Source organism: Pipra filicauda, unplaced genomic scaffold (genome assembly GCF_003945595.2).
Source record: "Pipra filicauda isolate LSUMZ 115617 unplaced genomic scaffold, ASM394559v2 scaffold17_size4572894_pilon, whole genome shotgun sequence".
Lineage (NCBI taxonomy): Eukaryota > Metazoa > Chordata > Aves > Passeriformes > Pipridae > Pipra > Pipra filicauda.
The window spans coordinates 1,459,647-1,603,825 of NW_024104287.1; the positions used below are offsets into that span (position 1 = coordinate 1,459,647).

Here is a 144,179-nt window from a genome sequence, read left to right on the forward strand (position 1 = left end):
GTTCCCAAACCAGGCCTCAGGAAGGTCACCAGGGTCTCTCACAGCCCCATGCATCCCCACTGTGGGCTTCCTACTCTGCTTTACCCTCTTCCCTCTGCCTCCAGCTTGTGCTCTCTTTGCTCAGAAGCCTGTTATTTGCTGTGGGGCTGTAAGCCTGTCCATGGGGAGAGTGGTGGGGTTTCAGCAGGGATACGCTGCAGTCCAAACATTTACACTTTGGGTTCCTCCTCTATTATACAGGTGCCTGTGACATACACATAAAGAAAAAACCATGTGATGCTTCTGTGTGGTACACAAAAATATGAACTTTGGTAGAGATTTGCTGGGAAGTGACGTGTCACGCTGCAGTCTCATACCTGGAGAACCGCTTCTCTTTTTCAATAGCTGACTTGGTAGCAATATAGAGAATGAAATGGATGTTATGGATTAATAAAACACAGAGACATTTTATTTGAACCAAAAGTTAAAATTTTATTTGGAATATCAATATACCCCAAAAAAATAAAAATAAAAATTTCCTTTTATGTAATGAAATAGCCATTTGAAAATGGTAAAATAAAGATATTTATCATACTATTTCTTCTAGTTATTGTACACATATTTAAGGTTTTTTTTTCTGAATATAAATCTAGCTTAAGCTTTAAGGCTCCAAAAAGCCTCAAGCATGTAGTGGCCCTTTTGAGAAAGCAGATAAGTCAATCAGAGCTGGGTTTTTTCAGCAGACAGGCCTTTTTGAAGCTGTCCAGGACTGGACAGATGTGAGATTTCTCAGGAAGGTCACTCTTTCAGGGGAGTATTACTTTGTACCCCTTGGGAAATACACTCTAACCCCTCTTCATGCAGCATTTTACATTATGATGTCCTGGGGAGGGCCCTGGTTCCCCTTAGCTGTCAAAATAATGTGCAGATCCAATGTTATTTGTGTTGGTACAGTTGATTTAATTTAAGAAATCAAATGCTACCCTGTGATGTTTGCTCTGCTAGAAATTAAGTCAGTAATAAGATCCTGGTCCTGCCTTTACCCCTGTAAGCAAAAGGTTTCTGTGCCCATGTATTGCTGCATGGACTGCAATGGAGCGTTGACGATTGCAGGATCAGGGACTTGTCTTTTGCTTGCTTTTAATAAAATAAATGGAATGGAAAATGTATTGAAATAAAACAGTGAAAACCCACCAACAATTCTGAGTTGTAATTCTTCCCTTTTAGAGGGTTCATTGATGCTAGGCTGGAAAATATGACTGAAGACCCATGTCAGCGCCTGAGTAATGCCCTGGGTGGTTCATGTCACAACTAAGCAAACAAGGGAATTTAGGTCTTGCATCACTGTCTGCAAGTGGTCTCCAGTGGGCTGAAGTAAAGCTCCCTGAAGTCACTGGACATCTCACCAACAATCTCACTTTCAGTAGGCACTGGAACAAGTCCTGAACTTAGACGGTATAGTCAGAAATCTGCTTTGATTTATTCCTCGATCAAAGCCATCTTTATTACTTGAAGTATGAATGTGTATATGATTTGTATATAAAGCTGTTATACTTCTGCTACTGGTTCTGAAGCACAGGATAGACTCCAACTACTAAAGATATTACAGCATTAATGCAGTATATCTCGCACTGCTTACAATGCTCTTTCGTGGTCATAATAACTGGTCTCTTATGCTCTTTGTTGCCTGAAGCCACCTGAATATTGATCCCTGAGGTACCACTGCTTTCAACTAAAATGTCACAGATTTTTACTTTCAGGAGAGAAAAATAAAATACACTCAGGACTTGAAAAAATTATTAGATGATTCATGTTCCTACAAACAAATCCATAGACCCATGTTGCACTGAAGGAGCCACTTCCTAATTAACTTCTGCAGTAGGAACCCCTACACACAAGCCTTATTCCTCCAGCCACCTCATCCGGGGCACATGGTGCTATGCAGCCCACTCTTTTTCCATGTTGCCTTTCCTCATCTCAGAAAGGAGTGAGCATTCAGCCTGGAAATACTTTGTCCTGGCATATGGAATGTCTCCCTCCTTGCCTCTCCTGCAACTCGTGCTCAATATTTTATGCCTACTACCCTGCTTGGCTGTTTCGAGTGATTCCTTTTGCACACTTTGGCCCTTATCTTGTATTATTTTAATGTGAGATTCTGGTGAGAAGTCTCTTTTGGAGCCAGCTGTTCCTAGTTGTGTGTTATCAGTGAGCCCAGACATAAATAATTTTTGACTGAGTTACAGAAGGTCTGCAAGAACAAGGGGTTTCCTTCTCATCACAGGCACAATCTAAAGAGGCCGCAGAATTACCCAGGTTTTTGTTCTTTTGCTAACTAGCTGAAAATATTTTCCTTAAAGTGTTCACTACACAGAAGTGGTGTTAAGGAAGGGCCAAATTCAGCTGGCAGCTGCCTAAGCATAAATCCATACCGACCTTTCTGGTTTTATTTCAGTACGTTAGATTAATGCATCAAAACATAAAACACAGACTTCGACACTGGCAGAGTGACCTTATCACCAGTGTAACTTTCCTGACTTCAATAGTGGATCCCATAACAGCATTTCCAGCGTCTCTTGTGGCTGTCACAGGTCCCATAATGCTTGGTAAATTTATATAAAGTTTGAGTTCCCCGTGGCATGTGTGCAAGCAACAGAATTACAACTTTCTTTAAAACAATTAGAGAAAAAAGGGTTCTGGTACTGGGCAAAAAACCTTGAAAGCATGACTCCAAGGCTCAAATCAGCAGAAATAAATAAGACCCAATTATCTTGTGGCTCATAGGTTGGAACAGCTGGAGTATTGCTGAGGTGTCACTACATTAGGGTTGACTGGCTCAGTGTTTGTACATGTGAGTGGGTTAAATGTGATGTCTAAATATTATGCATGTATGTTTTTTTGGGGGGGAAGTAAGAAAAACAATGTAACTTGCTTTTGTCTTATCCTCAAATTCTTTAATGCCAGTTACACCTTTGACTTCAGTGGAAAACCTCAGAGGAAAAGCCTAATGAAATAGTAAGGCCATAGGAAGGACCTGTGTAAATGCATGTGTGATGTCATCTCCTGAAGCAAATGGCATTGTGACAGCCAATTCCCAGAGTGACAATAAATGTACCCTAATTTACCACTGTACCTTACATGTCTGATCTTGCTGCCCCTTCCCTACATGTATGCTTGTCTGCAGCCTAGCCCTCCGCCAGGGTGCCCACTGAATTTGTGCTGAGTAACCCCTGCATACCAGGGGTACATGTGCACTGTCTGTTGAGGAGGTCACTTGGGGTGGTGTCTGCACTGGAGCCGCTTCCCAGGCAGCAAGGAAGCTGGCCCTTGCCTACCTAGCCTTGGCTAGTAGGGTAGTGGGCACATCGAGGAGCAGGTGCTGGGAATGGTGCAGAGGTACCTACGAGGGCTTTGGGAGGATGGGGAAGGAGCAGGTGAAATTCTTGCTCCACTGAAGTCAGTGTCAGCATTGCCAGCATTGCCATCCAGCACAGAGAGGTGTGGGGTTTTTTTATGCCATTAAGGAAAACAGAGTATGAAACATGGTTGGTGGTTGTTTGCAACCCATCCTGTTTTCTGCCTTTGTTACACTGAAGCCACAAGTCCCTGCCATGCTGCGATATCACTTCTTATAGATAAAGTTTATGGGGTTTTTAACTCATGAGTCATAAGCCTCAAAGTAGCAGGAGATGTGCACAGTTCCTTCCCCTGTGCTCAGACAAAAGGCAATCAGGCACGCCAGCTCTGTTCAAAGCAAAGCAAAGCCTCCACTGACTTCACAGAGTCCAAGACTTCTGCTCCAGCTTCAGCTCCAGACATTGGACCACTTCCACCCCCTCTTGCTCTATTTGAAGAACTCAAGACACACAGGACTGAGGGTCTAAATGGCACCATGGTGGACTTCTACCAATGCTTATCAGCTAATTGCAGCTTGACTTTAATTTTGCCTTTTCCACTCTTAATCGGTCTTTTTAACCTGCTTTTTAGCCAGGGCAAAATTAAACATGAGGAAAAAGGCTTATTTAGCATTATAATTATCTACTCCCAAGCTGTATAACAAAATGGTTTACACATTTAATTGGTTTTGTCTAATATTTCCACGTATACAGTAGTCCTATTAATGAATATCATAGCTTCATTACTGCATATCACATTTTGCTATGTTTTGTACGATAAAATAACGTCAGCACATCAATAACTTAAATAACACAAATGTAAACTCATTTTCTGCTTGTTATAATTATGATTTTAGCCTGAATAGGCTTTTGATTTGTAAGACCATTCACATAATATGGAATGTAACTTTATTTGTTTTTCTTTTGTATATAATGAGACACCGAAAGCCCTTGTCATCTCTTAACAGGATACTAAAGCAGCTCTGTTTCATGAATGACAGCACAATTAAAGCTAAAAATCATAATTAAGAAAACCCTTTTGTACTGTACAATCTGAAATTAAAGCAAGAAAGATAATGACAATCTTATGCATTAGCCAGGAAACGTGATTCTCTGCCACTGGGCTGCTTTTTCTTGTTGACAATTCACAGAATGTGTATATGGGTGTAGTTATAGGTGTGTGTATATCCTATGCAGAACAGCAGTCCCTATTTTGTTGATCTAGTTCTTCTAATTTTTTAGTTAAACTACCTAGCTGTTACAATTTAGAATACTACATTAACACATTTAACATCAAGTTTACATACTTGCGTCTTTGAAATACTAGGAACTTTTACACATTTTATTTGGCTTTGTAAGGACTGAAATATCACAGATAATGCAACCTACTTGTCTTTGAAAGAATATGGCTGTTCTCAACTAACTCTATCTAAGGTTCAGAGTGAAATATGTTTCTCCTTATATCTGTAGCTGACTTCATAGAAGAAAGAATGTCCTCTTAAGCGGTCAGTTACAGTACAGATTCTGCAGAGATACATATATATTTAATGAAGGATAATTCTCTCTGGACTTTAGAGTCAAGCTGTTGCAGCAAAATTACTTCGTTTAGACTAATTTTTCCTATACAAATCTCAAGAAAAACCTATTCCAAGTATGTTTTGTAGTAGTATCTCCACATGACCAGAGGAGGGCACTTTAAACATCTTTGCACTGCCCAGGAGGCAGATGCAGAAGCACAGTGATACCCAATGTCGTGCAGTCCTGCCACCTCTTCTAACCCAGGCAGGCACCCTTGTGTCCACAAAAACACGGAATCCATATTGTACCACAGGGCTCTGTTCTGAAAACAGTGGGCAGATATATCACTCTCTTCTCACTAACTAGGATTTCTTCCGATTTCCCCCATTTAATTCAGTGTTGCTGCAGGCTAAATTAAGAGTAACGGATAATTCCTAAAAATCACATTAGGGGAGTTGTCTCCCTCTCCTTCCTGAACATCCCTCTGCTATTAGCCCCTGTTAATTTAGCAAATATTGATTGATTGATTTAACCCTCTATGACTTATCCTGCTGTAGAAATTCCTTGCCTTTAACTGAAAAATGCACTTGGAAAATGCACTCTCTGAGATATGTATTGCAACAGTGCATCTTTTCACATTAAACTCTTGTAAAAGTACTGCTCCTTTCCACCTTCTGAGGGAGGTGACTCTGTGTCCCAGATCTGCTCTCCTGACAGAGTACATAGCAGAGAAATCAATCTCTTCTCTTTTTCATTCATGACCACAGTGTGGAGTTCAGCAAGTTTCCATGCAGGAAACATCCTTTTCAGCTTCATTTTGGCTAAAGGTATCAACCTTCTATGGAAAAGATTTTAATTCTGCAATCTTACTGCTATCATAGACAGATTTTTTTTTGTCACTTCTGCTTTGTTTTGTTCAAGTTTAATGCTGAGAAATTATTAGAAAGGATTTAGAAATCTTTTTTTTTTAAAAATAAAAGTCTCTCCTCCACCCTGGGGAAACACACTGCTTATTTAACATACTTTCCCCCCCCCTCAACATTATTCCATTTCTCTTTTCTTCTCTTTTCTTTTCTTTCTTCTTTCCTTTTTTCTTTTCTTTTTTTCCCCCTTCTTTCTTTCCACCTTTCCTTTCTAGAGCAGACAGGTACAAGAAGGAAGTTGTCTTTCATCAGCAGTCCTTTGAGATAGAGTAGAATTCAGTGAGTCCTCACCATGATAGGATCATAAACTTACTGGGTTAAACCAAGTTAACTTTCCCTAAGCTGCCAAGTTTTAGCTGCACCATACATATATGTTTCCTTGTGCCTTTTTTTTCTTATAATTTTTTTTTTCTTGATGACCCTGAGCTATGGCTTCTCGTTTCTACCACTAGTCAACCTTCCTTTCTTTTCTGGTTTTGCCAATATAGGCCTCAAAGAAAAAATGGCAGAAGAGCACAAAGTAGCTGAGGTACATGAGAGAGGACCAGATGATGTTCTGCACGTGGGAATGGCACTGGCCCTGCTGCATCCAGGAGAAGACCAGGTAATTGATCACGCAACCGATCAACATCTGAGTGATCTGCGACAAGGTGATGAACATGGCAAACTTGCGTGAGACTCTGAAGCCAGCAGCCCGCAAGGCATAGTAAGAGTACATAACAGCGTGTACTCCATAGTTCATGGTCATGAACCAGCCGCCGCCAGCCACCATGTCCTTGTAGGAATACCAAGAATAAAGTAACACAGTAATGTGATGGTACCAGTGTAAGAAGATGAGCTTCTGTTTCCTAAGAATAATGAATATAGTATCACCTGTAACAAAACAAAAAAAAAAAAGGGGGGGGGAAGAATGGAGAAACATATTAAACAATTCTATAATTAATGCAGTGCTCTCTTCCCTTTGCTGTTGCTGTAGTATATACTACCTTGGAGCAAGAAAAAACACCTCAGCTCTAGATCTGAGAGCTTGTCTGATCTGAGAGCCAGTTTGGCTCATAATCTCTATGCAATCTTTAGAAAACCAGTGTATCTACATTTTCCTGTGTGAATAATCCCCATTTGAAAACTCCATAGGTTTACATGGCAGCCCTTTGCTGCAAAAGTAATCCATGAAAATCTGAGGTGAGGTAGGCTGATGTATGTGTATCATCTCTGACTGTGAGACTGTCCATTATATACAGTCACTGGAAGAGAAATGCAGTTCAATAGAGAGCAGAAAATCTGAAGAGGAAGCAGCACACTGTCCTCTGATTCAAATGTCTACATGGAAACTTAACCTAGTTAAAATCAGTAGAGCCTTTTGAGCTAATATGCAAAAGGCTATTGCATACACAACTCACAATACTGAAAGGTATGTTATTGTGAGGCAGACAATAACATACATTTCTTATAGAAAGAAATTGGGGTTTTGTTGAAATGCACATCCTCTTCAGGCAAATTTATCTTACTATCGTAGAAAAGTAAATTTTATTCCTCTTTCCTGCTTTTTTTCTTCCTTCTGCTTTTTGTGATTGCAATGAGCATCTCAATTAGATATACGGATATATGTATGTTAGTTGTTTTCCATTGTTATAGGCACAGTGTTTCCAAAAGATCCCTGAGATTTGAATCTGGGGACTTATTTTGATTTATATGGAATAGATTTATATGGGATAGATTTAAGGAAATCTGTATCATGAATATTAGTCATGGGTGGAAGCAAAACTGCACCGTCTGCACAAGCTCTATAATGAGCCATAATGCTACTGTTTACTTCATTAGCTTGAAGATGTTGATTCACATTTTAATAAGTAATCATATGTTCAATTTATTGTTGCTGTGCAGTTCTAGCTGATGTCTCCCAGTTTTAACAACTACATTTCTTTGGGTTTGCAGTAATTTAAGCAGCAGGAAAACAAGGGATTCTGACACAGCAAGGCAACTGGTGTCTGTCTCTTTCTAGTTTTCATGCTGATGAATTTCTTTGCTCTAATTTTCTGAATCAAATTATCCACTGAAAGGTTAAGTCTTATTTTTGCTGTACACCTGAACACAGTGATAGCTGCAGCCCTTTGAGGTTTAGTGAGAACATCCTCCAAAATGAAAGCTGGAGGGCTGCTAAATCATTGCCTCCTCCTTTCCATTAAAGCAATCCCTTCTTACACTAATAAGCTGTGAATGAGAACACATTAAGACTATTAAGTTGCCTTTGGCACGTTTATCATAAATATCCTTACCAGAAAAGCTGTTGGAAAGATAGAAGTTCATAAGAATCAGGACTGGAAAAGCTAGAGATATTATGGGAAATTTGTTTCTACTCAGAGGAAGCAGACAGCCACAGCTTTCAATGCTTAGGGAGGAAGCACCTTACTGTTCCTAATTGTATACTTAGATGTGTATTAAAGGATGAATGCTACAGAATGGAGGCAGAACCTGACTCAGAGCTTCTTGCTGACATAGCTGCTATAGCCCAGCCTTCATTTCTGTACCCGTGGGGTCAGTGACTGACGATTATGCTACTCTTATTTACCTACAAGCAGCTCAGGAAGAAGTATGTACCAGGTTGCTTTTACCTCTTGACTGCCCTGCTATGTATAATCACTGCAGTTTATTTCTGGGCTGGGAATGGTCTTATTCAACCGCACATTGCTCTAACTTAGCCAGGCTGGAATTAATCTCTAGAGACTAAAACATGCAGTTTGGGCTTCGTTTATGTTTACTCAGTTTTTCTAAGACTTAAATGAGATTTTGACAGCACTGAGACCCTTCTTGTGCTTCCTGCATGGACATTTCTGCTCTAAATATGCACAGTGAGAGAAAGAGAGAGAGGGTACTCACCTAGTTCGGGTGCTTTGCTTAGCACAAATGCATATGCCCAGAATTTGCTGACAGGTCCAATGTAAAAACTCTGGTCACACACTGACTGTTTCAGGCCTTTGGTCATCAAAATGTACAGCATATAAGCACCAGTTCGAACAGCACCGAATATACTTTAAAACAAAAAGAGAAAATAAGACAATTAAGTGGACATTTGAAATCTACATGCCATCACTTCAAATTATTAAGGGAAAAAGGCCATAAATGTGCTGAAATAATAAGTTTGAGACAACCTAAAAGCTGAAGCAACTCTGCTGGCTTCTAGGAATTTATTTTGAACTCAGACTTGTAAACTGGACCGCAGCCGTATCCCCTGGTGAAAGTCTGGAATGGTAACATCAATGGTTTTTATTTCATTACTACAGGAATGATCCTTCAGTTTTCAGGAGCAGGGAAACATCTACTTCAGCTCAAAATGACATGCAGAGTTTTGCTGCTGATGGCCGGGAAAAACTAGACAAAATGAGTTGATAAAGAGCTGCATCATCATGATAATCAGGACAAATTCCCTCTTCTGCTTTTCTCAGAGTTTTCTCTTGTCTCTCCCTGTGTTTGTTATACCCACAGGCAAACCCAGGCAGGACACACAGATTTTGATGGAGTGTCTCAGTCAGGGCTGGTGTTTTGGTGCACATGCTTGACTTCATCTCTTAATGGGTCACTGCTAACAGAGGGAACCAGCAGTTGAATCAAGCCGTAAACAGCAGATTCACCCTCACCTCATCAAAGTGAGATGCAAGGTGACAGTGTTCTGTAAATTAGAAACATTGAGAGATTTGCAACTATATTAATTTAGTGCAATTACAGAGGGGATAGGTTGACATCCAGCTGATATAAGGAACAAAGGCTTCTTTTGCAGCAGCAAGGAGCTCTGCAGAAGAAACCGACTCACTTTTGCCCCTTGTCTACCATTGTAGCTTGTTGGCCCTTTGTAAGTGTTGATGAATACTAGGTGAAGGAAGTAGCTTTCAAGAAAAAGGAAGAAAAACAGACCCAATCTCATTTGAGGTTGAGTATATCTTACTTTATGCCTATACCGTATGTTCTCGTCCCTCTACCCAGCTCCATCTTATCTCCCCTCTAACTTCTTTGTGACCTTGACCTACCCTGCTTCCTGCTCTGCCTTGTTGTCTTTCATGACTATAGCCTGGCAGCAGGCAAAACAAGCCACCTAAAACTGAGGTATAAACACATGTGGGCAATGCATGCTACCATTTATGCAAAGTATGTGAAATAAGGAACAGTTCCTCTGAAGTTATAGATTCTCTGTTATTTGTCCTTGTCTTGTGAAGTCAGTATTTAAAAAACATGTATTAAAATCACCAAGGCAGCCTCAAAAGTTGAGGTCTACGGCAGTCCTTATGGCACCTGGTCTGACCAGATGGTTCTAGTAAGCCTGCTGAACACAAATACTGCTTATTTAAACTTTTATATGATTTGCATAAAGTATTTAGATTTTCAAATCTGCAGCATTGACATACCCAGTCAAATCGGTCTGCTGCTAAGCAACAGTGCAACTTGCTCTCCCCTGTCCACTGCAACCAAGTGGAGTACCACACTGTCTGGTGCTCCTCAGGCTGTCAGTGGCATCACAGATGGGGCTCTACAGCCAGGTCACGCACAGGGAGAAATGCTACATCTTGGCTCTCCCACCATTATCTTCTGAGGCAACCATTGCATGTGGTTTCACTGTGCCGTCAGGAAATTCATACAAATGTGAGCACTTATGAAGCTACTATTATTATTTGCTATTTGCATAGTGGTATTTGCTCATGGGCTCTATTGCCAGATGAGTCCTCTTGAGCTATGTGCGAATAAACAACCCTCCTGCTGTGGTACAGGTATGCTGAAGAAGTTCAGCTGAGCCTGGGTTTCCCATTAGCACTGCCCAAAGCAATGCCTGCATTCCCAGGCTTAGGCAGGACAGCTACTGCAGTCTCTTGTGTTCATCCACTCCTGCGTGCAGAAAAGACAGCACAGTATTCTTAGCATCTATGCAGCCCATAGCGTATCCTCTCCATGAAGGGTTGTTTCCTCCCAGAAATGATCTCTCAGCACACTTCTTATGTCTTTCAAGCATCAGTCCTTTTAAGTCAGCAGACTGCCAAAACCTGCAGGAGGAGTTTTGAAATGAGGTGCAACTCATTCTGTGTCTTCTCTTTGGCATTTAACACATGCACTTTTTTTTTCAGGAGTTGCATTTCTCATTCCCAAGAAGACAGGAGATCCTTACAGAGATGTGATCTGATCACCTCCTGAGGCAGTGAACTCCTCAGGCTAGCCAGGGCATGCTGCTGCTTGCTATTATGTTTTGGGTGGTGGCAAAACTGGGTGGAGGAAGATCAGACAGAATACCTAATGATACGCTGATTCTCCCATTAGCAAATACCTCACTGCTGACATTAAAATGTGGAAAAAAAGGAAATTTTAAATTATAAAATCAAATAGCTGCAAGCAATATGCCTTTTCTTGTAAAGAAGTTACACTGCCTTTTTAAAAAATAATTTATTAATAAAGTTTTAAACCCAAAGAGAATTCTGTGCCTTGAACACAATCCCAGATGAGAAGAGCGCTTGTTCAAGCAACAGGCAAACATTGCTTTAACTGTGATTGAGTATGGACACCCAGAGATCTAATCTGGACTGATAACAGAGCCAAAGAGTCTCCCTTTGCTGTGCTTGAGATTATATTGATGGTCACACACTGACCGTTTCAGGCCTTTGGATTACAGTCTCCCTTTGCTGTGCTTGAGATTATACTGATGTAGTTCTTCCTGTCTTTCTGTTTAGCAAGTACTGCAGAGTTCTCCCTGGAGTGCACTTGCACACACACATTCGTTCACACTCACACACTTACTTTTCTATAATTCCAGAGGATGGTGGCTTCCTCTAGTTCTATGACTCTAGAAGTGACTCCAGTTACTGCTCTACACAGTGAGTCAGACTAATCTGAATTTTCATCAGTAGAAACCAAGTTACATTTTTGTGTAACTCACAAGGGAAGGTCTTATGAGTAAGGAGGATAGCAAACTAGAAGTAACAGATTCAATTACCTAACTATTTAGGTAATTGAATCAGTTAATAGACACTGTGAGCAGGTAGCTGATACGAGATGTGCTGCATGCCAAAACACTACCTTGAGAACAAGTGCGCGCCATCGGAGACAGAAAAAGGTCTAATGCACAACTGCAAACGTGTCTTGGACCCAGAGAGAGCCAGGACTGCTTTTTGTGCCTCTACCACTTAATCTTGTTTTTTCTGTAAGGTAAGATCAACCAACGAATTTCTATCTTGCAAAGACATGATGTGCAGCAGAGTGATGACACTGCTTGTTCAGTAAATCACTTCTGCTTCATTCTGTCCTCGCCCTGGTCTCTGCTGTAGCTTTTGTGAAGCATTGAAATGAACTGCTTACCAAAGCAGTCTGTCTGGTGGGAATCATCTGCAGGGATTTTAGAAATAAGGTAGCAGTGATTTACTGTACAATTACAGTCTTTTGCAACTAGAGAGACCGATCAGAAACGAACTGCACCAGCTAATGCAGCATTCTCATCTATTCAGACTCAAAATGTCCTACATTGTCCTCCCTTCAGGCAGTGACTTCTCTTGTAGATTAACAAATGTCCAATTGATATTTTTAGTGTCCATAGTATAATCAAAATATATCCATGAGTAAAATAAAAACTAATACTTTTCCCTCTCAAACTTATTTTCAAGCAAGGGTTGGTGGCTTGACTGTAGCTGGACGCCAGGTGCCCACCAAATATGCTCTATTAGTCTCTCCCCTGGGCAGGGGAGAGACAATATATCAAAAGGCTCCTGGGTCAGGATAAGGGCAGGGAGGGATCACTCACCAGTTACCATCATGGGTAAAAGAGAGTTGACTTGGGGAAATGATTTTATTACCAAACAAATCAGGGTAGGGTAATGAGAAATAAAAACTAAACCTTAAAAACACACCCTCTCTCCTCTTCTTCCTGGGTGTAACTTTACTCCTGAATTCTCTACCTCCTCTCCCCAGAGGCTCAGGGAGCAGGGGATGAGGAACAGGGGTTGTGGTCAGTTTTTTCATGCGTTGCCACTGCTGCTTCTTCCTGATATGAGATGTGCTGCCACTTCCCCTGTTCCAGCATGGGATCCTTCCCACAGGTGACAATCCTCCACAAACTTCTCCAACGTGAGTCCTCCCTGGGAGCTGCAGTTCTTCATGAACTGCTCCAGTGTGGGTCCTTTCTGTGGGGTGCAGTCCTTCAGGAACACACTGCTCCAGTGTGGCTCCCCTGTGCGGTCCTAAGTCCTGACAGCAAACCTGCTCCAGTGTGGGCTCCTCTCTCCACAGGTCTACAGGTCCAGCTGGGAGTTTGCTCCAGCACAGGCTTCCCACAGGGTTATAGCCTCCTTTGGGCTTCCACCTGCTCTGCTGGGGTCTTCCATGGGTTACAGGTGGATTTCTGCTCCACCATGGCCCTCCATGGTGGAGGGGGCACAGCTGCCTTACCACAGGCTACAGGGTAATCTCTGCTCCAGCGCCTGGAGCACCTCCTCCTGCTCCTGCATTGACCTTGGTGTCTGCAGGGCTGTTTCTCCCACATATTCTCACTCCTCTCTCCATCTGCAACCACTCTCAAGCAGTAACTTTTGTGGTTCTTAAATATGTTATCCCAGAGGTGCTACCACTATTGCTGATACGTTGGCCTTGGTCAGCCCTGGGTATGTCTTGGAGCTGGCTGGCATTCACTGAGGAAGTTTTTAGCAATTTCTCACAGAAGACAGCCCTGTTGTCCTGCTACCAAAACCTGGCCATAAAAACACAAAACAGAGGACCTCAAAACACATTCCATGCACAGGTTAGGCACAGCATTAAGGAGGGAAACTCAGGGCTGGGGAGTGGCTGATGGAAAACAATGCAGGCGTTGAATACTGAAGACAATGCAGGCGTTGAATGCTGAAGCTGCTTTCTGCTGTCTCCATCGTAATTGTCAGGAAGGAATGAAGTACTTGTTTCTCAAAAGCCCAAGAGGGCAGCAGGTAGCTCAAGACCTCAGTCCAACCCCAGCTGCCATTGTAGCAGGCTCAGCTCCTCCTCACAGTGGAGGTCACTGCCCATTTTTGCTAGAGCTGCTTTCTATGCAGACCCATCTCTGCACTTGGCTCCTGACACCTCTGGACTTCCCAGTCCAGGATCAACACTGTGGAACTATGCAGAGAATGGGACTGCCACATAAAATCAAATTTAAAAGTTCAGCACAGAATATAGTAACATGTCCTAAAGGCTAATCACAGTGGGAAGTCTATGCTCTGGTTTGCATCTTTTAAAAGAACTTAAACCAAACAAACAATGCAATCTGTATATGCAGAACTAGATAAAGATGGCATTGAAGGGGATAAAAGTCTTGACTAGAGCTATGGTGAATGAAAAATATGTTAGCTACAAGCTAGAGATCAGAAGTGGAGTATCTATTCCAAAGCATGCCATCCTCGGTACCCATCACCAGCAGAGAGCAGCAGGGAGTCTGCAGACAGCAAGACCCAGCTGAGCTGCACAAAATTAAGGGCTAGTTGGGACTTCATGCAGAGCCCTCCGAACCCAGGCCCACAGGCTGTTCAACATGGCCCAAACCACTGGCACCCAGCTGTTTAACTAGTCTCTGAGGTGTCTGACTATCCTCTGCCTTGGGCGTGCTGGGCTAGTCCAGCAGTCAGCTGGCCATACACCCAGCCAGAGCTCCCACAGGTCCGGCTCCAGCTCCCAGCCTGGGGTCCAGCTGCAAAAGAGAAGAAATCTTAATTCTGTCCCAACCTACTTACATGGCGACTCACAGGAGTCCCAGCAGGTGAGTCTGTGCCCTGGGAGCACAAGGAGGTGGCAAAAACATGGTCCTCCTCTGTGAAAGCCACATTGAGCAGCTGAGATGACCACACATGCAAGTCACAGCCCTCTGACTGCATCCAGCTTATACTGGAATGGCAATAAGGAAGCAGGTTCTTTAGTTTTTGTTGACTCTTCTTTTTTTTTCATTTTAGCATGTGAAATATTTACAGAGGAAGCACTCTGAATTCAAAAGAAACTTCTAAAGGGCAACAGGTGAAGAAAGTGGAGCTTCCTACAACCTTTCTTCATGACAAATCAAACCACATTCAACTTCTCATTCTGTTCAGCAGAAGTGTTTTGGTGGACATACCAAGTTTCCCTTCTGCCGCTGAAGAACTGGTCTCTTAACGTAATAAAATGACCTTTCTGTGCCCTTCTGATTTAAAACCCACAGTCCTCAGGAAAGAGGAATGAGTTGGGCTGCTAACGCTGAGGCACAGGAGCACAGGAAGCACAGCAACCCCTTGGTCTGACAGGCCCGAGTGGCAGGGTAGTCCAAGAGCACACCTAGAGACAGCAGTTACTGTAAAAAGGGGCAGCAGAATATTTCTGTGCTCAGCCAGGCAACAGAAAACATGTAAAACATGAACTGATACTGAGGAAATGCAGGGAGGAAGCACATGTAAGACAAACAACTCTCAGAACTAAGTTTCTTGAAAAGAAATGAAGCTTCATCAAACATCACTGAACTTCCCAATAAGACAGTTGTCAAACCTGTAAAGAAACTCCCATGAGCAAAGAAACTCAGAAACCCAGTATTACAAAGCAGCATGTACTAATGTGAAAGAAACATCTCACATCCTTCAACCTTGCTGTTCTTTTCAACTCATTCCTAAAAATAAGTTTGTAACAAAGCAATTTTTCAACATGAGTGGTAGGTTTGTTTTGCAGTTCTCTAGAAGTATTTATAGAGTTTTTCCTCTCTACCTGGTACAAGTAAGCTTCTTGCCACTCACTCTTACCTGGACCCAGAGGACCAGCCCATCAATGATGTGCAGCACGCAGATAACATAGCAGGGACAGGGCTAGATGACCAATTTCTTTAGAAATTGATGTATTTTGTTGCTGCAAATTAAGTTGTTTGTGGGAGATTTCTATCTGTCTCCCATAAAACCCTGCTTTGGCCACATGAGAAGCAATGATAGTTTTTGGCTGACTCAACAGATACCAAGGTACCTCTGGAGGATGCAGGCATTTGAGGGGCCACTTGCCTTGCAAACCAGCGCAGGGAATGGTTTTTTCCATGCTTGCCACAGTATTACTTTCTCGTAGGTGACTTCAGATAAAGTTGGCAGACCAGTGTTGGGAAATGGCCCGTTCCAGGGAGGAAGCATACAAGCATAGGTCCTACCTAGCAAACAGAGCAGGAGTTCTGGGAACATGCATTTGTATGGTGACCACACACTAAATACATATGAATACATACATATAATACCACTGTATTATAGGAAGAGATACCTAAACTATTATCTGTGTAGACAGGTGAGGTAGTCGGATCACAGTGTGCTTGCTGCGTTGCTATTTCTGCAGTGATTATCAAACCAGTGGGAAAGATGGAAGATTTAATGAACCATTGGCCTGCTCCCAATCCAGAATCTGTCCTTACATTTTGTGGTGGTTTCAGGTCCCCTAGGAGCAGAGTACACTGGGAAACCGCTAACCTTTATGGCAAAAAGAAAGACTGTCAAACAAAACTTTAGCAGCTAAACAGAAGGTTTATGGGAGTCTGCCCTCATCATCTGTAAAAAAATAGATGAAACTGCATTTTTTCCAGTTCTCCCAGGATATGGCTATAGAGAGGGTAGTTTCTTTTTAAAGTTGAGCCAAACCAGAAGGGAATGTCCAGGTTAAAGTGTTTATCTGGGTGGTATCAAATGAGAAAAGAATATTAGAGTCTGGTTTCTGCTGACCAGAATTAACTTTTCCTGGTGCTTATTCAAAGCTTCTTGTTCCAAAACCTTTTGTGGGTAGACATGCCAGACTGTTTTGAGGCTGGGAAGTGAATTAAAACCATGAGAATAGCCTCCTTAAGAGCCTGCCTGACAGAGACAGCACTCCTTCCACTGCAGGCAGAGGACTGGTGAAACCTGGTCACACACCAACCTTCCAGAACACTGAAGCAAAGGGTGAGTGATAAATATGTTTCCTGGCTAATTAAGTTTCCTTAAACTTGCACGTCTACAGGCACATGTTTACAGGGTATCACAGACAGCAAATGTGGGTCCTCCGGGCCCCGCTTTCTGGGGGTTTTGACATGACAAGTGAAGGAGCAGCACAACCCACCAGCATTTGCAATTGTTTTGATCTGCTTTCTGATACCTAAGCTGCTCTGGGAGGTGTTTGTGGAGTGGCTAGATTTAATTGCAGCTGTTCCACTCCTTCTTTCTTTTTTTTTTTTTTAAATGAATCACCTCTTAACTCTTCTTGTGATTTTTTTCCAGTGATGTACACTTTCATCCACACTTAGCCAGCTCTGCGGGGGAGGGGAGGAGCAGCACCACCTTCACTGGGTAATGATGATACAGTATTAAAAAAAAAGTTGTATTTTCCAGATGGAATAAATTTTGTGAAAGACAGGAGGAATCAATTAAGCCTATGAAAATCTTAATATATAGTTTCACTAAAAAGATTGTCAGACTACTTAAACATTATCTTAGACGTGACTCCTGTCTTAGTTTTCCTTGATGATATTCAAGAGGATTGAAGTTATGTAAGTTCCATGAATTACCATAAAATCCTGCATCTTCTTGTACTTAGACAGATGTAGAAACTATGAAGTTGCTTTAGGCTTATCTTTGATTGCTAAATCATGATATTTGCACTGTACGGTGAGAAACCATACACTAAGAAGCCAATCATTAAGTATAAATGAAATGTGGGTAATGACTGAAAGCTATCATTTGGCTGTAGTTCAGTGATCTACATGGAATTAATGGCTCTTATTTTGATTTCACAGAGTTAATGAGACCTGTGGCTACATGTCATGCAATATGACATGTCCTCTGATCTCACAGAAAAGCAACCTGGGAAAGGATCTGGCACCCAGCATCCTAAATGGTCAATGTGACACAAGGACAGTCTATATGAAATATTCATTTGCATTAATAACTGACTAGAAGAACCAGCTTTGTAAGTCTGTACCTGGTTATTAAGAATATTTTGCTAGGTTTGTGGAAGAGGGTTTCATTTCCCAAATTAAATTAAGCAGTCTCTTGGTGAGTGAAGGATACACAGCGATACAGTATTCATGTAAGTGATGAAGTCTGAAAAAGAATAGTACTAAGGATTTGGTCCCTCTTAAATCTAAATGTAATATTTTTTAATTATTATATAAGCATTTAAAGAAAGGACTTCTTAACAGTGAGGTACCTTGAAATCCTAGAGAGACACTTGTTCAAATTACAGCTGATGAACTCAACCCAACTGTTATTTTCATAAGACACGGCAAAGAAAATTAATGTAATTAAGCTGTTGTTTCATCATCTTTCAACATTTCTGAAGTGCTTTCAAGCAACGACAAGGTTAGTGATGGAAAGGGAGACCTCTTCCTGCAGAAAGACTGTTACAAGACACTTCTCTGTTTTACCTCCTAGAACCAATTCAGGGACCTCCCCAGAAGACTCTGTCTCCTCATTGAATCCACCTAAGATGAAAAGGTCATCTCCATTTCTCCCCATAGCAGACCTTCTTGTTGCCACACCAAAATTTTGGTCTCCTCTGCTTTCCAACAGTCAAGTGACCTACCACCTCCAGCTTGGGCTGTCCCAGAGTTACCAACGTCTTAATAATATTCAGGCCAGCAACTGCTTTAGGCCAGATGTTCCTGTGTGAAGAACTGCTAAGTACAAAGCTGTTTATACGATGGGGTCTCTTCAGGTTCAGACCTAACTTCCTTCACACTTCTGTCTGTGTTGACATCTTCAAGGCCCTTAGCATTGTATTTGTGAATACCTCATAGAACCTAAGGGCCTTTTTACTCGTGACAGCCTCATAAGGTGCTTAAGCATAAGAGCCATTTCAAAGACAGAGGTGAGGTAAACTGAAATTTAATTGTCCTGTCAAAAATCTGTGTCTGAGTCATGATGAGAAATGATGTGCAATGTCATGAGCTGTGGTTCAGTGCCCTACCATGAGGTCTGTTTGATGTAAGCAGAAAGAGGTCTGGCCTCATCAGTGAAAACAGTATTACGGAATTAACAGTAAATATGCTCCAGTAGGAGGAATTTTCTTCAAGAGGAATAGTTCTTTGACCTACTACAGATTTTCTTTTCACTTTTTAAAGTTGCTTTCTAAACCTTCAAGTCCCAGACTCTCCATCCTAATTATCTGGGGTACACCTATATCTTTCAAGATAAATAGTTTATAGGCTTAAAAGCTATTGGTACACTTCTTAACAACAGACTTCATTGTCTGCACATTTGATAATTTGGCAGCACACTTTCAAGACCTAAAAATACAGGTTGATAGGCAGAGACATACAGACAAGTTTACAAACTTGTGCTGTCCTAGAAACACTAAGAGCTCGAAAAGTTTTTGACCTAACCAGAAGACCAGTCCTAACACTCACTCAGATCCTTGCTTTCCTGCTCTTTTCTCTTGATATGTTAGGCAAATACCAGTGTGGATTTGGCCTGATACAGCTGGACAAAAGCCACAGAGAATATGAACCTATGGAGTTAGTTTTAAGAGCATCCCTGCTTGTATCTCCCCTCAACTGTCACACCTCTTGAGTTTGCGCAGGACCAGACCACAGCAACTGACCCTAACCGCAGGAGAAAATATTTGGATTTTCTCCCTTGTGGAATTTTTGCAGTTGTTCTAAGCATTGTAATTGCTTGCATTAATGCTCCTTGCCAATCCCCCTACTTGCACCAGTGGATTACAGAAGAAAAGCAGGCACAGACTGGAATCCATGATAGGGGGGGTGCCTAACTCCTTGCAACATGAACAGGTACAAAAGCCATGCTATGCTAGTGAGGTGAAAAATTCAATGCCAATACTCTGAAAAACTCCTGTTCTCTTTTACTAATGCCTTCAGTTGATAAAACTACAAAAATGCACTTTTAATACAGCAATTGATTCTGCGGGAAATTTATTTTGAAAGGCTTCTATCCACCCAAGTGTTTGAAGGAAAAGCCTGAAGACATAACCAGTGAGTCAACCGTGGACAAAAACAAAACCCTAAATTCTCACTGTAAAATGAAAAAATCTAACTATTTCTAAGTCAGTCTTGCAGAGGACTGCAATGATGTTTTTATACGGATTTAGGACTATCATAACATTACTGAGAACCTAAGCTGAACTTCTTTCTGCTCTATACTGTTTGCATTTCACTGGAAAAAAAAAAATCACACTGGCTATAATTTTCTCATCTTTTCCTTTTAGAAAACTAATTTCAGGCACAGATGTGGAAACGTTACTGAGTCTTCTCTGGTGCTGCTAAACTATGGTAACTATTTACATGCTCATTCTATATTTAGCAATTTTAGTGTAAAACTGCAAAAGCAGAGAAGGAGGTTTGTACTAACATATTTTACCCCTTGTTAACTGTGTTTAGACAACCACGTGCTCAGTTACTACAATTCAGTTGCTAGCAGATATTTGAAAGAACTCCCTGTGTCCTCCCCAGCTTAGTATATATATGAACTTATTTGGGACCATTATTTATTCTCTTGCAATGGGCAGGGACAAGAAAAAATTATGGAAAAAGCACCTTGGTCTCATGATATACTTTTTTCCTATGGTAACTGAACACCTTTAAAAGCACGTTTTCAAAAATTAACAGTCATTTAAGAGCACTTACGTTAATCTCATTCTTTAAAAAGAATACAGAACTCATCCTCTTCAGCCCATGTGTCTGAAAGGCTGCAAGGTATCTATATTCTTCATAATGCCTAAACCATTGTAATTAGGAACACAATTTTCACAAATGTTTTAGACTAGGAAATGTTTCTAACTTCCCAAGCTCCCATAAAGCTTGTAATGACTAACGCCTTTGTTCCCACTTGCAATTTTACCTCTCCAGCTGAGAAAGGAGAGGGAATGCATTATTTGAAAATGGTCACTTTCTTTGAGGAGGTGTAACTAGCACTGGGCACCCTCTGTGGCACTTCTCTCTCTCTGAGCTCCTGTACCCATGCATCCCACAGTGAGCTCTACTGGCCCTCTTGCACTGGAGCTACTTCACCACTCACCCTGCAGGCAGGGTGCTGCCTCCACTGCCCTGCTGCCTGCCCAGCTGTGCTGCTTCTCTGGCTGGTTGCATGGCCATGCTGTTTAACTAGACTGGTGAATGATGCAGATAAAATAGTCTCTCCTCTACTTTTTTTTTATAACATTATTTCTTTGCTCTTAGTCACAGTGGGGAAAATGAAGACCACGGAAGGCAGGAACTTTTCCAGCCAGTCTTGGCACTAGAAAGTTCAAAATGTGGCACATGTTCTGAGCAGCTACTCTGCTCTGGGAACCATTGAAAAGGCATTTAAGACAGTGGTTTGCATCTCTGCTGGATCTTGTTTCAAACATGGTTCCTTTACAGAGTGACAGAAAATTTCAGGACTGACTAAAATCTTGGAAATACACCTATGCTACAGTCAAGAATGCAGCAGGAACCATACCAATGCTGTATTAAGTACCATTATTTTTACTACAAATTCTGTCTCTATAATCCACTGCTCTGAATAACAAAACTGGGTTCCTCCAAAACATACTTACACAAATAGTTACCATCTCTGCAAGGGCACGAGAACACCAAGAATTTAACAAGCCCCATCCTTCTGATGCCTTACTGCCCAGCTGCTCCTCAGCCTCTTCCGCTGCCCATTTCCTAACTGGGAAGGAGAACAGATGGATATCGCAGCTCACCCACACAGTCCTCCTTTGCCCTCCTTGAAGGTGATGGAGACTCGTTCAAGGTGGAGTCCAAGCCACAGCATTGTCAAAAAAAAGGTAAGAAAAGGGGAAGATGAGCAATAATATGTTCTTTTCAGTGTGGTTCTTGCTTATCCTAAATCTGATAGTTAGCAGTAGTGGATGTGTTTTATAATGAGGTGCTCTGGCTCTCAGTACCATGAATGTGAGCAGAATTCATGCTGATCTTTGCAGTTTTTATCACTCTTTTTGGCAGAAGACTTTTCTTTGCATAAATTCATGCATACTTTGAGGTTTGGGTTCAGTCCTATCAAAATCCCAAAGTAAAATTTGATAGAATTCCCCTTCCATCTCTAAAAAAGACTCCCATCACTGAACCAAGCACACAAGCCTTACTTTTCAGACCTCTACCGTATCTGACCCAGATGCCTTTCTAGCAACTTCTTCAATGCAAATAATTTGAGTTTTCAGTTGGGACCAAAACCTGATGTCAGGCCAGCTCAGAGTGATTTAAAAATTGTGCAAATATTTTACATGGCTCTAAGAAATAATATACCATTTGTGCAGGTCTATATACTCATAAGCATATGCATACATGCCTGGGTGGTGTTTAGTATCCTATGCAATAAATTTTGGGGAGGGTAATGAGGTCCATTAAAGTGACAGCTTGCTCTGTGGTTTCTGAGTGAGGCCACATACTGTGTGCCTTGCATCAGCCTTTTTTTTCTCCTCAGCAATAAATCCTTCCATGTGGGTCCACTCCCTTCAGCCCTTCCCTCTCATCGGCAGATTTCTTAGTCACAACTCACCTGGCTCCCAAAACCATTTCTTTGTCCGTTTTATTGACAAAAGTGGAAAGAAAACTAGACTTATTTCCTCCTTTCCCCAGGGACCTCAGTAAGCATACTCAAACAGTGACATCTCTGCAGGGCCCTCGATCAATGGACACTGTCATCTGGAGATTTTAATCACATTAACACCACAGTAGAAGAAAATCCATCTGATATTCCCTTGCTAAAGTGGCAAGCTCAACAAATTCTGCCAATTGCTGCAACTACTACTCGTAAGGCTTATTTATATGTGTGGATAAAAATCAATCTACCACAGCCACCGCCTTCCAGTCCCTTCTCACAGAGCCTGAATTCCCTCTCCAGGAAATGCAATTTGATCCCCTAGACCTGCCTTCCCTATGACTGCAAATAGCTATATTCAGACAATCCTGAGAGCAGAGTACAAAAAAAGTCAATAAAGTGAAGTTTTGTGAGCTGGTGGAAGAACCTGCACTGCTTACAAAGCATAGTAGAAAACCAAATGCCAGGGCTAGGTCTCTACCAGCAGTCTGTGTAACAGAGGAGAATACAATTGGTGAAGGTAATAGGAGTTATACTTGCATGGAGAGTCTTACAGACTACTTGGTAGCTACACAAGGCCCGTTGGGTTTTGCTAGAGATAAGCAAGGAGCAATGGTCATGCTGAAGGGCAGCTGCACTCAATCATTACCCTAGGAACATGAGAGAATAGCATAAGCTGCTTACAGGGACACCCTTGTAATCATACACTGCTGAAAAACATATAACTGTTTTCTTAAGTGAATGAAAAACAATTTTTCGGTTCTACCCATGTATCCCTGCATCTCCTCTGACTTCCAAAGAGTCACTTACAAGTTAATCAATAGTTATCACCTATCATCTGGTCTTGCCAGTGTGCTGCTACCTGACACTGCGCCCTGATTATCTGGTTCATGGAGGTTAGGAACTTGCAGGAACAGTTTCTTGATGAAAGCTGTTACTTCTTGAGCAATAAGTCACTATTCCATCACAAAATAATAATTATTGGACTTTTGTTGTAGCGAAGTTCCCGAGAACCCTGTGAAGGCTGTATACCTGGTGAGATGATTTTCTGCCAAGAAACATTTTCTAGTTCTTAGATATTTATTTCAGCAAGTTTGGACTGTGGCTAAATGACTAAAAAGGAAAAAAAATCAATTTTCAACTTAAGCCTTGTATGTGGTGCAAAATCTCATATGAATTAAGGAATCCATCTGAGGATGTCTAAAGTAGCCCATGAGGATTCATAAGCACAGTGTACCTCTTAAGTAATCCTTAATGAATGCTTCAGGGGCATTTGCACTTGTTCCTGTGTCGCTACTGAAATTATTCTCAGCATCCAACATTATCTCAAGGCAATCTTAGAATAAGTGTAGTATTGTAGAGATTTAAATGATAATCCGAAAAAACTGGTATCATCTAGTTCTGTAGGATAAATGAAAGATACTTATGGGATCAAATGTATCAAGTTGGCAGAGTAACTGTCATGTATTGCACTGAAATGTATGTATTCAGGAGTTTGAATTTATCCTATGCAAATAAAGCCAAACAGTAATAAAGTAAAAGATTTAGCAGAGAATCAAGCCAACCAGTGGAGCCAGCCATCAGTAAAGTTGTAAAACTGGCAGATAACAAAGTAAGCAAAATCCAAGTTACAAGAAAAGACTAGCATTTGACAGAATAAAGAAGGCTTGAAGAAGCTAAAAGTTATAGTATAGCTGTAATGAGCTGCTCAGATCCACAAATTTAATACCAATTGCAGGCCTGGAGCCACTGACCTTTTTCACTCTCCAGGGCAGTACTCCTGCAAGCACCTAGAGAGGTTCAGATCTCAGGGATCTGCCTACAGTTGGTAAATAATAAATACAGTTTTCTTATTCAGCAACCTAAGGAAGATGCTGAATGGTACAGACACGAGGACACACATTTGTTTAGAAGAAGTCAAACTTGTCAGAAAACAGTGACTCTCCTTAACCACAGCTCGACACCCGTATGCAGCCAAGCCCTGCACGCAAGCACTGTTGGGTTTGGCAGTGTTTATTAACAGCTCGTCCGCACATGAAGTGTTGGATTTGATAGGTCATGCAAGTTAACACCTCTCAGTGACTTATTCCCACTGTCTCCAACAAGCACAAGTTGTTGGGGACTTACTCAGAAGAAAAACACACAGGGATTTCAGTTCCCTGGGGATTTCTGCACGGAGGAGGTCCTTGGTTGCTCACGAACCAAGTATTGAGGCTGAGTAAAATGCAGAAGTGCTGCCACAGGGAGACAGCAGGAAAGTTTGATTCCTTTTGAATTAATTAACTACTTTATCTCTACTGCAGTTCCACTCTTAAGCCACCAGACAGATGTTCTTTGTTCCTCAAATACACTTTTCAGTCTGCTCCCCATTTAAAATTGAGAGACAAATCTCACTCCCAGGGGCTCTGCTTTGAGTACCATTCATATTAAGTGGTGGCCTGCAAGGGCTCCTGTGGGCTGGGACAGGATGATCTCATGAGGAAGGTGTAATTCAAGGTGACAACACTGAGTGTCAACACACCCACTGATGTAAGAGAGGGGAAGGAACAGGGGCAAAACGAGCACAGTGGCTTTCCAAATAATGTACTGAATTAACTTTGCTAAGATGTTCATTTTCCAGCAATAAAGATAAGCAAACTAAGTCAGAGAAAAGAAAGTTTTAAAGAAAGGAAGCCCAGCTTAGCACTGAAAAAAAGAGATTTTCATAATAATTTTTAGCCAGTCCTATCCATATCTCCTGTAAACTGGAATCAGCCAGGGCTCACGGTGACTCCTTGGCTCACTTTCAGTTAGGCCTGATTAGGTAAAAACAGTAAAACCAGTTTATGTTAAAAATTACTTTGATGGACACAGCAGAGTCCACAGCAATAAAAGCAGAGGTAATGGAGGAGTGAGATTTTAGAAGAGAATGGGCACAGCATTTTGTCACATAGCATCAGTTACAATTCTGGATATAAGGATAGTTAGAATAAATAAGGTAGATACTGGAGATACATCTTCTTGACAGTACTTTATTGGTCTTGTCTATATATTTTTTTTATTTTAGTCTTTATATTTTTATCACCTCTATACTATTTTTTTAATGCCAGCTAGCACTTGTTTTGCACTGTATGAATTCACTCTACATAGCACTGTTTGTTCTCCTACTGGGATTACAGTTAAGTTTACGAAAAAGAAACTTTTCTTCTTCAACTGTTAAATCTCATACAAGGGATTTTTGTCTTCTCTCCAATCATTCTGAATTTCTTCTGTTCACCCAACTTTCAACTTCTGCTCCAAAATGGTAATTAAAAAGATGTTTCTTTATCTGTTACATAAGAAAATCAGGTAAGTATATAAAGATGAACATGGTCCTATAGAAGTAAATTGTTAAGTATGTATACATTAAGCCTTTTACTGATTTGGGTTCTGAGAAATGTCCTACTGAGCATATACATTAATGCTTCACAAATATAGGGAATATTTCACTTGAAGTTCATTTGCTTTTAAATTTATAAGCGAGAAGATTATTAATTCACCTGAAATGCTGCTTATTTTAATGTTATTTGGTAAACATTCCTCTTTTCAGTAATTAATCTTTGAATGTACTGTCAGGACCTTATAAAATTTCAGAGTATTTTAAGATTTTGATGAGTTGCTCAGCAACACATGAAATTAAGTTGTGTTTAATCTCCATGGCAAGTATCTGTGAATAGCAGCTCTTGCAACAGGACATAAATCTCAATCACCTTTCATCACTTTTCCTAGTTATAAGCACGATAACTAGAATGTATTTGAGAGTCACAAATCCAAGCAACTGAAATAGTTTCTTTAAGCATATGTGTAGTCTTTTCCATTCAATTCAGCTCAGAACTGAATTCCTCACACAAAGACGTGTCTCAGACTGCCTTGTCAGGAGCCCTCTGTGAAACAAGGCAAACCCTTTACAGCGTGCTTTTGTGCTTCCAGTAGCGAAATAGTTAATACCAGTCCCATAAAAGCAAAGTGAGTCACCTTCTTTTAGTGACACACTTTGGTTTTGTCTTTCAAATATAAGACCTGTTGCTGTGGGAAAACTTTGCTTTTGGGGCTCTGGTTAGCTTTGTGGCAGGCAGGTAAACACTTTCAAAGTTGTAGAAATTATATCAAATGTAGCTAAAAGGTGTTTACCAGGAAGACAGACATTTGGAAACTCTGTATTGACGCCAGCTCATTTCAACCACTGCTACAAAGCATAGCTGGGTTTGAATTAGAATCTCAGCGATCTCAGGTGATTATAATTGCTTTGTGGTAGTGTAGTTTGGCTAGATGAAGAGATATTCCTCCTCTCACTACGCCCACCAGCCATGGTCAGGCTTAGCCTCTGCCTACAAATTATTGCATCACATTAGATGTTTTAGCTTCTTTGCCTCCCCTATTGATATGACAGTACTCCTGAGGGAAAACAACCTTTTACTATTATTAGTTAGTGCCTTGACCCTGAAACTTCTGTTGTCAGCCCCTTAAGGATGGAGAGCACATGAAAATGCTGCCATGCTGCTGGTCTTGTGTGACGATGAGGCGATCAAACATGTTTAAGCTCCTTGATAAAGAGATGCTACACACACAGACTCCATGGTCTATAAAAGGAATTACAAAAATCCATCTGAGATGTAATGTAATGAAAACATGAATAATTTTATATCCTTCCATGAATCCTGGCCTCAGCTTTGCTGATTTCTACAGATGTCAGAATGACACTTTTGATATACTCCAAGTAAAACACTCAATGAATGGCCTTAACTTTATGTTCAAAATGTCATGAATATAAAACTGGCAATTCAGGTTTCATGTGTTTTGCAGATTTTTAACCCCAGGAAATATTCAGAAATACAGGACTGACTGCCACTTTGATTATGTAGGTGAATCAGCAATGGTTTCCTTGGGGTTTTATGGGACTGAAGAGAGATCTTTTGTGTCAGCTTTCTAACAGGGGATTCCCATTGACACAGAGCAGCACAGGACTGCTCCCCCACAACCTTGGTACATAACCAGGCTGGGCAAAATCACTCAAATAAAGTGTAGAAAACAAAATGAAACCAAACAAAACGAAAGACTGGAAACATTTCAGACAACAAATCTTCAATGCCTGAAACAAGTCAACAAACCTGCTAGGGAATAAAAAACCAAACCGACCCCACAACCCAAGAGAAATATATGAAACTAATTTCTCAGCAAAAGATCCCAGAAGATCACGTTTTCACAGTGGTTTCCAAGTCAAAAACAAGATTTACTGTCATTGCTCCTACAGAAGTTTTCACTGAGAAGTGGTAACCTATTCCAGAGACAAAATGTTCAAAACTAGTCAACACTTTCAAAGGGAAATAAAGCTGCTTTTTTTTTTTTTCCTCAGAAGTCCTGCTGGTTGCCAGTGTTGACACAAAAATCACTCTTGACTGGGCCCCTGAATGCTCAGCAAGCTCAGCAGTTGTAGTTGTTTTGTTTATTTATAAGCGTGGCAAGTTTCCTACTGTAGCTGCTACCACATTTAAATGATCTTGGCAAGAGCAAAGCATACAGGATACGTTCTGAAGAAGGACCATGTGATTGCCTGGCAGGCAATTTCCTCTTTTTTTTTCAAGACCAAAACACATCTTTTCAGCCTCTGCTAAGTGTTACTATTTCTGAGGACATTTGAAGCAGGTAAAATGGTAGGAGTGCTAGAAGGGAGACAAACAAGCAGTCCAGAAAAAAGCCTCACACTGACCTTGAGGCAGAATATTGAGGGCTCTCCAGGCAGGTTTTTCTTTCCTCAGTACAATCACTTATGGCAAATAAATAAATTACTTAGAATTTCTGCAAGGTATTTTAAAAGTCTTACTATTTTAGCATCCCAGAAAGCCAAAGAGGAAGTCTTTTTAGAGTTAAGGAGCATTTTCCTGGATCTATAATAAGTCTACAGGCAGAACATTGGCATCTAATTTTATCTGAACTGACCTTTGGAGGAAGCAGGAATGTCTTTCAAGCCAAGCATATATAAATGAAACACCTAGTTATGCAAGGAGCCAGAAAAAAACCAGATCCAAGTTACCTGGAAAGTTTACAGCATTCAAAGTCCTTCTTCCTAAGAGAGTCTGTAAGGCTGGGAGTGACAAATGGTCCTAGAAAGCACAGTGGTGCTGAAGCACCAGGTAATGGATCTTCCAGTGAACACTTATAAGAAGTCTTCATCTCAGGTTTTAATGATTTCTTTGGCATTTCCTCTGTTTTCTAGGCAAAAAGTCAAGGGGATTTGTATGGGATTGCATGTTGCTATGAAGTTACAAAGGTTTCAGCCTCTGTCTTACTGTAAGCATTTGGAGTTGTTTTTCCCCCTTCCCTATTTCACTCTTCTTCACACTACTCAGCGCCTCAAAAGAGCAAAGCATAGTTGTAATCAACTGATGTCCACTAGCAAATTCAACAGGTTAAATGCACAGTGCTTCTGTGTAGGCCAAACATCTCACACTCCTGTTCAGCTCTTCCCTCTCCACTCTGCTGTCTCATTTCCTGACACAGAGGAAAGTGTAAGTTCTGCAGTGCTTGGGGAACGTTTGTCCCCGAATTGTGTTATTTGAGCTGATGGAGGAAGCGAACCCTGACGTGTTGAATCTTCTCTAACTGTGCCCTTCTGGCCAGTTCTTCTCATCTGCACAAGCAGAGCTTAACTCGAGTGCCTGCACTGAGGTGGTCTCTGTGGCAGATTCATCCTGGCAACCTGTAGCTTTAAAACCTGAAATCCACAGTTTTTATATCACCCAGCATCACTCAGCAGCTTATGCTGACCATGAGTTAGTTATGTCATATGATTATGATGGGAACCTACAATTAGAAAGTAATGAATATGTTGATTTCAAAGTCATCTAAACAGTGTAGTGTAAATTCATGCTATTCCTTGATTGCTGCAATGATCACTTATGATTTTGGGATGAAATTAACTAGTGAAATTGCTTTAAAAACCCCAACATGCAAATGTCAGCCACAGACCCACTTCAAAATAATGTGATTTTTAAGTTTGCTCTATACATCTTACGCAAAGGACAGTTCTGAAATCATGCTTCACCCCCCCAGATTGGGAGCTAAACGACAAAGCCAGTGCAAGCCAGCTAGTTTCTAATGTCTACATGCAATAAGAAAGTGCAATGAGAATGTGCATTCTGGGATCCTGCTGGCTACAAACCACTTCAAAAACTGATCCTCAAATGAAATGCTATCTAGGAACCAATTCAACAGCTGTTGAAATTCAGCCATTACTGTAACAAAGGATGACAGTTGCTTACAGGACCTTAACGTAAAATGATGTTAAACACAGCCAGAAGTACAGCACCAAAGGCAACCAGATGAAAATTGCAAATTTTCACAGTGTTAGAACTTGCTCTCGAAGTTATCTAGACTGCTAAATATTTTGTCTGCTCTGAGATATTTTTAAGATGTTGAGGAACAATTAAAACCAAGCCAAAATAAAATTCTTCTGTTAGTATGCCCTAGCTGTTAGAAATACAACTTATTTTCCCCTGCCAGAGTTTTGGGAAGTCTCAAGGTGATATAATTTTGGAGACAAAAAGGAAAAGCCATGAAAAAAGCCAAACTTCTCCATTCCTGCTTTATTTCACTTTGTAAAACCTCTCAGCTAAAACTGTTCCCATGCTGTGAAAAATCATGCACCATTCACAGCTGCTCAGTAAGCAAACCTGTTTTATGTACTTGTGAATTAATACAAGCAGTAATTATTACATTGAAATTAGAAAAAGATACAGGTGTTTGATAATGGTTTGTAAATGGTCTCTATGCTGTTGAGCGATCTACAATTTACAGTCCCAATAGGCACTGAAATGGAGGATAATCCTTGGGTCATCTGTGTACTGTTACTAGTAAATTGTACCAAAAGTTCATTTGTTTGCAAGGGCTATTTTTATAAGCATTTGTTTTTTTCATTCATTTATCTTCAGCCTCATTAAAAATTAGCATATTCAGCGGCTAAAATGGAATTAAGGTTGGTCAGTTGTATTCCTGACTTCAACAACTATCCAGAATCTGAACCTGACATTGCCCAGACTCAGTGATACGGTATCACAGCCAGATAGAGTGACACACAGCCACAGAGATGTGCATCACTAAAAACCAGCCTTTCCCTGTGGAGCCACCTTTTTGCTGCACTCACAAGCAATCTGTGATGGAATAACCAGAAGCCAGATCCTGATTTCAATTACAGTGACCTAATTTACCTGTCATCAAAGCAGTGACTTTAGGTTTACCTCACTGTAATGGAGAGCAGAGTCTTGACTAAATATTCCATATACGCACACATAAAATTGTAATACGACTAGTAAGTGAGAACAAGACTAACATCTTAATGTGCTTATTTCCACTTGTAGCTTGCATGGTATATTGCAATGATAAGCGTTTTTTTTCTCGTGCACTCCTTTATTTTCACCTTTGTTCTTCAGGAGGGTTATCGATTTCTCTCCTCTTCAAATGCTGTATGATCTGGCAAGTCAATGGGGAAGCATTTCACCGGTGAGGAGTGGATCAGGATACAACCCTGAACAGCAGAACTAAAGAAATGCCATTTTTGGGTGAGCCTGTTGTTGCACCAGCAGTGCTCATATATGTAAAGAACCCCAAAGCCCCTTTGTGGAGTGATGTCGAAGGCAGTTGGTGTGAAGAAGTGCCTACCTGAAGACAGCGAGGCTGAGAGACCAGAGCACTAGCGGTTTCCTCAGTTCAAATTTTGCTCGTTTGTTCATTAGGTGCCGACCACCAAATATAAAGGCAGCATACAGAGCTGAAAACAGGAACGATTTCTTCCTGCAAAACAAAACCAAAAAACACCTGTCAAGAGCAGAATCACCTATGGACATCACCACTAAGGGCTTGTGTATTTCCTCAAAAGAAAACTCTTTTGAAGATGTTCCTGCATCCTAGCTGAGTTTATAATTTCTGTATGAATCTACATCCCTACACATAGAGTTAGGGCCAGGTGCAGGCAAAACTGACCCTGGGGAAGTTCTGAAAAAGGACACCCAAATTTGGTTTCCATTCTTCCCCAGTTTCTAAAGACTGAACTTCTGTGAGGAATAGAACAGATATTGCAGAGCCCAGACACCCTTCTGCAAATCCAACATGGCTGATACTTGAACCACCTGATCACATTTTGTGCCTCATTTATCTTTTTCATATAAAGTCTTGTTTCCTGCAGGATCCTTGCTACCTGGCAATTTAGTTACACATTGTTCCCTCCAAGAAGACACTTAAAAATCATGAGCACTGCAACACAACATGATGAGCCTCATGAAAAGCAGAGAACCAACAAGGAGAGGTCAATAGCTCCATAAAGCAGCAGTGACCATGCTGGGTAGCATTGCCCTGCGGCAAAAAGCCCTGCCTGTGAGTGCCGGTTCAGGAAATCCAGTGCACTTGCTGAAAGGTCAGGCAGGGTTTCGTTAAGGAACTCCAATGATACTATTCAAATTGCAAGTTTTATTTTTAAAACTGCCTAATAGTAGTCCAGCTCAGCAATAATCACCAAACATTTGAACTCTGCTGCTATAACTCATTGTAAATCAACCAGTAGAGGTCAAAAATAGATTCGGTCTGGGATTCCTTCCCACACAGCACAGTATTACACTGACTAAGACTTAATTTATGTACAGCATTAATGGTAGCCTAACTGGATGGGCATCTATTCAAGCACAGAATTTTCTCCACAAAATCTATAATTACATTCACAAATATCAATGGACTACGATTTTGCACCAGGAGGTTCTGGTTCTTTCTGGACCCCAAAAAGAAAATGACAAGCACTCTCAAGAAAGGTAACTACTTCATTAACATCCCAGAAAAGGCATTAGCAAGGTACAGGACCTTTTGTTCCTTCTGATGCTGGAACCCCAAGATACAGGAGTAGCAGACAGACCTGTGATCAGGTCATGGCATGCTGCCCATGATTCCTGTTGGTAGCGAGGCTCACCCACATTGTGGTCTTGAGAATTTTTATAGGATTTTCTACTGGATGTTTAAATGAAAGTGTGTTGCTTCACCTCAAGACAAAGACAAGTACATGCTGTGGTGTCACTACTGGTACCAAGTAGGTGCCACCTCCAGGCTCTTCCATTATGATTAGCCAGCTGAGGTTACCCCACAGCCAGTAATACATACAGCACAGCACAGTCCTGAAGGCCAAGCAATACGTGCAGCACAGTGTGGCACAGCACAGCGTGTGCCTGCACCTGCTCAAGGGAACTGGTACATGGAACACAAGACCCTTGATGGACATGGGTCTTCCTGCCAGGTTCAGAAAAAAACATCTCTTTGGAAATACAAAAAAAGCACATGAGCCTTCACTCGAGAGAAGTGAATTTTATATAAGTTTGAAAGCTAAGTGAAAACTAAGTCCAAGGAGATGGAGGCATACCAGTATGGATTCAGCAGCATGCCATTTTCTGCCCAGTTCGAAACTCCTCAGTTTCTGCTGATGTGTTTATAGCTCTGTGTTGCAAGACAAAGGTAACTGCATGAAAATCCACCCAGTTCTCTGCACTGAGAAGGGAGGACCTGGTGCCTGTGGCTTCCTGGGTGAGCTTTACCATTCATGCTGGCAAAACCCCCAGAAAGACCAGGACAACCACAGGTCCAGCAACCTCTCACCTTGCACACTGAGAGAGTCTAATTGCTATGGCAATGGTTATTACAATCAGATTCTGAAAACCACAAAGCCCTTATTCATCTCATAATACAGAAAAAAAAACATTCATTTTCACTTCTTTGGGCTTGGATTTGACAGTCAGGGAAGGGGCAGAATCACCACATTTGATCATATGATTGCAGTTTAGCTTGTCTGGACATCAGTAAATATTTGTTAACTAGTCTGGGTAATGACGAACCACCTCAAACCTGCTGGTATCAAACCGCCTAACTGTTTAGATAATATTTATGGGTTACAAGATAGAAGCAGGCTGTCAGTGTGAGGATGGACTGCATTCTCAGCTCCTTCCCTCTGCAATTTTATCAGCAGCAGTGTGCAGAGCAGCCCATTGTCAACCTGGGCACGGGCAAGGGAAGGCAAAGGGAGTCTGATGGGCTGTACCCGCAGTCTGCAGTCCTGTCCTGGCTGCCCCTGGGCATCAGGAGAGATGTCTGCTCTGCATGCTTCTGCCCCTTAAATCCCCCAAAAGGCTGGGCTTACAGCCAGTGCAGACAGACAGCAATGCACATGACAAGGTATGGAGATATGCATACACACGTACAGCCACTTGAGCCAGGTCACAAGCAGGGGCTCCACAGGAGGGACCCCGCAGCCCCATGCCATGAGGGAGGTGTAAACCCCCCACCTCACAACACTGCAGTGGGAGTCCCTCATGCCAGATGCATGATTCATGCATGGAGCTCCAAAGCAACCAAGAGCAGTGAAGGATGCCAGCTCGAGTAGTGCAGGATGACATCCCTGATAGTGCAGGATGACATCCCTGTTAGTGCAGGATGACATCTTGAGTAGAGCAGGGGAAAAGACTGCAATACAGTGCTGCCATGCAACTGCCAACAGGGAACAGGCTACACAGGCTGGCATGGGAGGGCATCAGGCTTCAAGAGGAGTAGCTAGAGATAACTTTGCAGGAAGGCAGGCAAGAAGCAATTCATTTCTGGATCATATACAGCCAAGACTTCAAAGTAATGGTTTGATTTCAGTTCTAGTTCAAGACAAAAAGACCAGTTTGATTGAGTTAGTAGCTCAGGTCTGTGTTCTGTTTGACTTCCTTCTGCCTGAGTCAGTCAGATTATCTACATATTTACAGCAAGTAACATTTCATTTTGCTTCTTATTACTGAAACTATTTTTTGTGAGTTCAGTCAGTTTGTTGAGGTCAATAGTTACATTGCACTAATTTGAACAGATGAATTTTAGATCACTTTTAACAGTTTTGTAATGAGTTCAGCATTATTTACAATGATGGTAAATTGTATTCCCCCAGTATACAGCTTTGTATCAGCAGTGGCAGACAAGAACATTTGACTGCATGCATGATCTGAACCACTGAGAGCAGCTGCAGAGTAAGCAGTTTCAGACAAGGAGGGACTCAGTAGTATTATCTCCATCACTCTGTTTTGACACCTGTTGATAACTTTTGCTAACTTTTTGCATTCAAAGGACTTTGAATTTTACCCTCTTTGCAGCATAAAAATGGTTGAAAGAACTGGGCAGGCCAGATAATAGAGTTACAAAGGGGTTGCAAAGGTATGTACTCTCAAGATATCTGATTAACTGCATTAGACTGGTATTAACCAGTTTCCTACCAGAGTTTTTATGATTGATTTTCCCAAAGGTTCATGACTATACTCTGGTTCTTGGGCTGATGACACAAAGCAATGGTGATCTGGCAGCACTGAATTATATCTGATAAGATTTTAGCCAAAGGAGAGTAATGTCAAACAAGCATTTTGAAAGACAGAGGTTTGGAGTTGTTCTCGAGCACTGTAAATTTTCATTTCTATTATTTGAAGAGAAACTAAATAGAGCAGAACAATGACAAAAAAATTAACCTTGAGACTAAAAGAATAAAATCCCCCAAAGTAATTCAGTAGCAGACTCGCATCCAGTAACTTCAATGTTAGCACATTCATATGTTTGTCTTCAATTCTGTTCTGTAGGGTAACACAGTAGACATAAAGACAGGGCTGCCAAATCCTCCACATTTTTCTGGCATTTCTGCTTCTCACAGTTGTCTCCCACCTTCCTACATTTTCAGACTTCAGGGACTAAGTACTATCTCTACTGAATACAACTCTGTGTTTCCCTGATGAAAATTGCCAGCTCTTTCCCCCTTTATAGGTTTCTGGAGAACTTATAGAAGGCTCTACTTGGGCTGTGGGTTACTACTAGAAAGGGAGGTAAGAGCCTGGGCCTACAGGTTGAAGATGAGAGACAGATCTTCCAGGTCAGTAGCACAAAGGTGGCTATATCATGAGGCAAAGGGACAGGCAGAAGCAGTTGACATGATGGGAGAAAGAAGAGGAAGGACAAATGGCAAGCATGGCACAAATGAGGGCAGATGGCAGCCATGACATAGATGCGAAGCTGGGACAGCATGGAGGGAAGGAGGTTTGAAGTCCTTTCTCTCCTGAAGCCCCTGGAAGGATGCTTCCTGTGTCCATGCGCACACCTATGGCAGAGGAATTGAAACAGGAAAGAAGAAAAAGAAAAGAAGTATAACTGAGAAGAAGAAGGCAGAAACTGGGGCTGATAAAGTAAGACAGAGGAAACACAACCCACCAGGAACAAAGCTTCTCATTTCCAGACAGGGAGTCCCACCCACGAAAGCCCAGTCAGGCACAAAGGAGTGACAGGGACAGGTCAGCCACCCAAGCCTCAGGCAAGAAAACACAACACTGGTAATAGTCCAAAGAGGAAAACAAATAGCTCAGGAGTAAGAAATTCTGACTGCCCCAGCAGTACGTTATTTACAAAATACTGAAAATACAAAAATTACTACAGAATCCTAAAATAAGAGGCCTGAGGGTGAGCCTCATGTGCAGCAGTGTGAGACATCCCCATGCCTCTGATGCAAAGTGAAATAGCCCTAAATATTGCAGTGCTGTTGAAGGAGGTGGTTTCAGCCCAGATGCACTGTTGCCATTTTCCCCATGAAAATCGCAGACTGAGTCATTATTGTAGAGTTCTCTGATGTTAATGAGTAAACTGAAACAGACATATATATATGTTACAAAACTGACTATTTCCATAGGTTTTTCCTTAATAGTTAAGGAAAAAATCCTTATAGAAATGCCCAAAGGATAACCTTATCACAGATCTTTTAACTATCTTCTCTCACGTAATACAGGATTATCTGTGTAAGAGATAATATACATTTAGTAGAGGAGTAGTCAAATGAAGCAGTATTAGCCCCCTCTTTTTAAATTTTATAGGATTTTTTAAACTTTTTTTTAATCAAGAATGCACATGCAAAGCTCATTTTTTAAATTCACTACAACTTCTCCATATGCTGTAAAGGAAGAACAACAGGTTAAAAAAAATCCTCTGCAATTGCCAGAGCAGAGTGCTTCTGGCAAGTAATTGCGCAATTTCATGTTCCTGATGTTCTTTTGGCCTTCTCCATCACCATTTTATTGATGTAAAAAAATAGGCTTACTGAAAAAAAAGAAGAAAAAGGAATGTTTGGTTCTATGAAATATAAGGGAATTTTCCTACTGGTTTCTCCCAGCTTTCAAGAGAAAACAAGAACAATCACTTGTGTTTATAATTGAAACTGCTAACTTGAGAGCCTATAACTAAAGTGCTTTAACCTGAACCCATGTGAATCACACAGCATATCCATGTCCGCAGATCACAGGCACGGCTGGTAGCCTTGCAAAGTTACTTTCTCTCTGGTGCTTATTTAAAAACAACACATTCTGTATAAAAAAAAGGGTGTGAAAATGCTTCTCAGTCTCTCGGTGTTTCTACCTCAGAAATGCTGTCAAAACAAACCTTTCTCTCTCTCTGCACTACATAATTTTGACAGAACCAGCAAAAAGAGATCCAATGTGTGGATATGTCAGATCTGCATATGAAAATATAATCTGTACTCCTGGTTTTGATTTGAGTTTCTGCAGCTATTTCCCATTGACCATACCAGCCTTAATAATGGAGAGAGAAGGACACACAGAAGAGGATATACACATGCCTACTGATTTATTCCTACAGCCCAATATCCTTTGACATTTATATTTAGCACAGCAATGATGACAGTCACACACACGTGTAGGTGACTCACTGATGATGGTCTTTGACGTAACAAGCCATCAGAGAGTAAACAGGGATGTATCTCATACCGATCATCTGATCCCTTGATTTCTAAAGACTGCCTCTCAAAAGACCATTTCAGCCTCCTCATGGCAGGTACTGTTGGATGCGCAGGTCTGTGCTTCCCCCAGTGCCAGAGCAGCTCTCCAGGCACCTCTCTCCATGCTGGGAGCAAGGGAAGAGGAGTCAGGGCCCTTGGAAGACATACCTATCAGGGACTGTTATTCCCCCACATCTGCCTTCTCTCTAAAATCCTGTTCCTCTCACCCAAGTCATGTCATAACTGACAGACGGTACTTGTGTCATTGCCCCAACTCCTTAACCCACAGAAAAGAAAGCAACACGGTGCTGTTAGGTTGCCAGAATGACTGCTGTGGGAACTGTCCCAAGCTCGACTTGGCTGAAAAGGATGGAGGATGAGCAAGACTTGTGTGTGCACTCCTTGCTCCATAAGGGCTAACAGCTGAGCTGAGGCACAGCCTAAATTCCAGGTCCCTCATTGCCCATGTCTGAGAGGGAAGGATGAGAGCTGCAGGGACAACGACCTCTGAAGAGCAGAGTAACTATTTTTTTGTGGTATATCACCAGATCATAGCCCGCTCTGGTCCAGTGGAGGTAGCATCACTTCCCCACCAGTCACCTTGCTGCCCTCCCAGGGAAAAAAGCAGCTGTGCCCACCTGAACCTCTGCCCACATTGCATTGAATCAGATCCAGGAGCAGAGAAGCAGTCTTGCGTTGGCAGGGCAGGAAACAACCCTAAAATTACAGAGGAGAAACAAGGGCATGGCAGAGTGGAGGCACGGGAGAAGGTGGCTCATGTCCTGCACCTCCCTGATGGTTGACTTTGTTTTGTTGAAATATGTTTGCCAGTAGTTTGTAACACTCATTGTTCATAGAATATACCTGTTACACAGTACTAGCCATATACTTAAAATGTGTGCAGCTAGGGACAAAAACAGCAGCAAATTTTTCTTGCTTTTTCTGTGAGTGGGAAAATGTAAGAGAAGCATAAGGGTGAGAAAAGAAAGTTAAAATTCAGGAACTTTTTTTTTCAGAGGCAAACTCAGCTCTGAAGCACATGAAGTCCCTCGTTCTTTATAAGCCTTATATAGGCTTGATGGAACAAACCATAAACCCATAAAAACCTCATAAGCTACAATCCCAAATGTAAAAAACATCACAAGAGAAAAGAATCTCTTAAATAGAAAGCACTTCACAAAACAAAACAAAACAAAACAAGCTCCAGAACTTTGGGTTTTGAAACCAAGTTGCCAAAATTTTGTTATCACTAGAAGGAAAATCAGCTTCATCTCTGGCTCTGCCCCACATTTCCTCCACTTTTAAATTATGCTTTGAATGGGGATACACCCAGTGGAGATAGCAGATGATAGTGTGCTTGCAGTGACAACAGTCACCCCTGAGTTTTCACCTTGCACAGACAACAGTGGGTTGGATTGCTGGGATGAGCCCTAACATACCCTCCTACCCAGTTGGCATCCCAGATGACACGGTTCAGCCTGAGTCAAAGCCTATGTCACCCCACCTTCAATGCCCCCACTCATCCCCAGGGATGGGCCAGTATCTGACCTCACTGTTCCTGACACTGATCATATTACTGGGAAAATTGTGACCATTCCTGTCCCTGTTAATAGCCTTTACAGCAGGTCAGTGTAGTCTGAGAAACTCTTAAAATTCTTAAAAAACTCTTAAAAAAAACTCTTCTAAATCCATTCATATCACTCTGACAACAGATCTACTTCTTAAGACAAAGGCTTGGGATTATAACAGTGACAAAGTAGGATGTCCCAATGTCCCCTTGGACCCACCATGAGTTTTTCCAGGCTTTGCTTAGGCTTTCAGGCAGTCAGTGGAGAGATGGCAGAAAGCAGAGAAACTAATGTAGGTCATGGGCACTGGAGGTCTGATGAAAAGCTACAGTACTTTCACTTCTAATTTCATCAATGTAGATGTAAACCTCTGACCTCCACAGTAAAAACTAGTAAACACAACTGCAAGTGAACTTAGGGACTACTAACCTACATCTCTCCAAGTTGAAGTCATTCTGTTTGTTCCTACATCTCATTTGAAAGCAGTTAATGAAGATGCTAGTGTAAGTATGTCATACAGACATAGCACGAAAATAACTCATCTCCAACCACCTTAGTCCTTTGATCTGCTTTATCTGATCAAATCAATCAATGATTGCAACATTTAATAACTTTACACTTAAGGGAGTACATCAACATAAGTCCTTCAGCTCCAGGAAGCTCCCTGAAGAAACTCATAAGTGTTATTTATATAGACAAGTGCTGCATTTTTAAACCGCTTAGCAGATATGTATTTGTTTGTTTAAGAGGACACAACACAACAAAAGTAACAGATCAATAAGAATACTTTACTGAAGTTACCTTTGCACTTACAGAAAGCCTATCCATCACAGTGGTATGCTCAGGTCTCTCTACTATTGCAAATGCAACTTGTAAACAGCCTTGGAAATAATGTCTGTTGGATCTTAAAAAACATTTAAGTAAAAAAAAAAAGTAATCATTCAAAATGAAACATGGAAAATGCAGGGATTGCAACCAATGTGTTATTCTTCCACCTGTCTGCCCTAAAAGGCATTCCAGCAGACATTGCTTCTTTCCAGCCTTCTGCAATACAACCTCAGAAAATGATGTTGTTACAACTGTCAGTGGCTTGCAAAACACAAACAAAAACTGTTCTGATTTTCCTGGGAGCGTTCACAGCCAAAATAGACATGCATGATTTTCCTGTGGAGCAGAGCACAATTTTAGAAACAGGGCATCAAAAAGTAATGTATAAATAAGCCCTTACAACTAGGGTTTGGTGACCACCTGGAAAACATCACTCCATAACACTTTCAGTGCTGGAAAACAATTAAATTATCCTGGAGGAAAACAAACTGAGGGAGTGCCTGAAAAGCATAATAATTTACAATATATACCTACCACCCTTCTCTTACCCTTCTAAAGACCTAAAACCATATAGACAGATCAGAGCAAGCCAGGAATACAATTGGTGGCCTATTTGATTAAAAGGGGATTGCTGGTACTAGTGACATTGCAGTAATGGAGCTGTGGAATCAAATGTCTTGCTTTCAAACCCTGTGAATGCTCAGGTGCCCTGTGGAAGAGAAGGGAGCAAATTGAACTTATAAAAAAAGACATTTTGGTAGAGAAGCAAATGAAAGAATATCTTCTGGCATCCCTTACTGAAGAAAAATCAGGTCATCTGGAGAACAACTGCTCTGATTGGTCCCACAGTACGTTTTGATGCATGATGTCAAGCACTGCTTGATGTATCCAATAAAATCTTCAAGGACATCTGACCTTTGTCTATTGCTGAGAGAGCAAGTGACAAAGGATGCTAATGGAAATGCTGTAGTGAACCTGGACCTAACTCTTGACTGATAGGAAACCAGAAAAAATAGGGCAATCTTGTCATAATCTTTTCAACTACCTCTCTAAAACAAAGAGCTCTACCCAACAGCCATTTTCCTTCTTAATCAACTGGGAATCAGGTAAGAACAGATACAAAGGTGTTTCAGTGGAGCTCTAAACTTGCAACAGGAAGCAGTTCAGAGTAGCTAGGAGGCAGGTTTATGTGCTGCTACCTCCTTTCAACATGATGCTTTGCCACTTGTCCAACAAGTCCACTGGCAGAGAAGGTAGTATATGCTGACTAAGTTATCATTAACAAATGGCAATTTCATGAACTAAACCTTACCACTGCTTATGTAAGAATTTTTTGCATTCCCAGGAAGCTTCAGTCCCCAGAATAATCTACTAATAAATTTCCCAGTACTTTCAACCTGTCACAATTCCCATGTCATTGATCATAATCTACAGCTTCTCCATTAAATCCAGAATTGTCTCACTTGAAATCAGTCACGGTGGTACCTTTAAAGCAGACCCTTTCAAAGGTGAAGGAAGAGGCAAACTGGCCTGAATCCGACTAAAATTCTTTGAGAAGTACATTAAACACAATGAGAAATTCTGCAAGCAATAAACTAGTATGAGTAATTTTCTAATTACTGTCAGAATTTTCAGGATCTGACACAGACAAAATGTAAGAGGCAGGATGACATTCCTAAACCTGTAGTAGAAAAAATGAGAGCAAGGAACATAGCAAAAACTATACAATCACCAACACCCATTCCTCAGCTAAATATCACAGCCTGGCTGTTTCCTGCAGACATCCCACTTGCAGTCCTGAACCAGCCTGAAACAATCAGAATAAACCATCAGGAGTGGCACAAAGCAGTACAAAGTACATGGCATTAAAGTAGCTTATCTCTATCCTGTCAGCAATATGTTTGTGACAGCTTGTCCTGGCTTTCCACATCTGCCTACAGCTTCATGCTTGGCATAGGCCCCTTCGTCTCTCTCTCGAGGTGGCAGGACCTGCCAGCTCTCCAAACTAAAGAGTTTTGGTCCTTTTGCTTCCAGCTCTGAAGGTTTGGCTGACTGCATTCTGCCCTCAGGCACCCCCTCACCTAATCAGATGGGATCCTAAACTGCTTAGCAGTATTTCACTTTCCATCGCAGTATAAGAAGACCAGGTTACTAAAGGATTAGCAAGTATAACATTAAAGTGTTATATATACAAGAGAGTTGCCTGTCCTAGTCTCTGCTAAATCTTGGTCACAGGGAACCTGTTACAAGATAGGAGATGCCAAAAGGAAAGAAATCACAGACAAACAAGGTGATGAATCTTGACTATGGTGGAAGTGGCTGCACACACGACCTCATGAGAAGGAAAAGGAGCATTACCAGGAACACATTTTTAAAAAATTCACATATATCAACAGTCAGAACTTAATAGCTATGATCATTAAGGGGCAAAAAGGAGAAAAATATTATCTCAAACGAATAAGAAAGCCTGTTAGCATGTCACTGATACTGCTTCAGATTCTTTTCAAACAGGACGCAGCCTCTCATGAAGGCAGAGAAATCAAGCAAGTTACCTGACCTTTGTTTGTTCCCAAAGGTCACACAACCAAAATCTGTTTTACATCTCCAAACATATTCCATTTGCTATTCTTTTTCTTAATTGGATTGTCTGCCATTGATTACCTCTGTAACTTGTGGATTTTGCTCAAATTTCTCTCCATGGCAGATTTACTAACTTATGGTTGGCCTATAAAGAGGTAAAAAAAAATAAAATCTGTTCTAGCACAAAACCAGGCTACTCCTAAATTAATTTCTGTATCACATAGTTAATATAGTAGAATACCCTCTATCCTCATGACCTATGCTCAGCAGCTTTTTTTTCCTGTGGCTGTTGTAAGATCAGCAGTATCTGCCCACTATTTCTGCCATGTTATGATCAGATGACACACGAACCTGTTACATCAGTATCTGGTTCAAGGATGCTCTATTCCCTTTGCAAAGGGAATACAAGAGTCCTTTGGCCCCTGTGTGCAGGATCTGGTAGGCAAGAGAGGGGGGAAGAAAGTGATCTTCCCAAAGATACTGTTTTCTCAGAGAATGCGCTTAGGTGCTGCAGTGCTTTGCAACTCTCCCACCAAAGCCCCTGTCAGCAGCTAAACCAAAAGAATGCTGACACACTGGGCACTCTCACTGCACCTGGTGGCTCCATCACACAACTCACGCATACCAAGACTGGGCATCTTTGATGCCTTCTTGCTAAGCTCACATGATCCAAGTGCCTACCACAGTCTGCACAGGCGGAGCACTCCAGTTCTGGGCATTAAGTACATACTAACAATAGCTTGCTTTTACAAGCCTCTCTCCTGGGGGAAGGTAAATGCTGTCTCTTTGAGGTTGGTAATGATAAACGCAATGGCATATTTGCCACCCAGTTAACCTAAGTGCCCAGAGAAAAAGTTGTAATGCTGTGTATCAACAAGTTCTTCCACTTCCATGATACTCTAGAGCAAATGGCAGTTTACTAATGTTTACTGCTTTTAGTTTTGTTTCTTCTTTACCTGTAGCCTGCTTTGAGATTAATGAGTGTAAGCACACTATAAATGCATATCAGAGACTTCAAGAATTACTCTGCATCTGGACCAACATTTCACTCCAGCATGTTTTCCAAACAGCAAACAGTCTTGGAATTGAAAACATCAAGGGACAAGAGTTTACTTATGTTTTAGGGACCTACGCCAGTGATTCCCCTCCTGTCCCACTGCAAGGGATTTAGTACTTTATTTGATTTCCCCAGCTCACTGGGAGTCCTGCCCACTGAAAACAAAAATATTTAGAGACCTTGACCTGCACCAACAACTGACAAACACAGCCAACTGACAAACACAGCCCCTGTGTTTGCCTGCATCCTGGCTGCAGTATTGCTGTGTTGAGGTCAATTTGTCCCTGCACTGAGAGCCAGGGCAATGGTCTTGGGCATGACCTCTACTTTGCTTCTTTGGGTCTCCGAGCTTCTATCTCCACGTGGTCACCACAGTGCAAGGGTGCACCGGCTCACGTGGATGTCCAGTGCAGCACTTAATTTTGGTCCTTCCCACTAGCCTGAATCACAGAGGTGACTGCAAGTGCAGAGAGATGAGTGGCAGAGAAACCTCTGAAGAAAAATAGTCCAGTCCTCTCTCTTTTGCCAAGAAGGCACAACGTCCATGTTCAAAATACATTTCAGCTCAGAAGTTTCAGTCCCATTGGTACAACAGCCTTGGCCAAACAAAAACACATTTGGTTTGTGATTCATTGCAAATTATTCAATTCAGCCTACAGTTTATGTTTTTGTTCCTCTACCCATCTACTCTACCAGCCAAAAGAATCAGCATTTCCCCACCTTAGATGTCTAGCAATCTCACGGGACACTGGTGACTTGTTCGAAGATTTATCAAACCTGCAGTTGCAGAAGTTCGTTCTTTTGGGGTACTGAATTCTTATAAATACAGCTTTGCACTTCTCATCCACACTTCTGAAAAATGCTGGTTCTGTGTTACAACTGCCACTCCACCCATCCTGCCCCTCCCCTGGCAGCTTTTACCCTGAATAAAACAAGGATATTAACATGGCTACAAAGCAGACCATGGACCTAACTAGACTTTAGTCACAACAGTACCAGTTGCTATTATTTAAATTGGCTTGTGCTTCTTTCTTCTTCTATTTAAACACTGTGCTGATATACACCAAACTTCCTATGGCACTGTAACACACTTTATTCATGTCTCAGATGTGCTCGTTTGCTTAGATGGCAGAAGAATAAATCCCTCTTCTACTCCCCACTCACTCCTGTTAAATAATACCAGCACTACAGACAACAACCAAATACTACTGATAATACCACTACTGGTAACATGCAAATGATCCCCTTAAATAATAATTAAAGAAAACAGGTGATAATGTGGCACCATGTAATTTAAATTTAACCCAACCACAGTGCTGCATTTGCATTTACAGAAATACCATAAACTTTGAGTAAAACTACATTCAAATTATTTGAGGAAATTTGTTGCTCACAGACTTTCTGAGAAAGCTCATGAATTGGTTCTATTAGACCTCCTAAAACCTACTAATGACAGTATATATCAATAAGCAAGAGTTTGGGAGCTCCTTGAGACCAAGAAAAAGCTGCTAATGATGGGCCTATGTGAATTTAGTGGCTGCAGTTATCCAAAAGAGCAATGAAAAAATGTTCTCAAGCAACTCCTTCTCTTCCTCACCATGGTATTCTGAAGCATTTTAAACCATGCAGTCGTTTAAACTATAGGGGTGGCACACTGAAAAGCCGCCTGGCATATATCCTGCAGCCAAAATGAAAATGTGAAATTTCTGGTACTAAATTTAATCATCCTGCAGCCAATATAACTGAAAAGTGACAGAATACTGTCTTCATGTCCTGGCATGGCTTATTCTTGTATGCTAATCCATTTTGGACAGCATGAGCAGTCCTGGAAAACTCTTGACATCCGAGGTTCCATGAACCCACCAGGACTAGGGCTCCTTCACACAAGGAAGGTTCCTTCACTGTTTAGTTGGTTTCCCAGCAAACCTTGTGAACTTTCTAAATTGTTGTTTCTATGGTGTGCCTGGGGGCAAAATAAAAGGCTCTGTTGTCCCTTCTGAAGCTGTCAATACTGGACCAAAAAAAAAATGGAGGAAAAATGTGGCAACAAAAACCTGAAGTAAACTAAATTCAGATATAAATACAGAAAGAAGGTAGGTCCTTTTCTTTCTCTCTCTCCTCAATGCCAGACTTGCTTAACAAGACTCCCTTTAGTGAATTTTCCGTTATAATTAACAAATGAAAAGGAAATATGCTTCCCTGCATTAAAAAAAACCAAAACAACAAAAACCCCAAAACAAAACGCAGCTGCCTTTTGCAATTCATTTTCATTTTTAATACTGGGAAAAGGCTTTGCCTTCTCTGCTTAAGTAGTCTTACTTTTCAGCCATCTTTAATTTGGGAGGGAGAAGGCGAACAAGCGTCTTAAATGATTCAGGATTTCTGCATTCATATTAAATGATAAACACTAACAAAATAACAGTGAGAAACAGTCTCTTAGCATGCAGGCTGGGGCAAATTTATCACAACAAACACAGTGGGTGGCTGATCTCACAAGGTCGGAAAGACTATCTTGATCCTCAGCCTGTGCTAACCACACATGCATTAATTTTTATTTTTTTTAAAAGATCTTTTGATGCCTTACATAGGCTCACACAACTCTGCCCTGCTACATGCGTATTAGAAGAACCTGGCAGGTTGAGTTTGCTCTCATGTAAGGGGGAAGGTGAGGAAGGTATAAAATTGCTCCACTTTTCTTGGCACCAGAACAAACCCACAGACGCCAGCCCTAAGTGTAGGCAGGAAGACGATTCCCAGTCATTAGGACATCCAAACTCTGTGAGACTCTGCTTTCTGAGTGCAAAAACATTTGCCTGCTTGAAAGATGGGGCTTGGCAAGTTTGGGGAAAAAAATAATTAAAGACTAGGTGAGGGGCTACACGACCCTTCAGGTCCCTTACAAAATAAAACTGGGCTTAGGCACTCCTGCCTGCAGCCCATCACTTCCTGGATGACTGTACTGAAAGCGATACCTGAGAACACAGATCCAGGAGAGGAAAAGCTCAGTGGTGCTTGGTACAGGAGGGTGTGACACATGAAGGTGGCAGACAAGTTTCACCTCTGCCCTACAACAGATTAGATGCAAACAGAAGCACACAAACATGGCACCTTTAATTTGCAAAAGCTTCTCCCTTGCCTTTCCAATATGTCACTTATAATAAGAGCTCTTATAATAAGAGCAGTGCCAGTGCAAACCCCCCCAGGCTGCAAGGCTGGGAGGTGTTGAGCAAGATGTACACAGTGAAACTCTGACTGAGCCTCCTGCTCAGCACCACAGCAACGAAACAACAATATACAGCCATCCTCTGAACAGGCAACTTTCTACAAACCACCTCCTGAGGAGAGCTGCAGAGTTATCAGCAAGGAAGGGAAATTCAGAGAAGGAATGAAGGAAAAGTAAGTTTGCAAGCATTAAGAAGCAGAGAGATTTGCTCTTGCACAGCCATTTAGTGAGAGTCAACCCGGCCCAGCTGCTATATCCTCTTTTGCATCACTTCTGCATCCTTGCAGCCCAGTGGCAAAGGATGGTCTCTGCCCCAGGGCCCCTGAAGACCAGGCCTGTCTAAACCCCTCCGACTCAGTGACCAGGAGCTGTGAGGTGGCTTGGGAAATGTCTCATTATTCTGGACCCTGAGATGGGCTGGAGTGGCTGTAGCTGCTCTGGCAGTGGGATCAGTAGGGATCCCAAAGTGGTCCCTGTCAAGGTATCCAGCCTTCCTCCAGCACAGTGCTCTGTAAACCCAGGGGTTTTGGCTGCACAGATAAAAGCTGGCAGCTCAACCCAAAACAAATAAATTAAAATTAAGATTCCTTTGGGGCTGACTCATAGCAGACCTGTAGTCTTTTACTGGCCTGTGCTTCCCTTCCCCCATGTGCTTGCCTCCCTTGCAGCAGAACGATGAAGAACTGCAGTTTACCAGGCTCCCACACCTCCCCAAGCCAAGCCCAGCTTTACTCAGCGCTCCACGTCCCTGTAGCTACACAGTTTAAAGGGCACCAGTTCAGAAGGCAACTCAGAGCCAAATGTTTAAACACCTCACTCAAAAAAGCTCACCAAGCAGCACCCATGCACAGATTCCTCTTCCTTCTTTTCATCTGTTTTACTGAAATGCTTTGCTGCATCAGTGTGTTGATTTGGCTGACAATAGTGTGTTCCTGGGAACTAAAAAGTAAACTATTTGCTAGCCCATTTCCAGTAAATATGTCACTTATAATAAGAGCATGTTTTTTCCTGGCTTGGTTTGGATCAGTGGCATTATTCTGTAGTGGTATCACTACAGAATAAGACAAGGATAACGATTTCAGGATTTGGCCCTACACTGTGTGTGCAGAAAGGAGAGAGAAAGGGAGCCTGGCTCTTAGAGATAACAATATTTATCTGAGCTTAAGTCCTGGTAATGAGAAGTTTTTACCAGCTGATGCTGACAAGTCTTTTGTAGTTTCAATCCCCTTTCCAAGAGACCTCCTGAAAGACAGCACTGCACTGCACTGACTGCACTTGGCAGCTCAGCCATTGTTGCAGCAGACGCCAAAAGGGTTGAAGGGGAATTAACTGAGTCACTCTCCCACTCCAAGTCAAGTCAGCCCAGGTCACAGCTGAGGTGACGTGGAGAGACCTGCACTAATCAACCTTTAAGGGTGGACAAAGGGCTGCCACGCTGGTGTTTGCTCCCAGTTGTAAATGTGCAAGGGCTGCCAAGCTACTGTTTGCTCCCAATTGTAAATATGCTTTTCCACATAATTCTCTAGCTGTGGCCATGCATGCATCAAGAAAAAACAGAATCATAGAACCTTTTAGGTCAGAAAAGACCTTTAAGACCATCAAGTTGACCCAGCACTGCCAAGTTCACCACTAAACTGTGTCTTTAAGTGCCACATCTACACATCTTTTAAAAGCCACTAAGGACAGTGACTCGACCACCCCCCTGGGCAGCCTGCTCCAGTGCCTGACAACCCCTTCCATGAAGAAATTTTTCCTAATATCCAATCTAAATCTCCCCTGGCACAACTTGAGGCCATTTTGTCTTGTCCTATCAATTGTTACTTGGAAAGGATATCAAGTGGATGGAGTCAGACTCCTCTCGGTGGTGTCAAGCAATAGGATGAGAGACAGTGGGCAGAAACTGGAACACATGTTCCATCTGAACATGAGAAAGAAGTTCTTTAGAGAGTGTCTGAACACTGGAACAGGTTGGCCAGAGAGGTTGTGGAGTCTCCTCTGGAGATACTCAAAAGCCATCTGGATACAGCCCTCAGTAATGTGTGCCAGGGGACCCTGCTTGAGCACAGAGGTCGGACTAGATGATTTCCCAGGGTCCCTTCCAATGCAACGCATTCTGTGATTCTGTGAAAAAAGACCACCCCACACTTCACTACAACCTTCTTTCACGTAGTTGTAGAGAGTGAGAAGATCCATTCCTGAACCTCTTTTTCTCTAGGCTAAACAACCTCATCTCCCTCAACCTTCCTCACAGGACTCGTGCTCTAGACCCGTTACCAGCTTCACTACCCTTCTTTGGACATACTCTTAAGTTAGTGCAACTTACTGGGCAGTGAGGGCAGGGAACAACCCTTGCTTAGGTCATAAGCTGGCAGAGAGCATCTATTTGTACAGCTGAGAAATACAGCTCAGCAACTCCAAGCCAGACATAAATTCTGCAGGCAAAGCTGCTCTACTGCCTGTAAAATAACAAACATAGTTGTATCCTGTCCTCTTTATCTGCACAGGTCCAGTGGGAAATAACAGAGTGAGGAGGCCAAACACTGCCAAAATTTGTGGTGAAGTTGCATAGATGCAAGGAGAGACTGCACTTCTCTCTTACTGCCAGAGAAACACCTAGGTCTCAGCCAGAGCTCAAAGGCATTAATGGAAAATTCCTTAAATTTCAGAGCACTTTGGAGAGGTTGCATATTAATTGGTGAACTCTTGTTTTTGTCATTTTCCACCCCTAAGTCAAACAGCAAAACTCAACAGCTTTAATAATGTTACTTTATTTCTTGCTCCCCTAAGGCCCTCATCCAATATTTTTTCTTGATTAAGCAACCTTTCTTAAGGGACAGATCAGCTTTCAGTGATCTCTCCTTCTCTGCGACCTCTTCACAGGCACAGGTGCACTGAATGTCTGCTCCCCTTCCCTGGGGTTCCCTGCAGTATCTCCAAGGTGTTCAACTCTGCCTTTTTCTGACTCAGTTGGCAAGAGTACCACTCCCCATATGGATGTGTTGACTATATCACTATCGCTTACTAAGTGAAAAAGAAACATTTCAAAAAGCTATTCCTCATCTAAAAAATTCACGTGGCCCAGCTTCCAAGAGTGAGTTAAACAAAGGCACCTCAAGAGCAGAACTACATGTCTGACTGTGTTCCTGCTGTGGCCAACCGCAGGAGTCAATTCAAGACATTTACAATTTCTGCATCCTCACAACAGACATTAGCTGGGAGTCAGAGGGGGATAGATGTCACTGCAGGCTTGCCTTCCTGCTTCCTGGGGATTATCCTTTTGTGAGTACCACTCACTGAACACAAGTGGTAACATCCCTGGTCCCTCTGCAGCTTCACTTCTTCTCAAGAGAAACTGAGAAGTCCGCAAGCTGCTGAGGAACATTCCATATAAAGTAAGAGCAAGTTGCACTCTACTAAATAAAAAACCCAAGTTGTCTCCTTCTATTAATTTTTGGCCTGTCCAACCCATCTGAGCCCATTACAGGTCATTTCATTGGCATTTGTGGCAATACTACATGACGGTATTTGCACTGGTGCCAGGTTGTCTGCATTGTGAATTTGCATTGTACAACTCCGTTACACTTACTCTAGTGCAGGTTTCTCTGAGTATGTCTGAAGAACAGAAATAAAACCAGAACTTACTGGAGCAAAGGTAACTGAGCTTCATCTTTGGTTTATAATAGCTCATTGGATACAGCATGTATGTTACATATGAAAGTACCACCTCATGAACTTCATTTTAGGTAATTTGAAGTATCTCAGTTTAGTTGTTCAGATATAAAATAAATATATAATTATAAATAAAATAAATATATATTTTCTATGTCTGCATCGTTGTCTTAAACTTTGGAGACTCCCACCTCCTGCAATGCATCTGTAACACAACTGTGTTTGCTAGAGCCTAGAACAACACAAAGATCAGAGATAATAAAGCCAAGACGGAAAACTATCCTTTTTCCCTAACTTCTTATACCTGTGAAAAATACCACAGCATTATAAGTCACATAAAGACATGTTAATATGCATAGATTCACAGTAATAACCACCCATATACTTACTATATAAAGTGGTTCATCTACCTTAAATGCCTGTGTAACCTTGTTACTGCTCACACCCTTCTCACGCTCTTTTACTTCACTCCAGAACAGGCCAGGGCCATTTTACAGACAGAAGACTGTGCTTCAAAAATAGACTTGGCCATATTCCTGTCCTTTCTTTTGAGTCGCTTCTATGAGGGAATGCTGTCCAATGGTAAGAATTAGCAGAAACAGATTTAAGGTTTCTTCCCTTTTCTCTCCCCTCCTCAACTTGCTCACTCTAGGAAAGAGAAAAACATATCTTGAACTTCTCATAGGGTCTAGGATCATAAATACAGTGCTCTTGGATGATCCTTAGCAAAGAACTCTCTCTTTGGGGTCAAAACAGCCAGTTCCCATTCTGTGACTGTAGGGGAACCATAAATGACCACATGATTAGGACAACTTTGTTTTTCATTCTTGAAGGTAGCAGATACCTCCAAGTGTGTGCTTGGACCTTCACACCTCCATGCTGTCTGTGGAGCACATTCAGGTTCAGGCAGACATGGGAAAGGACCTGACCTGACATACTATACTGGGTAGGGGAATTATGCAGTAGACAAATTCACATACTCTGAGCAAACTAGAATCATTGCAGTGTTGGGCTGCTAGGTTACAACTCGGGAAACTAGAGCTGCTCAGTCACAAACTTTCCTGTGATCTTGAGCAAAGAAAAACTGACCATGTTCTTAGTCACAATCAGATGCCAAATTCCTACTGAAATCACTTGAACCTTGTGGGCTCTGGTCAGAATTCCTTGGTATGCTCAGGTCTCATCTCTACATAACCAAGCTAGTCTTGATACTGGATTGTGTTTGATTTTATCCAAGTCAATGACAACCCTTCTTTCCTACAACCTTTCTTATCTTGCAGAGTTTTTGGTGCCTGAGGAAGAAAAAAGGCACAAAATATCACCCAAGACCCTTTCTCTACTCAAACACACTTTTGATTATTCATTTCATTAATTGATTGTATTATGGAACTGCAGCATCAAGCACAACACATTTAGGACACATTTGCATTCTCCTCTTTAATACCTCTTCATGATTTGCAATGTATTTCTCTCATTTAGAAGCAGAATAACATTTCCTAACACAGACTGAATTTATTCAGAAGCACAGAAGTCAGTTGCCTTTACCACTGACAGATGCACTTCAATGTAATTAGTTTCATGACTATTAATGAAATAACTCATTTGAACTTTTGCCACTAAAATGTTAATGAGTAAGACCAGATAGTGGTTCGGTAATGGGATATAGATCCTTTTACAGTTTGTTAGTTCAGATCTGGCCCATGTCCACCATGACCAAAGGTCATTACTACCTGAAGACTATTTGATAATCTGCGTGAGACGAGCTGGTAGCATTAAGCCCACGCTTAGCAAGAAACAGCCTTATAATTTGCTCTCAGCAGAAAAGCAAAGCAGAGAAAGGTCACTGCAGTGTGTTACTTTTACACAGCTGCGGTCAGAAAATTCCAGTTGTTAGAACTGTTCACCCATCATCTTTTGCCAGCAATGAATTCAATGAAGGTAGATGAGAAATAATTCGAGTTGAAAAAGCTTGGGGATTTTCTGTGCAAGATACAATTAGCCTCTCCGACTCACTGTCGCAGATTGTTTGCTTTTAGCACACTCGTAAAGAGAACAGGAAAAATAAATAAATACTAAACCCATAAAAGTTTTAGCCAGTCATTCATTAGGTTCAGAAAAGCATTTCAAAGGTGAACCATGTTATTTCTGGTATATTGTTCCCTCTTGCCAGTCCAGCAAACCAAAAGGTTAAACATGACCTTCAGTAGTGGCCAACACATTGCATCCACTCTTTTAAAAAATTATACACTGATATAATTCAGCCCATACATAAGCACATCCAAAATTAATAAATTCATCCTGACAGCACACCAGTGCAAGCCTTAAAAAATATTGCTACCTCTTCACAGACAGTAAATAATGTGACATGCACATGCAATAAAATTATTTAGTCAAGGACTTAAAAGAACTAGGACTTATTAAGTTTTCACAGGGAACTTTAGGAAGGGTAGGTACAACATAATTACTCAAACAGAAATTCACTGCGCTCAAGCTGGCAACCCTTCTCTTATGACTGCACATGGGCTCGACTGAGGTTATGTGTCTCACTAACAGGATGATACCTTCAGAACCACATTCTCTCGCATTGCCATCTACCTCATGCCTTTACGTTGAGTCACAACACAGATCCATAATGAATCCTGAAAAAGCACCCTCCTAAAGCACTGATTTTGAAAAAAATAGGCAATGTATGCAATAAAAGCAATTCCCTAGCTTACCTTAGCTTTCTCCTTTTTTAGTCTCCTAAGAATATAGTTTTATTTGGAGTAGATTATTTTCTGCAAGAGATTACTGGTGGGAGATCTCACAAACCCTCACCATTTTTTGGCCATGGAAAATGAAATTAAAACTGCTCTGTGGCACCCAGGCCTCTGTGGACTTGACACTATGATGGGTGCACTCGTTCAGTTGTAGTTATGGGCTATGGTCTTCAAATGTCCATATGTGCAAATGTAGGATAAATGAAATGCTTGCAGGGACCTGTTATTCCTTTAATTTTTAAAAATAATGATCAAGACTTAGCTTTCAGTCATATCATATAAGATAGTAATTCTAGCTTACGCTTTTTTTAAAGGATTGCAGCTTCGGTAAAAATCAGTCACTCATCTAACTGGGCAGTTGTCACATATTTACATTTACATATATATATGACTGGGCATCAGCAATTGACAATACATGAAACAGCCAAGAACAATTTATTGAGTAGTGTTGTCTTAGATGTCACAGGGGACAGTGACTACACCTGCCTGCAGCTTTCAGATGCCAAGATCTTGGCAGTCAGTCTGGCTTTTAAAGAGTGGAGCTGCTCAGTACCTTTTGCAGACTCTCACATGGTGTTTCTGACTAGGAACCTACTGGGGAGATATAACCATTAGTCACTTTGAAAATCTCCAGACGCAGTAGTTATCCAAGGTTAATCATCTCACTTCATGCATGTTTCAAAGGAAAACTTTCACATTGTATCCTGTAGCCTTAACTCCATAGTTACTGGCCCGCTCACAAATACTCTTTCCCCAACGTTTCCAGTTTTCATACAAATACGTGCAGCAGAGTAATGAATGTCATGCATAAGATTCAAACAAATAATTAATTAACTAGTTAAGAACCCTCCAAAACCCACACCACATAAACAAACAGAGCTTGGTTGCCCAAGTTACACGTGCAACCTTCAGCTGCTCTGTGCTTTCACTTGTTCTTCTCCAGCTGGGATATGGAGTCACCCCTGCGGTCCTTGTGTAAACTGACTGCACATGGACAACCTCTCTCAGTAAAACCCTCAACACTATAAAAGGTTCCAACCGAAAAAACCTTTGACAAACTGCAGTTTCTTGATGAGTGGTTAGTACTTTTATCTAGGAAGCCACACCATCAGTTTTGTCATCTTAACTACAATCACATTCAAATTATTTGTTTATTGGCTTTAATACTTAATCTAAACAGATTGGATGGCAGCTATTGATATTACAAGGCAAAGGCAACAGAAGGATTACCTCAATGTAGCAAAACCAATTCTGTCTGAATTCAGAGACTCGACAGGAAACAGGTGCACTTCTAATAACACTGCTTGAATACAAAGCTTTGATTCGCTAGAAATGGGGCACTTTATTCTGTATTTATAGTCTCCCTCAAACAGTAAGCTATGGCACTGTTGTACCATTGACAGATCTTTTTACTGGCTGCAATAATTTCTTTTTTTTTTTTTTTTTCACGTATTTGTGATTCTTCTGAAGTGGGATCTTGTGCATTTCACAGTGACATTCCTGAAATAACTTAGAAGAAGAAATAATGAGCCTCCCCTTACTTTACAGGTTCTCTAATACAATGTAAGCAGCTTTACAAGGCTTAGCTAGTCTCTGCTGACCTAACGGCACATTTTACTCCTACAATAAACTAAAATAAGCAGCCTGCTTCCACAACAATTGACTAATTAACATAGTGATTTTGTTAGTTTCTTATTAAAAAAGCAATCCTAGTCTTTAAAAAATCAGACATAACAAGTATCAGTGGAGGAGATTACTAGAAAGAGAGACAGAGAGACACACACAGACATCTCTAAGTAAGCAAATCAATGTAGTGCTAAGGTTGTTGTGCGGGATTTGGTTTTTGTTGCTGGTTGTTTGGTTTTCTTTTTAGTTTCCAGCACTTCAGGGTAGTTTTTTTCTTTGCCTCTGATTCCTTTTCTCAAGTGCAGACACTATGTTCAAATCCCTGTTGGCTGCTGTGTTTGAGCGCTCGCCAATCAGCGCTGTGGTGTTTATATGGGATCTGTCTGCTACTGAGTCACTGTGTCCCTGCAGAGAGCATGAGGTCACTTGCTGCTAGATCAGAGCACCCGCAGGGACGGCCCGGAGCTGAGCCGGACTATGGCAATGTCTTTTACATAAGAGGCAAGCTCCTCTCCTCTGCCCAAGATGAACTGTTCTGCCTCTACTCCAGAAGAAGCCAATAATGGGCTTTCTAATAACACATGCATTTAGGAAAGACAAGCTCGCAAAATTTACTATCCGGACCGTCTATCTCTCTTGCACTGTGCAAAAACAATACCTACATTCTATATGCACACTGTGTGCATACTGGTATTGGGAAGTTCTGGGAGGAGAGGGCATTTAGTTGTAACAAACTCAAAAACTGTTTTCTCAGACTCAGCCTATCACACCTTTGATGGTAGGCAGCATTCAGTTTTGATGACCCTAGTGTACTTCTTTTGTGTTTGCCCACAAAGGAATCAGCAAATTATGCATTTAAATTGCTATGATTAAACTCTCAGAGCTGGTACCTTATGGAAAAGAAACTAGGCAGCACTCAATTCAGTTTAAGCTATCGGGCAGAAAATTACATGTTGACGCAAACTTAGTTTGCAACTGTTTAATCATTTTCTTTTCAAGTACTTAGTTCTATCTTATCTGAAAATTTGGTTTCTGAAATCCAAGAAGCAACTCTGAGCAGCAGTATTTGATCAAATATTCTGTCATCCTCTGTCTTTACTCACTGCCAGCACCTTTTGCTTTCAGAAAAAAAATTAGTTTGCTACCCATAACCAAAGCTCAATGCCCTCGGTATTTTTGGATTCCTCATTTTCAGAGCTCCACTTTCTGGGTGATTAATTTGGTCAAAGGTATAAGTAAATGAACATAATAATCCAGTGGGAAATGAAAGGCAATGGTATTTATAAGTATTGTTACATCCACAGCATGTAATAAAACTATGCAGGTAAGAGACTGAACGTACATTTAAGCTGATCCTGTGAGCTCAGGAGCAAAAGTAAAGAAAAGGATACACCTTGTCTCCAGGAGCTGTGTATGTGACAAAGAGCCTTACCTCCCAGAGATGCCCCTATCAACACTGGTAACATATGAAGTGGTACAAATGAAAAACTAAATATGGCAGTTAGAGTAATACAAGTTTTTAGCCTTGTTTCACTACTGAAATTCCAGAAACTCTACATTGAAGCTTCTACCTAGGGACTGATAACAATATATGCTTTTTTCTAAAGATGTAACTATCTCAAGAAGAACTAACATAAAATATTTAAGAAAAGAGTAAAATCTTCTTAGGTGCCAAAAGGTTTTACAGTAGTCTCATTATGTAGGTTACTAATTTGCTCTAATGCAGAATCAGACTTATTACTACCCACAATTGCTGTGCACAGGGCTTTACCTCCCAGGCACAGACTCTTGTTCATCCTCCCTTTACAAGATGGAAGAACTTTTCAGTGCTCAGTTATTTCCTTTCCTTTCTGGTGCTAAGATGATGATTTTGGATTAAATCACCAGATAAGTGTTTGAAGTTTTCCTCAGAGGGCATCTTCTGCGGCCCTTGCATCGTCTTTGAGTTCTTTCACAACTTTTCCAATCTTCACAATAACACTGTCCGTGCTGGATACACGCATAAATTTTTTTTCAATATTCAGAATAATTTTTTGCCTTTATTCCATGTTTGTCTCTTTGGACATGCATTCATGTCTCTTTGGACATGTTCTGTGCAAGGAAATACCTGATCTGTCTATAACAGTAACAGCTGATGCACCAGCACGTTCTCCAAAAGAGCTGTTTGAAATCATTGGACCTCCAAACACACTGGATGTACCATTAAACACTGGCTGTGTGCACTTGATTTCTCTACAAGGCACTTTTCCAAAGATTAGAAATGATCAAGAGAAGCTGGAATTTCCTCCTTCTTGGCTATAAAAAACAAATACCAAAGCACTCAGAGGCTGAGCAGCACAAGACAAACTGCAAAATGGTTAGGCTCCCCACAAAGGTTTGACTGGAGGTCATTCCCAGCCGTAGGGAAGAAATATCAAAGAGAAAAAACTTAGGATGGCTACAACTAAAAGCACCACCTAAGACCTTAACCACTGCCTCATCAGAAGTAAGCACCAAGGCCCAGAAGTGCTCCAAACAAACTGCAGCTCAGCACCTGCTTAACACATGTTTTACATGTCCTTCTTGGGATAAGATGGCTGAAGAATCAAAGGAAGTGCTATGCAAACAACTCACTACGCAGTTTTGAGGTGAAATTTTAATTGCACAAAAGTGAAGGCCTTTGGCGTTATCATTACAAAACCAAGTTTATCATTGTCCTCTTGTGTGTTTGAATTGCTCTTGATTGTGCAAGTGAACAAATCACCTGGTTGCGCAAGTTCCACCGAGGTGACATTTTTCAGCAAATATATTTAAGAAACTGAACTTCTAAAATACTAGATGCATAAATGTAATTGTCTGGTTTCCTGTAATTACTCTAGGCTGCAATTTAAGTACCATCCCTCCAATACAACTTTGTAAAAACATGAATCTGTACCATGTGCGTAGATTCAAAAGGCATTCTTTCCTATAGCTATGGATATATTATCAATCCAATCTCATGTTTCATGTTGGATGATCATAAAATTCTTTTTAATGAAAATTTATGGGGCAGAAGTAAAGTAGCACTTCACACAGAAACTTCTAAGCCCAATCCCTGTATCTTCACGCACGTATCAATCATACCAAGAAAAATCATCTTACCAAAGAGTACATGTATCACCAGCCAAACAAACAAACACAAAACCCCTGATTTTAAGTTACAACATGTATTTATTTCTTATTTAACTTTCTGTGGCTTATCAAGAATGTTTCGGCAGTCATCCCCCTATTGTGTCTTTTCATTGTTTCTCCATAAAAATTGCTTTTCAAAAGTTTTCATGTAGGCATGCATCCATTCATACAGCACAGTCACATATTCTGGATAATCCAGACAAATAATCCAGCAAGTATCACAAAAACCTATAGTTTTTAATTGCAGACTTACAGGGGTACTTTGAGAACAATTGGCTATGCCTTGTTCTCAACTAGCACTACACAGTTCTGGAAAGATCTTGGTCATCTTGGGCAATTCCAGAAGCATTCAGGTTTCTGTATATGCAGTCAAAGTCTTCCACTGGATGCCTTAGAGGTAACGCATCTCTGAGGCCAAATGAAAGTACGATACAATTTTGGGACCTTCACCAGTAATAAAACTTAGCAGTGGCATCTTGAGTAGAGTTTGATAGCACTGAAACCTGCATCTGGTCTCACTTCTTCTCAGTCAAGAGAAGGGACATATATTTGCCAAAAGAAAGCCAAGACCAATGTTCACCTGCTGCTCTGCTTTGGTTACTGCCATTAATTACGCACAAATTCATTGAACTTTCAAGGGTTTATGGATACCCCGATGTTCTGGTTTCATTTTGTTGGCACTTATTAAACTTTCAAAGGACTGGTCTGCCTCAAGTGGTCTTTTCCTCTTCTAATTTGATGGTACATCATTACTACAGTGACATGGCAACAAACAGGAAGCCCCAAGGCAAGCAGTGCAGCTCATCCCACAGAGCTCAGAGGATTATACATGGTAATGTTTATTTGTGCAACATACATAACTTCATGTGTGACCAAAGGGCAGGGGCGGACAGCTTGCATTCCCCAGCCACACAGTGTGGCTACCTGCAACCAGGAAAAGCCATAATCATGACGATACTACCCTGGGAATGCCTGAAAGGAAGATGGTGCCAAGCTCATACCATGCCATCTTCCTCCCACAGCTAGCAAGAGGGGTACAATCTCTGCAACTCCTCTTGCATAACTGAGGACTGAATTCAGCCCTCAGGGTTTTTTTGAGCAAACTGAGTTGAAACACCTTTCATTACACAAGGCAATTTGCCTGAATCAGTTCCTGGCAGGTGCGTGTGTGCGGGCATCAGGTAAAGTCAATCATGGGATTACAGAATCAATTAGGTTGGAAAAGACCTCTGAGATCATCGAGTCCAACCTTTGACCAAACACCACCATGTCAACTAGACTATGGGATAAAGTGCCACGTCCAGTCTTTTCTTAAACACTTATAGGGATGGTGACTCCACCACCTCTCTGTGCAGCCTGTTCCAATGCTTGACAACGCTTTCTGTGAAGAAATTCCTCCTGATTTCCTCTCATCCTGTCACTGGTTGCCTGTGAGAGGAGGCCAACCCCCCACCTGGCTATGACCTCTGTTCAGGTGGTTGTAGAGAGCGATAAGGTCACCCCTGAACCTCCTTTTCTGCAGGCTAAACAACCCCAGCTCCCTCAGCCACTCCTCACGTGACTTACTCTCTAGACCTGTCACCAGTTCTGTTGCCTTTCTCTGGACTCGCTCCAGCACCTCAATGTCTTTCTTTTAGTGAGGGGGCCCAGAATGGGACGCAGCACTTGAGGTGTGACCTCACCAGTGCCGAGCACAGAGGGACAATCACTGCCTTGGTCCTGCTGGCCACACTATTGCTGATCCAAGCCAGGAAGCCAATGGCCTTCTTGGCCACCTGGGCAAACTGCCGGCTCATGTTCAGCTGCTGTCAACCAGCACCCACAGGTCATTTTTCACTGGGCCACTTTCCAACCAATTGTCCCCCCCAGCCTGTAGTGCTGCATGGGGTTGTTGTGGCTGAAGTGTAGGATCCAGTGCTTGGTCTCGTTGAACCTCAATCAACACACCTCTTACAACCAAGGGTGTAATTAAGAGGGAAATTCCCAAATGGCTCGGCCCACAGTTTTGCACAGGAAATGCAATGAAAATAGAGCATGATATTTCTTCTCCAATTGTTTCCTGTTTACATGAAACCCAGCACTGAAAGGACCCTATAAAGGCAAACCCTATAATTGTTAAGAGCTCCCCAGGTTAATCAGGTCTGCAAAGAAAGGTCCAGACCATGCTGTTCTCTTTCAAATTTTCTCCATCCTGGACTCCAAGGAAGAAGTTTAAAAATACAAGGCCCTTTTCTACTGACCATTAAGCAAATTTAGGCTTAGCCACCTTTACACTTGGGAGCTATGAGGAGTGATACAGAAAGATTAGACAGAATACAGCAAATTCCTTTTGGCCTTACAGGAAATGGCAGCTTGAAGTTCCTTGCAAAGAAGCTAATTTTCTAAGCCTTTGAGATGTTGACGAGGAAGTTTCAATGATTTTTTTTTTTTCTCCTGGACTCATTCTCCAGTCTTTTTGCTTATTTCCCAGCTATTTTAACTACCTAAACTATACTGAATTGAACTAAATCTAATACACAATTATGTGATCATCCTAAGAACAACTAAAAGTACAGGGCAGGCTGATTCATTGATTATGATCTTCTAAAATGACTTCAAAATACGCCTTCTGGGAGGACTGTGACTGAGCCTAAAAACATTGTAAACCTGTGATTTTTCTCTCTCCACATAGACACTGAAGTGCACAGAGAACAGATGGATCTCTGCACAGTTCTGCAAGCACGGAACTCGGGAAAGAGCATGCAGGGTCTACGTGAGTTTGCAGTTGGGGCTGTCCACTATTCTATTGATAATAGGTAGTAAGAAACAGCATTATTGTAATGCTGTATCGGATACTCTAGTCTGGTCACGCTAATCTGTGCAGATTACTTCATCACCTTTTGTTACTGAGGAATAGCTTATGTTAAACTTCAGATATTATTTTATCACCTTCTAAAAGGTTACCATTGAAATATGGAACCTGTCCCTGCAGTTAATTCTGATGTGAAGTCCCATGCTGAGCAGATTCACACACATTACATGTTGAAGTTTCAATGCTCTCAGGAACTTGGCTACCTGATTTTGCTTGTAGGAAAACCTTTATTTTGGGAAAGGACTACCGTGCCTGTATTTGGTCTGCGACATCTATTGAATAGTAGAACAGCTGTTACGGTCTCACCCATGGAGAGCAAAAAGAAGATATACTAAACAAGAGAAGAAAGCCTTGGCCTCTCAAGCAAAATTATTATTTTATAACTGAACAGTAACTGTATTAGACATTAGCTGTTAGTAGAAAAAATATGACTACCCACAGAATAACCTAAAGACAAAAGTGATCTTTCTTTGGAGAGCTTTTTCTGCAAGGTGAGAACATTTCACATCTCATTAAAACATGAAATGGCCTTGGCTTTTTGATTCTGGAAGTCTGTACTTGCTACTTTTTTTCCTACTTACTTAACTTAAAACTTGGTCCTGACTTACGAGTCCACTGGCAGAAAAGGACTAAAGTATAATGCTGAAAACTCTGCTACTATATTCCAGACCACACTGCTAAAATGACAGAAGTTTAAGAATTAGGTCTCCCAAATTAACCTCTTATCAGACTTAGGATGGCTACCCAAGCAACACCAAAAATGTATTGTACATAACTGAAAAAGTTATAGAACAGAATTATATATAAAAGAATAGTAAGAGTGGTTGTTCTATATTTGGAAAAAGTAACCCTGGAAGGTTTGAAACCTTCTCTGAATTCACTGAAATGAACTCATCTGAACTTTAAAATGTACAGCCTGTTGGAATTTTAGACCTAGTTCACACTCACTGTAGGAAATAAATAAGGATCAAAATCAAAGATTTTCAATATTCAAAAACTCTAGTATAGTTGAAACCTGGGCCTGAATCTTTCACTTTGTGCATGCAGATTTGCTGGATCTTCATTCTGAGGTGAACTGGAAGCAGCTACCAGAGTGAGAGAAAGGGTACTAACTCATGCAGGACCACAGTCCAGGCTGGTACCAAATAAAATGTGATGCTGTAAAACACAAGAGTACACACAATGCATAGTGAAATGGGAACAGGGGTTTATCCCCACGTGTCAGTGACAGAGGGTGTAGTAAGTCTTTACAAAGCAACATTCATTGCATTTGCTTTTGAGCAGTGTCATAAAATTGAGACACTGCGTGATGCTACTCAAGGATACCACTATTTTCTTCTCATGGATGATAAAACGATGTTTGACATTAGTGTGACTGCAGCCTACTGGATAAACATTTGGTGGAATCCAAATACAGTTATTTGTCTAACCTGGATTAGAAATAAGATTCCCATTTCAATGTCTACTGGGATACGCTATTTCACTTAACAGTGCCTAATGGCACAACAGGACAACTCTCTCTACAAAGCCCTAGACACCTTACAGAAGTGTTTATTGCCTTTGTTTAGAAGCCAAAGATCAAAAGATGTCTTAAGCTAAACAGATCACAACATGAAAAAGTGAGAAGCAAGCCATGAAAGCCGTATGGACGGAGCACTGACACCAGGAACCAAAGACTACAGCTTTGGTAATATGGGTTTCATCACACATGCTTAACCACTGAATTTAACCAGTGAAAGTGCTGTGTAGCCCTTCATGAACTAATAAGCAGCCAAGAAGAATTTAGAGGAATGCTAATTAAAGTGTACTTGTAAAAAAACCCAGAAACCCACCACAACAAAATTGTGTGAATATTTGCAGGTTAAGTACAACTTCTGCAAAAAGTGCACTTACCCGATGGAAAAATCATAGCATCACAGAATGGTTTGGGTGGGAAGGAACATTAAAAATCATCTATTTCCAATCCCCTTGCCATGGGCAGGGACATGTTCTACTAGACTGTGTTGCTCAGAGCCCCATCCAATATGGCCTTGAACAATTCCAGGGATGGGGCATCCACAACTTCTCTGGGCAACCTGTTCCAGTGCCTCACCACTCTCAGAGTGAAGAATGTCTTATATCCAATCTAAATCTACACTCAGTTTGAAGTCATTCCATCTTGTCCTATCACTATAGGTCCTTGTAAAAAGTTCCTCTCCATCTTTCTTAGAAGCCCCCTTTAGGTACTGGAAGGTGCTATTAAGTCTGGTCAGAGCCTTCTCTTCTCTAGGCTGAACAACCCTAACTCTCTCAGCCTCTCTTCACAGGAGAGGTGCTCCAGCATTCTGATCATCTTTGTGGTCTCGTCTGGACTCACTCCAACAGGTCCACGTCCTTCTTATGTACTCAAATCAGTGCTCCTACTTGGTACTTTGTCATAATTGGAGAAGAGTTAATAAATAAAATTTGTCATGTCCAAGTACCTGCAATATAACTGCAACACATCTGTAGGGTATCAACATCAGCATTGTTTTAGGTTGAGGCAGATTTAAACAGACATTGAGACTGATTTACTCATAAATCAGTCAAATATATACATTCCAGGATTTGCACACATTATCTTGAGTTATTGAACAGTGAAGGCTGATGCAAGAAAGGTCAGCAGACATTTGGTGACAACATACACCAAAGAAAACAACAGACAGAAAAGCTTGACCAAATATTTAAAAAAATTGCATAAGGATAATCTCTGTAAGAGAATCAAGTATTTATATACCTTTGAATCTCCTCTCTTTTTACATTAGCATTTTTTTACAGCTGTTCATGGTATAGGAAAAAACTTGTCCTATGGCATTAGTGGAAGTTTTGCCTCAGCAAAACATGGCAGGGCTGGGTTTGCTTCCTGAAACACAACAGCAAAAGCGTAGCAGCCACAGGTAGAGACTCAAAAACTGCTTAAGTACATTTTTGATATTGGCCACAAAAGGTGCCCCTTTGTAGAAATGAATAGTCAATTGGAAGATGCTCACTCATTGTGTAGCTACAGTTATACATCTTCAATTCTGAATAAACCAGGAAATCATCAATAGTCTTTACATTAAAAATGAAACACTGAATGAAACTTTTTTAAAATAAAGCAGGTATACATATAATGTGTGTTTAGTTTAAAACCTGACTTACAAGATAAAAATGCCTGAATCCTGGAGTACCACCAAATCCTAGTTAGATTACTTTTTAATCACTGCAAATCAGGATAGAAATTGCCAGCTAGTAGAAGGCAGATTAAACAGTAATGTAGGTAAGAAACTCTGAAATTTAAAATTGAATTGCTGGAGAAGTACTTTTATGACAAAAGAAAAGATGTTCAAACAACACAGAAAAACGTGGTGGCTGATACTTATTCTATTGTGCTGTAGCCAGCAGGATGTTTTTCCCAGGGAATCTGAAGACGGCTGAAAGCATCCTGTGCTAGGCTTCACTTCAGTGAACAAGGTCGCATGGTCTGTTGGGCAGTTTCTCAGACCTCCTTGGCTGGTGCAATGTTTTATGCCTCATTTGAACCAAACCAAATCTGTTTCTTTCTCTCTCCATCAGCCTTCCACCCAATGCCTCTGCCTGGCAGACTCAAATAGGCACAATTTTCAAAATCAGTCAGTGATGCTGCTTACAATGACAGCATCAGGCTCCTTTCTGCAGATGGTTTTAAATTTCAGTTCAAATGCAGAAATTAGTCTATGCTGTTTAACAGCAGCAGAAAGAAAACCCTCCAAGTATCTGGGAAATACAAGTACTCTTTCAGAGTCCTGCCAAATCTGAAGCTTTAAAAAGTATCAACATACCGTGTAGGCCAATAAGTAGCATTGGATTAAACATGAATGCTAAAGGTCTACTAAAGTAATTAAAATTAACTTAACAACTTGGACTTAATAACCTCTAACTGCATTGAGATATCTCAACATGCTTATAAAATAAACAGCTGGAAAATTCTGATCCAACTATCCATATAACTAATATATGGATATTTCCTTGACTGCCCGCAGTCCAAAGCATCTTCCAGCAGATATAAACCTCTTTCTATACTTTATAGAAAAAGTAAAGTGGCCAGCTTTGGGCTGGTGAGAGGATATGGCTCAAAGCTGAAGTGTCAGCAGTTTGAGGGCCAACCACGGTGGGCTTAGGGTTTCCAGCCTACAGGGTACTCTGGTAAGGCAGTGAAGCCTTCTCCTCAACTCTCTGATAAAGGACATTTGAAAGCTGGGTGGCAAAGTCCTGGTTTCCAGTTTAAAATCTGCACTAAAGCAGCTTTTCATCCCAGAAATTCATTATCCAGCTGCACAAGGGACATAAAAATGTTACTGGGAGCAGGTGCTGCAGTCTGGAGGTGGAGAAGAGTTCATCTGTTCCAGTACCAGTGTTCACCCAGTCCTGTGAGAGCGTATCATGCTGAAGAAAAAGCTTATTGCTCACCTTAATTTCAACAGAAATGAAAAAATATTTCAGTAGAGGGTATCTCAACAAAATACATGCTACCACGGATAAAGATCAGGCCTCTTTATTAAAGTTCTTATTATTGGCTGTTATGTGACTGATTTCTGTTCACTTGGGTAAAATAAATCAGTAAGTTCTCACTGTATGGGTTCAAGGTGCCAGGCACTGCTTTTAAGAGTCAATAACAATTAGTGGCTTTCAGAAGGATTTGGACAATTTTCTTCCCTCTCTCCAAAACTTCTTCAGCTGTATTGCCCCACACAATATCATCAATGTATTGCAGGTCTTCCAGAGATTCATCCTGCTCCAGTGCAGTCTAGGTAAGTCCACGGCAGAGGGTAGGGCTGTATTTCTACCACTGGGGCAGTCGATTTCAGGTGTACTGCATGCCCCTCCAAGTGAAAGCAAATTGTAGCCAGCACTCTGCTGCCAAAGGGATTGATAAAAATACATTAACAAGTGTACAAAAATGTGTGTACAAGCACACATAGTCCTGATATTGGTTGAATATATATTTGGTCCATTATCTATTCAGAATCAATAACAAAAATGTAAACCCTAAAGTGAGTAAAGCTGGTCGCAAGTCCTTAGCATTGCCACTGAAATGCCTGGATGGCTTTCAGAGCTTGATTCAAGAAGCTGACAGTTATCTCCACTATGAAGAAACAGCTAACAGAAGACACAAGAGAAGCTGCAGGTTTAATGCCCTTCAGCACTTACAAAAGTCACAGTCAAAAATGCCAAGATTTTTCTGAAATTTCTGTTTGCAAATGCTAAATATCACTGATCTCACTGAATGTGGAATACTGAAACCTGCAATAAGAAATCCTATAAATACTGTTTAACTTGAAAAAAAACAATGATGCCTAAAAAGAACCAAAAAGGCAGCCTTTTCCAGGCTGAAGTTCCCTGAAGTGTCCAGGCACTCAGAAGATTGCCTCTATTCAGCTGCTGCTGTGCAGAACTAGCACATGGAGGCTGTAGTTTCAACACAGGAAGGGTTTTGAAGGCACCATCGAAGCTGGATTCTGCTTGGTGATGTCGGGGAGCGCTGTCTGTCTGCTCCCTATCTAACACAATGGTAATAAGTATGAAAAGGCACAGAGGGGAAAAAGCATATTTTGTTTACAGCAATGCTGCTACAAGGTGATTCTGTGTGGTATGATCTCCTGGGAATGCATACATAATGCTCTTTGAACCATGAGGGAAGGAACTGTCTGCTAATTAGCTCGCTGGTAGTTAGCCATACAGTGTCATTCCTCACATGAGGACTACAGTGAAAATGTTGGACATCATCTGATTAAAACAGGAGACAGGAGTGTTGTGTGATAGCAACTTAACAAGATGGGCTTCAAACTAGACCTAAACAAGCTGGACAAGAAAAATAAATGGTGGTCTGTTCAGAACACAAGATAGATGCAACCATACTCATACACAAAGTTGAGGAGACTGGGCTGTAAAGGGAAAAAACCTGAAGACATAATTGTCCTTGCATACTAACGTGGATGTTCAAACATTTTAGGACCATCGCTTAGGATCACTAGTATTTGAAAAGATACGTCTGAAATGAGCTGTGCCTCCAGAAGTAAATGAGCACTGCACATCAAGAACAGGCATTCTTTGAAGTGGTAAGATACTTAATGGTTCCGGGTGAAAGATCAAAGTGGGAAAGCAAGCTGGGCTGTGAGGACGGAGAGCTGCTGCAGCACAGCCATAGAGGAGTTGCCAAAGAAGCCCTTTCAGGAGCACCCTACAACCAGTGCAATTGGAAAGCAGGACCTTTAAACACCCACACTTCCCCTAGGAAATCAGGACAGAGGGGACCCAGCAGCTCTGCTGTGGTTCTCAGCCATGGCTGGGTATGGGTCCCACTTTGAAAGCTCTTCCAGACACAGGCTGCTCATGTTAGTATCTTCTACAGGTGAAAGCACTAAGCTGCCTACCAGCCATTCACTTAAGAGTTGGATTTGATGATCTTTGTGGGTCCCTTCCAATTCAGAATATTTTAAGAGTCTAAATTTAAATTAATCAGTCAAAACCGTATTGGGGAGCAGAACCTGAAAAGACAGCAAGACTGAACACAGGTGGTGGTGCAAAATGCCAGGCAATGATTCTGGAGATGGCCCTGCCCCAAAAGCAGTGTGTCACTAACCTCCCTCCCACGCCAGGGGGGTTCAGACCTCTGTATTTTGTTCCTATTATTCACTTGCGGATGAATTATATTAACATTTGTATCCAAATGTAGATACCTCCCACCCACATGGGAGCCAAACACAAACACGCTGATTATACAGTGTCTGGGGCACAGCCCTAGTAACAGAGATAAAAATCAACACATCCAGGGAACAAGAAAGAAAAAGGCAGTGCAAGAGTGAGTCAGCAAATGTAAGCAATATGTTAGTCAGGCAAGCATTTCTGAATGCACCACGAGGCTGCTCACGCTGCAGACAAAGTCACAGCCTCAGTAACCTGAACGATGCACCATCCTGGTGTTAGGGTCCCTTCCTTTTACAATGAGACCCCTGCATTTTCATACTGGTTTTGGGAAGGCTTAGTCTCGATTTCTTCCACTGCTGCCCAGCTCCCCCCCTCCCCGCTCCCCACCTTAAGCCTGAGAAAGGAAAAAATCTGAGCCATGTTTAGAAAGACGGAGACGTGACCATGGAAATCTGGTAAATCAGAGCCGGCCGGCTGTGCTGCTGTGTCAGGTGTCATGATAAAGGCTGCAGGTTTCCAGGATTAACCTGGTCACTTTTCAGGCCATGAAATGCTCCACCGAGCCTCTTTACAAATTAGCCTGTGTTCTGGCTCTTCCTCCTGCCAGCCTGCATTTCTCTGCAAAACAAGTCACTGAGTGCCTCTGAGCAGTGCTGTGACATCCCACCAGCGGGTGAACCTGCCCCTCTGCAAACAGCCACTGCACAATGGGGCTGCACCACTCCTCTCTGGAGTCACACAGATCACAAACCACTACACCAAGTCCAATGGACACGGCTGCAGAAAGCAGCGAGGGAGAAGAAAAAGCAAGGGATGAGGTCAGGAAGTTTTGCAAAAATCACCGGATTTCAAGTCACTAGCAAACTTATTTGCAGTTCCTCTGATCTAAATCCAGTTGTTCCGCTGCTTTGAAAATGCAGACTCTAATTAACTCATATTCTTATACACTCTGGTGCCCTGAAGGATACTTGCTTTTGTAAATGATATTTATAAAGCAAGGGCTATTTAATACCTGCTTAACATATATCCATAACCTTCAGAATGTCTCCTATGAGTCAACACAGCCTGACTTAAAATGACATGTGGCCAAGAAGGCCAATGGGATCTTGTCCTGTATCAAAAATAGCGTGGCCAGCAGGAGCAGGGAAGTGATCCTTCCCCTGTACTCTGCGTTGGTGAGGCCACACCTTGAGTATTGTGTTCAGTTCTGGGCCCCTCAGTTCAGAAAGGATATTGAGGTGCTGGAGCGGGTCCAGAGAAGAGCAACAAGGCTGGGGAAGGGACTGGAGCATAAGTCCTACGGGGAGAGGCTGAGGGAGCTGGGGTTGTTTAGCCTGGAGAAGAGGAGGCTCAGAGGTGACCTCATCACCGTCTATAACTCCCTGAAGGGAAGTTCCAGCCAGGTGGGGGTTGGTCTCTTCTCTCAGGCACTCAGCAATAGGACAAGGGGGCACGGGCTTAAGCTCCGCCGGGGGAGATTTAAGTTGGATATCAGGAGAAAATTCTTTACAGAGAGAGTAATCAGGCATTGGAATGGGCTGCCCAGAGAGGTGGTGGATTCACCATCCCTGGAGATTTTTAAACGCAGATTGGACGTGGCACTGAGTGCCACGATCTAGTAAATGGACTGGATTTGGACCAAGGGTTGGACTCGATGATCTCGGAGGTCTTTTCCAACCCAATCGATTCTATGATTCTATGACATCTTTCTCCCTCCTGTTCTGTAAGGCTTTCTGAAATGTGCAGCCACTACCTCAGAGCAGAGAAGGCTTACCCACTGTTAACATTAACTGGTTCAACACCGGATAATGGGTAGTTTTATTCTGGAAGAGGAGCACTTGCACAGAAAGGATTGCATGTAAGCCAGTCTCTGGGAAACAAGTCCTTTTCAGTTTAGTCTTCATGCTGAAGAAGTGACCCCCCCATTTACTCCACAGCCAAATCTTGCATTTACATCCTCTTCACCAGTATTTCTGTGGGAAGCCTGCAGTTGGAATAAGCTGGCTTATTCCAACTTCAGCAGCACTCATATCTCTGTCCCCACCAAAGCTACAGGTAATGGTAGAGCCATCTCGTACTCAGGCACAAAAACTCACATCCACTTCCCATTTACATCACAGATGTCTCCCACTGAATTGGAAGAATCCAGACCCCAATTTTAATAATGAAGGTCCTTGAAAGTCTATAGTTCTCCAGATGGGTGCCTTATCCACTCTTTGAATGAAGCAGGTCGAGCAGGATAGTCTAAGGACCACACCACAGGTTGTTATCATAGCAGACTGCGAGATCCAGTTAGAGAGGGATGTTTGTCCAATTCACAACTTAAGAATCCCTACTCATGCAGCTAGAAGGAAACAGCTCTGACTGCATGGGTGCAACATTTTGGGCACATGAGCCATGAATACTTCTGTATATAAGCCATCATGGGTACTATTTAGGACACATCACCTCCATGCTGTGCTGTGTCTGGGACTGCTCTCAGGAACCTCCAGGTAAGGCAGGTGGAGCAGTGTGACAATTTTCTGCCTCTGCTGGTCCCTTCTGCCCCACTGCAGGAGATCATGGTCCCAGGAGAAGCCATGACAGGCAGCTCCGTTTACCCAGCTGTAGCAGTGGTTGCATCTGCGTGGCATGGGGCAAAAGTTCAGCCCTGGGAAGCTCCTCCAGTGCCAGCAAACCCAAGGCAACCCACCCTGATATCACCCCTTGTGCAACCTGGGTGACAGGGAGGCTGCTCCTCTTGCCTCATACGCTGGCTGACATTCAAGATGTAGCATTGATCCAGCAGCTTGGAAAAATGCACGATGGTACCAAGTTTATGTCTGTATATGCAATGAGAGACTCTCAACAGTGTTAGGAACCAAAGTCTTGCTTTCTTTAAATGTCATATAGGACCTGGGCACTAAGAAGAGAGACCTCAGCTGAAAGTCAGAGAAATTGGCCATTTTCATTCGGCAAGACTTCCATTTGAAATTACTTCAGGCAGCTCTCAGAGCAGCCCTGGTAGTGCAGATTCACCACTTTCAAGGCATCCCTCCTGTTCTTAGAAATGTTACATTATAGAGCTTCTGTCGTTAAAGCATCTAACTCACCAAGAACGTAACTGTGGAATTCTGTCTGGACCTTAGCAAAGTGAAAAAAGATACTAAAATACTGTAACTCTCCATGGTAATACAGTGAATACAAGTGTCCCTCTTTCAAGATGTACAGCTATTTTAACAACAGAAGAGCTATGTGAAACTCCACCAAGCCTCATTCTTGAAAATTTAAACAAGGTAAATGGGCTAAAGATGTCCAAAGTCAAATTCATGTTCCCTGTAAACAGCTACAACACTATCTAGTTTAATGGAAAGGGGCCTAACTCTGTCAGCCATAAATATGGATAGTAACTAAGGTCATCAGGACACAGCCTATGAAGACAAAATGCTGGAACATAATCGTAGGCAAGATACCTGTGGTCTGTCAAAAGCCTCCCTCAATCCTGTACGCCATTTTAAGGGAAGCAGTTGAAAACTGCTCACAGTACTTGCAACAGTTCACTGAGGTTCACCAGTATCTTACATACTTAGCATGCCCACCCTGAAGCAACCAGCATTTCATTAGGGAAGATGCTCCATGACACCACAACAGTTGAAGTCATGGGGACTGCCAAGGCAAGAAGAGTATTTGGAAAGCCTGAGGTCAAAATCTGCATTCCCAGCTTTAATGCTGACACATGATAGATTCTAACAGATCTTTTTTGTTACCCTAGTCTATTTTTCTTCTCAGTCAAGGGCATGCTACGACAGAAAGCACAGGGAAGAGCTCTGCTTGTTCACCCCACAATGAAAACGTGTGGTAGCTCTTACGATTTCTCTCTAATCTCTACATTGCCCATATTATCAGCCTGGTGTGTATTTCTCCAAAATGCAGACACAATTTCTTTTCTCTTCATTTTCTTCTAGCATCTTTCCTAATTATTCCATTTACAGTAATGACCATTTCAAAATATGCGAATTGTCATAATCATTTTATGTACCAGATGCTACATTACATTTAGCCAAGACATACAAGTTTAGGAACAAAATCTCTTACATTGAAGGCAACAGAATTTTTACTGTAGACTTTATTCAGGATTTTTCCATTTGGTGACTGAAAAGTGGCTTTTAAAATAGATGGCCCTTTTACATCAGGATGCGATGGGCACTGTGGAAAGCTACAAACAAGCACTCTTCTTCGGTTATTATTGTCCTTTTCCAGAAATCAAGGACGAAGTGACTTAATGAAAAGGTGCAGTCCTCTTTCTGTTCATCCAGAGACAGCTCAGGGCCTGGTCTGTACTGCCCAGCCCCACCAGCCCAACACCAAAACGTGTGCCAGCTGTGTCCCACCCTGCAAGTTGTTTTACAGAAGCATACAGCCCCCCGTGCTGCTGACCTGACTGGTCCTAAATGGGAAGAAGATATACAGAAAACGAAAGAGGGAGGAGCAAAGGGTGATAACAAGTAAAAATCAAATAGGTATCTGAAAAAAGAAGAAAAAGCATGGTGGGGAAGGAAGGAAGAAGGATTGTGAGAAATAGCTATGGTTCAGTTAGCTCCCTGGAGTCTCTCTACATTTGTTAAAGAGAAGGGAGTGGTTTTAGAACACAACTTATTTCTCTCAGCTCCCTATTTCCATATGAGATGACTCAAGACACCTTACACAGCAGACATCCATGGTCAAACAAATCCCATCACCATGCCTGCAAGGTGCTCCAAGAACTGGATGAGTAAACACCAACATAAACTGCCCACAATCACCAAATACCAGGATCTCAGACACGCAAACATCCTGAGCAGGATCAAAACACATACATGAAGGAATCTGGGAAAGGGCATCCACTGTAACTACCATCTTCCTGCAGGGGAAACATACACAAGGACCACCTCTCATGAATATCGAGGGACAGGTTTTCAAAATGTTTCCTTCAGCAATTTTCTTCCATTTCTAACAAGGGTAAGCATCCTGAGTACAACAGCCTTGTGACAGTCTGGCTCCAAGTGTTGCAACAGGAATATCTGGTGTTGATCCTATCTTTCAAACTAAATTTTTAAATTTGTCCATGGTCCAAGTGCTGATATAGGAGGGAAGTTCTTGGAAAATGCTGGAAAGCTCAAGTGAATTTGTTAAAAATAAAAAACATGCATTTCAGACACAATACCAGAAGTCAGTGAACAAGGACACATTAGCTGAGGATTCCTTCCAGTGCTATATCATTACTTTTCTTCATGGTGTTTGGCTGTCTAGAGCCATCCTCTCTCTGTTGGGACAGAAGCAGAACTCCCAATTGGGTCACAGAGATGGTGGCAATGTAGCCACCAGATGTAGATCTGGCTCTCATAGTACATGCAATAATTTATCTAAACCTTCTCGAAAGTAGTAAGTTTTGTCTGCCTGGGCTACTAGTCTTAAACTAAACCCACAAGCTATTAGGGGCAAGAGAAGAGTTTTTTACTGTGTCCACAGACAGTGCCTTGCCCAGAAGGAATCTTGCCAAGCATTAGGCTCCCAAGCAAGATTTAAAAATAACGTATTTAACTCCACAGTATTTACAGAGTTCTAAAATAACAAATAATGATGTAACAAAATAAACTGATTGTCTGTGTACACTGCCATTGCAAGAGAGAATGTCACTTTATCAGGCATATGATCAAAAAAGGATATTTAAGTACAGAGGAGAGATCAGATCAGATCAAAGGTTGAATTAGGCCAGTATCTTGTTTCAGACAGTGGCCAACAGCAATATCTTATGAAAAAACATGATTGGGAAATGCCCTCACAAAATAATATAAAGACAACATTATGCACCTTGAAATACTTCTACCTGTTAAATAACCTGTTTCATCATGAGTCTGCAATCAATGCTGCACACACTCATCAGCAGTTCCACTTAGCACATCCTCACAGCTTCTGCTTTTGCCTAGGAAAGGCAGTGAAATCACCAGCGGGTTTTGCTGGGTTTGGGTCAACAGAGCAAAATTCCTTGTGAAAATGGAGGTAGACAAGAAGATCTAGACATCAATGTGGTGTACAAAATAGCTTGGAGTTTTCTGCTTGGCTGCCAAGACCAGGAGGATGAAGAAACAAGATGGAAGGAATTGAAATGGAAGGTGTCTACATAATTTCCTCCTAATAACCAGTGTTTCACTTGGTCGTGACCTGAAAAGATGTGGAAAAGGAGTTGGAAAGCCAGATCCTCAAGGGAAAAAAAAAAAGTAAAAAAACTCAGGGCTTTCAGCTGCCTGGAGATGTCATATGTTGGAAACAACAAAATTCCCAGTAATGTTTACAGGGGACCTGCATTCAGAAGATGCACACCAGGAGACCTAGAGGGGAAATTCCCAATTAAAGCTAAAAGGAAAATTACATAAGGAAAAAGCCAGACTTCATAGACATTTGTTAATAAACCCAGTATTTGAAAGGCACAGTACAAGAACTTTGGCATCCTGCTTTTGTTTATACTTAAGGGATTTTACTGTCATCTTAAGTAGCTCTTAATGGCTCTAAATAAACTAAAAAAAAAAAGGGGAAGAAAAAAATAAAAAAACAAAACTGAAAACCATCTTTATTAGTCAGAAGGCTTAGAGGCGACCTCATCACTCTCTTCAACTACCTGAAGGGAGGTTATAGCCAGGCGGGGGTTGGTCTCTTCTCCCAGGCAACAATAGGACAAGGGGACATGGGCTCAAGCTCTGCCAGGGGAGGTTTAGGTTAGATGTTAGGAAGAAATTCTTTACAGAGAGGGTTATCAGGCATTGGAACGGCCTACCCAGAGAGGTGGTGGATTCACCATCCCTAGAGGTTTTTAAAAAGAGATTGGACGTGGCCCTTAGTGCCATGATACAGTAATTGGAGTTGGATCAAGGGGTTGGACTTGATGATCTTGGAGGTCTTTTCCAACCTAATCTATTCTATGATTCTATGATTCTAAGATCAGATTCCTCAATAATAGCATTCTGGTACTTTTTCTGAAATTAGTTTGGCCCGTTGTTTCTTCCCCTTAAAATATTAATTGGCACTCGTTGGGATTGCTCTTTCCAGGCGTATTTATACTACTGATGGCTCAAGACATATAGGGCAGACATTTGTCCTTAATAACACTCTTGACTGACCTCAAGTTCTATGTCCAGGGGTAACTGAGGCCATCAGACATCAAAATCAACACATTCAACTTGAGGAGCTCACAACCTGGATGATGTCAAATTCATTTTTCACTCTTTCTGCAGACTTCATATACTGAAACTAATTACCAACAAATTTTAAAAATTCTATTTAAAAGTTATCATTGAATGTTGAATAGTCTGAAGTTTTCTTGGACTATTTGAAGGACAATTCCTTTCATAAATTTGCAATTAAAACTTTTGCAGTTTAACTACATGGTACCAACACTAAACTGCCTTGCCTCTAATATTACAGCAGCTCTTCTCAGTCCTCAGTTACCCCAATGAAGGAGACAAACTTTGTCCTACATCCTTAGCAAGAATAAAGTATTCTTCAGTGCTAGTACAAGCCTCATAGTAATAGTGTAAGACAGTTATGTTTTCTGTATTGTTTTAATGTACTTATTCATATGGGTCTTACCACATCAGGATCACTTTTTTGACATGGTAGAAAACCAGTTCTGAATATCCCCCGAGAGGAATTTACCTATGTTACAGCTGAGGAACTGAGGCACAAAGAGACCTTTTCAGAGATGACATAGGTCCTTGATTTCCATTGAAATCATGGGGCTCAAGCACCTGACTGATGCCCAACTTCTACAAGGTGGCCATAGCTGCATTCAGTTTGAAGTCCGACTCCCCACATCCTCAGAGGTGTATCTGTCCCCTGCCTACCATGCGCTGAATAAACCATTACGCGTGCTCTGCAAAGTCCCAGGTCCAGTGGCATGAGGCAAAAAACTGACTTGCATCTGCCCCTTTTCTTCCCTACTCCAAATATCAGCTCGTCCCCACAGGAGGTCAAGGACTGCTCAGCATGTAAGATCTGCCCACCACTTCATGCCATGTCCGCTCCGTAGGACCTGGGTCCCTTCTCTAGCCAAACTGAGGTTATGTTGCTTTTGGAATCCTTCCACCTTGCTCCTAGTTCCTGTAATTAGAACTCTCAGCAATCAAAGGGTAAGACCTCCTCACAAAAGTCAACAAGATTTGCAATGGACGGTTTGCAATGAAGCACATAGTACAGGGCACACCATGAAGGGCAGTATCACGTACCATTGCTACTTTGGATCTGAAAGCCTTAATAACCACCCACGAGAACTGATGCAATTTTCTCCTTTTATTAGCCTGGTCTGACCACAGCCTGGTTGTTTCCCGTTCTGTTACCAGCTTGCAAAACACTAACCTGGGTGTCCCTGCAGAGCTCCCCACCAGGTTGCACCAGCCTTACCCAGCAAACCAAGGGAGCCCCAGGGGATGTGATGCTGTGACGTGAACAGAAACAGCATGGCTTGTAGTAGGAGCAGGCTAGGGTGCTTTGGTCAGGGATGGGGCGGCACAGCAGAAGGCAAACCCCTCCTACTCCAACCCAGGACAGGGCTCAAGTGGGCTGACAAAATGGTTGGCAAGAAAAAAGGTACTGGGTAGCAGTATGTGGATAATGTGGTTACACAAACATCTCACATGTTGATATAGTCTGAGTCAGTGAAGTTTATTTTATATTTTAGATTATGCTAATTTACATTTAAAAATAATAATATCTTTTAACCTCTGCCCATTTCCAATAAAAAAGAAGTATCTAAATACTTAATTAAGCTTTCCAAAAAGTGTTTTACATCATCTTGCCTTGTGCAGTCCCCGTGGATCCCGTGCTACGGAATCATTCTCAAATCTGTGAAAAGCTCCATGAACACCAACAAAAGTTCACTCTCAAAGCAAAAAAAGAAACCCCAGTTCTGTACCCTCCAACACTTCCAGCTCTGTAAGCCTTTCCCTTAAAATTTTTTCCCCTTTTTTATCTCCATATTTATTCCTAAGAGTCAGGACATCAAAGTCAGCTGAAAAGGGCTTGGGATAGACTCTTCAGCAAGGGGCAGAGACATGATGGAAGAAAAAAGTACAAACCATCCTTTTATTCAGAGTACCACTATAGGCAGCTGTGGAGAAGAGATCGACAGCAAAACACAGTGCATAAACTTGAGAGTTAAATAGTCTGACAGACCTTTCTCTGCTGAGACCAGTGGGAATGCGACCACATTTGACTTTTTAAAGGAGCAGTAGATGTACTGGACATGAATGCTCATTGCATTTTTACAGGGGGGTCAGGGAAAAGGCCAGCTACATAAGGCATTGCAGATCACACTATGAGTTACAAGTAGCAATCTCCTGCTTTCCCTAAGCCCATTTAAAGGCAGCAACTACCAGCATGGAGTCCATTAAAAGAACAGGATCTAACAAGTTATTGTAGCCTGTCTACAGCACTTCTTTTACCAGACTACAGACAACCAGACTGTGCCCATTGGGGGAGGAGAAGAACATGGAAGCTGTAGCCATGTAGATTTTATTCACTGCTTTTAAAGGAGACATTTTTTAAATGTCTCTAAGTTGCAAGGGACAACGAACATGTAACTAGCAGGAAGAAAAAAACATCAACTTAATAACAGTGGCTCATCATCGAGATACGACTAAAACTCAGTAACTGGGACAGGAATGCTGCTGTGGTGCTCAGGAAGGGCTTAGAAGCATATGCAACCTGAGAGCAGAACAGCCAACAGCAACTCACGTGCTGGCACATAAACTGCTGTTTCCTCAAGGTGAGGCAAAAAACTCTCTTCAGATTCAAAAGGGCCAGGGCGTTCAGAGGAGGAAGGAGAGAGCTGGGCACTCTGCACTCCAATCTCTAGGGGAAATCAGTTTCTTCTCATCGCTCCTCTGCCCACTCACAAAAAGCACACTGCTTCCAAGGGTTCACACCACCACTTGCTACTCAGCCCATGCTTATTACAAACACCCTTCTGTTTTCACAGTGTACGCTTAGTTGAGGATATGAGCTACTTTTTCAAAAGAGCTAAAATAAATCAGAATCCTACATCTCATCCTAAACTAAAATGTTCCCAAATGTCCATATTTACTTCTGAAAATTATGACAAGCTCCTAGATTACTCCTTGCTCCATTCTTACAAAATTATTATTCCCAGAAGCACATGGTGTTTCACATAGTAGAAGAGATGTCTTCACTCTCAGAGGCTTACAGTTACTGAAGCTACATGATGACAGATGTGTTCATACCCTAGGGAAAGAGTAAGCAAAAGGCCAAGGCCTATGCTTTAGTAGTAGGCTGAATCCAAAAGACATTGATGTACTTATCTTCAGGATGACATTTTGGTGCCCAGCATTTTTTTTTTTCTCCCCAGGCCCACACATAGACTGAAAATACCTGAACTCTGAAAGGACACCTACTGTTATTCCACACAGACTCCATCCTTGTACTTTCAAGGAGCCAAAGCCCTGCGATACTCCATCAGTCTTTTGCTCAGACAGGCCTGTGGGATGAAGGCAAAGAGGTGGGTAATCTCTGCAGCACCAAAGCTGCCATGCACTGGTGGCCCTGTCAGCTCTATGGCCAGTTTGCACAAGAGAGCAGCAAAAATCCCCTCTGGAGAATGACATGTGGAGGCAAGCTAAATTCTTGGGCCAACTGAATTCTGCTCAAATAAAACAGTCTCTGTTGAAAAGAGCAACTCATACATCTTCCCTTTGAGTCCTTGCTGCAGCACAGAGAAAAGGACAGGGTGACTGCAGCATCCCTCTCCACATCCTTCACTTGGCATCTAGCAAGAGCTCAGGGAAAAAAAAAAAAAAAGTAATTTACATCAGTTTTTGGCCGCTACACACATATGCCTGGAGAGATATGCTCACAGCCTCTCACTCTTGATTTCTGCATGAAGTAAGAGCAGCTTAAGTGGATGAGGAGAGCTTGTTCTGCATTTAGGAAACAAACCTGTCTAGGACGATGGTGCTTGTGTGAATTATTAAAAGACAATTGCATTTACAAATCCAAATTAGCTGACCATCTGCCCTTCCACATCTATCTGCAGTTTTGACTTGAAAGAGAATCACACCAAAGGATAAATTTCTCTCAGCACCGGTTGCACTTTCTGCCTCTACCACATAAAAGTTTTGGTAACAAAACGTTAAAAATAACCTCCTGCACGGATGTTTTCTTTCAAATACACAAATGTTTATACTCACCTAAGGTTCACAAAGTTAATTTCAGAATCAAGTTTGAGTTGCTAGAGCCCTTTAAAAAGCAAAACATGTCCAGCAGTCCTAATGCAGTGCTTCTCTCCTTATTGAATCATTACTTTTGTTAATGATAACAAAACCAGCCTGTTTCTGCAGCAGAGCCCCACAGCATCTCTAAGGAACAACCAGTTTCACTTTCATCCTGCTCATCCTCCTCCACTCCTACTCAGCTCCTGCTACTATCTGCAACAAGCACACTGCTGGTTGCCAAGGGTTAAACCGTGGCTTTTCAGGGAGAAAAACAGGAGAGGCAGAAGAGAGAGGAGCGAGGAGAGCCTGCCCAGGGCAGCAGCTGGCTGGAGGGCATCGGTGCCAGGGCAGGGATGGCCCAACCGCTGCAGCAGCTGGCGGAGCAGCAGAGGAAAAGTTTCTGTGATTTTAGGCAAGCCCCAGCGTGACGTCACCTCGCCCAGATAATCTCGGCGCAGTCAGCACAGGCCTCCTGGCTCCCCATTGGCGAGCCCCTCGTCAGCAGACATCTGAAGATAATTATTATTGGCCAGACAATTATAACAGGAACGACTGTCACTTCGTGCCGATGCCCGAACCTGGTGCTCTGCAGCAGGATGGAGAAGGACTCCAGCAGTCACCACTCCATCCAGGCATTTCTGTCATTTTGGCTTTCCTAAGCACCAGACAGTTTTTGCTGCCTCACTGGCTGCAGCTGGGAATCAGGATCTTGGCACTACAACCCTCTTTGCTGCATGTCTGACAGAACTGTGAATTTTCAAAAATAATAATATACTTATCTATGAGAGATAAAGAACTAGAACTGCATTAATTCTCATACAGTAGTTTAAGGGGAAAAAAATCCTCTGCAGAGTACTTACTTCATACCACTTCCCTGTTTGAAGAAGCTTGGGAGGAGGTGTTGGGAGAGTTTGATTTGAGAAATCATTTTAAGCAATTACTTTAATAAACATTTGACTTAACCCTGGTCGTGCTTAAATCAAACCTCCCATGGTTTCAGCACAATATGATAGTGTATCTTAAAGTGATACTGTATTTTATATTCAAAGCTACATAATGGCACTATACTTAAACTTATATGAACAACAGCTTTCCCACAACATAAAGTCTAAGAAGTTTCATGACAGTAAATGGACCTGTTAGTTCTTTAACCTCCTGAAAACCTGCCATTGTGCTTGTTTAGGGAAGACAACTAACTGGCAGTTCTTACCATCAGAGACCAGCAGGCTGGAGGTTTGTCTTTGCAGCCTCCAACTTTGCTCAGCCTCTCCTGCCTCCATGCAAAAGAACCAGGCAGTCTGGGGGCTATACCATTACGGTGTGCATAAACATAAAGCCAAGCACTCAGGGAGGCATGAAATGCATCAGCTTATAAGTATCAGGAAACAGACTATTCATTTTTCCTCTGTGTCAAAATAGTACCCTCTTTACAGCTCTGCTAATCCAGGCCCAAGGTTTAAAGAGGTCTCAGAGTGATGCATGTTGCAGGATGGGGTCCTCCATACAGTGAAACAGAAACATCTGGAATAAAGCAAGGAGGTCCTCATTCGCTGCCATTAGACCAATATGCCATCAGATGGGCTCCATTCATGTCGGACTCAGAGGGATGATTTCCAGGGGCAGATGGCAGTGAGGAAACAAGCCCTAGGATGCGGGTGTGCTGAAGAAAAGCCTGGGTGCCAGCGACTGGAGAGGGCAGAGGACATGCACTTTCCCCAGGCAGTGATGGAGCTTGAAGTAGACTCAGAGGACTGAGGAAAAGGAGGGGCAAGCCTTGGCTGACCCAGACACTTCATTCCTTGCACCATGATCCTTCCCAACCAACCATACCAGTACCTAGGGGTATGCCACTACCCCGGGCTTTGCATTCAAGCTTTTCCAGCTTTAGCCTTACGCAGTTTTAATTAAAAGGGCTTGTTGGTGCTTTAACCAGCTCAGAAGCCAGAAGGTATGTAAAAGAATTCATGTCCATCCTCAAACTAGGCTATGTTTTCATATGCAACATAGTCAGACTCCAAAGATGCATCTAATAATCCAAAAGTCAGGGTCAACTCCTTAGAACCACTTCATCCCCCCTAACACCTCACAGCCTTTTTTTTTTTGTTTTATAAGGTATCAGGAAATATTTTTGAGATTAAGTAAAATAACAAATGGCACACCTAAAGAATTTATTTCCCTCCATGCTGGACATTGTAATAGTATTGCATCCTAATTTAAATAGTGATTACAGTTTAAAATCCTGCCATAGTGTTTCCTTAGTCTGTCTTGCTGCCCAAAGAATGAAAAAACATGTTTATCCCTGCAAACTACTACTTAACAACCTCATCTTAGAACGCTCTTACATTAATGATGTGTACATTAAGGTTACTCCTACAAAGTGTAGAAGCCATGTACTGCCATTGATGTCTGCATACACAAACCTATTGAGTCACCCTGATAAGTAAAAAAGCCTTCTTGTGTAGCCCTTAGCTGCTGTATTTCACCAGTTAAGCTCCCTGCAAAACTCAAGTGCTTGAACAGGACCTGTATCCCTAAGCAAGTGTATTTCTTGAAGATAAAAATGCACAATTTAACCTGAAACTCAGAAGTCATCCTCAGCATTTTCAGGAAAAGCCTGCCATGACAGAGACCTCAGAGGGCACAGCTCCATTTCATTTCCAGAAACATTCCCAGGCCCCCAAGCAGATCACTCTCCTTTACTTTCATGTGAATCAAAGGTATTAATTCATCAGTTCCCTTAGAGAAGGGGAAACTAGATCAGAAAGCTCGTGCACATGGATGATCATGTCTCTTTAGCTGTACAGCAGCAGCGTAATACTGATGGTCTCTTCCTCTGAACCTGGGAAGTGGGAGCCCAGCATTACAGAGTCCAGCTGGTGACTTCTGCAGCACATGAAACTGCCAGGGATATTTTAATAACACTGCTTAGCATTTATATAGTACCTGACATCTTCAAGGCACTCGGCAAACATTATGTAAGTCATTAAAGCACCTCATATGGGCATTTCAGCATTATTATCCCCAACTCCCCTGGTCTTTCCCTGCTGGGGAAACTGAGGCCTGGAAGAAGTTATGTAATGTTCCCAAGGTCATATCATGAAGCACAGGAGAGCCAAGAAGAAGATGCAGGAGTGGTGGTTGCTAGTCACGTTCTTTATTCTAAACTGCATCTCTCCTGGGTTATTTGGCTATTATATACAGTCATGTATCACCCTCTCCCTCCTCTTTTACTAGCTTGTCCTATTCTGATGCCAATTTTCTTCTGGAACATGGACAGAATGGGAAGCATCCAACACTCCCAGCCCAAGAATATCTACGTGGTCTCCTTTTTCCTGAAACATGAGTGACACTAAGCACTCTTCAAGAGCTAATGAGCTCACCTGGAGGAGAACAGAGGGAGACATACATGCACTTAAATGGTCATTTTAATTATACTGCCCTTAAAAGTTCCCAGACCAGTCACTAGAGTATTCTAGCAAATCCCTGGTTGACATCCATCTACAATCTGGGACCATTCTGCCCTGAAAACACAGACACCAAAGCCTGGGCCCAGAGACAGTCTTATCCTGCCATTGTCACATCAGGGTGCTATGGGTAGGGTCCTCACTTGAAAGCCCAAAAGGGCAGGCAGCACTGCCAAGGGAGGGCATGACAGCAATGAGAAAGTTGGGGGCTAGCTCAGGAGACAGACCACAGGAGCAGCAGAAAGGGCAAGACTGGGCACCAGGTGAGGGTGGTCAGTGATGGTGCAGCAGCAGGGCGCAGGTGAGCCTGGGCAAGCCTTGAACACAAGGCCAATGCAAGTGGACGAAGCTAGGGCGAGGACTGGGGCACAGTGTGGGTAGGTGTGATGGAGAGGGGAATCCTCTCCCGAGGACAGGCCAGTGGATCCCGCGGAGGGGGCAGAAGCAGCTGGGGCGCTCCCTCCATCCCTGTCTCCATGCTGCCGGCCAGGGCCCAGGGATGCTCCCGCGACAGTGCCGGGCAGAAAACAGGCTCCCGGTACAGCCACTCCCCTTCGGCGGACCGGGCTGTGAGCGTGCGTGTGTCCCTTTGCGGGTCCGTCAGGCTCCGGCTCGCCGCGACCCGGGAAGCCCCGACAGGGCTCTGCGCACCCCCGGTCCCGCCGCGGCTCGGCTCGGCTCGCCCCGGCTCCCCAGCCACACGCACACGCCGGGAAAGTTAATAGCCGCATGGCTGCAAATGAAGTTTTATTAGGAGCTGGGGGAGGGGAAGGGGAAGAGAAAGGGGCTCCACGGGGAACACGGGCAAACGCGCAACTTGTTTGAACGGGGGCGTAGTGCGGGGAGCGGGAGGGACGGGCAGGGATGGAGGCAGGGATGGAGGCAGGGGAGGCCGAGGGCAGAGCCGGGGCACGTGTGCGGCTCTGCGCCGCCGGGCCGGGGCGGCGGCGGGGCTCAGGGCCCGCATCGCACCGCGCCGGCGGCGGGATGCCCCGGCCTTGTGTAACCCGGCGGGTCAGTCTCCGCCCGGGCGCGCAGGTAGCGCCGGCGGCAGCACCCGTGTGCCCGCGCACGGCGGCGCAGAGCCGAGCCCAGCCGAGCCCAGCCGCGCCGCGCCGGCCGGGCGCAACCCGCGCACCCGGATGGGCTCAGCGCCTTCCCGATCCGGGCGGGCGGCGGGGCCCGAGGGCGGCACTCACCAGTTTTCCTGCATCCACTGGATGGCCGCATGCTCGTTGAACTGCTTCTCGAATTCGTATTCCTGCAAAGTCAACACTGACATGTTCATTGGCCCGGTGGCTGCGGAGCCGCTCCCCGCGCCGAGATGCTGCCTGCCGCCGCCTCGGGAGCCGGGCCCCTGCGCGCCCGCCGCCGGAGAGCCCCCGCCTCTGGCCTGGCCCGCCCCGCCTCAGCGGTACCCCGGGTTTAGCATAGCTCCGCTCCCCTCCGCGCCTCTCCTCCCGGGCCCGCCGGTCTCCTCCTCTTCTGCGGCCGCCGCGCAGCGCCCGGGGGCGGTGCGGTCTTAGTGCCCGCCCGCCGCCGCCGCCGCCGCCGCCGCCGCCCGGGACACCCGCCCCCCTCCGCCCCGCGCACATCTCGCAGCGCTCCTCGGGGCATCCGCTGCGGGGCTGCACTCCTGGCGGGGAGGGAGCCCCCCGTGCCACCCCAAGCCGTCAAAAATAACTACAAAAATAGGAAGCCCCCATCCCCGGGCTGAATCCATGCCACAACGACCTGCGCGCCCTCCCCGGCCACCCGGGAACTAAAGAAGGACGAGTTAAGATTTGGGCAGAAGGGCAGACGCATATACTCCCCCAGAAGAAGCCTACACACACCCCCTACACGTCATTTTTGCATTTAGATCCCGGTGCACCTGCTGTGGCTGCTGCCACCCCGCGGAACTGGGCCCTCTGCCCCGGGCCCGGCATGCTGCAGGGGAAGGGTTTGCGGCTGGGTGTCCCCATGCGGGGGGCACTGTCCCGCAGACAAGCTACCCCGAGCTCCCTGCTGTGCACAGACACACTTTTGGATGTTACAGTATGCATGGAGCTGGTGGAACATGAGGCAGAGACCCCTAGTCTAACTATCACCTGCTGAACTCATCTCACAGCTGGGTCCCATGTTTATGTAGCCTTAACTTTGCCTTCCCGTCTCGTTTGCCACTTGCTGATGTCTCCAGCTGAGTTCTTCCGACTCCAGCAGCACCCTGGATGTGTGTTACAGTACGAGCTGACCTAAAATAGTGGTCCCAGCCTCCACTGAGCTTGCAGTCTGAAGACAGAAGGTGAAATGCTTTCATGTCAGAAAAGCCAGCTGTAATTGAGCAGATCTGGCACAGGTCAGCATGCTCTTTACTCTGCTGGATTTTAGTTCTCATTGACATAGAAGCCTTTAATATTAAAGCCAAGCATTCAGAAAATAAAAAAAAAAAAAAAAGAGGGCCCTAAAGCTGTACGACGTCAGCAGGTAACCAGTCTGGTGATCCTGCTTGCATTTTTGCTACAATGCTCTTCTGAGTCATGTTTTTCAGCACATTAGCCAGAAGGTCGGAGACCAGCTCTCTTACACTGGTGGCTTCATAAAGTTGGTGCCAGAGCTGGCGAGGTTTACAGGATGAAGCTGAACGTTATAAAATGCTATGGCAAGGGTTCCTTTAGGGTTAGGATGGCTATAGGGTTTCAGATGAGTTTGACGATTGCCCCCAGGGTTTCTGTCTACCTAGGAGTTCAGCTGCCATCCAGACTCACAAATCATCCACGTGGCATTCAGTGTTCATTCTGGAGTGCTGACTGTGCAAGACATGACGTAGAGGTTAAGTCACAGCAACACTTGAAAATCAACTGTAACAGTTTCAAGAAATACAATTATAACCTGGAAACGCTAAACCCTACTGGGATTCATGTGAGTCTCAAAAGCTCACCAGGGACTTTTCCAGGTATTCTGTAGCTCACAGGACTTCTACATAGGTTAAACAATCTCTAACGAATCCTACCTCCCTGCCTGTCCTGGTCTTATGGTGTCTATCTGAAAATTTCCCCTAACATGTGACTATCTGCAAGCTAATGCCTAAGCTTGGGGTTACTGTCAAAATCTGCATGAACAATGGAAGAACATATAAAACCTTGTTGGCCTTGAGGAGTCTGTAAGCTGTGCTTCTAGTTGATTATATCAATTGCAGTCCAGAACAATAAACAAAAATTTATGGTCTATTTTAAGGGGAAATAACTTTTATGTAACCATTTTTGAAGTATTTTAGTTAATTCTCACATAAAAGCATGAACTTGAAGTAGTGAATACCTCTCAGGAGAAAGCATGTGGGGAGAATGATACATTTTCAAGAGACAATCTTAGTCCCTCTGTGCATATTCATGTGCATACCTCTATATTGTTGTGGGTTTTTATGGGGTGCCCATCTCCATCTAATTCAGTAAGTGGATAGTTATTGAGCATTACTTTTTATTCTCTTTATTTAGCATCTCTCCTAAGGCTCTGTAAAAAGCATAGCAGCTAAATGGTACATTTTCTACCAGATATATGTTAGTGTTGTTTCCATTTACCAAAAGCCCTTTGGTTGAATAATGCAAGCAGGTTCATTAAGGATTTACAAATAACTCTCTAACCAGGTTGGATACCTTACCATTATCATTTCTGCTACTAAGCTAATACTTTTCCCTCCCTGTCATAGTGCAAAACCATTAGGCTTCTATTGCTGTAAGAAGTAATTTTGAATAGTTTGTTGTACTGATGTATAGCTGAGTCTCAGCTAAACTCTTAGCAGCTGCTGGAAAATGAGATGCTATACTGCTGACAAGTCAACATAAGGTATAGTAAGTGCCAATGAGAGTTGACATTGTGATTTAAACATAGCAACAATTACTAAAAATACACAAGGACTTGAAGGAGGCCGGTGTGCTCAAAACCTTATTTCCAGCTGTATCAATTAATGGATTAAAGGATTTAATATCTCTCTCTGTGATTTTGCCATACCTGAAAGCAAACTAACATACAAGTAATGGAAGGCATGGAAAACTGGGTTTTCTGATATACTCTATAATCTAGAAGCAATTAGGTGATGTTCTTGGATAAGATAATGGGAGTTATATCAAGAATGAATAGTAGACTCCCTAGGACTACTAGCCGGTCCTTTCTGGTCCTAACAAAGAGAGAGGTTTCATCAATAAACAGGCAATAAACAAAAAATAGCAACTCAGGCCTGCAAATCATCTGTGCCATTGCATAGAACCCAGACTCAACCACGGGTAGCTGGAAAGCTACTTGAGTGGATGCTGTGGTAAGTCTAAACAAACCCTATGAAGAAGTTGTTGTTCTCATCAAGTGTCAGCTTATAATCAATAGTAAACACTAATCCAAAATAAAATGTTATAAGGAAATTTAAAGTAGAATTATTGTGTCATCTTTCAGCTCTATAAAATAATCCTTGTCTCAATGTACTCTTGTTCTGTTGTGCTACATTACCCAGGGACTTCAGCTTGATCATGCACCTAGAAATCACCTGTGTGCTCTGAAACCACCTAGATCTAAGCTCTTCTGAAATATTTTTAGTGCAGCTCATGCCAGTTACAGCAGAAAAGACAATGGACAGGAACAAACTCCAGACTGCACTACCGGGGCCAGGCAGCAGCTCCAGGGTGCAGTCCTTGTGGGTAGCTGAGATGGAAATCTGCTCCTCCTCATTGTCAGGGCTATGGTTTAGATTGGCTTGATAAAAGCTCACTGTTGTAAGTGGGGTAATTCTCTCCTTGTCTTCATATGGTTCACCTCCTCAGCTCCTGTCAGTATTTCCTTCACAGCCATAAGAAGCAGAAGCATTCTTCAATTGGTGCAGAAGTTCTAGGTCATGTTTTTTGGCAAGAAGCAGAAAATATCTATGGTTTTGGAGCAAATGAAGTCTTGTGTATAAAGTGCTATCCAACAGCAAGAACTCCCTCATTATAGCCATTTTCGTATAAATCACAGAGTTTGTATTTGCTATGTTTGCACACACTAGTAGCAGTTCGAAGCATATCCCAGATGGTATTCATTCATAGGCAAAAGACACTAGTCTTTTTCTACTTTGTCTGCCAGCACATCTGCAGACCTGTGGAGCACTTCATCCCTAGAAGCTGGGGAGAGCACGACACCAACAGCATCCTTCCTTCCCTACCACCTTGAGTACGATATCAGTAAATGCGAGAGAAAATAAATTGACTTTCATTGCTCAGAGCTCAACAAAAATAATTTGTTTTGTAAGACAAGGAGGTGAGATGCAGAAGTGAAAGGCAGAATAGTTCACGTACAGGCATATCATTTTGGAACTGGATGCCTGTGCTGAACTATCTGAGTTTGCATGCTGAGGTCATGCTAAAGGTTTGTAGTAGAGGTTGGAATAGGAACTGACTTAAGGTATTTGATGCTAATCCATATATTTTCATGATGTTCCTATGTATTATTTTTTAATTGAATTAAGTTAAAAATTGAAAAGGTGGCTGAAATAATGGGGTTTGTGCAATCACGTTCTAAAGACTATTTTAATTTTACATTACAGTACAAAAGAGCTACAGAAGCAGAAAGCTTCATGTGTTTAGTGCTGTTATTACAGGTGTCTATTATGCGTGGGTATGTGTATATTTTGGATGATGAGTGGAAAGATATAAACATAGCAACAAGTGTGTGTACTTCAACCTTAACTTTACATGCTTTTTATACTTTAGATTTCTTGAAAGCCTGTTTCTGCATATTCCATGATCTTGGAAAGTGGGCAAAAAGCTGACAGGTGCTTTGGTAAAGTGGCTGTAGAGCCAAGTACTGGGCACCCTGAAAATCATGTAGTTGGGTTTTTCTCTTCTCGATTTCACCCTCTAGCAATGAGATTGCCTGCCAACTGTGATTAGGAAAGTGTCATCAAGCAGGCCTGGACTCTTCACCTGCTTCTGCTCTGTGCAGGTTTAGCTGCTTCCAGAGCCAACACAACTGATACTGCTATCTCTCCTGAACCAGTCAGTTCACTCCCTTCTTAAAAAAACCCCTGGTAATGCAACAGTGGTATTGCCAAATGGCTTATGGGCTCTATCCCAACTTTTTCAGCTTGCACTACATACAGACAGTGATTCTGTCGCAGGATTTTGTGCTGTATCTTACAGTGGCTCTGGAAAGTCCTGCTGACCTCAGCAGGGACTAGATGTGGTGGTACACTTGCTGTTTGAGGTGATGGAGTCAGTGATAGGATTTTGAAAGAGTGCTCGGCCCACTTGCTGCCTATTTGAAGATGTAAACCATCACTTGGGCACTTCCTTCACAGCAGGAAGGCAATAACAGGATTAATTTCTGTTAATTATTGCTTAACTATTCAGTTAAAGTTACTATTACTTTCTACGGTTATTAAATCGAATGTGAATGTGTTACACAAATGCCATGCAGAAAAATGAAGGACAGGACTCAGTCATCAGTTATGTTTCATAATCTTCCTGCTGCTGATGAGATCATACAGATATGCACAGAAGCTCACTGATTAGAAAGGGGAAAAAGAAGGTCTCACTCTTCCATGTAACAATGGGGCATTTAACCATACAAATAATGACTGTATTCTCTTTTAGGGATTTATCAAAAAAATGAACCCCTCAAATGATGCCTAGGCTGATTCTTCAAGACTGAAAATGGGAAATGATTGCTGAGCTTTTCTCTTGTTCATTCACTTTATCAGTGAGACTAAATCCTGCAGTCAGTGAGGAAGGGGAAACAAAAGCTGAGTAAATCTTTATAGTCACCTCTAAAATCTTTAGCTCTGCATGGCAAAATCACTTGCTCTGTGCCATCTGGAATCTGTGCAAAAATAGTATATAAAAGAACTTTACTTTGCAATTTAGAGATGCGTGCGCTTTAGAGTACAAGAAAGAAATGTTTTATAGAAAATTAGTTTCACAGTTGCACAGAGGATCTGTTTTTAAAGGGCTGCCTTTAATTTTTAAATACATCTTTGAACATCTTCTGCACAGGTATTTTTTGGCTTCATAAGTGCTTTTTGTTGGCATAAAAAGTGGTCTATGATGGCATTAGGTTGAATACATGAAGAAAGAGGAACAAATTAAGACGATAAGAAAACTACCCGGATTTTTGTAGGAACTCAGTGGGGTCAACAGGAAACTTTTCTACCCAGCTGTATATAAAATCTGCTGTCACTATTTCAGAGGTATGGGGAAGTCTGTGAGCAGGCTCTACCACTGCTACTCAAGCTTTGGAGCACCCCATTTCCCAGACAGTTTTATCAGTGTAGTTGGAGCTGTGTTGTGTCACTGATAAGGATTCTAACATTAGTCAGTTCAGTCTCAACTCATTTTCAGAGATGGATGTGTGGTACTGCTATTTCAGATGTCCTCCAATACTCTTCCTGGCCTCCAGCAGCTGTTCCCCTAAATTCCATGTCCCCTCTACCAGCCCCAGGAATGGGGGATACCCTAGCCCACCAACTGGTGGAAGCAGACACCTGCAGTTGGGTACATAACCATGCCTGTGTGCCACAAGCGGTTTGCATTCCAACAGAAGAGCCACAGGAATGCCAGTCGTTTGGAGGATGAATGCCATCTGGGGAGTGTTCCAAAATAACTGGTCTTCCTGCTCTCTGCACTCCAACTGATTGCCACACTAACAGGGAGAGACTTCCTGGGTGGAAGGGCTGTACCAGCCTAGTTGCCACAGAAAGGGAGTTTCTGCTCCCTGCTCTCCAGTTGGTCATGCACTCGCCCTGCCTCTGCAGCACTGGCATTCCCCTGGTCCCTCCATCAACTGATTCAGCTCACTACAGTGGATGTGTAAGTCATAAAAAAAAAAAGGTAAATAGCTTGTGTAGTGAATTGTGTTGGCTCCCTGAAGGGTCAGGTCTGGCTCATGGAGAGGGTGAGTAGCGTGGCTGGTGTTGGAGCTGGAGCTGGGATGCTCCCTTCCACTTTCTCAAAGGGACCAAGCAAGCCAGCGGGTTGTAGTGGCCAACTCTTTAAATGGTGCATTTGTCCCAGGGAAAGAAAGACCGCCTGCTGAGTATGGCAAGGGTGCTAAAGTGTGAAGTGTTAGTTCTCTTTGGGTTTTATATATTCTTGAGCAGACAGGTTGCTTCTTGGTTTCAGCTACCTGCTTGCTTTTTCTTGCTTTACTGCTTCAGTAGTCATCTATCTACCAATCTGTAACCTGGGAAATGCATATTGTTACAGCCAGGTGTTGTCCGAGGGTAAACCCACAGCAGTATAAGCTTACAGCAGAAACAACTTCTCACTAATAGAAGCAGAGTGCATGAAATAGGTTACTGTATGGCCAGCTATTCTGACCAGAAAGGGACAAGTTCAGGTTTCCTCCGGTTGGATGACTCGTGCTCGATGTGGAAGAGGGCTCTGCTTGAAGTGAGGTTTGGCTCCTGGTTTGGAAATGAGAGGTTTCATATTTCTGGTATTAGGGCCATACCTAAGTTGTCATATGGACATAAGGTAGGATGGGAATATATCTGTGTAAGTATTATTGAGTATCAAAAAAAAAGGGTGATAAAATCTAGAACTATAATTTTTTTTCAGCCTTTTTAAATGTACAGATATTGGGAAAGTTCTTTCCAGGGATAAGAATTGCCTTCCCACAAGAAGATACAGAAATATACCACTGTCTTTGATCTCATACTTCTTTTCCCAGTCATTTCCCTCTCCCTTTTCTAGGATAATCCAAAAAAGAAAGATCAGTTTTTCCAGCATGCTCATATGATATGAAGATTTGAATACACATAGGTCAGGTATGACCACTGATCCCCATGGGGAACTGACCAGAAGAAAATTCTTTGCTCTTCATGAGCTTCCTTAGGAAGGACAGTGAATCGGTGCATTTCTTATCTGAGCACCTCATCTGTTCAAACCAGCACTTAGAAGACAGGAAATTTCATCACTTACTTCCCATGCGTATAATGTGTGTCACCAGAAATTCATGGCATAGACTCTAGAAGTTCAAGTGCTGATTCTTAATTACAGAAATCAACAGAATATTTGTTGGACTTCTGTCAGGCCCCAGAAGCAGGCATGTACAAATACAATTTATGGTTATACCCCAAAACTGTGAACTTAGAGGTTTTTATTCATTGAGCTTAAATGGGTCAATGACAGAGTTTCCAACATGCTTCTGACTAGTCACTTCTCTGCTTCATTTTCTCTCCGAAGAGCAAAACTAACAACTCTCCCATCACAGCAGATACAGCAAGGCTGAATTCATCACTTAGTGTTAAAAGTTAGGAGAGCCTTAGAAGAAAAGTGTTATTTTATGTACAAAGCATAATTGTTATGTTGCTTGTCTGTTATATACATAGTCCACAAAATTAAAATGTGCCATATCCATACTGTTCACAGTATAAATGCTTGTCTGTGATTTGTGTGTGAAGAAAGACCTAGATGCCATAGTGCTATAACTAGGTGTTAATTGCTTTCATGTTGTATAATATGAGAATTGCACTTGCCATGATGATCTACTGAGACAAACAGAAAACTCAAGTGTGCTTTTAGTCATGCCACAGAGGGAGAGCCCTGACTGGGGAGAACACAGAGCTAAAATGAACATTGGGAGGCTTCATAGGAAGAAGGGGTCCCTGAACTCTCCCTCGCATAAGGAAGGCACATCTCCTGATTTGTAACTCCCAGAAGGATCTATATCAGCTTCTCTGCATGTGTTGGCTCAAAAGGAGGAATACCCTTCCTTTGCTTGGCCCCTTTGAAATGCTGCACAGGCTAAGTGAGGGGAAAGGGACCTGAGCTGTCCCAGCCCAGAAGAAAGATCTCCATGCCTCCGTCTCCACCTCTGCCCCATGGCTCACTGTTGAACTAGGCACAAAAGCTAGACAAAAATTATCAGCTTATGGGTGAGAGCCAATGGGTTTCCTGTTTCTTGCAAAGCAAGCACACTGCTCACCAGATAACACCCAAAATAGTGGAAGGTTTTTTGCAAATAGAGAATGAGGGCCAAATTCTCATCTCAGTCATAAATTCTGACCTTGCATCTGTTACCTCTAAATCCAGTACCATATCAGTAGGAAGCTAGCTAGCTGCTAGCTTAGGAAGCCTGCCTGATGCATATATCCAATATAAGATCATTAAACATAATATTGCAAAAAAAGCAACATTCTGGCTGTGCTAGCTTCCTTTCACTTGCCCAGACTAGACACTAATGTGCTCTGGTGCCAAAAGTGGACGCTGCACCTCTCTTGTAAGTGGCAGGGACCAGGGTGTTTTTAAAGGACCCCAGCTTCTTTTAGGATGCAGCTGGGGTCGGCAGGAACTAGCCCTGCTGAGTGCTGGGGCATCTTGTCTCCCAGGAACATCCTCTGACTGATGCTGTCTCTGCCGCTGCCCCAACTCCCTGCTTCTGCTGGGTGGCTGTGCCCTCTGCTGGAGCCTGCGTTTTGGACACTGCTGGGTAAGGATCAGACCCAAAACCAGGCTTTGGCAAAGGGGCCAGACAGTGCTAAAATCCAAGTAAGCCATCCACAGGCACCCTCCCACTAGTGTGTGCCCCTGAGGGTAGGCTATGCCCTGGTAGGCTGTGATTCTCCAGTCTGCTGTTTCAGGGATGGGGCTCTCCCATGCAGGTTTTAAGGCCCCGTTGATTGCAAAGGTGTCACCACTGGATGTTGGATGGACGCTGAAAAAACCCTAGGGTCAGGCACCTGAGCTCTGATGTTGTGCTCCCAGGTAAATTTTAGGTGCAGCGTGCAGGAAATATCACTGTTGGTTCCTCTCTGCTCCAGTGGGAGTTTAATTAATTCCTGTGGTCTATACAGGAATTTCCAGCCTGTTAGCAGGCTTTCGTCCCCAATGCCCACTCCATCTCTCTCCTGCACTGAATATAGAGGGATTCCAGCCTTGGGACTGGGAAACCCTGATAAGTGGGTCTAGCTGCTGACCTAGCTTTTAATGTTGCTTCCTCCTCTGTTTGGCAGGGAGAATCAAGACTTGCACCAAGAGGTAATTTGGAGGTTGGGTCTGTAAGCTGTGGTCTGTGGAAGGCTTTTGTCACAGCTTCCCTGGATGTTTTAGCTATGCTGAGTTCATTACTCAGTACCATCTTTTGTACTGTCCTGAGTATTGTTAGGTACTTCCAAGCTATTTCCTTCTGTGCAGGGAAATACAACTCATATGGAGTTATATGAAGTAGATACAGCAAATAAGATGCTCTGCTTATGCTACTTATTATTTATAAACCTTAGGGGAATTAACCTAGTGAAATGTGTTCTACTGAAGGATGTCCTACTCTGGAGAATGGTTAGATAGGAAGATAGGCACAAGATGGATGAAGGTATTTCATGAAACTCATTTGCTAATAAGACACAGATCTGGGGAAAGACCAGAATTACTGGGGCAGATTTTTACTGAGGGTCAACCACTTTAGCTGGGTGGAAGTCAGCAGAGGTAGGGCAGTTGACCTCAGCTGGTTCAAGTCTGCTATGAACTCCATCACAGCTTTTTCCTCTGCTGACAGCAATGTAGGGAAGGACTCTATTTCACCTTCACATCCAGTGCAAACATCCCAAATCATGTTTTCATTAAATGCTTTTGCAAAGACCCCCTAGAGACCAAAATGAATGCTAAAACATGTGCTACTGACTTATTCTTTCTGAGATGCCTTCACTGACAGACGTGATCTGCATTTTGGGGATAGTTTCTTCTCTTGCATACAAGAAGGGTTATGGGATCACCTTGATTTTACCTTAGAATAGCTAAGCATTTTTGAGGGGAGACTCCTAGGCTGGGAAATTGTGCTCCAACAAAGTTAATATTCATGCACACACACAATTACTATGGTCTATGCATAGAGATGGGAGAGATTTCAATCCAATTGCAGAGCAATACTGGAAAATCCTCCCATATTATTAGCATTCTGGCATCTATAAACAAAAGCTTCCACACTGACTTGCTGTGGACCACCTAAAATGTTCCCTCGGGAGCCCTGAAGAAAGTGCTGTATGTGTCCGTACCGTGGTTGGTGTCTAGACATAGACAAACATATCTTGTCCTGTTCACAGCTTATGTAGGTCACAGTCACTGTTTTGCTCAGATAAATGGCAAATTTTTTCCATATTTGTTCTTAAATCCTCTGATAATAGCACTCCTTTAGGAGTTTTTCCTGGTGGTTTACTTCTACAGGCTTTCCAGTTTAATTTAATTTCCTGATCTATTGACCTGAAACTTGTCACCTCTCAATTCACCCAAAACCAGTAAACCTCGATTTGGGAATAGTTGAGGGAATAAAGATGACAAACAGCACTACACTGCATAGAATAAATTGCTACTCCAAAAATTTAATTGAATAAAAAACAAATACCAAGCAGAGCAGAAAGAAATCACATCTTTCTACCCATCTGCACGCATATGCCCCAAAACCTTTCAATTGCGCTTGGCATTTTGTACTTCTACACCACAGATTTTTCTAAGCACATTGGCATAAATACATCCTTGCTATAACTCCAGTGATATTAATGACTGGCTTTCACATGGGCTACCTTTAACCTCAAAGGCCTGGTGCACTTGTTGGGATCAGCACTGCTCAAAGGAGATCCTCATCATTTTCAGTCACAGGCAAAGTGGTCAGACTGGCTGTGAGACTGTACTTTTGATTTTTATCATCTGGTTTAGCCTTTGGAAATTTCCTGTGAAACGCTACACCTGAATGCACTTAGAATAAAGCCCTGGATTTCCATAAAAGCTCCCAGACTTTGTGTTTCAGACCTTACTCTTCTGTTGTGATGGCCAGGAAGTCGATCTTGAGTCAAATCAAGTCCCTTTTAAAATCAATGGCAAAACTCTTGTCATCTGTGTTTTCTCTGCAGGGAAGCCATGCTCTGAACTAGAAGACAAATACCAGGAACAAAAACTACTGAGATCTATGAAGAGAGAGGAGAAAGGAAACTGAAGTAAAAGGGGAATTATTCTCAGGAGAGTGTTAAAAAATTATATTCATTCAACTTTGTCACCACTGGTTTTGTGTATAGAAATACTTAATGAAAAAGTAAATTGCTTTCCTATGCCTGTGTTTTAAACAACTATGCAACTTACTTTACCATATACCTTATTAAAGGTAAACAACATTAGCCTTCAATGTAAAATATCTCCTAGGTATTTTGTAAAATGCAATGTAATGCACAACAAAATAGCATTTTGTATATTGTAACCTGTTTGTAACACTGAAATGAAGTAGGATCAGAGATAATTCAGCACTGTATATTCCTACATATATCATGACTGGCATAGACAGGCTTTTCATTTTTGACAGCTGAAACTAAGGACAGTTTTCCTCCTGCCTTTCCAAAGGCCTTCAGTTCCAGCCTGGAAAGTTACCACCCTCCTTTTCTAACAGGACAAACCCTCTACAAAAAGCTGTGCTGTAGCTCAAGCTGCAGGGAAGACTGAGTCAAAGTACAGAGGACTGTGATGATGAAAATGTAGGATTCAGACTTTTATAGCACATCTGTAGCCCCTGTCCTCCTGCTGGCTGTAACAATCACTTTCTTACTCCAACATCTGTTTCTTCACTATGTTCACATTTTCAGAGCCTGGCTGACAAATACCTAAGTCAGATGTTAAGGAACTGGTTGATATCTCCTTTATTCAAATAATTCATAAATACAAGTGGCATAAGGACCTTAACTGCGGAAAACATTTTAAGGGCAAATCCTGCTCTATAGATTATAAGCATCTCTCACAGCCTAGATAAAAATATTTCAGGGATCTTCTGACAAGATTTGTTTAATTTGTCCAAACCCATGTGTATCTACTGAAATCGAATCTTCAAACATGCAATATATCATTTTTATAACACCTTTTCTTCATCATCCAGAAGTATTTCAGATCAGAAACAATTTTCATTTAAATAGTAAGAAATAAAAAATGAAAAAGAGTGCAAATTTATTAGAAATAACATTATAGCAGGCATAGACATGCGGTAACTACCCAGGCCACAGCATGAGCACAGTTGTACCATTAACTCTAATTATTAAACAAAAAAGAAAAGAACAAGTCCCGATTAAATTTTGTTAGCAAATGCAGTTAAGTATAATAAAGAATTCAGTCTCAGGTGTGCTCACATGCATTCAGCTGAATTAGGTTGGATCCCGTGCTCCTCTCTGCCCCTGATATTTTAGGATAAGCCAAAATTTCATCTCAATGCCTTTGAAACCTAAAGGTTCATATTTTCATTCTGAAAAGGTTTTTTTTAATTGCTTTTTTCAGCTCAAGAGTAAAATTAAAGGCTTCAGTTACCAGAAAACTAGAGAAATATTAATTTATTGTTCCATTTGATTTGGGGAGTGGGAAAAAGGAAAAAAAACCCCAACAAACAGATGATTAAAGACCAACTTCAAGCTCGTTGCTTCTGTTACCAAATTCTCTCTGGCCTTACAGGTCTGGCCTGAGTTCCTCATGATGCCACTGGCACTCCTGTTCTGCTTTCCCATTTGCCTGTGCACATCTCAGGCCCCTGGTACCAGCCTGGATCTTTCAGCCTGTGCTGTAGATAATACAGTGGAAAGCACTGACTACATTTACTGTAGGTTTCCTTTCTGGCTGTTCTGCTTTCTCTTGTCAGTCCTTTTACTCTTTCTTTCCACGTCAGAGTGCTGTGAATAGATACTGCCAGAGCCAGCACTGAAATGGCTCCGCTCCCCTGTACACGAACGTACCTAATTGAACCTGCATACAGGTACAGCTATAATTTGTGAGATGTGCACTGAAGCATGCAGGCAATGATCTCAGCATTGCAATTGACAAGCAGAGTAATAAGGTGTTCTCCTGTGCAGCTTGGATACCAACAACTCTCTCAGCTCTGACTGAAAAACAGCAGCTCAGATTTTACGGAACAGGGGTTTGCTGCTGAAGGTGCCAGGCTTTTAAAAGCGACATGAAAACACCTGGGAACTGACAGGGCTTAGATAGTCTTCTATTCCTACTTCATTATTTTGGGATACTCAGTCTGTAAAGGTTATGGTTATAAGGAGTCAGAGTTAAAAGAGTGTGTGGGAAAACATGCTTTTCTATTGCACCAGCAATTCCCCTTCAGCGAGGCACTAAGGTGTCTTTGAGAGCCTCCAGATAAGAAATATCAAAAGCCGTGTGCACGATCATATTGGCCTCCAGAAGTGGAAATCAGCTACAACCCTTCCTTGCAAATGCAAGCAAAGCCAGTTATGGTGATCTCTGCGATCTGGACATTCGTATCACCAAGCAGCTGTCACACAGTGATGGTCACTAGCAACTGGGATTATATTTAAACCAACAACTTACATTGGCAAGATTTTCCCTTCTATTGTCCCCTAAAATAACCTGAGAAACTTGAAGTTTAGTAAGAGACTTTACTGACATTATCAAAGCTTATCAAAGGTGAAGTTGAGGCAAACACCTTCAGTCGTTAGATTTTATTACTCAATGGAAGCTGGTCACTGTGGTAAGCCCTCCCTCCTCCTGTACTTCGCACTGTGCACTAACTGTTCTGTGTGACTTTGTAAGGGACAATCAGTGCGTTGCTGAAATGCTTTTTTAAAATTTTAATTTCTTTAAGGTATTCTGGTAACATTTCTAATCCATTTTCTGTATGTGTTATCTTTGCATTCCCAGGTAATTTATTTACAGCAACTCCACTAAGAAGAAAAAGATCAACCCTTTGATGTCAGCTTCTTTTATCAGACTTGGAAATACGTATCCTTTCTAACCTGCCTCTTAGAACAAAACAATAGCAATTAAAGGTAGAAATCGCAGTCCAAGATGTCCTCTGTCCCATCATCTGCTCAGTGGGGAGAGGGGAGGTCTACTCACCACAGTCCCTATTTCAGTACAGATAACGCTGTTATGTACTGGTTTTAGCAACAGCAACAACAACAACAGCAAAAAAGTGTAGTACTTCTATTATACAAATACATTATCCACATAACTTTGGCGATAAAGCCTAGCATGTATCCTTATGCTAATTATGGACGATCCCTAATAAAAAATTTAAGTTGAAGTCTGATGGCTAGGCATAGGATTTTATTCTTCTGAGGGAGAATTATGTGGTTTTTAACATACCTAAGTCTCAGCATCTGGGTGACTACTAAATCTACCTGATTGTACAGGCAAGAAATTGTGTCTGTGCTCTTAGGCAAAACCAGGATTTTGCTTCTTTTTGAATTCAGCCCGTCCCATATCTAGTAAAAGCTGAATGGAAACAGTTGGTAAAGGAGGATATCTGCCAAGAAATGTGGAGAGCAGCAGCACCTTTAATATTGTAAGAGTCCATGTTCTAGATTTAGTATCTCTGAATTTTACACAATCCTTACCTGTGGCTTTAATTATTACACCTAGAGAGCAAGCTAGCAAGGTGCACAGTGCTTCCCTAGGAGCAATGGTAGCTGCAATCTCACAGACACAATTTATGCACTTTATGCATTTGCAAAAACCTTTCAGTGATCCTGACAGGAGACAAGCACTTGGATTCCATAATGAGGTGGCAGCTGACGAATATTTATTTTTTCCTTTGGTACCTATCTTGTCTGCTTTAATTGGCTGCTTGGGAATGCACTTGGAAACCTGACACAGAGTGCTGACACACTGTCTCCTTCACTGTGCCGCTCTGAGATGTGGGTGGGTGCCATCAAAAACATTTGCTTTTTAAACTCGAGTGGCAGTGGGGGAAAGTTAGATGACCGATAAGAAATGATAAGGCCTATACCCATGATTCTATGCAAGAACTTCAATTTCCCTCATCTCCTTTCCCTTCCTTTCCTTGCTTTGCTCTTGTCTGCTTAGGATATACCTTCTTTGAGGCAGGGGATATTTTTTCTTAAGTACTTTTGCATTACACAGCATAGTGGGACTGCCATAGAGAATTAAGGAAAATAACAATGATGATACAAGATTTCCTGGAAAAAAACCCACTGACCTGCAGCAACAACAACAACAACAACAACAATAATAATAATAATAATACAGGCTTTCCTGGGAAAAAACCACTGACCTCCCAGAAACCTGAATTCTCCTGCAATAAATACAATTACTTCCTCACAAGCTGAATTTGGCCTATTTTGGAAGATACTGAAACAGGAAAATAACCTAATTTCTTTAAGAATGTGCACTCCAGAGGGAGAGTTTGCAGTCATTACCTTTTAAAAATTAGGCTAAGAATTTTTCTCTTTGACATTTTCTAATGAGAGTTAATATTCAGTAATTTTAGCCATCTTCTGGTGAGATTAGAACCACTGCAGGAAGGCAGAACAGAGAAAATTATTTTTTCACTACAAGTTACTGAATTAACTGAACCTGAAATGCTTTGCAAATATATCTGTGCCAGTGAAATTTAGAAAGAAAGAAAGAAAACAAACAAGATCTCTTCAGCAGGTTTCTTGCCTGTCCCACTTCCCAGCCACTTGGCAGCTCTCTTCCCTGGGGAAAAGATGCCAGGTAAGCTAGTCTGCCTGGCATGCAGATCTCTGGCAGACAAAAGTTTTGTATACTTCTAGGACTGAAGGCTCTAGCAATGTTTGCTATGCAGACAACATTAGTCAAGAGTAAAGATGCCTTCAAGTGCTGGCATGAGGGACTCAAATTGTTTTTTCCACTTGAATTAGGGCAAAACCAAACTGTGTAATCTCCAAATCCTCAAAGGCATAGAAATGTGTTTCTATACATAGATTTGTAGTTTTGGACAAGTCACTCGTTACATTAATAAGGGATTTCTGAATGATGGTCAGAAAGACAATTAGAAATATTCTCCAATGGTAAAAGCTTGGCTTTCACTAAGAAAGCTTCCTTTGCTTGTCAGCAATCCCCTACATTCAGCATATTGCATATGAAAACACAGAGTGCTTGTATAGGCCTGATTTCCCCCCCACCCCCATTTAAAGGTTATTCAACCACAGCAAAAGAGACTTTCACCTCCATAACAATGACAACAAGATGAAAAAATCAGTTCATTTTCCCTTATTATTTTCTTCCAGTAGCAATGCTGTTAGCACTGTCAGGACAATAAAATACCAGGATTTATTAAACTAGTACTTTAAAAAACCCTAATAGTTACAGGAAAATTGCTCAATGAGTAGCAAGACCACGCAAATATTACTGTTAATGGAATTTTCTAACTGTTAGACAGTTTTTTTAGAAAAGAGGTAGAATTGCTTTATGCTGCCTCTGGGCAATGGCTAATTGCATGCTGTAGTTACAAGCATGTTTCCTTAGCTAGTCCTGAGCGCAGGTACATCAGGAATGTTAATTCAGCACAACCAGTACACCGCATCTTTTGATTTTAAGGACACTTGCATCTTGCAGTCAATGGCTGTGTAAACTGTCTGCTACTGGTCCAGAGCCAGTGTAAATGTGTCTGTCTGCTTCAGCAGCTGCAAACAATCCAGGGGCAGCACACAGAGGCCTGTGTAGCTACGAATATTATTGTGCTGTGGCTGAATCTGTGAATAATAGCTTCCGTAACTGTTTGTGGCAGATCTGAAAACTGATGAAATTGTGACTGATGATGCGATAGAAGTTATCGCTATGGAGGGAGCAGCAATTTGGCCTTGTGGTCCCATGACAAGTTTGTGGCCTCATCAGTATGTAGGGCAAAGCAGCTGCTGTAATCACAAATGACGGTTTGGGGTTCCTGGGCTCCTGAGGTCTCTGAGAAGACTTCCAATTCACAGGCTGGCCTAGTTTCCCCCTCTACCAGAAGGATGGAGCCTCATATGCCAATGCTTGCCTCAGCAATGGTGGGGAATATCAATCCTCAAGCCCCTAAGTGATGAGGAAACTCCTCTCAAGCACTGCTTACCCCAACCAGGGTGACACATTAGTAATGTTCAGAAAGGCTAGGGGGAACCCGAGCAGTGCATTGTGCTGCTAGGAGTCACATTTGTACCAAATCAGCACAGGAAGGCTGCCTGCAGCCTCTTACAGAAGGAAACAATGCTCCTACGTGCAATTACCACAACCTCAAATCACACATTCTCCTGCTTTTCCCTTCCTGAAATTAGTCTATGTATCATATATTTTTTCAACTATTAAACATTGTGAATAGTTTGAAAATGTCTAGTTAATTTGTTTTTCAAAGCACCTGCTGCATTTTCTCGCATGTATTAGACAGGCATTAGGTGGCAGTATGGACTGGAGACTTCAGCATGGGGCAATGGGCAAGATATTCATATTCCTGACTCCAGTTGTAACATGGAAAGATTCTCTAAACCTTCTCTTTCATCTAAAAAATGGAGGTGTGAGTAATGATCCCCTGACATCCTGTGATGATTAATTAGCTAACGTCCTCACAGAGCTCTGTGTATGAAAAATGCACTCTGTGAGTACAGAAATAGTCAAGTAGTTTTTCTTTTACATCAGTTTAATGTCACACATTTTGTCCTTGGTTTCAGCAGTGACACATTTGATCCATAATTCAGCCTGTACATTCTCAACTATTCTATTTTTAGATTTCAGAGAAGCTCAGATTGGAATTTATAGCGAAATCTAACTTCCCAAACCATAGTCTGACAAGACAGATCAGACCTAAGTACACAGTAGTTAGTGAAGGGCTGACAAAGTGCTTTCATAAAGTCATCATAAGTTAAAGATGGAAAATGCCTAGTGGATCATCTAATCCATCTCCTTGCCTTTGAAACATTTTTCTTTATGCTACAGTTGTGCTAGTGCTGTATCTAAGCTGGTGAAAATGTTGTTAGAAGGTTTCTAGGGAAATCCCCAGTCTGACAACCAAGGAAGACCCAGATTTCCAGATCAGCTTCAGATTAATTTTCTCCAAGTTTCAGCCCATAACTTCCTGAGCAATGTGCCTCAATCCAATCTGCATCACTTTTCAATAGGCAAACAGGAGTTTGGCTGAAGCCTGACAGGTGTCAAAATACCTCAGCTAAACTCTGATCCAAACATACTTTGACCCACATCTGGATCCTTCTTGAACTAATTTCAATGACTCCAAAATTGCCTTGTATTATTGATATTTCAACTTGCAGCATGGTATTTTTCTTTCAGGAGAGCTGAACCTTAGCAGGGCATCTTATGCTGTGCTTGGAAACTGGCAGCAGACCTTCCTACAGGTAGAGTTTAGACTCCAAACTTGTGTTTTTACATCTGAAATCCAGAACTAATGTCATCTTCTAAGCTACCACGTCACACTGCAGACTCATTTCACTGGCTCTGTACTCCCATCTTTACACATTTCTTATCTTTCAGCATAGCTGCTCTGTATGATTCTTCCTTTGTTCGGATTATTTCCATCATTTCCTCTGCCTCAATGAGTTAGTTTATATATTTTTACCCTGAATCTCATGCTGTTATTCTGTGCCCATGTTGTTATCCTTTACAGCCTTTGTCTCTTATTTTCCATTTCCTCCAGGGCAGTTACTTATATTTTCACATCATCTGCAGTTTTCCTTACTTTCACATCATCTGCAGTTTTCCTTACTCTCACATAAATGCGAACACCTGCATAAGAAACGAGCCTAGCACAAATCCCTACCTCATCCATTTTCCTTTTAGTATTCATTTCTCCCTCATGTGTTTGTGTAAAACTCCACTCTTCTCAGGCCTCCCTGCCTGGCAGGGAGTTACTTGGGTTCTCTGCTACTCTCATTTCTCCATGCCTTACACACGTTATTTGCCCAACCAAACCTTTTCACTTGCAATATTGGATTCCTTTTTCATGTCAGCCTCAAACACTGGAACTGTCTTACATCTCTCTTGTCAGCCAGTGTTCTGTAAGGTGCCTGTTTTCTATGTACATGTGAGCAGTCTAGAACAATTATCTCAATATTCAAAGCAGTGTAAAGATTTGATTTTAGGTAAGACCCTGACCTCATGCTTGTATTTGTGTCAGTGTAGATGATCATGCAATTTTAACTCACTTATTGTTTGAGATACTCTCAGTAGTTTTCTCAGATTTGTGGCTCTTGAGCAGCACTCCCCCATGTTTACATGTACTTACTGTAAGAAAAAAAAATGAAAAATATAGTTTTACAAATTGCTACCATAAATTTTAATGAAAGCCTCACTGTTCAATCCTGTGCCTTATTTCTAGTCCCATTTCTCTGGCTTCAAGACTGCAGAAAGCCATCACCAAAGCTTTCCTCCCTTGTAAGCTCTTATGGATTGCAAATAAGTTACCCTTTAACTTTCTTTTTATAAAATACATACTAGCTCCTAAATCGTGGATTTTCTGCCCATAATAAATATTTCCCAGCTTCTTAACTGTTCTCTTAACTCTTTTCTGAAGCCATTTCAGTTTACCAATATCCTTCTCAAATTGCAGATGACAGAACTGGACACAGGATTCCATTAGTGCTCTCTCCAGTGCCAAACACAAATATCATCTCTCCATTGCTATTTGAGCTACCTCTGTTTATACATCCAAGAACTGCATTAGACACTACCCTGTCAGGGAGAAGCTTATTACCCCACCAGCTCAAATTACCCTTCAAATCCTTTACAGAGATGCTGCTTTCTGGGGCACAGGAAGATTTCCTTACCTCACTTTTATTATAAATTGCACCCAGATCATGTAATAAACTTCAGTTTAAGACCTACATTGTTTAGCTTATTCTCAGTTTGTTCAGAGAACCACGTTGTTCTGTATGGCTTTTAAGCCCGGTGTTGCTGTCACTGTAAACCTCTTTGGTTTCTGGCACTTAATGACCAAGAAGCAGTTACCAGCTGACCACTCTAAAAGCACATATGCTTGCTCATGGTTACCTGCTTATGTGTACTGAAGACCTGGTACCCATCTTATTTTTTTAGATGGCTATGGTAATTTTGTTGCAATCTTATTTACTTAAAAATATCACATAAGATCTAATCAAATTCTTACCAGATGTCTAAGCATATTATATCCCTAATGCTAGCCAAATTTATCCCATCTTTATCTAGCAATCTATATGAAAGCATCCATTTAAGTTCTTTAATAAAGAGTAAGAAATAATAATTATAAGCCCATTGATTTTTCTCCTCTATTTTCTTATTATATCCCATTTAAAATATTTTACCGAGAATGAATGTCAGAATGAGAAATAGCAGTTGAAAGCATGTGAGTCATGCCATCTGCTGATTGTAAACATTGGCATAGCATGGGAGAGGCCTCTGTCTCTAAAGAGTTATTTAAAATTCATCCTACAAATACCGAGGTCCTCAGCCAGCTCATTTAAAACTCTTGTTGTTGAGGAAGCAAAATAGCTTTTCTCTCATTTTAATGGATATTTTTAACAAAGTTTTTGTATAAAGTGTCTCAGACTTGCTTGTGAACACAGTGAGGTTGTCTAACAAAACTGTCAGTAATGACTTCCTGTTTCAGGTAGGTGCCCTCAAGATTTCTCTTGGCTGCCACCTAGCCCTGGAAGCAGTAGTATCCCAATTGCATCTGTATTTCTCTTTCTGGAACTAATCCCCTCTGAAACAATCAAACTGGTACTTTTGCTTGTTTATCATACTTGCAAAAGCAGCTACCAGCAGCCCCTTAAGCCTGGTTCTTGCACAAAATTCAGTGGCGAGTCTGAGTCCCCACACGCCCTTTCCAAGAGGGGACCTGTAGTGTAAATGGCAGAGGCACCCACTCCTTGGGGATTTGGTGAGATGGGAGGTAGTTGTGGCCATTATCTTCAGAGGATATTCCTGCTTGGAGTGTGTCAAATGGTTTACCACCAGCCTGGATTTAAAATGGGGTGAAGGCTTCAAGCTGTGCTCCCTAAAGCATTCATCTACACAGCTAGGGCCAAGGCCTAGGAAGGACCCTCATCTATCCCAGCAAGGGCCCTCTTCCAGCTGCTTATGGCCCAGCTCTCCCTGCAGCCAAGGATGTGTGGAGCCCTGCATCAGCCTGCTCTAGGCAGAGCCTGTAAAACACATCCTAGAAATTCAGCCTTGGAGAGGGCACCTTTCCACACTTGAACTGCCTCATTTAGTGCATATTTCCTGGTGGAATGCACAACCAAAGGATGAAAGAAAGATATAGATTTTTAAGTTTATGGCTCCAGTTAAAAAAAAAAAAAAAGGTTCAGATCCTGTTTCATACCTGACCTGGCCTCTGGCTTTATTCAGCAGCTTCTGTGTTAAGAAAATGTTCAGCAGGCCAAGGAAGAGGAGAAGAGGGTTAGGAGCTTAAAGCTGTTTTGCTGCTACAGAAAAGATGGGTGAGAATAAATTATATAAAAATAATCCACATAAAAAATAAGTAGAAAAATAATGCTAATCCTATTTAGACATGGTGATTCTCACTATATGTTTTATTTATGAAACTGTAATCCTAGAACAGTAAATAGTGCTATTCTTTATTCTCCCATGAAGATAATGGGGTAGAAAGGTATGTAGTATGCAAAAAAGCACACTAAAGGAAGAAATTGATCACATAATTAGAAGAGATTTTTTTTCATGGAACTTAAGAATGTTTTAAAACAGCATCATGTAATGGAGATTTATAAGGGATTGCTTTCACATAACCTATAGTACACTGAAAATGAGGGAAAAAAATTACCCAAACATGTTACATTTCAACTATTTGACATTGCACAAACAGTCTTTGTCCACTAGAGAACCAGATGGTTTCTGCTGAGACTTGTTAGTAGGAACAACTTCAGCTACTACAACTGAGAACAGGCTTGTGTGTGCCTGTGTGAACGCGAGCCACACAAACTCCTCATTTGCTCCTCAATTATTCTTTCTGCACTAGTTCCCAAGGACTATTTATCAGTCCCAGTTGCTCAACAATCCCCCATGGTTTCACACTGAGCTAAATGCTGTCATGTGAGGCCCGAGTCTCTGCCCATAATGCGCTAATTGAAACTTGGCTTCGAGAAGGAAACAAAATGAGAACTGTGGCTGGGTCAGAAACCAAAGGTGAATTTTCCTGGCTGGCCAAAGATTTGAATTAGGTATGTTCTAATTTTGTGCCAAAACAGGGCTCCAAGTTGAGCTGGGAAAAAACATAAACACCTCCCATGGTTTCGATCTGTCACCTAGCAAAAAGCGCGTGATTGCTTTGTATAAGTAAAATCCCTGTTCTTGGCTTTATTCATCCAAAGCTTGATTGCACCCTATGAGGCAACAATTAGTGATGGCACAGAATTCAGCAGACTTGGCCTGTGAATTCAGCCATTGCAATAGCTCCTGCTCAGGACTCCCACTTTTATCCATTTAATAGTCATGATTTTGGTTTGACATCTCAACTTGTGTAGTAAGGAATACTGTAAAAACACTTCCTCTTATAACATGTGGCACAACACTCTCCTCTGCTGGAATGGTGGTATTCTGGGAGAAGGACTTCTTGCACTCTTCCTGGTTCTTCAGGAGACCACTGGCAGCTTCTCCATAGTCTTCTGTCCCTACCTTTTTTAGAGGGTATATTCAATGACACCATCAGCCATGACTGCCTTGCTTGGCCTGCTGTGCCACTTAGACACACAAGTCTATGGGTCCAGATGGGATCCAACTGAGGGTACTGAGAGAGCTGGCAGAGGAACTTGCCAATCCACTCCCCATCATTTATCATCAGTTCTGGCTAACCGGGTCCCAGATGATTGGAGGTTTGCCATGTGACATCCAGCTACAAGAACGGTCAGAAGGAGGATCTGGGGAACTACAGGCCTGTCAGCCTGATCTCAGCACCAGTTATGGAACAGATCATCTTGAGTGGGATCATGCAGCACGTACAGGACAACCAGGGGATCAGGCCCATCCAGCATGGGTTCAAGAAAGGCAGGTCGTGCTTGGCCAACCTGATCTCCTTTTATGACCAGGTGACCTGGTCACCAGTAGATGAGGGAAAGGCTTTGGATGTTGTTTACCTGGACTTCAGTAAAGCCTTTGATACTGCCTCCCACAGCATTCTCCTGGAAAAGCTGGCAGTCCACAGCTTGGACAGGTGCACTCTTTGCTGGGTTAAAAACTGGCTGTGTGGCTGGGCTCAGAGAGTGGTGGTGAGTGGAGTTACATCTAGCTGGCAGCCAGTCACTAGGCTCAGTGTTGGGGCCAGTCCTGTTTAAAATCTTTACTGATGAGCTGGACAAGGAGATTGTGTGCTCCCTCAGTAAGTTCGCAAACTACACTAAGTCTGTTTGATATGGTGCTGTTTGGTCAAAGGTTGGATTCAATGATCTTGGAGATCCTTTCCAACTCTAATGGTTCCATGATGCTATGTAAGTGACTCCTTCCAGTGTAGTCCTGTATACTCTCCTATTTTCCACATACAGCAGAGGTAAAGGTTGAGGTGTAGCATCATTATCATTACCAATGCACAGCTCAGTTTTTAGCTTCCTGACAGTGACTCAGAAGAGCTGATTTTTACTCCCACCCCTGCCATTTGAGCAGGCACCACTGCTGCAAGACAGAATAGTGCAGATGTACCTAAGTTAGAAACTCTTTAGGTTAGCTACTGCTGCAGCACTAAAACTCAGTGTGGAAGTAACCACTCTGTTGCTCATTCAGCTTCTCCAACCCATTTTGCAGCACTTTCTGCAGTCCCTGATGTTGTGTGTACAACAGACAGATGTTATCTGCTCTTCTGCAAACTAAGCTGTCCTGAGCCAGCTGGAAGCACCACTACCCTGCAATGCCTGTTGGGAATGAATGGAGAACCTGTGTGATTAACAATTCATGTCTTTATTCCGTCCATCTACATGAAGGATACTGAGGATTGTTGCTTACCTTTGTAGTGCTTTGAGGATAATAACATAAGCAATTTTCTGCACATCTAAATACATTATGCCTTAGGAAATCAGCTGGCGCACAGAGAATCTGATTATGTGGGACTGGAAACAGTGTCTACCTTCAAATCAGAAATAAAAATCTTGACCTTAACTTCTTGCTTCTGCAAAGGCCATCTGGTGGTCAATTGGACATTGGCTATGCAAGTGATAATGTGCACACATCAGAGTGACACACACTACAGAGAGGCTTTAGAGAAGAGCACAGCTCTCCAGCCCTGCTTCACAGTTTCTGATAGAGTAGAGCAGAAGTCTACTCCCCAGACAGCAGTAAAGTGGACACTGACAATATTTTCTTGCATGCATATATGTGAACTTCTGTCAGTCATTTTCCAAAATTATCTGTTCTATTACTTTAAAATTTGTATTTCAGCGGGGACCAAAATACTGCCTGCAGTCATTAGAAGGACTGCAAGCAGAAAGGAAAGGGCTTGGGATTTGCTTTTAGGCTGGCCCTGGCATACATGATGCTTGGGGAAGAGAGAGGGCTGTCCAAATTCAAAGGAGAAAACCTCTTTAAAAAAAAAACAGAATAGAATTGAAATAACCTGTGTGCTTGAATTCCAGCTAATCCCAGTTTCCATGCACTTTTTCATATTGTAACCAGCCATAACAGTTTGCAAACAGCACTAAAACATCAGAAAAAACCTGAGACTCCAGAATAACGTATAAAAAAATAGGCTGCCGTTCAGTTTTCATGGGGCATGTACTGGCTACTTTTGAACTACTGCACATTTCAGTGTAGAAGCCCCATCAGTACTTTACCGCTGTCAGTGGGATGCCTGGCTAAGAATTAATCCCTGATTTAGATGCTCCCTTTCGTATGAATATATGGCAGTCAACTTCTCTACTCACAGCCAGTGAAGACATCAGTATCAGTCCCTGCCGATAAAACCTCTTCTTCCCTTTCTACATGCTGGGCTGTAGCTGCTGGCTGGGACTCTGCACTGCAGAACAGACATTAAAAATCATTTTTCTGGAAACTGGGTAGCACAGGGAAATGTCAATGAGTGGCTGCCTTTTCTATTCAAGCACTAGTAAGACTCCAGCTGGTCCCTTTCGTCTCCTAGTTAAAGGTAACTGAAAACAGCTGCCATCTGCTTGCATGTTTCTCTCTGAAGACTTAGTATCACCAGTCAGTCATAAATGCCTGTGTCCATACAGAGTACATATTTCATTTTCAGCAAACCGTTTAAGGAGTCTAAGGGGTATGAAGATCCCCGAGTTACAGTTTTAGTCTATGGCTAAGTAGCGATTTTGCCTTGGCAGGAGCTATATGGGAAAAACATGGTGATAGTTACACAACATAATGCTGGCAGCACTGCATCTCCTGTGTGAGTAGGTAGGGAGAGAGGACTGTGCTCTGGGCAGAAGACTGCATGTACCACCGAACTGAATTTGTCTTTGGAGCTGTCTAGGCACAGCAAGAATAACACTTTGGATTTACCAAGGACTTGTCCTATCTTTCCAGCAGAACAAGGAAGCTGAGTCATGGAGCTCCATCTGTGCCTTGCCAAGAGCAGTATGCCAAGGGCAATCCCAGCCCCTTCTTACATGCTCTTTCAAGCACACTTCTTTAGCAATTTAGAAATATATATGCCCAGCACTTTACACCTCCATTTATAGCAATTTCTTACACAAAAAGCTGACTTTTGTTGTTATTTGCTCCATTTCCATAAAAAAATTTAAAGTGAATATCACAGGGCAGATATTGTACTCCAACTTGCACTCAAAATCTAGGTATTTTTCCTCACAGTAAATGCAGACAGCTGACTTTAACAGTCAGAATTAGGGCTGCAATTGAATTAGCTGCTCTTGTTGGACAGTGCCTATAGCTGTCCCTGAGAGTGCTAGTACTGATTATCCCTGGGTAATACCAAATAAATGGTGTCTGGAACTCAACATTGCTGCTGATTACAGATGGGCATTTTGGAGCCGATCCAAATATTTGCTTGTGTTTTAAAGACAGAATATGATACTAACTGAATTTAAAATATATTACAAGATTCAGTAATGAAAGGGAAATTACATTGCTGGAATTTTTGACCACTTTTCCTCTCCCAAATTGAACACTTATATTTAAAAATTCCAAGTTTACAGCTGGACACTGTATACAGCTGAAGAATATCATATTAGATCACTGTATACTAGGCACAGCTAAATGGTGTTTCATTCCAATGTCTCCTATAGTGTTTTAATTGTACTGTAATTAACTGTTAGCTATTGGTCAGTTAAAGTTTTTTAGTTGAAATTAAATCAGTGACAGTTTTCTTCTTTTCCCGGAATGAACATGCTCTGTGGTATGAGGGAATACTTTCTTTGCTTTAGGTCACTTGGATATTTTCAACTTGCTTCAGGTATGTGAAGGGCTCTTTTGCTCATAAAATTCCTACTCCACTGTCCTGACAAAACCATGTCTTGACTCTTATTGTATAGTCCCAGTGGGGAACATGGATTTTGCCCATGTGCATAGTATTGTAAATTAAGGAATAAAGTCGTAATACTTTGGAACTAATAGTATCTTCTCTTTCCATTATGGAACTTGACATCAAAGCTGGTGTGACTCAGCCAGCTCTTTCCATTTAAAAGTTGACTATCAATCCTATTCTTTAAAAAAAACTTCAGAGATGATTATCATAACATTTTATCCATAATCAGTTAGAAGGTGCATTTGCTTTTTCCAGGTCACAGATATTTGGGGCTAAGAAACTTCCAGGTTTCATTTTAAAAAAAGTCTGCAAAGTATGATGGAAATTTGAACCAAGGTTAATTTCTTGCACACTTCCATCGGTGACAGAGAACCTGGAAAGTCAATGGTCTCAAAAAAGTGCAAGTACCTCATGTCTTCCGCTCTGTATAACTGCTTGTTTCAAAAGCTTATCTGAGAAACAGACACTTCTGCCATGGCAGAAATGAATGGGATTAAAAGTAACATAAAACTAATTTTGTGTTCAAAGCACCTTGACTGACAGTCTGTGCAAGTCACTGGAAATGTACAAACTTCCTCCCACACTTTCCCATAAATATGCCTCAACCCCTGACAGACTGCACAAGCAAAGGGTGGATTTGTGACCTTGACTATCTCAGCTTTAAATCAGTGCCTAGCAGTACTACCAAGCTCGGTTTATATAATCAGATAAAAATAGGTGGCAAATTCTATTTACTATTAGACAACTAAGTGCAAAAGGTATGAAAAGTTACATCTGGTCTACTGTTTCCTTGAACAGGTTTATAGGACTGGCTAAATGCATGGGTGATTTCAGCAACCACACTATATCAAACCTGTTAAAAAAGCAATGGGAAATAGTGTGGTAAAATATTTGGCATTGTTTCATCCTGCCTTCTTCTAACACAAAACTGCAGCCCTCCCTTGTGACCAAAATCATGCCACTGTCTGGATGGAAGCACAATCAAAATTTAAAGATTGTTTTCTGATCAAAACTGCAGGGCTGTGTTTTGAATATTTAAATTGTGGGGATTACTTTTCTTCCCAGCAGCATCTCATGACTACCAACTAACTCATTGCTCTTTCAGATTGCTGAAGTTTCTCATGAGACTGTTTACCATTTGAAAACCCAACTCAAAATAGAAAGGTACTGCTCAGCTGCTAAAAATGGACATAGATGGTAGCAAAGACCTTCTGGTACAATCACTGGGCACAAGATGCAGAATAAAATGTATGAATTTATTTGGGTGAAGCAGTAAAATAGTGCTAAAGGACCTGCAGAAGCATTCCCTTCCAGTTTCTGCAATCTTAATGAATGTTTCAAAGCCATCTTAGCAATTCCTTCTATTGTACTTGCCTGACAGACATGCTGCCTTTCTGCTAAATCAGTGGAAGGAAGAGGATGGCTTTTACAACTACAACTGTCTGCCTGCATTTCTGCTGTCCATGAGACAGAGAAAAGATGGAATTACCTAAAATAAACCATTTTCTCCAGTAAAGCAACTTAATAAAAAAGGGGCTAGTAATATGATGTCTGTAGTCTTTTTTTGCCTGTATTTCTTCAGATTTTATCCTACAGCCTGCCTAGAGATAAAATGTATGAATTTATTTGGGTGAAGCAGTAAAATAGATGCTAAAGGACCTGCAGAAGCATTCCCTTCCAGTTTCTGCAATCTTAATGAATGTTTCAAAGCCATCTTAGCAATTCCTTCTATTGTACTTGCCTGACAGACATGCTGCCTTTCTGCTAAATCAGTGGAAGGAAGAGGATGGCTTTTACAACTACAACTGTCTGCCTGCATTTCTGCTGTCCATGAGACAGAGAAAAGATGGAATTACCTAAAATAAACCATTTTCTCCAGTAAAGCAACTTAATAAAAAAGGGGCTAGTAATATGATGTCTGTAGTCTTTTTTTGCCTGTATTTCTTCAGATTTTATCCTACAGCCTGCCTATAAACCTTGCCAGAATATCTGGACTCCCTTTTTATTTGGTAGCAGATAAGGCAGAGAGGCCCTTAGATTTAATATAGCTTAGAGATAAGAGGTGATAATGTCCCTAAATGAAAGTGCTAGAGTTGAAGTTTGCTTACCTACCCTGACTTCCTCCAAAACTCCAGTTGTGTCTCTAACAGTCCCATAGCGTGGGACAGCCACTGCCCCAAAGCAGGCAGGACAGGGTGGATGGGAGGAGGAGCTGGCAGACGTGCTCAGACGTGCTCAAGGAAGGCCCCAGAGCAGGGCAGGAGGAGCTGCTATGGTCAGCTCTGCAGACATCAGTGTCTGATACTGCTACATCTGCCTTTGCAGAGCCTGCAAAAGACCCCAATATGTGTTTTGAATATCTGCTTTCTGGCACTTGCCTTGAACTTTTGATGCTAACACTTGAAAAGTAGCTGCAGGTCTGCTAAAAAAAGTAATGCTTTGACAGTGCTGAAATTCAAACCATACACTGAACATTCACTTTTACTACTATCTTGTAAATAAGATTATCAAAGACGTTGATAAGAAGAAAGTTCTGTGATGACAAAGTTGATCACATCATGCAGCACCAGGATTCTCTCCTTCTCTCATCTACTTTTTGAAAACTCTGAGAATTTTAGTATCCAAAAATAGTATCTTGGACTTGACATTATAGCTATTTCCTACAATGACCTATTTTTACTGTAAGCTTTAAACAAACTCCACTTGCATGAGCCTGGTAAAATGTAGGAGAAAGTAACTTTGCACTCAGTGGAAGGGAAGTCACTCATTCCAGCACACCCAGGGTCACACACTGCTGCACAGTTCCTTTTGCCACCCTTGAGGGGCAGAGGCAGGAAACACAACAGCAACTCTTTGACACCGAGGCAGCTGCCACTGCCAGCTGGGCTGTCCCCAGCAGCAGATATGAATTGGTACAGCAAAGGATGATGCACAACAGCTTTTCTGCTTTCTCCCTCATGTCTTTAAAGGCCACTGCTGATGCCAATAGCAGGCTGCCTTTCACAGCTTGAACGTATTTTCTCAAGCTGCTGTGTAGTCAGCTGAATGGGTGGAGGCCTCCTTCCCTCCTTTTGCTGCTGCGTAACTCACTTTTCTTTCCTATCTCTTTTCACCTTTACTCTTTTTTCCTTCAGCTTTCTGGTCATATGTCACTCCTCTTTGTCTCGCTGAGCCCTCCTGATAACGAAATAACAATTTAGATAGCTGTAAATTGCAAAGATAGTTCAGAATATCCCTGCCAGATGTGTTGCTAATTTAATGTTGTATATTACACTTGGCAATTCCTTCTCTGTTTCATTTAATTAAAGTTTAATTCTCACTAGTTGTAAAAAATACTATTTTTCTAACTCAGCTTATGTTCTAGCACTAAACTATGTTTTCAGGAACAGTTTTATTCTATTTGTAGAAATACCAAATCTCCCTCTGTCTGTCCAAAAGAATCCATCTTAGAATGGAACTTAAGTTCCAGTTGTAAAAATGCACTGTACTATCATATTTTAAGAGAAAGGGAATGGTTCTTTATGGACAAAAGTACGGTCAATATGTTTTAGGTATTTTAATGAAATCTAGTCTCAGCTGAATAAAGATTTAAGAGTTTGAATTAAATTAGGATTCACAACACCGGGCTGAGTGGCATGGTTGACATGCCTGAAGAATGAGATGTCAGAGGGACCTGGACCCATATGAACCTCGTGAGGTTCAACAGGGCCAAGTGCAAGATGCTGCACCTGGGTTGGGATGACCCCTGGAATCAATACAGGTTGGGAGATGAAGGGATTGAGAGCAGCTTCAGGGAGAAGGACTTGGAGGCATTGATGGATGAGAGGCTGGACACGAGCCACCAATGTGCCCTCACAGCCCAGAAAGCCAACGGTGTCCTGGACTACATCAAAAGCAGTGTGGCCAGGAGGTCGGGGAAGGTAATCCTTCCCCTCTCTTCTGCTCTGGTGAGACCCCACCTGGAGTACTGCACCCAGCTCTGGGGTCCTCAGCACAGGAAGGACATTGACCTTTGGGAGTGAGTCCTGAGGAGGGCCATGAAAGTCATGAGAGGGTTAGAGCACCTTTCCTATGAAGACAGGCTGAGTGAGTTGGAGCAGAGACATGTTCCCACCAAATCAGGAACTACCCCCGCCAACATCCTTCCACACAACAGAAGTGACCTCCTCCCTCTCTCAGTTGTCCCCATGGACAAGAGCAGCTAAGACCTCAGAAATCCTTCACAACTTCTTTAAATGGAAGACAGGTCATCCAAAACTAATATGTCAGTGTTCAAGGCTATAGCTGCCCATTCTTCAGATTCTATCTGATCTTCTATCTTCTCTGCTTCTGTCTTATGATCTTCTATCTTCTATCTTCTGATCTGTCTTATGTAGGAAATCTTCACTCAAAGCATCTTTCCCTTCTCAACAGAACTAGGGAGATCAGCTCAAAGAATGTTTTATTTCTGAGGTTTTGTTTTGGCCTTCCAATACATTGCACTAGGTGCCCCAAAGGAGGTAAGTAGGTAAAGAACGCCAAACTTCCCTGCCAAAGGTAATGTCTATGGAGGAAAGGTAACACAGGATCAGCACTCCTTGGAACTCCTTGAAGCTCTAGATGTGATTGAAGTTTGTTGTCTTTGGGACAGGGCAACTTGGCTCTATGTGGCACTTGGGGATATGGTTTAGTTGTGAACATGGTGGTGCTTGATGATCCTAGAAGTCTTTCCCAACCTTAACGATTCTATGAAGCTATAAAGAGGTACTGATAAAGCTTAGCCCACTGCACTAAGCACTTAGACTATGAATGCCAATAGGGAGTTGGATGTGGAAGAGCAAAAAGCTCAGCAGTGTGCAGGCTCAGCTATTTCAGGCAAATAGAAAAAGAGGAAATTTGTTGTGTTTGTTTTTAAAGGAAATTGGTTTGGAATGGACTCCCACATGGCACAGTTTGCTCTGCACTTACTTTTCCTTGGAATTCCTTTTTCTTTTGCCTGTTCCAGACAGATGCTCACACTATGGAGATACTACTGAAAACATACAGTAAGTAATACTTAACCCCTATGGTCAGCTTTTGCTTTGCGGTGAGCTACCTGTAGGCAGAGGTTAATGCAAAAAAACATCAACAAAATACTGCCAAGCACTCTGTATTAGCTATTCCCAGAAACACATCTAGCCGCAACAAGGGAAACACAAGTGGCTGAACAAAGTAGTTTGAAATCCTACCCCAAAACTGCACATATGAAATGACTATATGGTTGTAATAAAGGTGGCAGCGCCATTTATCTGACAGCGAGTTACTGTGCCCATAAACAAGTCTACTGCTGAAAGGAGAGATCTGTGCCTCAAGATACTATAGTGACAAGTGGCAATTAAGAGTAGGTAGCACATTGCCCTCCTTATGATAAACACAATTATATAACGTCATTATGCAGTGATATTTTTCACTGTCTGCTTTTGCATATATGCCATTTTAGAAACATGATAAATAACTGGAGATGTTCTTCCCAATAGATAGGACTGCCTGAGGTTATTCACGTGCTAGAGATTCAGTGCTCGGAAAGCTTTAAATAAACTGAGCCCAAATAAAGGAAATCAAATGAACCATTAGAGAACTGGAAGAGGATTTATTTTCTCAAGACAGTGCTCTATGGGAGCTGTACATCATTTGCAGATGTAAGTACAAAATGAACACAGTGGCTTCCAAGTTAAAGTGTGCTGTTAAATGGGAACTGTTAGCAGTAGGCTAGATACACATTGCTTCCCACCTGCTTCTCTGTCCTCCACCAAGTAAAAAGGGATAGCTTTTCTTCTCAGTTCTTCTCAGTGTCTCAACCTTTTTGCTTTTCCATGCTAAGAACAGAAACAAGGGTAATGGAAAGAAAGACAACAATTACTAGCACTGAGTTTCTTTCCCTCATCTCTGTTGTGCTATCCGATGACAGGAATACAAAGGGTGTGGGTAGACTGATAAAGGAAATTGATTAGTTTTGGGAATCAGAATTAAAATGTTGACAACTATTAATGAAAGTTTCCTTCTTGATTTGTAAACTAGCGAAAGGATAAAAAGTCATGAAAAGCTTGCAAGAGAATTTTCAAGAAGAGTGTGTTGGTCTAGTCAACTATACTAAATCAAAACAACTGTAGATCTTCAAAGAGCAAAGGAAAATATATGATTAGTGTCCTAGTTAGGACAACTGAGACCAGTTCATCAGGGTATGGGTGTAACCCAAAACTGTGTATTCTATAGCCTTCCATGCCATTTCCCAGAAACTGTTATCAATGAACCATTTACACCATCTGCCCATAGAGCCTGACTCCTCAGGCTATAAACTAGGTGTTAAGAGGCCTGTGAGATAGGAGGATGCTCCTGTCCTCACACCCTTTGTGGAACTCCCCGCCCTCTGAGCATTCCTGCCTGAACTGCAGGATATATAATCTTGGAGTCTTGGAACATTTTTAACCACTCTGTGGGATCCAGAGAAGGACTTCTCATCGCTCTCAAACAGACTTGGATCACCCTATACTGGACTCCAATCACCACTTTGACCAGACTGCAACAGCTCTCCCCCCAGCATCTCACTGCAATCACCACTTTTGAGACTGCAACAGCTCTCCCACCAGCAGGTTCTTCCCCTCTCCCTTTACTTTGGACTCAAGCGGGGCCCAAGGAACACCACGTTGTTCATGCCCCAGGTTACTGGGTTATACATTTGGGTTTTGTGGGTTAAGACCAATTGTTTGTTTGTATGATTGTACTTACTGTATTATTTTAGTAAATTGTTATTCTGACTTATAATCTCTCCTTTGAGTTGAGTTCATTTCCCCTGCTGGTTAACTCTTAAACCAGCACAATTAGTGCCTTCAAAATAGACATTTACAATGAAGATATTTCAGATATATCCTGAGGATTTACTTTTTATTCTCCTTCAATAAATTTACAATTAACATCAGATTCTTCATCTCTCAGTCTTATCTGAGACTTCAAGTTTAGACTGCAAACACTTCACCAGTTTTCAGGAAACTGAGTGTCATTTTCTATACGAACTCTAAAGCAGTATTCCTTAAACCTTTTGCAGATGCATCTCCTTTTGCAGTGCCTTCCTTTCTAAGTGTATACAGGCCAGGATAAGAGCTACTTTTAACTGCTGACAGGACATCAGTCACACCAAGGTGGATACTAGACTCAATTCAGACTCCTCCTCTTTGATCCCCCATGACCACAACACACTGTCTGAGACACATTGACTCCGAATATAAGAAATAAGAGGGTTATTAGTGCAGCTGCTGGTTTTTTCTGCCATTCATAGAACAATATTTTCCACATGAAGTCTGTCATTTCAAGATGGCTATAAAGAAGATGTAAACCATAACTATAATCCATGAGAAAGTCAAATATATCTGAGACTACAATGAACAAACCTGAACTCCCAGACAATTCTACACAAATTTATGGTGCTTCATTGGCAGAAAACAGTTATCTTCAGTACCAGTGCTAGACCAGACACGATCCTGTTTAGCAGGAAAGCAGGAGAAAGATTCTGTAACCTAGGGAAAAGTATTAAAGAAAACAGTCCCCATCTTTGCAGAAGCTCTCATAATACAAACAATCCAGAGCAGTAGTGCTTAGAGGGAAGACACTGCAGTATTTAAAGGGTGTTATTGTACAGTTCACCCTAGACTGTAGATAAGATCTACAGTTGGATACATTATAAATGAGAATTTTTAAAACAAGAAGCAAATGTTTACAGATGGGAAAAAAGTGTCACTGAACTACTCTTCAATATGGAGGTTGTTTAATGAACTGGGCAAAGGGATTTTCAGCTTTATACAAGACATTTTTATGGTTGGACTATGTTTGTTAAACTTGCATTAAATTCATCACTGGTGTAATCCCAATGACATTAGGCACAGGAATCAACCATTGGTTGAGGCTATACAACCTCAGTTAGACTAATTTCCTCTCCCTGAGACAAATCAAGAAAGCACACAGACACAGGTCTCAAAGAGGGAAAAAATCAGATAAAATTGAGTGAAGAGAGAAGTGTCATTTAGATGTCTACACCAAATTAAAGTCCTGAATTTGCAGTTAGGTATTAATGTTGGAGGCACTTTTTGTCCATAGATATTTCAGTGTCCCTCCCCTCTTGACATAGCTGAGCAGAACAGCTCTAGACAGTGCCCAAGTGGAATCAGGGTGCAGAAGTAAGCAGTTTTTTGCTGAAATTCAGTGCAGTAGATATTTCTAGATTGACACAGAAATCCTGAAATCAGCCTCCATAACAGAATCTGACTGAAGAACATATCTATATTCTGTCCCATTAAAACAGCAAGAAAAAACATCTGTGGTTTAGTCATGTAGATGAATGATAAAGTTTGAACACCTATGGACAATCTTCAGGTTATATATGGAGGAGAGAAAATATTATGTGTAGAGACATTTTTGGGAATTACACCAACATGTAAATATATGTTATTTATACAATCCAAATAGTGGCTACCACATAAATCCTTCATACAAAACAGGCATTAAATCCAAGTATACATTTAGTGCTCTCCATTCACATTTGTATCTTTACCTTGATTTCACTTGTGTTCAATCCATTGATTGCCTCTACCTTTTATCTAGAGGATTATTGCATCACATGTATCATGCCATTCATCTTTACTGTATTTAACAACAAGTTTTACAATTAAAAATAAATGTTTTATGACAAACACTGAGCATATGAAGTTCACTTGAGGTTAATGAGCACTCACCTGGGAGAAACAATACAGATGGGGGTTTTTTTCAGCTTAAGTAGCTGGAAAAAAAACTTTCCCAAGCCAAATATTAAAATTTATGTTTGTACAGATGAACAAAAATATTTTTGTAAACTAGTTGCAGTGATAAGAGATTTGTTCTTATTTCTTCTTCATATAATAGAAAAAAAATTCACAGCCTAACAAATAGGATTCTAATCTAACATAAAATTCTAATTCTGGCACCAAATTCTGATTTCACCACTTTAAAAGAGCTTCAGTAACTTAAATGACTTCAACAGAACCTTAAATTGCCTTCACAATTCTCTCTTAGTTTCTTTAATCACATTTCAGTCATTTATATTATGAGAACTGCTGAAGTATGTTCCATGTAAATTCAGACTTGGCCTTTTGTACAGATTTTAATTGGAGATGAACATTTAGGAGTGATATAAATAGCTATCACAACCTAATTGAGGACAGCCTCAGTGAAAAGAACTGAGAGATAAGAATGAGACTACACAGAAATGCTCAAACTTATGATTTAAAAACTAATTAATACAATTTATTTTGAAAGAAAGAAGAGAGTGATAAGAAAGAAAAAGCTCTTCTGAAACAATTTCAAGGATTGCAGCTGAGAGAACGATGTCACCAAGACAAAACAAATTGGGTTCTACAGTCAGGAGAGGAATTCAGTAAACATGAGGAGTGTGTGTCATTTGGCCAGTTAGATCAGCCCAAACGGTAAAATCTCAAAGATCATGCCAATTATAATGACAATGCTAGGATAATTAATGAGAATTGATTTCCTCGAAGAAGCAAAAAGTGAAGACGAGAAAGAAATAACAATCAGAAGACAAAGATGCACAAAGTTTTAGGGAAGAGGAAAAAAAAGAGGACAGATTAAATGTAAAATGCACACATAAACTGATAGAAATAGAGGAAACCCCAAAGAGTTCTGGAAATCCACACTGACTTTGTAAGAGAGATTCATGACTTACTTCTTTGACATCAAAGCCTTATCTGGCCTGAGGATGATACTCCTGAGGAATTAATCTTAGGGTAAATGAAAACTTAGCTATTTTAGAAGACAGAACACTGACTAGAAGAAAATTTAATTCCAGCTCCTCACAAATAAAGTTCAAACTCAGAAAGGGAGAAAGTCCCCATAACCATTAAGGATTACACACGTGGAGGTTGCTATTGATGTAGAAAGTGATAAGTCACTAAGGTGAAATGTTGCAATGAGTATGAGACAGGTGGATTTGATCTAATAGATTCACAAAGGTGACTTTTTTAAAAGAACATTATCTTTTAAATTAAAACTAAGTTTGTTAGTTCTCTGTATCTTTAATGACTTTTAAGATACGGTTCACAATTCTTAACTATTTGTACTTGTGAGGAATATGAAAAGTTGCAGTGTGATATTTTTTGTGCTGGTGCCATAGATGTTCACTAGTTCCATGTAAAAACTTCTATCTGGTACAGCTAATCAGGATATTTGGGTGTTGAACTCTGGCAGCAACCAGTGGATGAACTCTGGAGATCTACATCACTGCTTGCCTTTTAAGAGTCTGGCAATTAGGTTTTCAGATATTTGAATAAGATTTTTTAAGACAGTCAAAGTGACTTCATAAAGAAATCAAATGCACTCTGAGAGCACACTGAGGTTATGTTCCAAATTCATCCCTGGGAAGCCTAGTGGAAGCCAGCACTTTTATTGCCAACAGAGAACTCTAGATAAGCTTAGGAGGTGATGCTGAGAAGGTTAAGCACAACAATGAGGAGATATAAAACAAGAGTAGTCAAAAGACAATTATACCACATCCTTCATATGTCAATGAAAAAAATTCGCACTGGTTTCAGTAAGTCATGATCAAAATTTACTGGAAGAAATGCTCCAGGACGAGGGGTTTTTTTCCTAGATTTTATAGAATCTCCCAGAATTTCCTGTTCAAAATGAATCATGCATAGCTCTAGTTGAAGCAATTGCTTCTGAAGGCACCATACATTTGTAAGACATGTATTAAACTCCACCATTTTTTGTAAGATGAAGCAAAGAACAGAGCAGTATCAAAACTCAGAGGTAATTTCAACTTCCTAATTACATCAGCTCAACTGAGTCAATATAATCGTAATGGGTTGAGAAGGGAAACAGAGATCTGGCAAATGAGATAACATTTTTCTCAGTTTCATGATTTTCAATGTGTCTATCAGAACAAACAAAAGGTAAAGAGTCCCTAGCCAGACAGAATTGCAGGAGAATATCTCAACATATTTGTCTATACCTGACCTACGTACTGTGCTAAACCTTCCTGGAGTTAAGCAGCAAACATAGATACTTCAGAGATTTTCTCTCAGATGGAATATTCCCAGCAAATGCGCCATACCGGTATAACTGGAAGGTGGACTTTTTTCGTATGGAGTCCCATTAAAATTTACTAGTGAGGCATGAGCCTGAGCTTCACTGAATGCTTATATGTCAATGAAAATAAAAAGTTCCTATTTCTTGTAGAAAACCAGCTAATGGTAAAGGCTTTTAACCAGGGCAACAAGTTGTGGCATTCCATAAATGCACCATTCTGACATGAGGGGGTAAACCTGTTGATTGAAGGTGCAGAAAACCAAGATTTTGCATCCATTTTCACCGAAAAGATCAACCATGGGTTCTTTTTTTTCAAGAACAGTAGGCGTTTCTGGAGTTTTCTTTCTCCTCTAATAAACCTTATGGAGGAAGAAGAAAAGGTCAGGAGCACTGGTGTAGAAAAGGCTACTGCAGCAGACTGAAAAAGGAGCACTGAAGAATGGGCATGAGAGTAGCCTCTGAGTATGTAAATGGTCTTCATCTGCTCCCAGTTCCTCAGAAGCTGCACAAAAGGCACTGAGCTTACACAGATTTAGGAGGATGGATTAGATAACCTCTCAACCCTCAGCCCTATTATTTTCCATGAATCAGCAGAAAGAGAAACTCCCTTCTTATACAAATCTCAGTTTTTGAGGCTCCAAACTCCCATTTTTCTTTTCAGGTGTCTAAATTATATAAACACAGGAATCTTATCATTAGACATAAACCAGACCCAACAAAATTACAACACGCATCAGTTATCAGTGGATTCTTGGTCCTGCCCCTATTGACTTTCTTAGAAGAGAAGTGCAAACATAAAATACACGATGCAGATCTTGACATACACACAAAAAAAAGGAATAATCACTGTGGTGATTCTGCTTATTGGATTTGCTAATCTGTAATTTTGCCCATTTTTGTCATCAAGGAAATTCCATTCTGTTCATACATTACCATTGGGAGCTAGGACACTTTCAAGGTATCTAAGAACTACTGCAAGTGTCTACCATTTATTTCTTGCCTAATCATCTTTATTCATCACAGAGTACCCTATAATTACACATATTCAGAGACTTTAATAAACAGATTTTCTTCTCCCACAGCCATCTTCACCATAAAACAGATGTTTAGTCAGGCTGGCAAGCTTCCCTTTCCTTAGAACTGTTTTTATTGGGTATCGAAAAAGAGATCATAGGACATGAAAATGAGGTGAAATGGACTCTTGCTGAACCAAACATAAGGGTTTGCTCCATTTTTCCTGACATTACCAGCTTTCCTCAGGCTGCAGAATGTGATCATTCATGCAAGTCACTTTGCAGTCATTTCTGGTAGTCCCAAATTAGTTTCTGCTGTTTGGTGCTGGAAGACAACATGCCAGTTCCTTGGAGAAGCAAACCAGCAGCACTAGAAATTATAAGTTTTCTGAGGTCAGACATATACATGATTCTTGTTTCAGCCTTGTCAGACAAGCTACAGAGATCTTTAACTTCAATTATTTGTAACTGCCTGGAAATCAGCATAAACTGTCCATATGGAAAGCTTGACAAAGCTGTCAGTAATGCCTATTTCACTGCATATCTGTGCCAAAGAACCTTCTGTTCGTACAAAATTAGACAATGATCTTAATTTTTCGTTTCAGTTCCCTACTAAGTATTTTAGGAAGAAAAAAAGGAGCCTACAGTTAGGTAAAAATGTAAGTCAAGGATGTATGCCCAAAGGAAGCACAGACAGCAGTAAATGGGCAAGTGTAATGTTGTATCCACTACTGAGCACGTAACCCCCAGGCACGTATTTGACCGAAGCTACTTTCCGCAGCTTGCACATTTTTGCATACAATTTGTAGTTGAATTACGTGCCACTAGTTTGGGAGTTTAGGCAGATTAAGTTTGGCATCTGATTTTCAGTAACATGTAGGAAACACCAGAATAATTTACACTTCCATAGCATTACTATACACCCAGAGTAGTGCAATTTAAACCAGTAAAGTGTACGAGTTTGCATCTGGAATGCTGACTTAATTTATTGCATAGCTCTGCAGTTGATTTCTGAAGTAAAACCCAGGCTCTGTTGAAGTCAATAGGAATTTTTCCACCTGCTTCAGCACAGCCCAGATTTCATCCTTGTGATATGGGCTTGCACAGCAGAGGGAAAGAAACAAAAAAGAGATCAATAGGATTTTTTTCAGTTTCATACTCTTGGCTGAAATGGTCAGAGCTGGAAGGAGTCTCTATTTGACACTGCTAGTTTTTAAATTTGGTCAGGAGGTCTAGTTTGGTCCTCTGCAATTGTGGCTACAGAGGGAGGTCCTCTGTGGCCCGGGAAAGCTCCAGCAGCATAGGAAAAGCGTTGCTGTCTTGGGAGCAGCTGCTGCAAGGGCTCCTTCAGGCTGTGAAGAGCTCGGCACATCCTACCAAAAGAGGGAGAAGGGAGGCATTGCCAGACCAGCCTCAGGCATCTGCAGGCCTGGAAGTGGCAGGCTGTGGTGTTTTCCAAGCAGACTGAGGTCTGTTTCTCACAGCCCAGATTTGGCACCAACTGGGTGTTGTTCCTTGGCAGTGTCCATACTGATTAAGATCACTGAAGCAAACAGGGAAAACAGCCCTCTCCTCCTTGAAAGCAGTTTCTGCAGTGCTACAGGTTAAGCAATGCAGAGAACTTGGATACCATGTGCTTTCATCTGGGAATTACCAACACAGCTGCCCGAGTCCTGTGCCAATTTGTGACTTCTCACCAACAGACGAATAGCATAAATGGTGTGGAAATGCTCCTCCCCATGCCATCACAGCCATTTTAATCACTGTGATACAAGCACTTCTACGCACATAGCACTGGAAAAGCTGGTTTTACCTAGAAATTTTCTGAGCAAAAGTCAGCCATGAAAGCTAAACCACAAATTTTGTCCAGAACTTGATGTACTTTCCTCATGGAGTCTCTCACATCCACTTAAGACTATAGAACATATGTAGTTGTTTTAACTGGACTATTGTACCTCTAGGAGCTTGTGATCCATGCGCTGGTTACCCGCAGCAGGCACAGGCACATGCTGTGCTGCACATATTTCTTAGCCTTCAAGACCATGCTGCGCTCTATATATCCCTTAAACCTAAACTCAACTGGTTAATCATAATGGAAAAGCCTGATGATCACTCTCACCTGGCACCAGCGATGATGCCACCAGGATGTCCTTGTCTTTATCTTGAAAGGAAGCAGCTTATTTTATTTCTAAGAAAGTCCTATAAAAACTTTGAAGACCTCAATGCCAGTGAATCTCACCCTTGACAGGAAGTCTGAGCAGCATGTCATGCCCTGACCATAGGTAAGTCTGATGCCACATCTATCTTGAGGTTCCCAGCATCAGAAGGGACACAAGATTTTATACCTTGCTACTAGCTTTGGTGCTGAACCAGCACTCTGGTGCAAGACAATGTAGAGAAGTGATTTTAACATCCTTATTTTCTCCTTCTACCCAAATACTCCTGAAGGCATATTAGGGAAGCTAATTAGTGCTATTCAGCAGAAGCAAGGACAGGAGGATTTAACCCTAAACACTGAAGAACAACTGAGCTTCCAAACTGTTTTCTCACATGTTTATAGCCAACCAGCCAATAATCCCACCCTGTACTTTGAGAGCCAAATTTACTGGGTAACTCAGGTACTCAGGTGGCTCATAGTTCACTGAGATCAGGTTTGATGCCAAAGCTTTTCATGGAGTCAGATTGCAGGCTGCAGCTAGGAGAGCTATTCTCTTGTGAAATACATCCCACTGAATTTAGCAATGATAAGAAATACAATGCCAGAATGATAAACTCCTAGTCAACTCTGAACTTGTGTGGGATTTGCTGCTCCAGTTCGAACTCTGTAAGTCTATAGGGCCTCATCAGATTCATCCAAGGGTATGCAAAGAGCTGGCTGATGTCATTGCAAGACCTCTCTCAATGATTTTTGAACAGTCTTGGGAATCTGGACATGTCCCAGTGGACTGGAAGCTGGCAAATATTGTCTCAGTTTTCAAGAAGACCAAGAGGGATGACCCTGGAAATTACGGGCCTGACATTCTCACCTCAGTGTCTGGTAAAATTATGGAGAAGATTATTTTAAGAGGTACTGAAGGGGCAGGCACTGATGTCTTTTCTCTGGTGACCAGTGACAGGACCCAAGGGAATGGCATGAAGCTGTGTCAGGGGAGGTTTAAGTTGGATATTAGGAAAAAGTTCTTCACCCAGGGGGTAGTTGGGCACTGGAACAGGTTCCCCAGAGAAGTGGTCACAGCACAAACCCTGATGGAATTTAAGCATTTGGTCAACACTCTCAAACACATGGTGTGATTTTTGAGGTTGTCCTGTGCAGAGCCAGTAGTTGACTTGATGACCCTTCCCACTCAGGATATTCCATGATATTTCCTATGTCCTATGAAATAGGACTTTCATGCTGAGGAGCACAGACAGAATCCTTTGTGTTTGTTGAAGTTCACTTGCAATGTGGAGGAGAAATGCCTGTAAGCTCATAAGAAGAAAGGGAAAGTCAGAAAAAAATACATCAGTACTTGTAAAATTAACAGTAGATATGCACACATGGTAAACACGTATTTTAGAATCATATAATATCCTGAGTTAGAAGGGACCAACTTCACTTTCTGGAAATCTGATGTCACCCCTAGTTGTAGATCACTTTAGTCTACTGCAATTAAAATGCTTCCCTTGTACTTGCAAAGGTTATCTGAGTCCCTAGTTCAGAAAAGACCCTGAAATATCTTGAGAAGAGAAATTCTTGATTCCTCACGTGGGAAATGTGGAAATTCAGGCATTTGTAGATGAGTTCCTGTGTTGTGCCATCCCTCCAATCCCTGCAGGCTGTGATCTGGAGAGCTGGCAGGATACTGCAGCTGGCAGAGATCCTGCTCCCTGAGCATGCGAGTGAGCAAGGCACACGCTGTCAGCTTCAACACCTGCTAAATGGGAACAAAACTCACCACAATGATGCAATATCCATCCTATCACTTGCAAAAATATTCACATCTATATCCATGATAAGGCTGAAATGTTGGGCTTCTTTTAGTCAGTTTTCCGGTGACGGCTAATGCTGCTTATCATCCCTTTACACCTCATGCCCTAAAAGTTCTCTGAGCAGCAGTAAACTGCAAATTCTCTATTGCAAATACACTGTGAATAACTTGCTGAAGACCTTATTAAAGAATATTACTTATGGTGAGAGTGGTATCAATTTTGAGAAATCTCCTTTGTGATAATGGGTTTTCAGATGTGCTTTAAAGCAAAATCTAAGATTATTACTTCAAAACATATGTGTATATATATATTATTACTACTTGGTTTTTATTTATGCTTTTGTCATGGAAGTGCTATGTCACAATCTGCACAGAATCCTATTTTTGTCAAAAAAGAGCCTGAGCAATAGTTAACACTTCTCAGCAAATAGGCCCATACACCAGTCCTGACTATAAAAACAGCCATGAACAGCAAGCAGTTGGCCTTAGTTTATTGTTCTTCAATAGATTGTATCTTGGAACAAATTGCTTTTCAAAAAGCAGGAGCTTCAGGAAGCTTGAAAAGCTTTTAAAGCAGGCATTTCTATTTTACATCTTAAACACAGAACTGCATTCCTGCCCAAAAACCTGTTAGCACAGCTGAGAAAAAAATGCTTGATAGAAAGGCATAAGCCATCAACTCTAAAGATGGGATCAGCTCTAAGCATATGGAACAGAAAAAAAAAAGCTTCCAAAAATATTTGTGGGAGACACTGACTTTCTGTTTCTACTCTTCTTTCAAGGATTATCATGACTCTTTTCTTTCTTGCTTATTTGCATGTCTTTCAGTAAGTAGCTTTTTCCATCATTTTGTTTACTGCTAAGCTCCATATTATTTGACATACTTTCCCCTTATTAGTCACTTAGTTTTTCTTCTTTTATTTTCACCTTGTCCTTGCATTTTTATGTGTCTTTAAGACTCCTTGAGGGTTATTCTTCCAGGCTGCTCACACCCTGAAAAGTAAGACCTGACAGTTCAGTGTGCCTGTGATCATCTTTGTCTGAGAGAAGACGGCTTTCCTTTTCTTATCCTCATCCTCCCAATTTCCCCACAGATGCAGAACATAGTGGGCCTTTTCTTATTCCCCTTCAGAGAAGGAGCAAAACAGAGTGTGGTTTTTTTTTTTTTTTTTTTTTTTTTTTTTTTTTTGAGAAAGATAGAGTGAGAGAGATAACAGGTACCTTTTGGGTTTCTTCTGCAGTGGCTCCAGTAGCCCCAAGTCTTTGTCATTTCTCTTGTGGTCTCTACTGCCTGGTAAATCTTCCCTCACTTCAGCACTGAGGGAAGAAATACTTCTGTTCACAGATGGTCAGAGGAAAAAAAAACAAAACACAGTGAGATTAAATCTATTGCTTCTGACTTAATTATTTTAAGATTTGAGCATTTGGTACTGCAAGAAATCAGCCATATGACCTCTTGCCTCTTGCTTTCAAAAGAGTTTCCGCTTGGGTGCTGAGCACAACTCCATCTTCAAGCAGGAGTCTGAATTGTCAGGTTTCGGTGGAAAAGAAGTACTTTAAAAGTCTACCTTCTGCCTGCTGTCAGGTAACAGCATTTTGCAGAGGTAGGCGCAGAAACAAGCAAAACAAGCAGACATTGAGTGGCTTTGTACTGCACTGTTGTGGAAGAACAGCTTTTTTCAAACAGACTTCCTAATCTATTAGTCTCTCTTGCCACACAGACACACATGAGAAATACCTGTAGGCTAACATCACTCCTAGTAACACAAGGCAAATGTATTTATGCATCGACTGTTGAACAGTGTTTTATGCAATGTGACACCACACACATGCCTGAGAGAAGTTCAGAGCAATAAGCATTTTGCTATTGCGTTTGTTTCAGCTGAAGTGGTGGAGCAGAGAGATCAGCAGAGTAGTGCTGTTGGATGTAGCTGCCAGAGATTAATTGTGACCCCTGTGACTGGCCAGTCAGGCAAATTCCTGCAGCACTTCTCACCAAGGGACAGGCACCACATCTTGTGCAATTCATAGCAAAGAAGCATTTTGTTACAGTGAGAGTGCAGCTCCTTTTTGGTGTAACATGCTCCCCTTCTACTCCAATCACAGACATCACTGGATGTGTTTACATAGAGATACATGTTCTCTTCCACCTTGCATTCTACTTAATTTCCCCACTAATATCAACCTGGAGACTTTCTGTTCATAGGCACATATATTCCAGGTCCAGAAGAAGTCTTAGAGCTAAAACTTTGTCATATACAAGATTAAACCACTGAAGTGATCAGGCTGAGATGAAAGAAACCAGTCCAAAAGTCCTATGTAGCATCTCAACCCAAATTTTCAGTTTAATAGGAAACTGTGCAAAAGACCAGGATTTAACAACATTATTGTGGTGGGAAAATGCAGGAAAAGTTAAAAGTGGAAGAAGAGCTCAGGGCACAGGCCAGAAAACACATATACTTATTTTAAAGCCATTCCCATCTTAAGCATACTGAAATATATGTTACTTAATATAGTGTCATGCAGCTGGATGCACACCTGACTCCTTCCGGACTCTTAGCATCCCGTTGCTAGCTCGTTACTTATCATTAAAGACAAAATACATTAACAGTATTTGCAATGCAATACAGTCATGATCTATTAAATGAGGCAGGGTTCTGGGCTGTTCTGCTGGCTTTGCAGTTGTCACAGTGTCACTGACTCCTCACTGTACCTTTGGTCTAACTGCAGTTGGAGACTGCTGACAAAAACGATGATCCAGGACTTTGTCTCTCATCAGCTGCTCTCTATCTAACACAGTGTAGGCCACCTCTTACTTGAGAACTCCTGGTACTCCTGGAGAAAATTGAACCGGAAATATTTATAATTCTAAAAATCTCCAGGCTTCAGGGCTGGTTTTCCTGGTTTCAGAACTGTGGGATTTAGGCAGACCTAGCACGGGAATGAAACTAGCAGCGTACTGACTGAAGAGTATGTTTTATATCATCTCTGAAATTGAGGATTATGAAACTGACAGGAGAGGGAGATCCCTGGTGTTAAAAATAGGATATTAACATGTATTTGAAAAACCAAAAAACCTCTAAGCTCATTATTTGCCTCTTCATCTGTAATTCCTATTGTTTATGGAGTATTTTATTTTCCTGGAAGTGAGGTTGACATTTTTCCCTATGTGATAGATACCAACAATTATCTTTGAGAGAAAGATTGTTTTGTGGTTAAAAGTGTGGCCCAGGACTCTGAAAATCTGCTTTTGTATTCTGCTCTACTACAGGTGATCCTTATGATGTTTGGCAATTCATTTGATCTTGTCTTGGCCCATTTTCTCTTTGCTAAACTGAAGAAAATAATTTTTCCATACTTCATAGAAGAGTTATGGGCATAAATTAATTCATATTTATGAGGTACTAAAGGGATTCTGATGAGGACCATAAAAAGGCTGACTTACAAATAAAACTCTCTCTGTGTTCTGCTTTTCCACTGATATAGCTGTTTTTCTCTACTTCTTAAAGCAAGGACCTTTATATTCAGAGTAATATTTTTTACTTGTGACACTTCTTGATTTTACCTCAGAACGATAAGTACTTGTACATTGCAGTTGCAGCAATTATTTTTATGCATGATATGCTGTATATGAAATTTCAGTGTCCTTTATAGCCAAACAGAACAGAATAGTTTCTTTAAAGATTTATTTTTAAAGCCTGTGACAGAGCACCAGACTTGCAGCTGACAAGGCAGAAGCATTGCACCTTTACACATAAAGCAGAGGGAGGATGGGAAACAGAGAGAAGAATATCACTTATGATTACCACACAGTCCTCAGGAGGGCTGACTCACGGGTGAGACAGCAGAATAACCTCCAATATGTATAAACTCTGCCTTCTTACTCTGCCTGTAAAACAGAAGTTTGTAGGGTGTCACTCAAGCTATTTTCAAACTTAGGGTGACAACCAAAAAATAAACAAATCAGGGTAAAGTCTCTTGGAAGAAAGCAGAGGAGACTATTCTTCTGTCCTTGACCATTCACAGGTAAACTTGAACCACTTTTTGATATAAAACCCAGGAAACCTTTAGCAGAATCTATCACACAAATATTAGACCCTGCTGAGAATTTTAACACCAGCTTTGCCAATAAAATAATGTGCACAAATTAAGTTTCTTTTGTGGACTGAATGTACTTATTTCTCTATGTATATTTATGATGATACCCAAGCATTATGTAGAAATTAGCTATGCAGCCCTACTCTAAAATTCACGTAGGAAATAAAAACTTTCAAAATATGCCGGGAAAGAAATCTTTTGACTACCACAAAAAACAGCTCTAAAAACTCGAGAAAAGAAAGCAATTAAAAATCTTTTCCTATGCTTGAGCAGCATCAGGAATAATAGAAAACTATGTGACATCATTCAGACAAACAGGTTGTTTAAAGTAAACTCCTAATCAGGGGAATTCAGTCAGTCCTCCAATTATCCTTCCCTTCAAATGTCATCGAGCTGGACAAGAAAGAGCCAATAGAAGAAGGAAGCATTTTAAGCCACATACTGCCACTTGCAGGTCAAAAGAAGTCCATGACAGCTAAATACGGCAAGGATGGAAGCACACAAATTCATAGCCATGTAATGCAGGGTTTCAGAGAAATTTCTTAGAGGCACCTGGAAGAATTTAATTGACATCCTCGAGAGAGAGCAAGTTCGAACAAAGCTAGCTTTGTCACCAAGAAGGAAGTGCCTAGCAGCAGTCATATCTCTTAGAGTAACTGGGATTGTATGTTCAGGTGACTGGTGGCACAGCAGGATGTCCTGGTTTCCACAACACAGGCACAAGTGCATGGAAACATTAGCATGTTGAGAAAATGCTCTTGGACACAGCATGTTGTCAGCTTGGGACTGCACCAAGGGTGAGTCCTGGGCTTGGGGAAAGACAATGTGCTTTTAAACCATCTCAATCTCTCCTCAGGGCCTCTCTGACTCTTGGTGTCAGTCCATGCTGTCTTGGGACAGGTCTACACTGCACTAACAGCAGCATTTCCTGTAGGGTGGCTCTGCTGCCTTGGTGTTGTGCCCTGTTCTTCCCCTTCACTGAGGGAGAGTGTAGATTTGACCATTTAGGTTTCTGCTCTGAGCTACTTTTCTGTAAAAAAGGTGTCTGTGAGGCTACTCATGCCAAGGGCTTGACTCCTCACCAGGAGAAAAAGCAGCACTTGAGGCTATGGGTTTCTCCAGGCATGATGTACAGAGGAAGTAAGAGAGGACCAGCGGTCAGGAGGGGAAGGAGGGCAGTGGGCCTGCCATTCCCTGCCCACCATGGTGCCTCAGAAGCAGGCAGATGGGCTGGGAGGCTGCAGAGCCAGGGTGACACTAGTTCAGTGTGTCCCACTTGGAATGCTCCCTAGGCTGAGGTCCAGCAGAGTTCCATCTGAGGTGGCACTTTGAAGCTGCTGGTTGCATTTGAGCAGCCTGCAAGGGCCCCTGTGCTCTCCTGGGCTTGAGAAACAAGATACAGCAATGTTGGCCTCTGGGTCTACATCACAATTTATATTTGAAGGGAATTCACAGAGTTTCTGCTGAGTTTGGAGGAGGCAGGGAGAGAAGAAAAATGAGTTCAACACATATGTAAGAGGTGGCCCCCATCTCACAGCAGGATGCATTCCTGCTGACATTTAAAATTAATAACTTGTCAATGACACCTCAATTTCTCCATAAATAACATATTCTGGCACATCCATATTATGTCTGCATGATTACATCACAGTATCATCCTAGCCATAATTTGGGCTGACGTAAAAAGTAAAAGTAGTAAGAAGTATGAGATTATGAAAATATTATTTCTTTCCAGTTAGTAGGGTGATTGGGCACTGTACCACTTCAGTGAGAGAAGACAATCTGGGATCTGTGCCCTGGCTCATGTACTGCTGTATTCTGACCTGCTCAGACAAATGGGAAAGAGAATTTTTTGTCTTGTTGGAAAGGTGACTGAACCTTCTTGGCTTTGGTTTTTAAGTGCAAGGTGAGCTTATTGAACTGTTTCCCCGAAGTATTTCAAGTAGGTGAGAAGCAAGGAAGCTTAAATAATGGTATTCACTAAAATAAGTAGAAGTAAGAAAAATTCTGTGGAATTAACAGAACATACTACTTGATGTAAAACGTAATTTCTCCATTTTAGTAGTAGATTATACACATTTCACTCATTGACAGAGAGATAATAATCATACAACTTAAGTTCAATGTCACTACTCAGTATTTTCAGATCATTTCATTCTTGCAATCTTTGTAATTAAGTATTTTGTCTTAAGCATTTTAGAGCAGTTATAAATGGTTTACATTTGATAGGATTCTCCCTTTGGTAGAAATTTGCTCATTTGTAACGTGACTTAAAATTCTGCTGAAACGGTCTGAAATTAAATTATTAAAAAAAGAAAATATGTTGTATGTACAAGCATACAACATTAATTTGAAGACTCAAAGCATTGTGTAGCTCCAGATTTATTTTGTTTATTTATTATGACTGCAGTACAGTATTTAAATTTCAAAGAATTTTGGCAAGTCTATATTAGTACAAGTACAACAGAATCTTAGGCAAAACAACAGTGTATTGGGCTTTTCATCATTTCCTACCATTAGCCTTTCCAGAAAAAATACTTACAATCTTGATATTTAAATGGAATAAATGTATTAAATTATTGGGTTTTTTTAAAGTCTTGCAAGAGTGGATGAAAATTATATTTGAATTTTTATGTTTTTCAAGCTAGGCCTCATTTCTACTTCCATATCAGTCAGCTACTCAAAGGTATAGACACCTGTCACTCAAGCAATTAATGGAAAGATAAACCACATCCTCACAATCTTTCCTGAAGTGCTGTACATTGCCTGGCTGTTTGTAACTCTCTGGTTAAGAGGGACACAAACAATATAAACATATTTGTTCTGCACACCACAAAGTTCCATTAGTGAGCTTCGATTGCTCTTGGATACCTCAGACCACGTCTGGTTTGATGCCGCAGGCATCAGAGAACTGTGTCAGATTTCTGTGACCAAAGGGTGTGGGAAAATAACGACAGTCAATTAAACAAAACCTTGCTCTGTAACCTCAGCATAAATTTGCTTCCCAGAGCACGGCTGAGCCATTCAATTCTCTAGAACCTACATCTGATGAAATTGCTTTCCACTTTCCTCATGTTACAATTTAGCTCCTTCCCGTATCTTCTGTTTTGGGGTCTACATATTAGATGGCACTAATACTGACCCTAAAAATGAAACAAAAGAAAAACTTTCCAAGTAAAAAAACAAAACAAAACAAGGACTTTGACCCCCTACAAAGAAAGGCTAATAAGGAAATCTAGGATAATAAGAGAGAAGCCCTGAGCACCTGGAATTCTTCTGTCAGGTTCTTAGGTTACTAACACAAACAAAGAACAATTGAATCAGAGCAGGCTACCTTCTGGTTTTGGACAGCAGTTACCACATGTTTTTTAAAAATGTACTGTGTACATCTAAGTCTGGGCCCTGTCCCATTTCATACATGTTCAGATCACGCTCTCAGCTGCCCACCCCCACAAAGAGTCGATTGTTAACCTCCATGGACACATCAGGGTCCACTGTGCAGAGCTCATCCTCACACTTTCTTCTCCTTTCATGCCATTCATTCTTCATCTGTAGCTTAGTATGCTGCATTATATATGCAAATATTCGGCTTCAGTGGTCCAACACTGTGAGCCAAAGAGGCCAGAGATTCTTTTTTGAGGTTAAATTTCACAGAATTTTTGTGCCATGAGGGGAGAACCTGCTACTGACTAAACAATCTGAAGTAAATGTGCTCTGCACAAAGTAATTGGACAGATTTTGGCAGAAGTTTTCTCTGAAGCCCCAAGACACAATGCTGTAAAAATAAACTGAACCCCCAGAAGTATTGATATTTCTTTATCCATTTTCAAGTCAAAGATGTCACATAGCCTCCTTTGGAGGATTATAGAAATACTGGATTATAGAAACAAGTCCCAGATGATCAAGATGCTTGTCTGGGATGTGAAAGAGGTGAAAAGTTGGACCCAGGATTCCTCCATCACAGAGGAAGCTGGAAGCTGTCAATAACATCTGGAGAGGAGAAGGTTTTGTAGAAAAGATGTCTGAGGGCTTACAGCAAAAGAGGAAATGAAGTTGAAAGTTGGACACTTCGCAGAAAGAACAGAAAAAGTTTCCACCCTATTGCACGACCCCTGTTGCAGGATGCACCTGCTTTCAGGTGCCAAATTTCTACAATTACATCTTTTCCTCCCCTATGGAGATTGTAGCTGGCCCCAGTCCAGAACTGAGAAATCATTCTGAGTTTTTACACAGATTAGTAAAAGTCGATTTTTTTTTTTAATGGAGGAAACACAGAGAAGACCATGAATTTTCAGCTTGAGCTATAGAGGACGCAAACCAAAACATTGTATTTCATAAACTCAGACTAAGATTTTAAAGGTTATGCCAATTTTCCAGCTTAAATGTATGTTCGAACCCTAGGCCACTGCATCTGTATTAGGAAAACTAATTTGGTTCCAAAGGAAGATTTAAAAACAACAATGAGACAGGCTCATAGTGTGAATATGGTAACAAATGAGAAATGCCTTAAGCCCAGAAAAGTGTTTAAGAGGCAATTATAATAACCTCAGGAAGTTCAGTAAACTCATAACCTAATAATCAATAATCTCATGAAGTTCAACAAGGCCAGGTGCAAGGTGCTGCACCTGGGTGAGGGCAGTCTCATCCCCTAATACAGGTTAGATGGAGAATGGATCAAGACTAGCCCTGGGGAGATGGACTTGGGGGTTTTGTTTGTGGACGAAAAGCTCAATATGACTTGGCAATGAATGCTCACAGCCCAGAATTCCAACCACATTCTGGGCTGCATCAAAAGAGGGGTGACCAGCAGGTTGAGGGTCATGATTTTCCCCCTCTACTCTGCTCTAGTAAGACCCCACCTGGAGTGCTGCATCCATGTCTGGGGGTCCCAACAAAAGAAAGATACTGACCTGTTGGAGCACGTTCAGAGGAGGCCACTAAGTTGTTTCAGAGGGCTGGAACACCTCTCCTATGAAGACAGACTGAGAGACTTGTGGTTGTTCAGCCTGGAGAAGAGAAGGCTTCGGGGAGACTTTATAGCACCTTCCAGTACCTAAAGAGGGCCTGAGAAAGCAGGAGAGGGACTTTTTACAAGGGCGTGTAGGGCTAGGACAAGGAGGAATGGCCTTAAGCTGAAGGAAGGTAGGTTTAGATTGGATATTATGAAGAAATCCTTTACTGTGGGGGTGGTGAGGCACTGGAACAGGTTGCCCAGAGAAGCTGTGGATTCCCCATGGCTGGAGGTGTTCAAGACCAGGCTGGATGTCACTCTGAGTAACCTGGTCTAGTGGAAGGTTCCCTGCCCATGGTAGGATGATTGGAATTAGACAGTCTTTAAGGTCCCATCCAACTCCAAACATGCTATGATTCTATGATTCTAATTCTTATGAATTATATGCAATTTCATAGGCACCATTTAAAGATAAAAATATAGTGATGTAGTGTGCAACTGTCAAGAGCACTTAAAAGCTGTATTAGCCAAGATAAGAAGAATAAAATTTTAGGATGTTTCATAGGTAACAGAATAGTTTAAGACAAATATAATATATTCTTGTATAGAAAAGAACTAATGCTTCACTTGGACTTGGCTAGAGTGGCTAGAATGACTTAGCTTAATTTATTTAAAAAAAAATCATGAAAGAAAGGAATTTTTTAAGTGTTTGGGGCCAAGAAGCAGCTTTATTCTTCTATGTATTTAATACAAAGACATTTTTCACAGTTCAGTTATCCACTTCTAGGACATTTTGAGTTCATTGTTACTTTGAAGGCCACTATTCTGAATGGGGAAGAATACTTAACAATATAATTTTAAATGTTAGAGAGTGAAGGTGAAATGATCAATCATCTCAGTTTAGCATAGAGGCTGGTACAAATAAACCCCCTAAATAAGAATGTTTTTCTGAAGTAGTTTAATGACAAAGAAGCATTTCTGATTATATCACACCTCCTGTATTAATAGAGCAAGGTATTTTGATAACTATCTTTGACCTATCTAGTTAAAGGTGTCTTATAAATGTTTCAAGACAAACAGTAGAGCATGAAGTCTGGGTTTATGCAGGCCTATCAGTTCAGAAGTGTGTGGTGCTAGTTTGATTCCAAGTCTCATAGATACTGATGCATTACTTAGCACCCCAGTTCCTGGTAACAGAACATCAAGTTTGTTTGCATGACAAGGAAACCTGTAGCCTTCCTAGTCTGGAATTTCATCAAGTACACCTGGAAGTTTCCAAAGACAAAGAGAACCTAACATATCTCAAAACACTAGTCTGAACCCTGATATTTGAACATTTGCCTCTTCAGGCTAATCCTTCAAATTCAGTTTCTTTTTGCAGTTACATAAAGAGTCACTTTCCTTCTGCGTCCAGCGGGACTCAGCCAGACTGAGTTGCAGAAAGTGCCCCACTGCTTCACTTTTTGGACTGTCAGGGAGCCAAGTGCTCTGTCTTTTTCTCCTGTGCAGTTAACACAAGACCATGGGCCAAAGACACTGAATCTCTCTGAACGAACAGCTGAGAGCTCCAATCATGCCAACATGGCCGGCTCCAACCTAGACATATTAAATCAATCTGGACTTGTCCTGGCTTCTGCAGAGCTCTTTGGCTATAGCTCCACCATCTTTCCCCAGGTTTGAGATTATGGTCCCTCAAAGCCAGCTTTGGGCCAGTGATGCTTCATTTGATCTCTATTGAGGCTAAGCTAATAAGCCCAATGGGACCTTAACTGCTCTGCACAGGTTTCCAGTTTTTCAGTCAATGGTTTAACAGCTACAATGGAGAGATGAGTGTCCTGGTACTAAATCTAGTCAGGTACTCAACACCTCCTCTCTCAGACACTGTTTTTGAGGCCCCAAATGTCCAGCCCTTTAAAGAACAGGACAATGTCCCATTTATTTTGTTTTTCTTGTTTTAAATCCTGTATTAATGCTGTACTTGTTACTTGGCCAGCCAAATAAGACTGTGACTATTATAAGTCAATGGCTTGGAAGCCTGGGGTTTAATACTTCATATAAATTCTGGCACCACTCAATTTCCTCAACAACATGTTCTCAGAGTTGACTGAAATTCCAGGGGGGAAAGAAGAGTTTCCCATACATTAATGGGATATGGAAAATGCCAGCTCTGCCTCTGAAAGTTTTTTTAACCAGATGTATAGTTTTTCTCATCAGTAAACTGAAGAGGTATGCATTTGCTGTTGCAGATGCAAATGCAACATTTGCATGGATCAGTAAATACGTTTCCACTGCAGTGTAAATACACTTGACAGTTTGAATCTGCCATGAATTTCAGTGATAATTATGCAAATGTCATGCAAAACCAAAGAAAAGCAGTTTCTTAAATATTCATGTGGAAACGTTTATGTTACAATTATAGCAAGATACATAATATTCAAAGTATACTGACCATAAAATTTCTATGACAGCTCTATTCTGCGTGAACAGTTAGGAATACTTAGTGCCATCCTTCATACTTGTGGCCACAATAATTATTACAAATAATTATTGTTAATCAGTCTCCAGGGGTACGGCTGTGTAGTCCATTCCCATGAGCTCCAACAGCTAAATATGTATTGCCACATAGACTTCCAGAATGTTACTATATATGTGTCACCACTACTGTATGCCATAGAGGGTTGCTTGAGGACATGCTTAATCTGAAGGAAAAGGCATTATCTGTGATAAAAGTATCTTGCATTTTCTGAGCCTTTCAGAGTTCTTGGGAAAATTCTCATATCATTTGTATGTTTGCAGATTTCAGACACACAGGTCTCCCATCACTGAAACAGCTTTTGTTCTTGGGATACAGACCTCTCTGAACAAGAGTTTCTTGACTCTTTCTCTTCAAGTCAATGTGACTGTTGTCGCCGAATTTTTGGCAACCTTGTTAAAAAAAATCAGCAACAATGCACTATCAGTTTTTGGCTCCTCTTCATTGTTTAGAGGACCTGGTTGTTTCTTAGCAAGGTGTCAGTGCTGTTTCAATAAGATCTCACTATGAGTCCATCTGGAATACCCACTAAAGATGTGGAAGACTAGCAAGTACTAAAAACCCCTCTAAAAATAAGGAGAGTGTTTTTCACTGAGGTCCCTGGAAACAAGAATATTTACCTGTAATTTATTCTCTGTCCCTTTCATACCCCTATGATCAGGATTCCAGGTTTTTAGATTAACCCACGATTGATGATCAGAAGCCTGGCCTCTACACCAGGCCATTACCACAAAGAAAGTGGCTGTATACTGAGAGTGATGTGAACTAAACTTGTGTGAGCCCTGATACTGCAAAATCAGAGATTGGAAAGAAGAAAGTGGATTGACAAAGAAATAGACCCTTGTCTCAGAAAGTTTCATGCAATCTTCCTCTTTTATTTAAATTGGTCTTCACCAGGGGAAGTTAGTTCAAGGTTGTCACATTAGGGAAGAAGAGTAATAAATACCATATACATGATGTAATATTTACTGCACATGAGGGGAAGAGTAATAAAATATCATAAAAATGGTATAATCTTTACTAATCCTGTTAATGATTCTCTCCCTGCCAACTGATGTCAGCACCAAATTACAGTACAGATGGAATCTCTAATCTCATCTCACCATTCCCTCCATATTTCAGTATTGCAATAGTAGAGGCTATTCCTGAGATGAACTTCCAGCGCTTCTGTTAAAGTTTTTGTGTCTGTGTTAAATTTTGTAAGACTGACCTGTATTAGCAATAATACTGATCTTTAACACAAGAATATCTAAGAAACAGGACATACTCTGACTAAATTAAACATCATTGCATCCTTTCAACCTAGGCTATATGTCTTCAAAGTATGAAAGAAATAAATGGAATTTTCTGATATAAATATGTACTACATGAATATTACTTGGTTTAGACAGTACAGAAAAACTGACTTGATGCTATGAGTATATATCTTACTTTGTAACATATAGGAAATATCTTTCTGCATCTGCAAATATCTCTGTATTTGTTGTGCTGTAAGAGTGTCTAAAGAATCTAACAATAAGCTTTAGTATGACAACAACTGTACAAATTCAAAGTTCTGCCTCCAGAAGATTTTCTTGCTACCCTTATGTTTGGATTCAGGGTTAACACATCCCTCAGCTAGTCTAGTATAAGACAGAGGGCAGTGTTCAAGAGTTCTAGTTTCTAGATCTGCAAAGGTGGCAAGGCTACACTGAAGGAATCCTGAATTCTTATTGCCACTGACACATTTCTCCACTGTTGTCCCACACAGGTGAATAATCAAGGTAGTTCATTAGAAACAGGACAATACAGCATATTAGGTAGGTGACTCTGCCTACCAGGTTGTTCAGAACCGTTTTGAGTGTCCCTATGCAGCTGTGTGCAGTGCTGTATAGGCCAATCCACCACAAATTATCACTCAAGTGGGAATGCAAGGTTCCCGATTCACACTGTTGTTAAAGAGTTGAATCCTTTTCTGATTCATATATATTCCACATACACAATAGCCATGCAGAATTTGCTATAACAATCATACATTTTTCAAATAGCTATCAAAGTAATTTGCATATCATACTTTTTCCTGCCCTTGCATTTTCTTATCTCTGGTGCATGTTCCATCTGTAATTTAGATCTTGGCAGCTGTTGTATGGCTAGAGGTACTTTACATTTCTTAAGGGAATCTCTTGCTAAGCACATTCCTATTTGCAACTTGACTTTTCCCTTCATTGTTTTGAAATCATTGCTGCTGATCACGGTAATGAGCACTTTGGCAAAGTTTCTCTTTCTATTCCTCCTCAAAGTCCTCATTTAAGATCTCTTGGCAGCGTTAGAAATGTGGAATCTCACCTACCCTCCCCTGCCTCAACACACAGTAGCCATTTCAACGCTTTTCAATAAACACAAGCCATTTTTTTACCTTTGTGTGAAGCCTTGAGTGCACTAATTGGTCTTTTTGGCCCTGACTAGGCTCACCTGGTACTCCCACCCACATCCCTACCTGTTGGATATTATATAGGGTCAGGGTGGGCTTCCCTTCTTCAAACTCTGTCACAGCCTGTACCTGGTCAAGGACTCTCACACTGTGGACTGAATTTTCCACTAGACCTGAGCCCTGCCTCACCACTGTTAGCATCCATTTGGTGTCCTGGTGCTCTGTTAGAAATCTCCCTTTTAAGGGTGGGGACTTTCCTCAAGGGGTGGTTAAGTTTTTGGGGCTATAACAAGGAAGTCTATGGCTTTCTCTCTGAGGAATGGTAGCTTCCTTGACATCAAAACCAGCCTACTATGAAGTCCAGAACTGTAGCCAAGGAAGTTATTAGGGTTTGAGGAAAAACCTGCCAGTCCTTTTGAGCATTTTAATGGAGTAGGTTCTTTTTTCATTACAGAGAAGTAACTCAATAGCTATCAGGCGCAAGCAATGGAACAGTTTAAGTTATGTAGTAATGAAACACAGTCTAGCTCTAAAAATGACTAGGTAAAAAGAAGTACCACAGTTCATAAAAAGTACATTTGGGAACTGGAATGATTGAGTGCACCTTAAGTATCAGCAAGATTGCGCATCTAACTTCAGAACAGGATGGCAGAGAAATATCATTCTGCTGCTTACATGAGCAACGTGAGTTACATAAGAGGTCATAAGAGTAAGAGCTTGTCCTTTTAGTCTTTTGGTGCTTTTTTAGCAAAAACCACCACTGAAGGATGTACCTAAAGCACAGAATTTAACAGTCACAATGCTGGACAATCTCCCCAACAAAACAGCATTTGAAACTTAGGGCCTTGTTTATACGACTTTGAGGTTATTTAGCTGAAGGTCTCTTTTCAAAATCTTTCTGTGGTAATAAGCATTCATATCAGTCTATTTTTTATGCTAGCTCCACTTTTCATATGTGAGAACACTAATGCTATTTCTGTGCAATTTGACAACTATTAGAGCCACTCCTGGTGAAAGAATGAAGTCCAACTACATGTAATAAGATAGAACCATTTCTAGCATTTCAAAATGTACTGGTGAGTCCTGAGTAAACTATTAACACGTTTAGCTGGAAGACTAATTGCAATACTATAGTTCAGGAATCCCCTTGAAAATGAGTACTCAGTTTCCACTTCAGCAATATGCTGCACTTAGAACCAACAGCTGTGACTACCTGTACTCAAAATACTGCAAATCTATCAGCACAAGTCTAAAACAGGACAGTTTGCATAACCAGGCACATTGATTATGGCTTACTCACTGCCACCTTCATACAGCTGCAAAATCATCTGTTTTATGCTTCTAGGCAATGAAGAGAAAAGGAGTGTTAAATCCAGATGTTTTCAGGGCAATATGGGTGGGAGGGAGCACAGCCTGGCTTTTTCACTCCAGTCTGAGTGACTGGCCAACAGTGGAGTGGATTATCTTCTCAGAGAAGCTAGTGGGAAGAAAGGGAAACAATACTAAATCAGGAGGAAATAGTTTTATTCTCCACACCTGTTCTTTCTTATATAAGTGAAACATCTGTTCCTATTTTTGAATGGGCAATGAAGTTGTCACAGAGTAAGACAATGGAAGCTTGTCCTCGTGAGAACAGCAAAAGTAGCTTTTCAAGATAGGCAATTCAGGAAAGCAGCATGGTATTCCATATTCTGGAACAGGAAGGTAAATCATAATCTGATACTAAAGTTCCACGGCACCACATTTCCAATGCTGCTGGGTAACTTTAGCTCACAACTTTTGGAATTTGATTGTACAGAGTGTAGAAATAATCACACAGCTTTGGGGACAGGCATAAACACAGGTCTGGTCCTGTGGCTGCTCTTACATTGACGGGAGATGCACATGAGAGGCTGAACGTGTAAGAGGAAATTGAATCTGAAGTGTTACATATCTGTCATGGAGTCACACAGGTGCCAAAAATAGACCAACCAAAACCAAACAGGTTACCTCATTAACTGCCCAATCAGGGAAATATTTTTACATATATCCAACCTCCACAGCATATACATAGAAATCTCAGTCATCAAGTTCCTTTAGCCATCACCTCCTTTGACCACTCTCTTCCCAGTGCTTTTATTCAGAGCAGTTGAGGCCATTTCCTCTGCTCCCTGGTCATTGCCTGGCTTCACCTCTTGCTTTCTGGGTGAGGTCGTAAATCCCAGCAGATCAAAGGATTTAGAACTGTATTTAAGAGACTAGTTCATGCTGTTCCCAGGGGAAGGCGGCTTTAGTGATTTGCTGAATAAAAGCACTTTCTTTCCCTTGTTACAACTGTTTCTAACACTCCTAAAACTGTGGATGTGTGCTGGAAAACACCCGAGAAGCTGAATTTTATACTTTTCCCCCTGGAAGAAGGCATTGATGTGTGAGGGTCTTTACTGACCCCAAAAGAAGAGTGTAAAGGCTTTGAGGAGACATTATATTTAGCATTGCAGAAACGAATCAGGGACAGTAGAAACGATGGTCTGTCTGAATTGAGCTAATTCCCAAGGACTTGTTTAACAGTCAGTATTGACAGACAGCATCCCTTATTGGGACAGACGGTACTCAGTTTAGCTACTCAGAGGGGCTATGATACAGGCCTGAATGTGGGATACACCGCTTGGGAGAATCGCTGGTGCTCTGGCCTGGATGAGGCTGTGGGATTAGTGCTGAATTTTATTTTCCAGAGGAATGACGGAGTCAGATATCAGAGTCATCCTCTGAGCCCTACACGTACAGTTATCAAATAAAAGGCACTAATAGTCCATAGAGATAATTTGCATGGACACCACTACTGATCACGTGCAAGACCTGAAGCAACATAACAACTTTCCTGACAGCAGGACTTTTTCAGTATATTGCAGGAGACAGAAAGTCCTGAGTCTTGCTATATACTGTAGGGAAGGGCTGGCACAAGGGGAGTGCAGACAACCAGCACAATGTGGCAGTGGCAATGATCCAAATGATCAGGGAAGCATAACCAGAATCTTTCTGTTAAAATCAGGCTGTGTTTCTGTCTGCAAGCCTAGATATAGTCAGGGGTATGATACTGGTTTTGATAGGATTTCAGGAGTGCAGAACTGCAACATGTGATAATAGAAGCTTTCAGGATAACTATGAAAAGCAGGTGCTGACTTTTTACTGCTTACATTTTATTGCTTTTTCTTTGCAAAAATATTAAATTAAATTATAATTCTGGTGTTTTGGTTTTGTGGTTTGTTTGGTTTGGTATTTTTTAGTTATTCAATTTTTTTCTGGAGATTCAGCATTAAATTAGATGCTTGAGTTCACTAGGAAGCACGTGAAAAACTGGGCTGCTTGTAAAAATGTTTCAGCTGAGTGTGTGCCAAAATATTGCCACAGGACGGTAGGGAACAGCTTGTGCAGCAAATTAAACTATAGTGAGTCTGTCCAAAGATAAGGCTCTGAACTCTTCTTTCCAGTACTAATGTACAGCTTTCTCTTAGAGGAGGATAAGTAAGAAAACCAAGCAGAAAAAGGCCTATTTCTGTAATTAGAACATTTAGGGGGTTTCACCTGGTAGGTAAAACAGCACTGTTAAAATGTTCCATATAATCAGAAGCAATTTGGATATCTGTCCTGGACTGGGAAAATTGACAATCAGAAAAGTAAGAAGGAAGGACTGCGGGATGGAAATAGATTTCAGTGTCCTTTTACATTAACAACTTTGTTACAAAGACAGTATCGTTTTGAGTCACTCCATAATTTGTGATTAGCTTTAGTTCCTTTTCCCATTTTTTCCCTCCTACAGTCCATATCTGAATAGTTGAACATCTCCATCAATAACAGAAGTATTACAGACCAAACTACATGGAAGGAAGAGGGTAGCAAAGCTTTTAAAAAAAAAAACAGATGACCCTCCAGCTGGAGTAGACAGCCTCAGATCTTGTACAGAGATGCCCTTGTATCATAGTCAACTTGATGTACAAATTTTTACATTACCTTAAGAAAATTATTAAATTTCTGGCTCTGAGATAGCTTTTTGTTGACATGTATCCCTTTAGGAATGTGTTGTCCTCCAAAAAATTGTTATTTCCATTATAAAAGTCACGTTGAACTTAAAGGTACGAGAAGGAGT

The 144,179-nt window shown here is 41.6% G+C and overlaps 1 protein-coding gene and 1 long non-coding RNA gene across 2 annotated transcripts; one reads left to right on the forward strand and one right to left on the reverse strand.

The window, feature by feature from the left end:
* Positions 1-445: 445 nt before the first annotated feature.
* On the reverse strand, positions 446-83,325 carry ELOVL6 (ELOVL fatty acid elongase 6). Its single transcript, XM_027721644.2, has 4 exons — positions 83,049-83,325; positions 30,994-31,125; positions 8,690-8,841; positions 446-6,685 (listed from the first exon to the last, which is right to left on the reverse strand). The coding sequence occupies exons 1-4, from the start codon at positions 83,135-83,137 to the stop codon at positions 6,261-6,263; spliced, it is 798 nt and encodes a 265-aa protein (XP_027577445.1). The 5' UTR covers positions 83,138-83,325; the 3' UTR covers positions 446-6,260.
* Positions 83,326-99,264: 15,939 nt separating this feature from the next.
* On the forward strand, positions 99,265-103,143 carry LOC113988254. Its single transcript, XR_003540856.1, has 3 exons — positions 99,265-99,284; positions 101,853-101,917; positions 103,129-103,143. It is a non-coding gene; the product is annotated as an uncharacterized LOC113988254 (long non-coding RNA).
* Positions 103,144-144,179: the final 41,036 nt, after the last annotated feature.

What these genes read in the sequence shown, in the direction of transcription:
- ELOVL6 (XM_027721644.2), bottom strand. Translation starts at nt 83,137, where the DNA reads ATGAACATGTCAGTGTTGACTTTGCAGGAATACGAATTCGAGAAGCAG. An exon ending in CAGTGGATGCAGGAAAACTG is followed by an intron (nt 31,126 to 83,048) that starts GTGAGTGCCGCC and finishes TTTGTTTTGCAG; the next exon opens with GAAGAAATCGTTCCTGTTTT. An exon ending in CTCAGCCTCGCTGTCTTCAG is followed by an intron (nt 8,842 to 30,993) that starts GTAGGCACTTCT and finishes TTTGTTTTAAAG; the next exon opens with TATATTCGGTGCTGTTCGAA.